At 41.1% G+C, this 128804-nt stretch overlaps 2 protein-coding genes across 5 annotated transcripts; one reads left to right on the top strand and one right to left on the bottom strand.

Annotated features, from left to right (window-relative positions):
- The first annotated feature begins 36944 nt into the window (after positions 1-36944).
- On the top strand, positions 36945-92053 carry LOC131233419 (copper-transporting ATPase PAA1, chloroplastic). Of its 2 annotated transcripts, none has more exons than XR_009165243.1 (17): positions 36945-37549; positions 37683-37736; positions 45842-45995; positions 52501-52575; positions 52743-53020; positions 58403-58636; positions 59183-59281; positions 59478-59627; positions 72607-72753; positions 83541-83591; positions 83711-83883; positions 84242-84374; positions 85230-85327; positions 85869-86106; positions 89144-89347; positions 90465-90577; positions 91327-91477. XR_009165243.1 is itself a non-coding variant. In XM_058230122.1 (17 exons), the coding sequence occupies exons 1-17, from the start codon at positions 37109-37111 to the stop codon at positions 91588-91590; spliced, it is 2874 nt and encodes a 957-aa protein (XP_058086105.1). In that variant the 5' UTR covers positions 36948-37108; the 3' UTR covers positions 91591-92053. The 2 variants fall into 2 exon arrangements, 1 of the variants encoding a protein (XP_058086105.1); XM_058230122.1 differs by having other exon boundaries at positions 36948-37549; positions 90497-90577; positions 91327-92053.
- Positions 92054-93515: 1462 nt separating this feature from the next.
- Positions 93516-112465, bottom strand: LOC131233401 (potassium transporter 7). 3 transcript variants are annotated; one of them, XM_058230104.1, is made up of 11 exons: positions 112326-112465; positions 111628-111890; positions 110117-110345; positions 109188-109436; positions 108997-109047; positions 103201-103461; positions 99626-99678; positions 99287-99401; positions 98417-98671; positions 95606-96128; positions 93516-94584 (listed from the first exon to the last, which is right to left on the bottom strand). In XM_058230104.1, exons 2-11 carry the CDS (start codon positions 111862-111864, stop codon positions 94044-94046), a joined length of 2514 nt encoding a protein of 837 aa, XP_058086087.1. In that variant the 5' UTR covers positions 111865-111890; positions 112326-112465; the 3' UTR covers positions 93516-94043. The 3 variants fall into 3 exon arrangements, with proteins under 3 accessions (XP_058086087.1, XP_058086078.1, XP_058086095.1); XM_058230095.1 differs by having other exon boundaries at positions 111628-112437; XM_058230112.1 differs by having other exon boundaries at positions 98516-98671; positions 111628-112432.
- Between the last annotated feature and the right edge of the window lie 16339 nt (positions 112466-128804).

Genomic DNA, 128804 nt, shown 5'->3' with positions numbered 1-128804 from the left:
TGCTTTATATCCACGCCGTCCATCCATTTTGTGAGGTAAAAACGAACCGGATACAAAGCTCAAGTGGACCCCACGGCATGGCACCCAACGTTCAAACCTTCCGAAGGCCCACCGTGATGTTTATTCACCATGTAACTTATTCACAAGGTCACATAAAATTGGATGAATGGGAAATCCGAATCTATCAATTTGATCTAAATTAAAATCCCATGGCCTTAGAGAAATTTTAACGGTGGGGATTTCATCTATGTTTCTTATGGTGTGGTCCACTTGCTCTGGAGGTGCTTTACTTTTTAGCTCATGCTCTAAGATGAGCTAACAGAACAGATGGATACCAATAACGGTCATGGTCCCAAATTTATACCTTAAATCTACACTGTCCATCTCTTTTCAGATACCATTCATGGTCCGGAAAATGAAGCCGATCCACATCAATGGCGGACTATGACACAAGAAAAGGATACAGTGGTTATGGACCACTAGTAAAAACTTCTCGTGGCTTCTGGAAAACGATACAGTGGTTATGGACCACTAATAAAAACTTCTCGTGGCTTCTAGAAGTGTTGGTTCCAGCGGATATTTATATGGTCCTTTCACCTGGGCCTTTGTCACCTTATAACCGGTTGGATGGCAAATAAACAAAAAAAATTTTAATGGTGGGTAGTCAATTACCACTGGTTCATGTGGTGTGATCCATGTAAGATTTGGATTTGTTTTGTTTTTGGGAACATGTTCTGAAATAATTGATCAAAATGGATGGATGGTGGGATGTGAGGAATATGCATCAATTCCGGCTCCTAAGTGTGGAATCCACTCACCCGGGTTGATCTACCAAAGCAGCACACGTAGGCACAGATGGAAGACCGGAGTATGCTGTCACGTCTCTCATCCGATGTTCTTTATGGGTTTTGCCGATACCCGGTCACTGAAAGTTCTGTATATTTCGGACAAGTACTTATTCTCATCGGCCAAACCAAGTTCTTACAGGCAAAAGCTACGTGGTCCACCGTTATTAAAGTTGATGGCTTGCGATAGAAAGCTTGGAGAAACTACTGTGATATTTATGAGAAATTCACTGATCCATCCATTTTTCTAAATCATGTCAAGACATGGCCCACAAATGAGGCTGTTTCCAAACTCAAGTCCGCCGCACAACAAACGGTGAGGATTGATTGTCCACAGTTGAAATGACGGTGAGGCCATAAAATTTCTGAATCAGACTGATTTATCACTATTATAATTATTCATCCTAGTGCAAATGGCCTTGGGAAGGGTATGGATGGCATATAAACATCACGGTGGAACCCAACCAGATTTTACTGATAGTCATTTTCCTACTTACTTTTTCTGATTGTGCACCCATTTGAGTTTCATATGTGCCTATTTTTTTGCCATGTCCTAATATAATCGGGCAAAATAGCTAGATAGAATTGATTTCTCACAGACATCATAGTGGGCCCATCTAGCTTCCCATCACCGGAAGCTCCTGCTAAAGTCTTTTGTAGGCAATATACTTCGACCTCAGCAATTCGCTCAATTAGCATATGTGAGGCAGTGTTGGTTGAATAGATGAATCTCATCTATTGATTGATTGGCTAAAGCATCACTTTATCTCTATGCTAAGGATCAACGGTAGTAATAGTTTTAATCGGAATCAATTGGTTATGGCACACCCACAAAGTACCACACATACATCACGTGGCTGAAAATCACACTAACATTGGAAGTGGCGTGCTCGCAAAGCAACACCACGTGGGCAAAAATCACACCAACATTGTAAGTGGCACGCCTGGTGAAGCTTATGTGCAATTGTTAATTAAATATTATGATAATATGAGTAAATGATGTAATTGAGTTAGTTGAAATACTTAAAAAACGGGATCTTAATCAGTGCGAAGCATTCCCAATGCAGGCCAAACCAGATATCCCAATTCCTCGACTTTTGGTCATCCGAAGTAGGGTCATTATCCCAAAACAATTCCTTGTATGGCAATGGAGTTTTGGGTGGCATTAATGTTAGTTTATGAGAACTAACGGAACAAGGAAGAGTACAAGCTGAACACTCTAAGGCTCAAACGGAAGCCATAAACAGGCTTGTGGCACTCTATAATAACAAAATACTTGATTACCGTCCTTATAATAATATCGAAACACCTCAAATTGACAATGCTCCCCCAGAACAACCGATCATTCCTCCACAAAATATTTGGCTAGAACCAATTCCGTTGGGCCGAAACATGCTACCTCAGATAAGCATCAAGAGAAAGGGACTAAACGACCGCCTCGATGTCTAGAATGAAAATGAAATAAACCACGGTATGCCTGTTGCAGGGTAGTTTATGCCGAACAATAAGGCACTTGGGGACAGGTTCTAGTAATGCAACCTACCCAAGGCTTGCAATTGCCTCAGATGGTTAACCCTGGACTGCTCAAGTAGACTAAGATGAGTTAATTAATAATCTGATAAATGAAGTAACCGACCAACGTCATGGTCATCGCACGAGTCATCCTATTTATCAGATGGCATACCCCTGACTAGGTTGACCAGCTTGCCAAAGAGCCGAGAGGCACTGCAATTCCAAGATCTCGTAATTTTATATAGATACAGTCCAATCCACAGTGGAACACATTGGGCGGTTCACGGTGCAATGCACTGAATTTTTTATCAACGAATGTGTAATTGAAATGGTTGTCAAATTCATTGCTGACACACATCCACGTGCTATATTTACCTACCAACGAATTCAATTCAAACTTAGCAGGATGTGGAATATTAAATGTTTCATGCTCAAATCTTCCGAAATGAACCCGAATTTTCTTTGGTCGACTAACCATGCCTCAGGAAATTTCCTAGTGAATCGGTGGATAGATATATAACTAGATTCAAAAAAGGAAAAAAATAAATGCCGAGTGTTCCTACCAAGGGCTCAATTTGCTAAATTAGCTATGGAAGGTCTTAATGTTAAACTTCGGGGAAAAAATGATGGAATGGACTTTAAAGATTTGATTGATTTATCAGATAGAGTGACAAGATATAAATGGATTCTTCACGAGGAAAACCAACGAAAAAACTCATTAATATGGACTAACAGTTGAGATTCTAATTATGAGCTAGCATCGGTCGAAATAAACTTCAATAAACCATTCATTTATACAACCTTGTATAAGGCTAATGATGAATCTCTTTCGAAGGGATCTACTACTATCAAATGAATGTTTGAACATGACGAGTGATTTTCTTTCAATAATATGAAGTCTGATGAGATTTTCAACCTCCTATTGGCTACCAAATTTATCAAACTTGTGCAGAAACATAAGATTTGGCGCGCAAAGGAATTAAAGAAGATGGAATAGCATAGACCTCGAGCTCATTCAACTAGAAATTGCATTGCTTCCAAGAACATGATCCAATACAATATTGATTATGGAATGCTCAAATTCCTAAAGAAAAAGAACCCATTCCCCCAATAATGGGAATCAACGTTGTCTCTAATAACTTGAGAAACATAAACACACAGAGGAAGAAAGTGGACCTCATATCAGCAATGGAACGACACGGCCATCAACCGAGTCATATGGATGAAAATTCAAGATTTGAAAGGAACACTAGTGGGTGATGAAATTCTGGCAATAAGTCGGCAATCGACGAAAGCCAATTATGTGAGTGATGCCATGAAGACATTGAACGGAAACATTCGACAAAGGTATATTATGCACTGAAGAAATAAGTAAATGTACACAGTGATGATACTGCTCAAAAATAACAAGCCAGATATTCGAAAAGACACCAACTGACCTTGTGACAAATGATTTTTTTATAAAAAAAAATTACGATATAAAACAACCAATGATGGTCAAGCCTATCAAGACCACAACTAACTGATGGGTTCAGGATGTTCATCCAAAGTTTTTGTAGGTATTACAGGAAATAACAAAGGCTGGCTAGGAGAGTTGTCTAATTACAATATCAAACGCATAATAAACCTACAAGAACAACAACTCATGACCAACGAGCTCATGGTCAAAATCATACTTGGGTGATTAATTTTAAGAAAAAGAGCCGAAATAAATGCCCCACCCGAAGGTACACAAGCCGACCAAGATGAGTCAGCATTGAAGGGCAAGATTAAGAAATATAGCATCCTTGAGGAGACTTTGAGCTACTCAGATTCTCTGCAAGGTGGTTTGTTAATTAAGGAGATGTTAGCAAATGTTATTTTTTTAAATGACGTTGATTTCAGCAGGCAACATATCTAAAAAAATGTTGGAAACCCTAAAGCACAAGGTACGCCGATCATCACATTCAGAACATTGCCGCTGATACAAGTAAATCGTAACATGGTACTCACCATTCTTTTAAATTTCTTTGTTAAATTAGATCAGTCGAGTGACATCGAAGGTGATGTCAAAAAAGCAAGAGCAACCATAGTTACGAAAGAGACCACCACTCAGAATCGTGAAAGTTGTAAGTCTATTAACTCAATCACCGTTGAAATAGGTGTTCATTCTAAAAAGGTAACATTCCATCAACCTTCTCAGTTGATGTCATGACATCTTAAGCCGGTATTCATATTGACACAAATGAATGGATGTCCCATCCCTCGCATTATGATGGACAATGGAGCAACGGTTAACATCTTGTTGAGGAATATGTTGAGAAATTTGGGAAAAGCTAATTAAAATCCAATTACCACGGAAATAATGGTTATTGATTTCACAAGTGGCATAAACAAATGATGCATAGGAAATTTTGTTGATCCGGTTAACGGCATTTTTCAAAGTGCCTTCCTCAAGTTATAACGCTCTCCCCAGGCAAGATTGAATTCATGTAAATTATTACATTCCATCATCCCTATATCAAATTTTTTATATCCCTGTGTGATATAAATAAGAATTTGAATAGGCCTAAAAAATAAGAATTTGAATAGGCCTGGCCGAGACAGTACAAAATCCAAGCTGAGAACTACCCCAGGCCATCCCATTAACAGCCCTACCAGCAAGGTGCGGCCTAGCTGTAAAATCCATCTTGATGTCTATTTTGTATAAAGTGCGATCTGGATGTAGCATCCATCTTTATGTCTATTTTGTATATCCACGCTGTATGCCCATTTTTTCAGCTCATTTTAAGGCATTAGCAAAAAAATGAAGCATATACAAAACTCAAGTGGACCACACCACATGAAAAGTGGTGATTGGTGGTTTAAAACTTATTTCCTGCAAATTTGTTTTGGCTGAGGTTGGTACTTGTGCATTCCCTTCATTCAAGTCTGTGTTGTATTAAATTTTTAATAGTAGGCAATCAATCCCACTGTCTATGATTTGGTGCACATAAGATCTGGATATGCTTCATTTTTCTCATGCCCTAATATAAGCTGACAAAATGGACATACGGTGTGGATATACATGATACGATTCGGAATCCTCTACTTGCTACAAATGGGAAGTTCTTATTTTCCTGCTTCCCGATTGACGCTGGATAAATGCAGCGTGTGATGATGTGGCCTAACAAGACTCCAACAGACAGAAATTTTCCATCCGTGGCAAGCAAGGGATATGGATTCACATAATATATATACATCAAGGCGGGCCCTATGGTTCGGGCTGCACCATGTTGGGTAAGGCCTAATCCACATGACTGGTGCACCGACCTCGTATTTGTCCGTTCTAAATGTTGTGTTCTATTCATGCCATTTTCTTCTTCTTTCTTATTATTTATTTATTTATTTTGTCTCTCATTTTGAGGCATTAGCTAAAAAATGAGGTAGATGTGAAGCCATATGATTGAACCCCACCATTAAAAACTTCCCGGGACCATAGGGTGTGTTTGGGCAGTGGGATTAGGTAGGATGGGATTCATCTGGTCGTGTGCCAATTCCACTCCATGTTTGGGAATAATGGAAAAGCTTGGATTTAGATAAGATGGAATTGCATTGGCACTGTGCCAATTTCACTCAATGTTAGCAAGTTGTGTAGGTCACGCCATGATGTGTGGGCTATATCCGCACCGTCCACTCACTTTTTGAGATTATTTTAGAGCATGGGCTAAAAAATCAAGTAAATCTAAAGCTCAAGTGGACCCCACCATAGAAAGCAACGGGGATTGAATAATTACCATTGAAAACTTCTTTGGGGCCACATAAGTTTTGGATCTACCTCATTTTTAGGACCATGTCATAAAATGAGGTTACAAAACAAATGAACGGTTTAGATATAACACATGTATGTTATTGTCAATAATTTCAAATGATGGTCGGTATATCCATTCAATGTACCGCCATATTACTAACAGAGCATGGCATTAACTTGGCAAAAGGGGACAATCCCTACCATGGGTAATAATTGTGTTTTTTAATCCCACCCCACCCAATCCCTTCTAATCCCACCCCCCAAACATGCCCTAAAAGTATTTAATCAAATTGATGTTTGTGTTTTCCTTTTACTTGTGTCTTTGTGATCTAACTAACAAGTTGGACATAGTTTTCTTTTATGCGGTGGGGTCTACCTGAGATCTACTTATCTTTTTTGACTTCATGCCTTGAAATGAGTTAGAAAATTGGGTGGATGACATGGATAAAACATAATTACGATGGGGCTCACACCACTCACCAGTGTCAATACCTTGGATACTAGAGGGGTCACTAACCAATCCTAGCTCCTTTGTGTGGCCCCACCTTCAACAATCAGATCAACATTTATGATCTTAACTTAATATTTCCGCTACCTCATAGTATTGGGTTTACGAGTACTCTCATGATTTTCCCGGGCTGGAAAACTACCAGTTCATTTAAACCCCACGCGGCAAGGTTTGAATGGCGCGAATTGAGTGACTAACTACCTTCAAACATGCTTTTGCAGTTTTTCTACCTACATGCCATGCCGTCCATGGCACAATCAAATCCTACTGTACTCCCGTGACAAAAATTGAAGACTTTTAATTCGGTACACGTGCCAAGATACAACACGTGTGAGAGATCTGAACCAATCGTTATGCAGGTTCTATAAATCAGGCCAATCCAATCATCCGACGGACAGGCTGGTGCGAGAAAAATACACGGTAAGGAAGAAAATTGTCTTTGATCTAAACTCCACCGTATATGACCGGCCCACCTCATGAGTGGACCAGCCTGGATTTTGTGACCCGGAATTTTCACAAAAATCTCCACCGTATATGACCGGCCAGCGACCAAATACCAAATCTGATCGTGCAATTTTAGGCATTTGGTCCATCCAACTGCTGTCCACCAGATCAACGGTCTTGATCCGCGTACATATTTGCCACGTGTACCTGGGTTACCACCACAATAATTACACCCGAGACCCGACTGAAGGAGATGATAAGGTCGAGCCGGAATAAGGCAGTGCCATGTGTCTTCAGTACACGTGCCAGTGTAACTCGTCAATTGGAACCGTCTATTTAGTGGGACCTGTCTTCAACAGCCCATGTTTCAGAAGGACTTATCCGGCAATTCCAGCGAGCATTTTTCTTCATTTATTAGGTACGTGAACTAGATGGACGGTCACAAATAGACATGTTACCCTGCCAGGTGTGCAGAGAAGAGATGGCTCTACCAAACTCCAATCCTACCCGTTCCACCGTATCATTTCTCCCCCCAAATGGGATCCGAACCGTTAGATTGAAGGACGTCCAAAAGACAGCCGTCAAGTGAAAATCAGTCAACGGTCCAGATTAACGGACATCCATTAAGCAGAGATCAGGATCAAACGGTGCCGGTTGGCTGGATTAGGCCCGTACTGCAAATAGTTTGCAGTACAGCTGTTGGGGACAAAACATACAAGTCCGCAGACTCGGACTAAATGCCTCGGGCCACCAAAGGATGTGTCAAATCCGAGGAGTTATTCGCGAGACCGAGGCAAAGGTTGAGTCGGCCCCGCCGGGTCGTCAGGGTCGTCGTGTCTCGGGCATGCTTCGGGCGGACCTCTTTATCGGATCGACCGTCACAAGATGAAGCCGCATTCCGGATGTCTTGGGATAAGATTCCCGATCCCGAAGCTCACGGGATCGGATGAAGGCATGAGACGGGCACGATCCTGTTTCCGTGATCCCAGGAGAAGATTCCGTGATCCCAGGAGAAGATCTCGCGCACAATACCAGGAAGAGAATCCTCGTACGATTAAATGCCCCAGCAGCTATAAAAGAAGGGGGGCCCTCACCTTGAGAGGTACGAAAACAAATTCCTCCAAAAGACTTTTCAATACTTTAAGACCCCGAGTCCAGGCCTGACTTTGGCATCGGAGGGTCCCCTGCGCTAGCCAGGGTCTCCTTTGTCCTTTTTCTGTGCAGGCATACAAGGGTCCAGGAGGACGAACCAGATAATTGCATCAACAGTTTGGCGCCGTCTGTGGGAACGTGCAAAAAGCCATCCCGTACCTCTATATTGAGTCCAATGGTGATGACTAGAAGGACGGTCCCAGAAGAAGATTTGAATGAGAACGCGATTACAGGGCCACCCGGTCCAATCGCCGTTCCCTCAGCCCAGAACGCACCTAACAACCGCCGACGAGGGGCGACCGGCAATCAGCGGGGTCGCGACGATGGGCGGTTGGACAAGGAGGTTCAAGAAATCCGTTCCGATATGAATACGATGAAGCAGATGCTGGAACGAATGTATCAGCAGCAAATGCAGCCACTCCCGCATCCTCGAGGGGAGACAGCGCACGTACCGACTGCGGCGGTTGATCCTCAACCTTCCGCGCCGCAGTCTTTCCGGCCGAGCCAACCCCAAGGCGGGTCAGAACCATCTCCAGCGCATTCAGCCAACGCCTCCCTCCCCCCGACTGATCTTCGACACGAAATAGAACGAAGAAGGCGCAATCGCCCTTCCATGGAAGGCACGGCAGAGAAGAACCTTGGAAAGCCGACATTCAAAATTTCAAAAAGGAAGTACGGGAAGAGATGGCAAAAGAGATGGCGAACATAAAGCACGGGCGGAATGTATATTCAACCGGGTCCGACAAAGGCGTCCCCTTTGTGGACTCGGTAATGAAAGCCCGATTGCCCGAGAGGTCGATTCCCTCAAATCACTCCTTTCACCGGCAAGACCGACCCGACCGAGCATATTGAGTGCTTGAACCTATATGGAACTCCATGATGCCTCGGATGCGAATGTGTCGGGCCTTTTCTCTTACATTGACGGATGTAGCGACTGTGGTTCAAACAGCTGAAGCCAAAATCCATCAGTTCATTCGTTGAGCTAAGCAACGCCTTCCTCACCAACTTCATCGGCGGAAAGAAAAAATTAAAGCCCCCTGCACATCAATAACCTAGTTCAGAAGCAGGGAGAGCTATTGAAAGATTACATCAAGCGTTTTAATTTCGAATCCCTTCAAGTTCGGAAACATTCGGAAGAAACGGCCCTCAATGCACTCATGCAAGGAGTTAGGGATAAGCCATTCCTGGCATCTCTAGACAAAACTCCGCCCGATACTCTGGCAGAATTTATGGCACGGTCCGATAAATATGCCAACGCTGAGGAAGCGCGAATCCTGCGTGAAACCAAAACCTCGGCCAAAGAGTCGGCCAGAAAAGAAGCCGACTCGGCCGGGGGAAGGAAACGCAAAGAGGATCAAGCACGTGACGAGCGAAGGTCAGGAAAACGGCCGGATCGAAAATTTTCCACATATACTCCCCTGAATAAGACTCGGGAAGAGGTACTGATGGAAATAAAAAACGAAGGCTTTGTCAGCTGGCCCAGTAAGCTCAGGAGTAATCCTAATCGGCGGGATAAGGATAAGTACTGTCATTATCATCGCGATCACGGGCATAACACAAGTGATTGCCGTCACTTAAAAGAAGAGATCGAAAGACTCATAAAAGACGGCCGACTCAGAGAACATATGGTCAAAGCTGGGGCATCTGAGGCGCGCCCGACCGAGAGTCAGCCTATGGAAGAAATCCGGACGATTATCGGCGGTCCACAATGTGGGGGCGACTCAAACAACGCGCGAAGGAATCACGCACGAAAACTTAGTCAGCCTCAGTCCGAGCTCATGATTATAGATCGGCCATCAAAGGAGAAGAAAAGAGAAAGATATTGCATCTCGTTCACAGAAGAAGATGCCCGAGGCATCTATCACCCCCACGATGACGCATTGATTGTCACCCTGACTATCGCTAACCGAAAGGTGTTTCGTATACTAGTCGATACGGGGTCATCTGCAGACGTGTTATTTACCCAGGCGTCGACAAAATGGGGATCGAGCGATCCACACCGCGCCTGATTCGGACCCGTTGATCGGTTTTTCCGGAGGTACTGCCTGAAGGAACTGTCTCATTACCACTCACTGCTGGCAATGCTCCACATCAGACGACGATGATGATTGACTTCCTGGTCGTCGATCAACCCTCGGTATACAATGCGATACTCGGCCGACCTTCATTGAGTCTCCTCCAGGCAGTGGTATCCACATACCATCTTACAATGAAATTCCCGACCGAGTCAGGAGTCGGAATTGTTAAGGGAGACCAACAAGACGCAAGGCGATGTTACATGATAGCTGTAAAAGGAGCCGCCGATAAGATTCCGACCAACATATTAACAATCGAATCGTTGGACCCTCGGGGCGAGAATTATGAACGAGGACAGCCGGTCGAAGATCTTGTCTCAATCGCCTTAGTCGAAACAGATGGATCCAAGACAGTGCGAATTGGCTCATCTCTGCAGTCCCCTTTGAGAGAAAAGCTGATCGCCTTGCTCCGAGAGTACGCCGACGTATTCGCTTGGAATCATGAAGATATGCAAGGGATCGACCCCTCCGTGGTGACTCACCGGCTTAACGTCGATCCGTCATATCGACCGATCCGACAGAAGCGGCGCGCTTGGCCTCGAACGATACGCCATCATCGAGAAAGAAGTCAACAAACTACTACAAAGGCTAATTTCATAGAAGAAATACACTATCCGAGTGGGTCGCGAATGTCGTGCTTGTGAAGAAGTCCAACGGAAAGTGCAAGTCTGTATTGATTATACCGACTTGAATAAAGCCCGCCCCAAAGATAGTTTCGAGGATAGACCGGCTAGTAGATAGTCAGGACATGAGCTCCTTAGCTTCATGGATGCTTATTCGGGATATAATCAAATTGTAATGCATCAAACAGATAAATCAAAAACTACCTTTGTCACCGACAAAGGCCTTTATTGTTACCGAGTGATGCCATTTGGTCTGAAGAATGCCGGTGCAACTTATCAAAGGTTAGTTAACAAAATTTTTGCTCGACTTATAGGCCGAACCATGGAGGTATACATCGACGACATGCTTGTCAAGAGCATACACGCGGCGGATCATGTGAATGATTTGGAAGAAATGTTTCTAATCCTACGGAAGTTCCGGATGAAGCTGAATCCAAGTAAATGTGCTTTTGGAGTAGGCTCCGGAAAATTCCTCGGTTTCTTAGTCAGTCAGCGAGGAATAGAGGCAAACCCTGAGAAGATAAAGGCTCTGATTGATATGGAATCCCCCAAAACCATTAAGGACGTCCAAAGATTGACCGGACGAGTCGCAGCACTTAATCGATTCCTGTCCAGAGCTACGGATAAATGTCTCCCTTTCTTCAATCAATTGAAAGGGAGACAAGCGATGGGTTGGACGGAAGAGTGTGAAGCAGCATTCCAGCAATTAAAATCATATCTCGGTTCTGCACCTCTCTTATCAAAACCCGAACCAGGGGAGTCGTTGCTCCTCTACCTAGCCGTGTCCGAGGCAGCTGTTAGCTCGGCTTTGATACGAGAATCTGAAGGAAAGCAACTGCCGGTTTACTATGTCAGCAAAGCATTACTGCCGGCAGAAACAAGATACCCAAGCTTGGAGAAAGTTGCCTTGGCTTTAATAACTTCATCTCGGCGGCTTAGGCCGTATTTCCATGCCCACACCATCATTGTAATGACCGACCTTCCGCTCCGCCAGGTACTGCAAAAACCAGAAGCTTCCGGCCGACTCACCAAATGGGCTATCGAGCTGAGTGAGTTTGATATTCAATACCGACCAAAGGCAGCAATCAAAGGGCAAGCCGTAGCTGATTTTATCGCCGAAGGAACACCTTCAACCGAACTCTCAGTGAACGATACGCCGAAGGTCGATGCAGTGCCCGCCTCGACCGCTTTCCCTTGCCCTATTCCATGGAATCTGTATGTCGACGGTTCTTCCAACTCGAAGGCCAGTGGGGCTGGGGTAGTGCTGGAGACCCCCGATCACACCTATATACAGTATGCCTTACGACTTGGATTTCAAGCGTCGAACAATACGGCGGAATATGAAGCGTTGCTACTCGGCCTCCGACTCGCCGCTAGCATGGAGGTCACGCACCTAAGCGTTTTCAGCGACTCTCAGTTGGTTGTTAACCAAGTTACCGGTGTATACCAGACACGGAAAGACCGGCTAAGGGCTTACATGGAGAAAGCGAAAGAACTTATCAATGGATTTCTATCGTGTAACTCGGATACCTCGTACGGAAAACAGCAAAGCCGATTTGCTAGCAAAGCTCGCCTCGGCCGAAGAAGACGATATACCCAGGTCCGTCCCCGTCGAATACGTCGATAAACCAAGTGTAGACGAGCCAATTAGCGAGGCCGTCAATACAATCGACTCGGAACCATCCTGGATTGATCCAATCCGCCAATTCCTCGACGAAGGAAAGTTGCCAAGATCGCACCGAGGCCCGACGAATTAGGATCCGAGCTTCCCGTTACACCATACTCAACGGGACCCTTTATAAGAAAGGATACTACGCCCCGTTGCTGCGGTGCCTCAAACCCAGCGAGGCAAACTATGTGTTACGGGAAATTCATGAAGGAATCTGCGGAAACCACTCTGGAGGGCGATCCCTCGCCTACAAGGTCTTACGACAGGGATACTACTGGCCCACTATCCAACACGACGCTCGTGAGCTCGTTCAAAAATGCGACAGATGCCAACGGTTTGCGGCAATTCCGAGGCAAGCACCCGAGGCACTGACGCCGATGACTGGTCCCTGGCCTTTCGCACAATGGGGCATCGACCTCATAGGACCGCTCCCTATGGGAAAAGGGCAGACCAAGTTTGCTGTTGTGGTAGCAGTGGACTATTTTACGAAGTGGGCCGAGGCGGAACCATTAGCCAAATAACCGAGCATAAGATCACCGAGTTTGTATGGAAAAACATTATCTGCCGATTCGGAGTACCGCGCAGCTTACAGAAAATGGAAGGCAATTTGATAATAGGAGCTTTCGTGAGATGTGCAAGAACCTCGGACAGGAACATTTATTCATCACCGCATCACCCTCAAACCAACGGACAAGTCGAGGCCGTTAACAAGATTATCAAGCAACATCTTCGGACCAAGCTTGGCCGGGCCAAAGGAGCATGGGCCGAAGAGCTCCCGAAAATTCTTTGGGCTTACCGAACTACAACCCGAACGGCCACAGGAGAAACCCCGTTTTCACTCGCTTACGGCTCGGAAGCAGTCACTCCCGTCGAAATCGGATTACCTTTGGCTCGAATCACCTTATTCAATGCAGAAGAGAATGAAGAACTCCTTGCACTCGGACTCGACCTTCTGGACGAACAAAGGGAAAGGGCGAGGCTGCGCACGGAGGCTCGACAACGACAAGTGACTCGGTTCTACAATACCCGAGTTAAGATTAGAAGATTCCGAAGGGGAGATATGGTTCTTCGGAAAGTGTTTTCCAACACTAAGGAGTTTGGGTCGGGTACACTGGGACCCAATTGGGAAGGACCCTATATCGTCTCGGGCACCATTAGACCAGGAACATATCGGCTAGAAGACCTAAACGGACAGTCATTGCCTCATCCATGGAACGCTGAACACCTCAAGGTCTACTATCCTTAGCTTACTATTTGATGTTTAAAGACATGCTTTTTCATTCGTCCGAATACGTGTAAGTACAAAAGCAACCGAATACATCGGAGCAAAAAAAATATTTACACATAAAAAAAAAAAAAAAAAACCAAAGTCTTCATGCGTCGGCCCCGTCCCCGGCAGTTGTGTCTTCAGCGGCGGCGTCCGGATTCTCGGATTCTGAGGCTGCCCCGCCTTCGATTTCTGAAAGGTCAAGGTCAGGAAAAGACTTCTTTATATCCTTGACGCATTCCAGATATCCGCTCTGGAACAGGCGATCCCTCTCGTCCTCAAACTCGGCCGACTCAAGGAATGCTTGGACGGCTTGGTCCCTAGCCGTCTCGGCCTCCCGAGTCTTCTCCTCGGCCTGTTGAATGCGCTCCGCCGCCTCAAGCTTAGCCCGAGCTAAGTCATCCGCGCACGAAGCATGGATTGCCAGAACTCGTTGATTCTCCTCTTCGGCTTTGGAGAGTCGAACCAGTGCCTGAGCGACCTCTGCCTTCGCTTCGTCCAGGGCCCTTCTGGAAGAAGCCGCCTCTGCCCTCGCGTCTTCGGCAGCTTTCCGAGCAAGAGACGCCTCGCCTGTCAGGACGCCGACCCGGATCTCAGCCAGAAGAGCCTGGACAGATGAGTTGAGGATAGCTCCTTGCGGGCCTTGATTAAGCAAGGAGCGAGTTCAAAAAGCATCCGGGCAGCGCGGTCTGCGACGACGGGGCGTTGTAGAGTTTCACAAACTCTCTTTCACACCCATGGGCCAGGGCCCAAGGAACCATCCCCGACACCACTTGCTGTAGGATTGACGGCCCCTCCTGGTTCGTCTCTTCCCCTCGGGAGGACGCAGTCCTCGTCTCTTCCTCCCCCCTTGAGGTCGCGGCCCCGGTCTCTTCTTCCCGACTCGGCACCGTCGTCTCAACGCGTGCCGAGTCAGGTGCCGCCTGAGGATCCGAAGCAGCAATCGCCGTCTCTTCCGCCCTTTCGTCCGGGTCGGGAATCACGACGACCGGAGGGGCAGAAGAGCTCGCTGGCTCTTTCTCCTTCCGCGGAACCCTTTGCTTCTTCGGTGGCCGAGGCTCTGAAAGAAGAACTGACCGTGGAGGAGCCTTCAACTTCGTGACTGGTCTAAGGGCAGGACGAGCTCCAGTCATCTCCGGTTCGGGGACAATCCTTAGGTTGGGGCGAGCTTCGGGCAGATCTGCAAAAACAAAAAAAAGGAGGGGGAGAGCAAGGCGAAGTAAGTCGGCGGAAATTTGAAAAATTCAGAAGATTCGTTCTTAATTACCTGTAACTTCCGAGTCCAGACCTGCAAGGTGAAGGCGCTCCGGCTGAAGAAGCACCTTCCAAGACCTGTCCCTCGGATCCAACGACTTCAACTCTTTGATCCGAGCCGAGGCAGTGCTGCCGAGCTTCGGCGTCGACTTTATAGGCTAGTCGACAAAAAAAAAAAAAGAAAAAAAAAAAAAAAGATGGCGAGGGAGAGAAGACCCAAGTCACCTGCTCTCTGAAATGTCCGAGGGACACGAGCCTCGCAAGACCCGGACTCGTCCGTCTCCCATCGACCACATGCCCAGAACCAACGCTCTTTCCAATGTTTGTTGGAAGTGGGAGGGTCGGTTATCAGGGAACCGCCTCCGCCTCGCCAAGCAGCAAAGACGTAGAAGCCAGGGTAGTTCGGATTTACCCGCACTTGGTACAGGTGGAGAAACTCGTCGACTGTGAGCGGTGGCTGTTCCATCTCAGCCCACAACACCGCACATCCGAGTAAGTTCCTCCACCCATTCGGGACTATCTGCCCCGGGGCAATCTGTATGCGAGATAAAACTCCCCTGACGATGGTCTGAAGGGGCAGACGCAAGCCGCACTGCATCGATACTTGGTAAATTGCGACTGCCCCAGCAGGAGGGTGATCTGGCAGGTCATTCGGGCGAGGAAGATACGTGATGACCGACTCGGGGATATGATACCCGACTCGAATTCTGTCCAAGTCCGCCTCAGTCAAGACTGAAGGAACCGGACCGCTTAAATCTTCCCCCGATTCTTCCCTCAGACTCGGCCTGCGCCGATTCATCAGCAGGAACTGGGTCCGGGGTTCCTCCGGCGATTAAAATTTCATCTTCTTCCTCTTCACCTTCCTCCATGTCCCTTGGTAGGTTGGGCCTCCCCGGGCGGGTTAATAAGGATGACCCGCCACGGGAAGGAACGACGGAAGCCGGGCGCTCCGCCTGATCGTCGGTGACTCTCTCAGGCATACAAGCAGCGTTGGCATCCCCTGCTATCGCCGTTAGTAAAGAGGCGATTCCGCAACGTTCCAAAAACGTTGCGCTTCGCCTTCGTCTCCGGAAACTCCCACCTGGGGGCTTTGAGAACTCCTATCCGCCATTATTATTATGTAATAAAGAGGAAGGAGAAACTCACCGGAGAGAAAGGAACAGTGGCGGAAAGAAGTGCCGACGATAAAGAGAGAAGAAAGGAAGGAGATGAAAGGCTACGCAAATCCCAGAGAAAACGCAGAGCGAAAATGGCAAGAGCAGTAAAAGTTCGAAGTGCGGGACCCCTGACGTTTTATAAGGTCGCCCTACGGCGGAGACATTAATGGGGAAATGATTCGACGCCTGCATCGATTCCCCCACTCGACACGTGGAGCACGCCGACTAGCAACAATAATAGCTTTACTACGTGTCCAATCCTCATTGGCGGGACCTGCGATTTGATAGCTGACGGCGCATACGATGTCAGAAGCTGAACCGTCCCCATCAAAGGTCTCAATGAATGCGCTTAACGACTACTTCTCGTCTCGGACTAAGTTATGAACCGACTCAGCACTCGCTACTCCTCAGTGTCATATGAAAACACTCGGAGTAAGGGGGCTTACTGTTGGGGACAAAACATACAAGTCCGCAGACTCGGACTAAATGCCTCGGGCCACCAAAGGATGTGTCAAATCCGAGGAGTTATTCGCTAGACCGAGGCAAAGGTTGAGTCGGCCTCGACGGGTCGGCAGGGTCAGTGTCTCGTGCATGCTTCGGGCGGACCTCTTTATCGGATCGACCGTCACAAGATGAAGCCGCACTCCGGATGTCTTGGGATAAGATTCCCGATCCCGAAGCTCACGGGATCGGATGAAGGCATGAGACGGGCACGATCCTGTTTCCGTGATCCCAGGAGAAGATTCCGTGATCCCATGAGAAGATCTCGCGCACAATACCAGGAAGAGAATCCTCGTACGATTAAATGCCCCAGCAGCATAAAAGAAGGGGGGGCCCTCACCTTGAGAGGTACGAAAACAAATTCCTCCTAAAGACTTTTCAATACTTGAAGCGCGCGAGTCCTGGCGTGACTTTGGCATCGTAGGGTCCCCTGCGCTAGCCAGGGTCTCCTGTGCCGGTTGGCTGGATTAGGCCCGTACTGCAAATAGTTTGCAGTACAGCCATCACCGAAAGTACACGACATTGAAAAAACGCACGATTCTCGTGCATTATCGCATTATCGCCATTGCTGGAGAAAAAGCTTTAATACTCTCCCAGAGTGTGATGGCTGATACGCAGGAACTTTCAGAGTAAATAAAAACTGCACATTTGGAGTACAGGAAATTTCAAATTAAACTGTCCAATTTATAGTTCCCGATTTAGATGTATCATGACCCAAAAATTAAGATTTCTTGATCGTCTGACTCTTAGATAAGCGGAAAATCATTGGACGGTTAAAAATAAAAAATATCCAGTATCCCACGAATCAGAGGTCAGAATTGTCTGATCAATCTGATTTTGAGATATTGACTCAGAGACGGTGAATTCTATAGTTTAATCGGCTTAATCTGAGTAATTCATGCCACATGTGCAGTTTCTGAGCGCTTGTGTCTCAAGAATCGTGCTTAGACCGAGTATCAAATGAATCCATCCCTTGGTGAGGAATGTCCACATCCATCTCAATCGACGAGGAGGATACCGTCCATTGACAGCATACAGACAACATGTCGAGCCTGTATAAAACATCCAAACCGCTGAAAAGACTGCCCCACCTATAAGATTATAAGATTCAAAAATCATGCTGATCAACTAATATGGTGTGCCACGCGAGTACATTGATTGAATTATTGTCCATACATATTATCCACGGACCACCCTTTGTTTTCTACGGAAGCGGATTGCCTGTGAAACCGGGCAAAGAGATATTCCTGTGCCCGGGCCATGTGGGTCGACAGAGATGTCCGTGACAGATCCACTCCCTCTATCTGTTTTGCAAGACCACGAGAGTATAAGAATCTAAAAATCAGGCAAATCTAAAACTAATGCGAGCCATACCAAAGGAAACAGTGAGGATTGAATGCCGTGAGGCGACAGAAGTCTTGTATCAGGGATTCAGGATGATATGTGTGCCTATAGTTTTTCTAAGTGGTAATAACTGTAAGATGGGCTTGGATGGCATGTAAACATCATGGTCAGCTCTGGAAAGGTTTCAACGGTGGACGTTTCCGTTCATAATGTTTCGTTTGGTGTGGGCTACCTCAGTTTTGGATCTGTCTGATTTTTAGAATCTTGTATTATCGTGGTCTTTCAAAACAGATGGACGGACGTGGATTTATCATGGAATCTGGGGGGCCCACACAGCACCGGCCACAGGAATATCTCTGTGCCCGGGGTCACAGGCATTCCGCTTCCGTTTTCCACGGCAATTTCCGCACCCGCACTCAAGGTGGGGCCCACTTTTCAGCGCTATGATCGTATGGCTGAATGGACGGTGGCGTTGTGGTCCATTGTAAGGAAAGGGTACTCTGGGAAGGAACGAGATTCCAAACATATGGGGCCCACGGCTCAGTCATCCAACCAACACTGGTAGGCCCCACTGGATGTAGCGATGCAGCCCAGATCTACCGGATTGGAAGATTCTAAACATCGTGCGTGTATACTGAGAAAATAATCACCGCCGTTGATGGATCGGGCAGTGCTGAGGCTAGGAAATTCGACAGCCTAAATAAACCGTCCTGAATCTCTGCACTCAGTTGAGTCCCACTTGATGAGTGGCTCAGACTCATACACCTGCCAAAATTTCACGTGCCATAAATTGCCGATTCAATCTCCCATCCGTTGAATCTTCAGCATATCTACAAACGAGGGGTTGAAATGGGTTGGTCGGGCCCAACCCAAATACTAAGGGGTAATCCGGCCGTCAGTTTCAAACCTGAATCAGAACAACATCATCAAAGGGGCTGTTCTCGATCTGGGTTGGGCTCGAATACAAAATTTCGGCCACGACCCATCTGTTAATTGAGAATCAAGTCCATACCCATACCTGAACCACAGCCTGCAGGCCCAGGCATTACTTGATCAAGCTAAGGCCCGAAATTAAAGGAAACGGATTGGTTACTCTCCCTGCCCAGTGGTCAATCTGTGGGACATAACATGATGTATGTGTGTCATCCATGCCGTCCATCCAATTTTTCAGATAATTTTATGCAGACAACCCAAAACTGAGATAGAAAAAAATCTCAAATGGGCCACACAGTGTTGCTTAAACTCTCACCATTAAAAACTTCTTAGGGCTACTAAAGTTTTGGATCAAGCTGATATTTGTTTTTTTACCTTCATCCAGGTCTTTATGATCTAATCTACAGGTTGGATCTCAAATAAACATTACAGTGGGCCCTAGGAGGTTTTTTAATGGTAGATATTAAATCATTACTGTTTTCCCATGATGTGGTCTACTTGATATTTCGATCTGCCTCATTTATGTGATAAACAATTAAAACTATGCGTTAAAATGGATGGACAGTGTGGATAAAACAAATAGATCATGTTAGGGCCCACAGAGCACCGACCACTAGCCAAACGAAATCGGCTTGCGTACTGAGTTACTCAGTACGGTTTTATCGTACTGAGTAAACTCGGTTGAGCCTACCATGAATGTGTGTGGGTTATCCAGGCCATTCATCCGTTTTTCCAGCTCATTTTAGTGGTTGAGCCGAAAATTAAAGAATGCCCAAAGCTTAATTGTGCCACACTACAGGAGGAAACAGTGGGAATAATGACTTCCACCGTTGAAACCTTAGAAGGGCCCACAGTGATGCTTATTTGTCAACCTGTTCATAAGATCACACAGACATGGATGAAGGGAAAACACAAATAACAGATTGATCCAAAACTTCCGTGGCCCCAAAGAAATTTTTGGAGGTAAAATTTCAATTCACACGGTTCCCGTGGTGACCCCCATTTGAGATTTGGATATACTTCGGTTTTGGGCTAGAGCACTCAAATTATCTCTTAAAATGGATGGACAGAGTGGATAACATATGTAAATCATGGTAGACTCCAGGAGTTTACTCAGTACGCAATCCGCGTCCTAGCCAAACGGCTTCCCAAGTCAGATGTTACATGCTAGCCCTTTAATACCCCTATTGGCCACATCACAAAGTGCTGCAAAGGTCACAGGTACAATGCCAAGGGAATGATCACATGCCTTTCAGGCTATTCGGAGCCCATCATCTGAACGGTCCATTAGATCTGCAACCCATGTTAGATCTACAAAGAAAAGTCCAGCCTGACATGGAACTCAGTTGAGCCACACCAAAGGGAATGATAGGGACACTGGAGAAGAGGATGCACACCATAGAAATTTCCATATGGAATGTGGGGTCCACCGTGTCCCTTGTACGTCATCCAACCCATTCATCAGGTGCTATCCACCCGGAGTAAGGGGCCCACAGTAACTCAAGCCATCCAAGAACTTGAGTGAGACACAACGTGTGAATATATGAGTTTTAGTGTGATTGCACATTGGTACCTGTGGTGTGTCCCACCTGAGTTTTGGATCTGGATGATTTTTTAGATGTACGATGGACATGATGAGGCACACAAGATCACATCATAGGTGGACCCTACACAGATCTAATGTAATGTCTCACAACATGCCATTATTCCCCAAAATGCCAATGATAAAACTTTCCATGAGGGACGCGGACTTGATTAGATTTTAAATAAGTCAATATGGTAGATATTTCTGAAACAAATTTCAAACATGCTTTATTAAGACAGTCTTACACAGTCACGCGTGACGTAATTAAATCTCGCTCTAGGTCCATTGAATCCGTGCATGAAATCTGGATAAAAAGATTTGTGATGAAGATTAAGATAACTTTAGAAAGTTGTTCGATTGATAGCATGAGCCCATCCAAATGAGATTGCCTATAAAGTAACTAAATAGGTTATTATCCCATGTTGGGCCCACCATGAATATATATGGTTTATCCATGCCGTCCAACCGTTTTTACTGTTCGTTTTAAAGGTTTAACTCAAAATTGAATCATATCTAAAAATCAAGTGGACCACACTAATAATTTTCTTATTGAAACCTTCCTAGAGCCCAAAGTTAAGTTTATTTGTCATCCAATCTATTCTATTCATAAGATCACACAGAAATGGAATCATAAGATCACACAGAAATGGAAGAAGGGTAATCACAAATATCAGCTTTATCCAAAACTCTAGGAAATTTTCAATGATATATGTTCAATTGATACTGTTTCTTGTGGTCCGGTCCACTTAGCTTTAGATATGCTTTATTTTTTAGCTCAAGCCCTAAATTATCTGATAAAATAAATGTACCGTCCTAAATTATCTGATAAAATAAATGTACCGTCTGGATAAAATATATAAGTCACGTTGGCCCCACACAGTTTACTCACAGAATTAGTCAGAAGCAAATAATGAATCTGGCTCAATCAAATTCCACCACGTCAGATAAGTTCGGTGCTTGGTCGGCATTTGGATGCATTGTAGTCACGTCCAAAGGTTAACATTTATTTGTCAAAAGGCTCCTTTTATTTTTTCCACATCCAACCGTCCATTGTCGCGTAAGCGTAACTTCCGAAGACTTCGGGGCTCTTGATTTTTTTTGCTCAAAGTCTACAGTCTTGACGCACGTTTGAATATTGATCCCCTTGGGCCGCGGGAACGAGGAAGAACCATATCCCATGCAGACACGTATCGGAAGCAGGGGATTCGCAGCGTCCCCATCAGCCTTCAAGCTTGGCACCGACTGCCACGTGTGTTTGACATTTGAGCAATGCATGGAGGGAAGCGGATTTCGTGGGAAAGCCTTCACATTAAGTTGGGCCTAGAAACCCAAGTGGGCCCACCTGGATGTTTATGAAAAGTATACTCCTAGTTCATCTGTTTTGCTAGCTCATTTAAGCATACGGTACTAAAATGAGCTTTATCTTATAATGAGGTGGGCCACATGAGAAGCAAAACTGAGAAAAGAAATACCTACAGTTGATACTTTCTATGCTTTACCTTGAATTTTTATATGACATCCCAACGGTTTATAAGGTCATCCCCACTAGCATTGATTGAAAACACAAAAACTGTAGCCTACACAGAACTTCTATGGCTATATAAATGTTTCGAGGGTGGTTGTTCGTTCCCAACTATTTCCTTTTGCATGGCCACTTGAGTCTAGGATGCAGCTCATTTTTATCTCTCGTTCTAAAATGAGTTTGCAAAATAGATGGATTTCACACAAACAGTAGAACTTTCCGAAGAGGGTGTCATGAATGGAGATGACTATGTTAGGTGAGACCTGGGCATCGGCTTAGTTGGTGTGGCCCTGAAATGGGCCACCTTAACGTGTGTGCAGTATATATCCACTCCATCCATCAGCCAGCTCATTAAGTTAGGATACGACAAATTTCAAGTAGACCACACCATAGGAATTTAATACCCACCATTAAAAGCTTCTTTGGGCCATAATAGTTTTAAGTTGATATTTGTATTTTCTCTTCATCACGTGTGACCTTATCGGCAAGTAGGATGGTAAATAAACATTACAGCACACCTTACGAAGCTTTCAGTGATTAGTGATCAATGACCATTATTTCCTTTGGCGTGGTCCACTTAAGATTTATATCTACCTTGGTTTTCGGACTATCCCCTAAAACGAGTAAGAAAAAAACTAATGGATGTGAATATACAACACATACATTCAAGAGGGAATCAGGGCCTCGCCCACTAGGCTGCCCTATCATGAAGATGCCCTGGCTGGAAACCGTATTGCGTGGTGTCGCACACACTGTATTGTTTGTTGTTGGAAAAGTTCGTGGGACTCACCATGATACATGTTGTGTATTCACGTTGTTTATTCATTTTGCGAGCTCATTTTAAGGCATAAGCCTAAAAAATTGTCTTAGATCCAAACCTAAAAGGACCACATGGACGTTAACAGCAGTGATTAAAACCAAATCATTAAAATATTTTTAAAACCCATTCTAATATTTATTTTCCATTCAACGTGTTAATTAGGTCACACAGACATACCAAAGAAGAGATAACATGTATATCATTTTGGTATTAAAAAAAAAAAGCTTTTCCATTCCTCAAGAAATGATGAGCATTTAGTCACCACTATTTCCTATAGTGGGGTCCACGTGGATTCTCATCTACGTCGTTTTCGTGTTAATGCCCTAAAATGAGAAATTTTTTTGCTAATGCTCTAAAATGAGATAAATATATGGATGAACGGATCGAATAAAACAGATACATCATGGTATGGCCCAAGAAGCTTTTCTAGTATCGGCGTGGATACTTTGTGCCAGACAACGCAATCATAATTGCCTTGGTAGGTTATCAGATGGGCCACAGCCATGGGTTAGGGGAGATCATCAGTTGCCTCTTAATTTAGATGATAGGTGGATATGCCTGATTTTGACCACATATGCCCCTCTTAGCCGGTCCAATCTTTTTGCAATAGGATATCCCATTCTCGTGACATGTGGGAGGAGCAATGAGTAGGCCAGAGAAGTGGATTGGCTGGTGCACCACATACCATGGCATGAGAAGGCTATCCCGTCAGCTTGAGCCCCCAAACCTAGGAGTGATTGAAAGGAGATCAAAGTTACATGGGCCCGATGTATTTATTATATACACACCATTCATCCATTTGGCTAGATCATTTTATAGTATAAGCACAAAAAATGAGTCATATCTAGAGCTCAAGTGGATCACACCGCAAATAGAAGTAGGACAATAATTCACATCGTTAAAACATTCATAGGGCCCATCATAATTTTTATTTTCCATCAAATATGTTCATAAAGTCACACAAACTTGGATGAGTGAAAGGGACCAAATATCATATTGTTGTTGGTGGTTTTGTTTTCGGTTGTATGTGTTCATGCGTGCCATAATTGAAATTACAGCTCAATTCAAACCCAACAAATATGACCCCAAGTGCTAGGATAGGCCCATTTAGCCACTCACTCAATTTTTTAATAGGATAAGGCGTTATTAAGATGGTAAGGTTTATCTTTTGATAATGCGTTACACATTTGACTTCCATATTAAATGACTTTTCAATAAAATGAGAAAAGGATTCTTATAGCCAATCGCGAAGAACAACTACAAAATGCCTTTTTGAATGAAGAACTGAATCAAACATATAGGTATAAATTTAAATTATTGCACTATGAAATGTAAATAACAGGCTAAAAGTAAAAAATCATACTAAGAAATGTAATTTGTATGACATGAGTAAAGTATTATACTATAGAATGTAATTTGATTGGTAATTGAAAAATATTGTTTGGTAATTTAATTAAGTTAGTGCGAGATGAAATCTTTCCCTTGCATTTCTTTTTTATTTATAGCTTTATTATGACTATCTAAATTTTTTCACGTTTTTGATAGTTTCCAAAACTGTTCATCGCTACCTAGCATCCTCTATTTCTTCTTCTGCCATCTCTCCTATAATTGTGCATTGATGATTGCTCTTTCAGTCACTTATGCATTAATGTGGCACTGTTTGATACACAAACATTATAGTTGTTATTTGTTAAAAAATCCTTTTAAATCTCCTAATACACTATACGGATTTATAAATATCACACATGATACGCTCTTATTAGATCTTATAAAGAATGGTGATAATGGAAATGAACATATACCAAACTTATGTGACCACCGGAAGGTTTCGTTGGTAGATGCTTTGTTCATCACTCATCCTCTGTTTCTTCTTCTGCCATCTCTCCTATAATTGTGCATTAATGATTGCTCTTTCATCGGTTGCTGACATATTAACGTGGTATTGTTTGATACACAAATATTAGCATTAATGATTGCTCTTTCATCGGTTGCTGACATATTAACGTGGTATTGTTTGATACACAAATATTATAATTGTTATTTGTTAAAAAATCTTTTTAAATCTCTAAATATACTATGCAGATTTATAAGTATTACACATAATATGCTCTTATTAGCTCTTATAAAGAACGGTGATAATGGAAATGAACGTATACAAAAGTTATGTGACCACGAGATGGTTCCGCTGGTAGATGCTTTGTTGAATCCCCCGCTGCCTTTTGCAATGTCATACACAGAACTTGATAGATGAGTGCTACAGTAGCTAATCCGCTGCCGTGGACAGGCAGGTTTACTAGCCCAGTGGGACGCACTAGATATAGGTGTTGGTACATGGGTGTCTCCATATTGACAAATCTCAGATTCTCCCACAGTGTTACTGCAGAATTTTTATAACAACAATATCATATTATTTTTAAAATATCAGCAATTTATAATTTCTCATTAGATTTTCCTAAGGTATTATTGGGAAAATATGGTTAAACATAAAATAATTATTATAAACCATTGAATGAACTTATATTTAAAAAATATATTCATAACAATCCCGTAAAGTTTCTGCTATTTCTCAGATCAAAATCGCAACAATATCATGATAAAAAGTTGATGATTTAAAATCTAGCAATATTTCTCAAATCGCCCAGTAACACCGTTTGGTGTATTTAAGGCCATTTAAAAAAAAAAAAAAAGAAGATGAAAATGTCTGCTATATCTGTCACATTGGGTGCGAGTATACACACGGCACATGTATAAGATAATCTAAACCATACATTCTCTAAGACTATCCGCCGATTGATGGCCCACAAAAATTTTGTGACCATACCGTCTTAATCATCTTATAAATGAGAATTTTCTCAGTTAATAGCCACATTAGCGTTCATCTGTTTGCCACCAAGCAAAGCGCTAGAACTGTCTGGACCGATGCGGATTGCGTACTTGACTCGCTACTGGACTGTTTTCTGTGGGCCTATAATGATATATTTGTTTAATCCACGCCGTCCATCCATTTTGGATCATTATTTTTGGGGACTATCCCAAAACGGAGGTATATCCAGATCTCAGGTGGACCACCGCTAGAGGAAAACAGCGGTAATTGAACACTCACCATTGAAAAATTTCTGCGGCCCACTCCAACATGTTGATTAGGTTACAAATACCTTGATGAAGGGAAAACACAAATAAAAGCTTAATCCAAAACTTCTGTGGCGCCTAGAAGTTTTTAATGGTGGATGTTCAATCACCGCTGTCTCTTGTAGTGTGGTCCACCCGAGATTTTGATCAACCTCGTTTTTGGATTCATTCCCTAAAATGATCTTGAAAAATGGATGGACGGTGTGGATAAAACACAAATCATGATGGTCTCCACAAAGCACCGTCCAGTAGCTATCCGCACACCGCGTCTTGTCTATACACAATGGTTTCAGACCATCGTCCGATCACCATTTGAGAACGAGATGGACCGTTCGATCCTGATTATTCCAGCTGTTCAAAATTACATCGAAGCACGCAAAATGCCATGCTTTGCGGAGGCAAGGAATCTCTTCTCGTAAACCAATCCTTCACGTTTATCTTGTGTACCAACGCCCTACTCGGGACCTGGTTGCGTTATTAATGCTAATAGTAATAGGTAGCACGTGGTTTATATTCTGAGGAGATACTTTTTGATACTCTGATCGGGTGTGATGGATGATACGCAAGTACCGAGATTTTGTAAAAGTTTAATAGTAGTAATTCTAATTGCATTGGTTGAATTACTGTTCTAAACTTGGATGTATCACAAACGATTGGTTATGTTTATTTGATATGATAATTTCGGAGCTATGGACATCTATGGGAATGTTAAACTGAAAATAAAAAAATAAATTCCAACGGTCCTATTTCTGCAAACAAATGTCTACCAATCAATGGATACAATTGTTCAACCAATATGAACATGGATCGTCACTTTACTTGAAGTGGGTTCCACCTTTTAAACGGTTTTAATTTGAGTTAGTGTATTTTATGCGGACAATTTATGAGTGGCTGTCGTATCAAGCGTCATGCGCTGGCAGAGCATCAATTAAGCTGGAAGCGGATTAGGTGAGACCCGGGGTTCACTCGAGACAGTGCGGCCCTTACCGAGGGGCCCACCTTAGTATGTATTCTGCATCTACACCGTCCATCCGTTTTTTCAGATCATTTTAGGTCATTATGAAAAAAATGAAAAGGATCCAATTATCATGTGGATCTACCATACAAAACAGCGGTGATGACCATGAATGAGACAGAAGTTTTGAATCAAGTTGATATTTGTTTTTTCATTTCATTCAGGCTTATGTGGATGGAAAATAAACACTAGGGAAACATTAAAGTACACCCTAAGAAGTTTTTAATGGTAGAGGCTTCAATTACCACTGTTTCCTATGGTATGGTCCACCTGATAATTGGTTCTGCTTCATTTTTTGGATAATGCCCTAAAAATGATATAAAAAAACGGGTGGATGGCATGGATACAGGATACATACATCAAGGTGGATCCCACAGTAAGGGCCGCACCGTCATGGATGAGCCCGAGGTCTCAGCTAATCCGCTCCGGTTCTAAGCAGGGCCGTGAATGGGCTAGTCTAAGGTAGGGTTTGGCCCAAATTTTGAAATGTTTGGGCCGGGCCTGACGGTGCTGTTCAGAAGTTGGGTTTTGTCTGGCCTGAGTCCAGCCGATTGACAGCCCTATTTATAAAGAAAGGACTGTTTAGGAAAAGGTTTGTTCCAAACACTCATCTGATGCACGGCTCAGATTTAAAGACAATCCTCCGTGATAGTTTATAATTCATGCATGATTTCATGAAAATACGTCGTATCTGCGTGCTAGTGGAAGTGACGAGCATGTAATGAATTGAGCAAAAAAAATATTATTTCTTGAGATTTGGTGGAGTTTACCATTTTTAGCATTAATTTAAAGAAAGATTGCAATATGACTGCCAAAGTAGTCACTTTTAGTTATTTAGGAAAATGGGATTGGACTTTGTAAGTCCCACCATGATGTATGTGTTTTATCTACGCCATCCATTCAATTGGCTTGATAATTTTAAGTTATGCCCCAAAATGAGGTAGATCCAAAGATCCAGTGGACCATACCATAGGAATAACATTTGAATGATTACTGTTCAATTGAAATATGATCTATGTAAGCTTTGAAGTTGTCTCATTTTTTTGTCCATTCCCTAAAATGATCCTTGCTAATGAATAAATGGCATGAACATAACACATTTATCACGGTGGGCCCACAAAAATTTGAGTTTTGGCTTCCAAAAAGGTGTTATATGAGGAGAGGCAACTCCTCACTTTTCAAATGCATGTGCTAATTACAATTCTCCACGTTTATTGCTGATTTAAGAGATTTTAAATGAAAATGCTTGTAACAACATCCAATCAAACCGGGCCAATCTTTGCTTTTTCACTAAATACAATGTTTTTTTCTTTTAAGTCATGTCACGATTCCTATAGGCACCTTGAACTTGTGGATACGGCTAATTGCATCGGCATAAGAGGAACGTGGGATTGAGGTTTGCTAAAATCAGTGTGAGAAATTCTGCCGATATTTACCAATCTCATGATTATATATCGTGAAAAGTACTCTAGATGACATTTTCAAAATCTCAATAGATATTAAAATATCAAGATGAACTCGTAATATTAATTCCAAAAGTTTGTATAAAGCTCAAGTAATTTGTTATAAATATAAATATAAATACACACACACATTAAATTTATTAATTAATTTTAAAATATTTTTTTTTTCAGTGTAATTTTCTTAATAATATTAATTTCTCAAGAAAACCGTCAAAAAATTGCTTAGAGCAAGATCTGTCACTGTGGCTAGAACATAACCCAATGTATTGCAATAAGGGCCTGTTTGGGAGCGTGGATTTGGAACCCCCTGGATTCGCAACCCCCTGGATTGGAAACCCCCTGGATTGGCAATCCTCTCGGTGTGTTTGGTACCCTTGAGTGTGAATCAACTTTAATTCAAAAATACCTATACATGGTATATTCACGGGGGTTTGAATTTAATTACTAAATCAACTTTAATATCCCCAATTAGTGAGATATATAGTTTTTGACACTATGGTTGTGATAAGCCCGCTAAAATATATGTTTTGCCTAAAAGTGATGAAATGTCAAGTCTCAGATGGACCGCAAGCACAAGATCATGTCTGAGTGACTAACCAACGATTTTTAATCGTTGATTGATATGGACAATGTTTGTACCGTGCTGGACAATATTTGGACGGTACTGATCTACATGAACAATGTTTGGACGGTGCTGATCATCGTTAGTAGGCCATGTGCCCAGTAGAATGATAGTGCACAGTGGCATATATTTATACCTGCAACTATTCAAATGATTTTAGTTGTAATCCAAGCTCTCACCTTGGATTACAAACCCCCCTCAAAGAGGGGATTGGGAACTCCCTGGATTGGCAATCCCCAGTTGCTTTATGTTCCCAAGCAACCATGGGGATTTGAAACCCCCTCTAATCCTCTCCAATCCCCTCCAATCCAAGGTGCCAAACGACTCATAAGGTACGTCACGATTTTAGTAGCCGCTCTGAGTTTTTTTCATTTTCATTTTTTCAATGACCAGACCATCTATTTGTTTGTGAAACCTTGGATGGGGATTGTTCAAAAATAATAATCTCCCATTGAGTATTTCAATCACTTGATCATACAAAGGTCACCATCACCCTCCGTATTCAAAGCAAAAGAGAAATGGACGGTTAGAAAGATGAAAATGAACGGTCTAGCTTTAACATGCATATATACCTCTCACCTACCTGATGAATAGATAACTTGATTTTTAGTATATTACTCGGGAAACGAGACTTCTGTCTGATGGGCATTAGAATGCGAAGTTCCCATGCGATGCACGTGTGCATTATTAAGTGAGCAACTGAAGGTCAAGTATACCTAGGGAGCTCCTGAAATTGTAGTCCTCCTCAAGACTCCGTGGGCTACTGTGGTTGGTGTGGTTTTACTCATGAGAAATTGACTACTGTAGACGCCACCTTTTACCCGGAAACTTTTCAAAGTTCTCCTAAACTTTACTTTCCCAAAGTAAGCTACTCTGTACGGACACACTATTTTGCGGACAATAAACATTTCCATTGAAGGTGGCAAAATACCTATGGCTACGATTATAATCCGTAGCTATAGGTTTTACATGCAAGGGTGCTATTCCCCACAAATGGCGTGTCCACACAGAATGGCTTACTTTAAAAAAGAAAAGCTTAGGAGCTCTTTGAAAAGACACTGGGTAAAAGGTGCGTCTACAGTGGTCAATTTCTCTTTGCTTATAGAAATGGGATGGTTTGGATTGACAAACATGGTTAATGGCTAGACTGCTACACTAGCCATGCAACGGAGGCCTGGTCGAGTAATGTTTAGGCTCAAATAAGGCAGGTCCAATCATCACAGGCCACCATTGCAGGTTAAATGCAGACCATTATTAGATTTTTTGCTGCCCATTTTCTTAAAGTGCTCCTTAATGGGAGAAAATGCAAAACTTGACCCGAGTTGATGGTCCAAGTAATGCATTAAACCAACACTTTAAGGTATGGCACATGCAATGCATATGAAGAGAGCAACAAAAAATGAAGAGAAGTTGAATGTGTATTTTTATGGGAATAAATGCATGTGAAAGAAATGAAACGTAAGTAAATGTACATGTAAATAAAATCGTCATTGAAGTAAATTGGGGTGAAGTAAATTGTAGGTGTAAACAAATGTGCCATTATGCAAATATTTGCCACAGGTGTCGTGCTAAGGGGTCGTTTGGCACTTGGATTGGAGGGGATTGGAGAGGATTAGAGGGGGTTTCAAATCCTCATGCTTGTTTGGCAGCATAAAGCAACTGAGGATTGCCAATCCAGGGGGTTTCCAATCCCCTCTTTGAGGGGGTTTGTAATCCAGGGTGAGAGCTTGGATTACACCTAAAATCATTTGAATAGTTGCAGGTATAAATATACGTCACTGTACACTATCATTCTATTGGGCACATGGCCCACTAACGATGATCAGCACCGTCCGAACATTGTTCATGTAGATCAGCACCATCCAAATATTGTCCAGCACCGTCCAAACATTGTCCATAACAATCAACGATTAAAAATCGTTGGTTAGTCACTCAGACATAATCTTGTGCTTGCGGTCCATCTGAGACTTGGAATTTCATCACTTTTCGGCAAAACATATATTTTTGCGGGCTTATCACAACCATAGTGTCAAAAATTATATATCTCACTAATTGGGGATATTAAAGTTGATCTAGTAATTAAATTCAAACCCCCGTGAATATACCATGTATAAGTATTTTTGAATTAAAGTTGATTCACATTCAAGGGTACCAAACACACCCAGAGGATTGCCAATCCAGGGGGTTTCCAATCCTGGGGGTTGCGAATCCAGGGGGTTCCAAATCCACACTCCCAAACAGGCCCTATACTTTGAAATAATTCAATAATTGACTACATCACTAAAATCAGATGGGCTCACCTTATTTATTGAGCTGACTGCTTTTTGGATCTCTATCCAACTGTGGCCTTTAAAAACAGATGGACGGAGTGGATCTATAAAATACATCTCTGTTGGCCCCACACACCCTCTGTCACAGAAATATCTCCATTGCCGGTCACATGCAATTCGCTTTCCACTGGTGGTTCTACCGGTGTCCTTTAAAAAGAAAGGCAGTGAATGCGGAAGCTTCTGGACCTAATTTCTCGCTGACAGAGGCTCGTACGACAAAAGGCTAATGCTCATCCACTGCATCAAATTGCACCAACTCTATCACAAGATGAGCCCACAAATCAGAAAGCTACAAAATTCAAATGGGCCACAATATAGGATGAGTGACTATGAGAACAGCCATTTAAACTTCCGGGGGCCCACTGTGGGCGTATGGCTCATCCAACCCGTAAATAAGATGAGCCCCACCACAATGAAGGCAAAAACCAAATATCAACCGGATCTGAAACCTTCGTGGCCCCAAGAAGGTTTCAATTGTGGGAGGTTACCATACCTACCGTTTTCACTAGTGTGGAGTTTTTAATGTAACTAACATGATCTCGAACCGCTGATGAACGGAGTGGATGTCATTATTGTGGGCCCAGATATTTATTTTTCTACGGGCTCCATACAACATGGATGGTTCGTAATTCGTGCCGTAGCCCGTCCTGCAAATCGGATTGCGTGCTGAGTTACTCAGTACGCTTGTATCGTACTTAGTAAACTCTATTCAGCCTACTGTGAAGGTATGTGGTTTATCTACGCTGTCCATCTGTTTTTCCAGATGAGTTTAGGTGTTGAAACTAAAAATGAAATATATAAAAATCCTTAGTAGACCACACCACAGGAAATAGTGGAAATAATGATTTATACCGTTGAAACCTTTCTAAGGGCCTACAGTGTTGTTTATTTGTTATCAAATATCTTCATAAGATCACAAAGGCATGGATTAAGGAAAAAAACAAACATCAGTTAGATCTAAAACTTCTGTAACCCTTGGGAAATTTTCAACGGTCAAAAATAAATTCCCACTGATTCCTGTGGTGTGGTCCAATTTAGATTATATATTCTTTATTTTTGGTGTTAAGACATAAAATTATCTAATAATATGGATAAGAGGAGTGGATAAATTACATAAATTACAGTGGATCCCACGGAGGTTACTCATTACGCTGAGTAAGTGCGCAATTCGCTTCCGCCTGTCGTGTGGTTTCACATTTTAGTCGTTTGGGGTAGGTGGGCGGCGTGATAAATGTACATTAATGGAATCACGGGAAAAGGCGCGCTTTTCCAGAGGCTAGGTCGGATACATTCCGATGCATCGCAGTACCACAAATCGGGATTTCAGCTGTTGAATTTTGGTCATTTTTTAAGGATCCAAACCGTAAATACGACGAGTCTCACCTTATACTGTGAAATTCAGAAAATAGGAGCTCTTAATTAGATTATTTCAACCCCTCGACTCTTTTTCTTTGAATATGAACGGTTACCACTATCATTGTGAAATTGAAGTGTTGAAATATTAAAATGTTTTTGGTAATCCTCTTTATAATAGTAGGGAAATCAAATAAACGGTTTGGATCATTGAGAGGAATTCAAATCCAACAGGTAAGAGCACGACGTGTCTTATTTCAATACGTTGGAATGTATTGGAAGAAACTGTTTTTTATTCAATTTGCAACGTGCATGCTTTTCACATTTTCTAAGCGGTGGTAACGCGCTCTCGCGGGGTCGGCATGCCTATTTGCTAATCTAGACCGTTCAAACTGTGGGACCCAATGTGGATGGATTATGGAACAGAAATTTAAGAAGATTGTAAGATCTCAAAATTCTAATTCTCCATCTGATGAATTTAGAGCACTGACGTTATATTTTGACCATCGACTTTATGATCACCAATTCGAGGGCTAGAATTGTTCGGTTAGTGCAAGATCCTTCATCCAAGATAATTCACATGATTTAGACGGTCTAGGACGGTCCTCGTGTATTCCACTCGTACGGTGATTGAGCTGCCACGAATTTCTCCATTTACTCCATAGGTCACGATTTACTTACACCCACTAGATGCTAGAAAGAGGAGTTCAGGTCCGAATCCTACTCTCCCCACAACTACAAGTGTGGGAAGTGACCACAAGATCCGAGCCGTTCATCCAGTGGGACCCACTTTTGATGTGCCATTTCCTTGAATATCAAGCTCATCTGCTCACTCCGAGTACTGCACATAAATGCTGACCATTGGTCACGTTTTTAATCATTCACTTTTATACATGCGCGGCCCACCTGATGGTGGGAAGCACATGATCATTTTGCCACCGAACGTACGAACTGGGTGGGTGGAATTTTCATGAGATCCAGCCCGTTCATCAGGTACGTGGCCTCTTATACATCATGTAAGCCAGAAATCATGACGACCAAAGCTCAGGTCAGGTATGCCACTCCGGCTGCATTTTGAAGGTGGTGTTGACAGCCGCTTCATTTATAGCACTCGCACCTCGCTCAGAAAAAAAAAATTGTTACATTTGGGGTCCACCATGATATACATGTCTTATCCACGCCGTTCATCCCTTAGGCCAGATCATTTTAAGGCATGAGCCGTAAAATAGGTACATCTAAAGTGAAACACACCATAGGAAACAACAGGAAACTACCATTGAATGCTCTTTAGAGCATGTTTGGGCAGTGGGATGGGATTCATCTCGCCAATTCCACCCCATGTTTGGGAAGAATGGAAAAGCTTGGAATTAGATTATCTAATGTTAGCAAGTTGTGTAGGTACTATCATGATGTGTTGATTATATCCACACTGTCCACTCATTTTTTGAGATTATCTTAGAGCATGGGCCAAAAAATCAAGTAAATCTAAAGCTCAAGTGGACAACACCATAGAAAGTAATAGGGATTGAATACTTACCATTGAAAACTTCTTTGAGGCCACATAAGTTTTGGATCTATGTCATTTTTAGGCCCATGCCATAAATTAAAGTTACAAAACAAATGAATGGTTTAGATATAAAATATGTGTTATTCTCAATAATTTTAAATGATAGTGGGTATATCCATTCAATGTACCATGGTATTATCAACAAAGCATGACATTAATCCTGCCCCATACCTTTCAAGAGTTAATGTCATTACAATTAATTAATTTTTTGTAAAGGTGTGCCCACTCATTTGTATTTGCCTCATTTTTAAACACATACCTTAAAATGTGCGGTCTAAAAAGCTGAATGGTGTGGACAAGCAACATAGAGAATGATGGGGCTCACAAATTTAAATTGGTAAGCATGATTTTTGTTAACCCATTTTCGATATGTAATCCATAGCAGATTTTATATAGGTTAAGTCAGTCATTATTACTTTTCTACACCTACTTACTAGAAAAATTAAAAATCAAACAGCTCTTAAATTTCATGTAAGTTACCTTATGAGGATGGGAGCATTTCCCAAAAATCGCCTTATTCTAAAACTCAGGTGGGCCAGTACACGTGAAATAAGAGGTTTTAGGTATAATCACTATAGGGTGGACCACCTAGACTATTCAATCCACCTGACTTTTGGGAAAAGGGGAAACGGTGGTTGTTGCGCCTGATGGACGGAGTAGATTTCATGCACGTGAAATCATTCACCTTGCATAGGTTTTCAAGCTACCGTAACATGCAATACGAGACCCATGAGGTTTGCACGAATACATCCGGAGGCACTGCAATAAGATACATTCGGACTCTACATGTTGTATTTGGATTTTTTTAAAAATCATCCAAGCCGTTTATTTGATTAGGCTGTCCTTGGATGAGGGATTACCAGAATCACTCTCTGATTAATAACTTCAAACCACTGATTTTATGGAGGATATTTTTGCCGTTCATGTTCAGAGCGAAAGAGGCAAATGATAAAAAAAGGTTGAAATAATACAAGGGAGAGATGTATCTGATGAATCTCCACCGTACAGAACGAGACTCGTCATATAAACGGTTGGACTACTGGAAGATGACCCCGATTGAAACAGCGACGTCTCGATGTATCGTATTGCAATACGTACGATGTATTGGAGCAAACTTATTAATGAGGAACTGACCAGTCCTCGGGCGGCGAGACCCGCAAAAAAAGAAACTGACCAGGGCTCGGGTAGCACCCCCCATGGGAAGAACCTGTCCACGATACCTTTGTTATGCAGCGGGTGAGAGGCCCAAGCTCGGTGGGGGCCTACATTGTCCAGTCTATAGAATCCACTCCGTCCATCTAATCATGTCCTCAACTCCACACTAGATCAGACACTGAGGTCGGTCAAACCACGTAGAGCAGTGGGGATGGAATGCCAACCATATGTTTGTGCGTGGGCCCACATGATCACTAACCTATTTATGACCCATATGAGTTTGATGAACGATTTCATGTTTTAGCCCATTTGAAATCTTCTTCTAATTATTATGTAGCTCTCTTTAATGCCCTTCGGGGAAAAAAAAAAGAAGAAAAAAGGTTATCAGCTCATGGAACGAGTGTATACGTGTGTATATGTATATAGGAAAAGGTACTATGCGCTCGAGTCTGTCCGATGAGGTCAAGCTGTGTGGCCCCACTGTGATACGTTTCGAACATCTACCCCATCAGTCAGATGCACCATTCCATCGTGGGCCTAGGTCTCAAAAATCAAGTCAATCCATGACTTTTGTGGGCCACACCACATACAGAAATAGAGATATCCCATAATTTAAAGGGGACCCATCAAATACACAGTGTTGATGGTCGACACACATCACCGTGGGGCCCATACAACCGGGAGCTTATCGTGAGGTCGAGTGCATAGTACCTTTTCCCTATATATATATATATATATACGGTCGGCCCCTGGAGCTGGGGTATCTTGGGCCTTGTATGGTGGCTGATTGTTATATAAACAATAGGGATAACGGCACTGCCGTGCACGTGGTGTCCTGAGAAATTGACACGTCCATCAATTTCGACAGCTCTTGTAATGGCATGGAGATAAAAAGGAAACTGATTGGCTACTCCCCTGCAACTAGCCTGTGTCGGTGGGGCCCACATGAACATCCCATGAGACCAGATGAGAAGTGGATCACACCAATGAAATATTGGGGATTCAACGCCCACCATTGAAACCATTAGGGGCCATAAGTTTTTTATCAGGCTAAAATTACCTTTTCAGTTCATACCATAACCGTATGAACGGTTAGGATGACACATGAACATCATGATGGTTGGCTTAGGAGGGTTCCTTTGGCAGGCGTTTTCACCTTTGTTGATCCTGCATTGTGGTCCACCTGAGTTTTAGATGTAACCTCAGTTTTGGGCTCCTATCCTATCGTAAGCTTGCAATACTGATGGACGGAGGGGATTACTCACGGACACCGCGGTAGACCTCACTTAGCTTCCACCCCCGTGGCAACAAAAGACGCCTCGCCCCGACGTTGAAGCGGCATTTTCGTTATGCTCACCTACCAACCCTTTTATCTCCTGCTTCGATCCTTAAAAGAAGGGAATAAAGGGCAGCTTAAAATTCACAGGCGTAGAAAAATCACACACGCATAAACAAGAGAGAGTGAGGGAGAGCTGAAAGCTCAAAACTTCTCTAATGGAGTCTGCAGCTCTGTCAAGCCCTCTCTTCACCATTTCCAAAACTCTAAACCGATCTCCAAATATTCTCCATCGAAATCTCTCCAAAACCCCTCTCTCTCAGACCCTCCGCTCCCGAATCTCTTCTCCAAACCCTAGAATCCGATGTATCTCCCATGGTGGCTTCCAAAAATCCAAGGAATGGCTCTCAATCTCTTTCGCTGGATTCTTACTCCAAAACTTGCCGCCGGAGCCGCCGATCTCTCGCCGGTTAGCGTGCATTTCGAGCTCCGCTAGAGCGTTTAGCTCTGGCGGAGGTGGAGATGGGATCGGCGGTGGGAATGGAGGTGGTTCCGGTGGCGGCGGATCGAATGGTGGAGAAGCAGAGGCGAAAACTCTTGTGGTAGAGTCTGATGACGTCTCTGCTTTGTCTCCTGACGTAATAATCCTGGACGTCACTGTAAGAGAAATCGTCCTTTTGGTTTTCATTTCATAGAGAATTATTTTCTTCTTAGTATTAGTATTGTTGCTGCTGCTGCTGCTGCTGCTGCTGCTGCTGTTGTTAGTTTTTTTTATTTGATTATTTCGAGCAGGGAATGACTTGTGGAGGATGTGCAGCCAGTGTGAAGCGCATACTCGAAAGTCTAGTAATTTCTTTCCTTCCTCTTAAAAAATAATTAATGTGTACTTTTGTAATTTTGATGAATTCTTCCCAGTTTTGCACCAACTTGCAAGTTTATTATTATTATTATAAATTTTTGGTTAAATGGTTAGGTGACATTGAATCTAATTATAAGCCTGTGAGAATTTTCATCCTACATGTTCGCATGTCAGAGCATTGACGAGAAGAGTTTCTCTTTTTCTAAATTCTTTGCATGCCATTTGCATTTTCATGGATCATGATGCAAACTTCATGTGTTGTGGTTTTTTTTTTTTTTTTTCTAAACCATCTATTTACTCATAATGTGGTTTGAGGGGCAATGGTTCAGGTGCCAATCATCACCATGCATGTATGGACTCTTTCACCTTTAGAAGAAAAGCCCCTTTCTCCTTAAAAAACAAACCTTTATCTAATAGGTTTCATGAAGCTGCCTTTGCTTCAATCTCGTTTCAAAAAGGTTTCCCTGATTAGTTAGGTTCCTATTTATTCACCCTGCACAGTTTCAATAAGTCTGCAGTTGTTGTCCCATTTTAATTGGTGAGGGTTGTTGGCTCTCGGTTTACTTTGGTCATGTGTGATGTGTGCGTGCATGCCGGAACCGATTGCATGGCTCGATTCAAACTGAACAACTTGACCCTAAGTGCCAAAATATGCAGATATGTCGAGTGCGACCGTATATGACCGAGAGCTAAGAAGATCGGTCACCTATTCAGCCACTTGTAAGATTGATATAAGATAATCAGGTGATTATCAGAGGGTGGGGTTCTTTCTCTAAAGATGGGTTGCACCTTGCCTTTTGTATGAAAGGACTTTTGTATACAAAAACAATCAGACAAAAAGGAAAATACTTACAGTCGATCACATGGAGCAACTGTAAGGCGACTTTCTGAAAGAAGAACCGAGTATATTGAAAACGGGAATAACCCATCATATAAGCATAGACTTGGATTATAACTACCGATTATAGCTAAAGATTACAACTAAGAATTACTGCTATTGGATTATCACTACTCTTAGGATAGAGCTAAGCTATTGATTATGATAAGGAAAGATAATTTGACTGGTTTGATTGGATTGGTGTTAGACGACTTGGTTTGTTGGATTCTTTGCTATTTATAGATCTCTCTTGCGGCTATCTTTCAAACGTTTCTTTCTACGTTTGGCGGTTATGGCAGTTGATTTGTCGCCACATTGGTCTTCCAGATCCTTCATTCTCTTCTTGACATGTGTCCTTCTAACTGTTCTTTTCGCTCGACCACGTTCTGCCTCTGGGCTTCTCGACCGTGCCCCATCATTATATGACATGTATCATCTTGATCAACGCTAGTTGTAATTCTGTGAAAAGCGCTCCAAGTATTCTCGAATATCTTTTGCATGCTACATCTTTCTTGTGCTATGACACATGTCCTTTCCTAATTGACTATTCCAGGAATGGTCAGAAATAGGGTACAACAAGGGTTATTCAATTTGGGATGCACATTGGAGCAATAACTCCCTGTCAAAGGCCTTTTCTTTGCATGGGTTCATAGTCTATTAGGAAATAGCTGTGGTTTTGCATGTCCAGATGTAATTTATGTGATACGAGCACCAAATGTGGATCGTTGTGGGGAGAGATCCTTTTTGTAATGGGTGTGATGATTTGTCGTCAATTGTCATCTATCCCTTTCATCTTTTGTTGCTCTTTTTGCTTCTTCTTCTGAATAGATCGAATCATCCTTTATTTTCCTTTGGTAGTGTTTGGGCCACTATCTCTCAAAGGAGACTTGATCCTGGGCTATGCCTTAGGAGAGTTGGTACAATACCAATTCAGATACTGAGCTTGGTGTAAACTTAGATAATCTTTCAGAAAAAAATGTGGGGTGTAGCCTGTTGTGTAGAGTTGATTGTGACTTTGACCTTGGTTGTCGAAGTATGAATTAGTTTATAGGGTGTTCATTGATTGGATATCTACTGCATCCATGCCATTTGAACATGTGATCAAGGCCCATACATGGATGATTGTATTCATTTAAGGTTTAAGGTTAGGAGTGCAAATAGGTCAGTTTGAAGGGGGGCATGCACTTGACCATTGAAGAATCATGTATGAAATTTGGACTCCAGACCAAACCCATTAAAATTCAGGCCGAGTCCATGTCGGGCCCAAGTAAAAAATAGATGACCCATTCATTTTACGGGTTGGGTTTGGGTACAGGAGAACCGGACCAATATATCACGTGGGTTCAGTTTGGGTATAGAAATTACAATTGGGCTCTAATGCAAATCATGTTCCAAACCATCCAATTAATGGTGGCTATCAATTTTGATAGTAAAGAATAAAATGGCCAGCAATCCAAATTCAATGAGTATCAATTTCGATGGTAAAGAATAAAATGGCCAACAATCTAAATCCAATGAATATAATCAAATGGTTGGGATAGTCTAGTTAGTTTTATTTTTGGTATATTCTCCATTGACATCGGGCTGAGGATTTGTAACAATCCAAAATTTCACAAGTAGTGGATTGGTAACCAATCACGTTTTAGAAGAAGGTGGAGAACCATTAATGTAGTCTAGCTTAAAAGAATAAAAACCCACAAAATTAACTGTTTCTTGGGTTTGGGTTTAATTCAGGTGTTGTACCCTATTTCTGACCGTTCTTGGAAAATCTAATTGGAAAGGATACATGTTATAACAAGGGAAAGATATAGCATGCTAAAGATCTTCAAGGATGCTTAGAGTACTTTTTATGGAATCATAACTGATAAGATGACAAGACATGGATCAGTTGAAAGGTATTCAAAAGCAAACCAAGTGGTTGAGATGCATCCAGGAGGTGCAGCCGAGAGGGCAACTAAAACAAAACCTTGGCCGACAAAGTGAATTAAGTGGCCGATAGGCATACGGAGGTGGAAAGAGTGGGTGATGGGCGTTTAGAAGCAGACCGAGTGGCTGAGAGGTGTTCAAAAGCAGACCGAACGATCAATGGAAGCTAGGAAATGGAATGCCGTTGAGAAGCTTGGTTGAGTGGTCAAACGGAAAGAGATGCGGCCGATGTGTGGACGATGATCGATTAGCGACCAAAAGCAGAGCTTGGTCGAGAGAAGAGGAGCATTCATGAAGAAGAAACATAACAAAAAGAATGATTTAGAGAGAGGCTTTTCGATTACTGTAAGCGTTACAGTAATGGAAGAACAAGCTGCAACATAATTCTATAAATAGCAGAAGAATCTAACAGAAACAACCCCAACAAACAACCAAAAAACCCAATCCAACACAACAATCAATCAAACCAAATCTATTAATTTCCTTCATCTCAGCTTATCATAGTAGTAGTGATAATCCAGTAGTGGTAATTCTTAGCTCTAATCTTTAGTTGTAATCCAAGTCTATGCTCATAAGTTGGATTTGATCTTTATCCAATATCAAGCGGTTCTTTCAAGAGATGCATTCTTGCAGTTGCTCCTAGTGACCGATTGTGAGTTTTTCCTTTTGTTTGATTGTACTGGTATTCTGAAAGTCCTTTCTTGTGGAAGGCATAAAGTAACCCATCTTCGGAGGAAGAACCCCACCCTCCGATTATCACCCGATCGTTGTAAACTTCTGCAAGTGGCTGAGTAAGTGACCAATCTTCTTAGAATCTGGTCATATACGTTCATATTGGACGTATCTGCTTATTTTGGCGCTTGGGGTCAAAGTTGATCGGTTTGGATTGAGCTGCTGTATCGATTCTGGCACGCTCGCATAATTAAAAACAAACCGAGCAGCCAACACTAGGTCAAGTCTATTTTAGTATGACCCAAGTCAGGCCTAATTAAAAATTGGATCCAGGGTGAGTTGATTTTGAGAGGACCTATAGTCGACTTGTTTAGTAATTCAGGTCGAACTATTGGACCTAGACCCGCTCCATGGTTTTAAATTTTGGACCCAAGCCGACTAATTTTTTGCTTGGGTCAACTAGGTCAATCTACACCCATTGTTCAGGCTGGAAATTAGGCATTGATAAGATTGAAATTTGGACTATTCACTTTTCCACATTGAGGATCTAGACCACATTAGTGGTCCAGATTGACTCCATCAACCACCTAGATTAGATCAAGGGTTCGATGAAAAAGTTGGACCAAAACCACAATCGAATGGCCCATCAAATGTACCAATTGACCTTTTGGGTCCACAGGGTGAAATGATGTCTTTGAAATGATTATACATACAAATTGATGGATACATAGAGTTGTACTATTATTGAGATTTCTCCTCTTTAGTTCCTTCTTAGTTGTTATTTTTAGTTTGAGAACAATTTAGGCAAGTTAACAGTGTGGGTCAATAGGGTCCTTCGCCTTGGTTTAATTATGAATATTGATTGAATGAAAGTTACGTTTTTTAGCTTCCCACAAGTGGATTGAAAGTGGAATATGGGAAAATTACATCAAATCAAAATGTTCAGAAATGACATTATGTCAAATGTGTTATCATGATTGCCTTCTTTGCACAAAGACAAATGAAAGCTTGCCAGAGATTTGGATTCTCAACCATAGATGAGAAGAGAACATCATATACACTATGGGAACTTTACATCCAATGGACTAGGATGGGAGAAAATTCTCAATGGTTGAGAGAGAGAGAGAGAGAGAGAGAGAGAGAGCCAAGCCCTAACACCTATATTTATAAGCCTCCTCGAGAATCCCAACTAGAGAACAACTCTTGCTTCTCATGTTTCCATGATAATGAGGTGTACCAAGTTATCATGCTTTCTCTTGAATTAAAAAAAAATCCAATGTACACCCTGCAATCTGATCGGTCTAGTGTGAGAACTTCGAGACTATGATCTTGGGATTACATAGTACCAAATCCATAAGTGGACGATCACGGCTCATCCCAATTTCCAACCGCTTGTCTTAGGTGGTTATTTTGATCACACTTGATCACGTATGCTTGATTCCATTTGTGCACACCCCATTGCCTATGCTCTGATCATGATATACGCTTATTTACTTTTGAGGTCAAGTTGATTTTACTTTTGTAAATTTGATTGATCAAAGCTCGTTGAATATCTTTAATTTATAATGTGGAAATAAGTTTTAAAAAACCATTCACCTCAAAATTTGATGGTCCATTCAATCGGGTGTCTTAGATAAGTCTTTTGCATACCATTATCACCATATGATCATTTACTATCTTCCTTTAACCCATTTTCGTGACTTGATCTTGATTTGACTGCTTTCTTAGTATGCTTCTATCCCAGTTGAATCCATACACCTGACCTCAATGCACACCAAAGTAGTGTTACATCCGAAATTGCACGAGGCGGTGGTCCACGAGCTATGCGCGGAAGCTTGACGGAGCTATGGATTGAAGGCTATGTCCCGAGGGGGGGGGGGGGGGGGGGGTGATTATGACCAAATAAAATTTATGCATTTTAAATACACAATTGCTTACTTAAACTAATATGCAATTAAACTAAGGCATTGTAACTAGTGGGTCTAATCACATGGACTATAAATGATATGTTAATGAAGCAACTAGTCTATATATGATAATTTACATGTGTGTGTGGGATATGCTACTTATTAACTCATAGAATTCATCTAATCATACATGCATATAATTAAACATTTAATCACATAAGCATAATTAAACAAGTGCTTAAAAACAATCTTATATGCAAGCATGTATAGTTGTTCGATTTCCCTACTCCACTCTCGGTGGATGCACTTAACCTATGAGTGTACCGGATTTCACCATCGAAGGTTTTAAATCAGGTTTACCTTTAACCTTTATAATCCTACACAAGGACTGGCTCCCTCGGAGACTTGCGTAGTTTTCTATAGGCTCGCCATGAACCTCGGTCCTAGTCCAAGGACCTATGTTTACTCTCGTCGGAGACTCCCTTAAAGACCAACACGCACACACCCGTGTTTGGTGGTCTACACAAGGACTTTGATTTAGGTCCTACACAAGAGCCTAATCGAGTTTGACAATTTAAACTCTATACTCGATCTCACACAATGAATGAGTGTACATGGACTCTTACAAATGATAACTTACTTGTCGGATTAAGCCTTTTTTGTAGCACCTTCTCTGGTTATTTGATTGATGCTCTCCCGTGCTTCAATTAACTTCCCCTGCTCCCTCGATCATGATGCCGATGCGTCGCCAACTCCAAGATAAAAAACCTTGCGTGCACTGTTCCATTGAGGTCACCAAGGTGATGAGAGTTTGGGTAGAATCTCCTACAACTAATGGAAAGTTAAACTCTTAGGGGATTCACCTTGATGGACACTCTAGAAGTTGATAGACACTATGATTTGCCAATAGAATCGATGTCCAAACTCTAGAAGGGCTTGAGATCATGATTTTCTTGTAGATGAGCTTGTAATGCCCATTAGAGTGAAGAATCACTAAGAAGAGGGCATGAATCTTATTGAGATAGAGCCTATGAGGTTTGGTAGAGCGTATGATGCACTAGGGTCTCTAAAATGCCAAAATCTATCAGTTGGCCAAAGATCAGAATGTAATATTTATAACAAAAAGGCTCCAACGGATCTCTAACAACTAGTCTTCGGTTGGACCGAAAACAGGGTCGGTCTGATCGAAACTAGTGGGGCAAGGTTAGTTCGACTGAAATTGGCAGGGCAAGGTTGGTTCAACCGAAACTATCAGGACACGGTCATTTATGAAAACTGTAGGTTCGATCTCAAGTTGGATCGAAGTTGTCTTCGGTGTGACAGAAGCCAGCCGAAGGATTCTTCGTCTAGAGCCGAATTACACGAATCTCAGGGCTTTGCTGCTGTCTTGTTTTGAGCACTTTCGGTGGGACCGAAGGGGGGTTTGGTGGGACTAAAGGTAGCTTGAAATTCCTCTAAAGCCTAGCTAAACATGTTCAAATGAATTCCTAAGGCTTTGGATGATCAAACAAGGTTTTCCTGTTAGGAATGTATCATCTAGAGGTATGTTGTTTTGGACCTAAATGAGTCTAAGATTAGGATACACCAAGGCACCTCATGTTTACCTTTTTCTTCACTCCTTGATGCTCATGTCCTCTTGTGTCTTCAGTCTTCAGCTTCCAAGGGCTCAGACCGACTCCCTGACACGTGGACTCACATGTTTGACAAACAAGGTGCACAAATAAGTGCACTAGCAACACCATGATGTAGGCCCATGGCCCACATTAGCCCTTGTCCTACTTGCCCACTATAGAGCCCCATAATGACGCATGCCCACCTGCTGTTGGGCTCAACATGTGCTGATTTTTGGACTATTTATTTATAGATTTGGCGGCCTAAATCAAGTATTGCAATTTACTATCTTTGGGAGATACTGGGGTTGATTTAAAGATGCAATTTAAGATATGGGGTTGATTTAGAGATGTGATTAGGATTAATTTCTATGTTTGCTTTTAATATTATTACGCTTTTAGCATCTTAGGTAGATTAGATTGGTTTGAAGTAAATTATGATTGATTTGAAATCAATCTTTTAGTTGGGGAGCATTTTCATTAAATATTCATTTAGGGTCTATAAAAGGAGAGGTGGTGGAGTTAGTCATTCCAAATTTTCTAAGTGTGAGTTTTCTTAAAGTTTTGTTAGAGAAAAATGTTGATGTCAATAAACTTCTCTTCCTCTTTGCTCCATTGCTTTTGTGGTGTATTTTTTAATTCTATTGTATTCTATTTATTTGTTTTTTGATGATTTGGGTATCGAGTTCTCATTGACTTGATAACAAGGTTGCACCACGTTATCACTAACTTGCCGTGTAGTATAGAGTAATAGGGACATTGGAGTCACCTACGGGACCAAGAAACTCATTATGTCTACTATGTATTACATATATTCTGTTTTGTTTGCCTGTTCTATAAACATGTTAATGGATTGCTTCATTTTATTATTAGTGTGTGGATGTGAGATCCAAGTTCTATACTGCCCCACCCTATGTGCTAAGCTGATAACTTTGGAGTATTTGAATTTTAATGACAACGAGGTTCTGATGCACTTAGGAGGGCTATTTACTCATTATTTTGTTTTTTACTTCGTGCATATTAATGATTAAACTTATGTTGGTTTGGCTGGACTATTTATCCATTGTACAACACAAATGTTGAGATCTACTTATGAACAGCCTCAAGTATCCTCTGCTAGTGTCAACCTTGCGACGGAGACAGCAGTTGTATGGGCCATACCGGAAGTCAAGGCCACACAGAACTGGCAACAGCAGTTGGGGGAGAAACTTGCAAAGCACTTGACAAGTTGTGGATTTAAGTCCAACCTTCGAGGTAAGCATTTGCCAAATTTTTCTATTTGGTTTTGATATCTTGTTTGTGGCCTAGTAAAAAGTGTAGACTGTTTATTCCAATTGTTGATGCCTGCAACATGCAATTCTTATCTTCTGCCTTAGGGTGGAAGAAATACCACTGATTGTGTCCAGAGAGTATGCGACCCATCTTATTTTGAGTGCATCTAAAGTTGGTTCTGTTTGGTTATGTAAGAGTTCATCGAGCCAACATTGCAAAAACCAGGAAATGGACTTGTTCAAGAAATACAAATAACATTATTTAAAAAAAAACAAGTCACACGCCCCACGCTATTTCTTTAAACAGAACAATCAATGACCTCATCATTCTATTATCCAAAGGATGCATATTTGTAAGATAGGAACACCTCCAATTCCTGAGAGGTCTGTGTATATTCTAAATTGGTGTGAGGAAGGAACCATCATCAAGAGAAAATGTGACAGTTTAGATCCAAATGAATGAAACATGTGATTGAACTGTTTCATTAAAGATTTCACACACCATTTCACAAATCACCCTCGTGGAAGTGAATTAACCTGAAGATATAGCAAACAAATGGGGTTTCATAGTTCAAGGATTGGATGTCCTAAGGTGATATGATCAGGCATATTAACTGTAAAAAGCAAGTTTGTTGTCCAGAGTGAAAAGTTTTGTAATGTGAAGGGGCCTGACTACTGATGTAAAGAACTTACTTTGGTGGAAGAAAAACCCTATATATTTGATATGCCAATCCAGATATAATATACTTGATTTGTGGGCACGTGGAGCTAGGATGCTGGGTTTTGAGTTCTCAGGTAATGGAAGAAGGTACTCTTGAAAATAGCATGCAGAAAATTTCTCGGTTAGCATTATCATCAGAAACTATGTTCATAGTATGTGTGTTCTTTAGGAAGTTGGCATTTTATATGATTTTCTTGTGAGAGTGCCAATAGTAAATGGAGTAAATATGACAAACTGGAAAGGGTATCAAGAAATTTCGAATTCCTGATTGAAGCTAATTTGACGGGTGATGTGGTAGGGGGTGTTGGTGCTTGACTTAGTAAGTTCACTTTCTTTGGTCTAGCCATTTTAAGGGGAGATGCTCGCCCCCATTCATTTTTTAAACTGTGTCAATATGATCAACTATCTTTCCCATGTCTTTCTAATTGGGTTGGAGAAAACACAAGTACTTCAACATCTTTCCCCTGCAAGAAACCAAGGATGACAATATTGTCATCAATCTGTGTCATAGTTCTAATACTCAGTGACACAAGTAGGAACTCAGCAATTCAACTTGACTCGGTGAGATTTTGAGCCAAGTCCCTCTGAAATTCGAGCATGACTCGATCAGGCATTGACCAGAGTCAGACTCATTGAGTCAGCTTGGCAACTCGGTCAAATTGACCCTACTTACTAAGACTTAAACTTGCTCACTTGCCCAGTCAGATTGAAAGAGTCAAATGCTACTGCTGGAATTCAAACTGGCAACCTTTTCATGTGCGGCAGAGGCGGGTTACCACCATACCAAGAACTACGGATCTACCTACTTTGGCTATTTTATGTATTTTCCTTTTATATATATATTTTCAATACTAAATACTATTAATTTAATTATTAAACTATTGAGTCGAGTCAAGTAAAGACCCAGTTGAGTCTTTGAGTCAACCCTGCCTGGCTGGACATCTAGTCAAGTTTTCAGGTTTTCGGACCATGATCTGGATGGATCAATCTGCTTTGTTGATCTTTTGCCATCTGATTAAACTGTAATTTAAATTTAGATTTAAAATATGAAAATTTATAATATAACTTATTCAGTAGTGGGAATATAATATAGTACTAATCTTCAAAACAAAAAAGTACTATGCAAGCAATATTTATGAATAATTAACAGCTTATTGACAAATGCTATTTAATCAAAGTACTATATATTAAGTAATATTTATGACATCGTACTTTGACCAGCTATATTTATGATATAATTCTTTGACTTGACAACAATATCTAGGAATAATAGTATCATATGCTTGGTAGTGGGATGAAAGCATTAATACTGGTGTCGTACGAAGTACTAACAGCATTAATACTTTAGGAATGTGGTGCTATATCAGCAATATTTATGATGCAGTACTTTCACTCAACGGAAATGCATAGGAATAACAAGATTATATGCTTCGTAGTGGTGTGAAAGCTGGTTTGAGTGTGGGCAGAGGGTGGAGTGTAGGTAGCTGGTTGTTGAAAAATTTCCAAGCAATCTTGAAAAGCCAAGCCCCAAGTAGCTGGGAGAACATGATAATGAACTGTATTGCATATGCTTTGTACTTGAGTGACCTTAGTGATCTATTATTCATACCCCAACGTAGATTGTCATGCAGGACCATACAAGCAATCAGCATGGTCCACAGAGTAGGCCCCACAGCCACAACTGCCTGGCCAAGATTATTGTCTGACTGTACTCTGGAACCTAGGTATCTAATCTATGAGCCATCCAATAGTCCAATTGTCCCATGAGGCCAACAGAATCAATCAGATAGCCTTAAAACCCTCACTGGTTGGACCATGGGTGTACAAATTCCCAACTGGATACTTTTTTAATTATCTTTCGTATAACCCACCAGATCTTTTGAAGGTTTAATGCAAACAATTCAACATGCATATGCAATATGGTTTGTGTACAAAGAGTTGGACTTTCTTTAGTTTCCTTAATTATTATTTTTTATTGCAAGATTGAGGTATTTTTTGGGAGCCTCATTTGTAAGGGTCGTCACACTTTTAGCCATGTCTTCTTTGCTTTATTTATTTTTAAAGCTGGTTTTGTATGGACTTACGTAAAACCATATATGTGTGGAATATTGTGGTTATGAGACTTTTTTTCTGAATGATTTTTTCCCTTTATTTCCTGCTGTGGGATTCAAGACCTAGGAGTGCAATTTCTCTAGGACCTGTTGGTGCAGCTTCTTAGGGACTTCTGTGGAGCGGTTCCACATATTTATCCTTATTTACTATTTCTTCTTTCCTAGCTGATTATTTCATTGATTGGAGGCAAATTAGAGTATCTTGATTATTTCATTGATTGGAGGCAAATTAGAGTATCTTGAGATGGAAAATCTTTATGCTTCTAATTTGGTTTCGTCTTTAGTGCTACATCATATTGCACGGCAGGGAAAGTAACATACCGTGTATCGCAGCGACCTACACTCTTAGTGACCCTATTATGGAGATACACAAGGAGTGGTAAATAGGACGTGTATTAGTCAATTGTGGGAAGATTGTGTTGGTTGCATGTTTGGATTGCTGCTAGCCTCAGGGGATCCCAACAATCAGTAAGATCTTCTGTAAGGGTTGGTGTTGTCGCTTCTAGTTATTGTGTATTGGAGGTAGGGGAGCTTTTTGAAGGTGGAAGAGGTATTGGGCTTAAAGGGATTTCTGAGTGTTTGAAGGGATAAAGAAAAAGATCCTTTGTTTGGAGTATTTGGGCTTGTATCAGGTCCTTAATTCATTATCTAAGGAGGGCTCTCTGTCAACGTTCATCATGCCACAAAGTTTGCATGCATAACTGGTAACATTATTTGGTGCGACATGTACTAATTTGGAATTCAGGCAAATGGAAACACAATGTCCAATCCACGCTGACTGCATGTATGGAACACCATGTCTTTATTAGTCATGCATTCAAGTGTTGGGTGTCAAATGTTGTGGTGTTGTTATGTGATCTCTCTTCAAGGTCCAGTGAGAGGTAAAAGAGGGTGGTGGACTGGTGCTTGATGAGGTCCATCTTGACGAAGGTGTTCATTGAGGCTCCATTGTGGCGAGTCTTGGTGAGGCTGAGTGGTTTGCATGTCATTAAACTATCACCTTAGCCCTGTTGGGATGACTTCCACCCAAGTTCAACTCGACAAGGACTGGAGAGAGTATTGGAAATGTATCTGGCAGAGTTTCCTCAAACTCTGAAATGCTAGGAGGACCTGGGACAATAAATCTGACTAAGTGAGATTAATGCAAGGGGATTCAATTGTCAAACCATCTTATGAATAAGCTGTGGGCTAGAAGTAAGGACTAAAAATGTTGTGGCATTTTTCTGGCCTTTTACTTCGGATTATGCATGGAGAAACGTTTCAAGGTCTACTTGCAAGTGAACATTAATTTGATTTCCTTTAATGACTTCTGGAGACAACTCATGTACTTTCTCGTACAGTTATGCCGAATCTTTTTATTGAAAATTTGGGGAAAATTCAATACATGCGTGGTTTGCTCATTCTTGTCATCACTATGCTGGCAGATGATCGTGTTTGGAAGGGCTAGACCATAGTGTGATTTTGCTCATTTTAAGAGTGTATTAGCAACAGATCCATCCTTAGTATATGTGGCATAAATGGACCTTCTGAACTGTGGGCCCCATTGTGAATGGAGCACAACAAAAATCAACATTGATTGATAGGGCAATCTTCATACAATTTGCTTGTGAATTCGGAACATTGACAATTTCTTTCTAACTGTCCCTTCGATGCCCATGTTGCAGCCAGCGAGATAATCTGATCAGTATGGATTCTGGTGTATGCCATATCCAAGATGGGGTCTATGATTTTGATGGTCGATCGATCACTGATCTAAATGTTTGCTGTGTTTGCTATAGATGTGTTGCTGACTCTTCCTTTCACATGGGAAAGCCATATCATAGTCTACCTTCCCTTGGAATGACTATGGGTTGTATTTTCTTGCATAACAAAAGTCTTTCTTTTAAGGTTCGCTTCTTGTTCAGACTAGACTTCTGTTTTGTGGCAATGGGTTTGTAAAGCCCAAAGGATCAACTACAGAGATGCATAACTGTGTTTTCTATATGAAGAAGCAAAAATTTTAGTTCATTGGAGCAATATCTGTAGGGTCCCAGTCTTACCATCTTTTTGACCTAGAAAGGATTTGTGACACTAAGAATTTATATGCACCTTGATCAAGTGGAGGATTGACTGCCTTAAAATATCAAAACAGATGAGTGCACTTTGAGGTTTTTCTATGATTCATGTGAAGCTTGGTGGGTAATTGGCAGGTGGAGGGAACAATATTGAAGAGGACATTCATAAGGATGCACAGGGTGTTCCATAACAAGCATCTCAACTTCAAAAAAGAATTATTGGTATGTATCGTGTTGGGTTTTACCTTTTTGTGGAGCTCACTTAAGATTAATAACTTCTTGATCTTGTTCCCCCTCTTCCAATGTAAAACATAAGTTTTGAAACTGGAATCTAATAAATTGAATTCTCCCTCCATAGGTTGTTCTCGGCAGCTGCAGTGGGTGGATTTGGACAAAGACATTTGCGTTATATTGGGGATGGTTCTGTTTGGATAACTGCTCTTATAAGATCTCAAGGCAGTTACGCTTTGTATTGATGTCATTGTTTACACTGGGAACTTCCATAATTCAAAAGGGTGAAATGTATCAGATTTGATATCATATGCCTTGGACCCAATGGCTTTTTGCCGATCAGATTGTTCTGGAATGCTGTTGATTTTTCTTTTTTTTTTGCTCTTTTTTATTTCTTTCCTTTTTGACAGTTTTTGGAGGGAGAGTCATTAGGTCTGCCCTTTTCAGTTCTGTTCTCTTCAGCATATGGCAGATCTACCAACACATTGTACTGGGCCTACTGGCACTTAATTATATATTTAGGAAATTGAGGGAACTTTTAAAGTAAGCTTCATCTGTAGCATAGTTAATGTTTAGTTGTCATTACATTTATGGCAAACTCAGGAGTTGTCGTTCCTGCATGCATACAAGGTTTCATACTTCAAGGTGCCATTTTGTATTCTTTAATTCAGTTCTAAACCATATCATGTGTCCATCTTACTTCTACATTCTCTCTTGTTTTATTTTCTTTAATCATTATTTTCATAGCCTTGTACCAGCTATTTTTATTCTCTTTCATTTATTTAATAAATGCAGGGTCCTTTCTTACTGGTTCTTGGTTAGGTTTCCCAGTACATAGATACGTAAATTGAGAAAAGCTACAACTAATCATATAATGGGATCAATCAAGCTGGTTGTCAGCTCTTCAGTGATTACTCCCGCAAATCCTAGAAAGAAGATTCTTAGTCTAAACTTTCTAATCTATGATGTACCTCATTATTACTAATTTATAAAGAAGGGATTATCTATAAAAAAGATATCCTCCTTGATCTTCCTCTATTAAATCATGCATGTAGCAAAACTTAGTTAATGAGAGTAATCTGGAGTATGTTGCCATCATGAGAGCTTATGCATACACAACATATGCAGGATTTTTTGAAGCTTAGTTTTTAATATATTTGGAGACATTAGGTATGATGTCATATTGTCATTAACTATTTGTCTTTTATAGTGGTAATGCTATATATATATATATATATATATATATATATATATATATATATATATATATATATATATATCTAGTAGAGAACCACTGCTTCATGACACATAAATTTTTGCTGAAAATTAGATTGGCAGCATCTATAAGTCTTTGTGGTTGGATTCTTGCAGATTCTGGAGAACAGAACTTGTTCAGGGTTTTTGAAAAGAAGATGGATGAAAAGCTTACTCGGTTGAAAGAAAGTGGTATGGCCTTTTGGTGTCTTATATAGGCTATAAACAAAATCAATTAATGCACCTGGAATCTTATATGCTCTCCTTGTTTTCCATGGGGTTTCTGAATTTTTTCATAGGAAAGATGCTCTGTTAATGCAGTGTTTGGGTTCTTAGACTAACTAGGTAAAATGTAACAGGTCGGGAGCTTGCCGTCTCCTGGGCATTGTGTGCTGTATGCCTTGTTGGGCATGCCTCTCATTTCTTCGGAGCTAGTGGGTCATGGATTCATGCATTTCATTCCACAACATTTCATCTGTCACTGTCTCTATTTACGTTGCTTGGTCCTGGTCGCCGACTAATTGTTGACGGACTGAAAAGCCTTTTGAGGGGTGCTCCAAACATGAACACTTTAGTTGGTCTTGGAGCTTTATCATCTTTTGCAGTCAGTTCCGTTGCCACCATAATACCAAAACTGGTATTTATCCTTCCTCTGGAGAGAGTTGTTCATTTATTTGATTCTATGGCTGCAATTGGGATCCCGGAATGTTTATGATATGCAGATCAATCTTGATCTTCTGGAGTCCTTGTGGTGCTTAAGAATGATGATGCTTAATATATCACATTATCTGTAGTTTGAACATGAAAGTTGTCTCCTTCATTCTTCCTATATGAATGTTGCTATATTTGATGGATTTACATGAATGTTTCTTATCAAGCAGGGATTTTTACCGCTAAATTCCTTAGGAATTCTGATTTTAACAAAAAAATGGCTGAACTTTTTAAGGGCTTGTTTGATTTACTGTAATTCATGTGAATTGGGGGTAAAAAAAATGTAATTATAGTTTTTCACAAGTGTTTGGAAGGGAGGTGGAATTCCACCTTAAAATAAGGTGAAATTCAAATTCGAAAGGCGTGTTTCGAAGCCAAAACTCCGTGGCCCCACCATGATGTATGTGTTACATCAATGCCGTCCATTTATTTTTTCAGATCATTTTAGGGCATGAGTGAGGCAGATCCAAAACTCAAGTGGGCCACACCACAAAGAGCAGTGGGGATTGAACAATAACCGATCAAAACTTGTTGGGAGCTATAGAAGTTTTGGATCAAGTTGATATTTGTGTTTTCCCTTCATCCATGTTTGTGTGACCTTATGAACAGGTTGGATCTCAAGTAAACATTATGGTGGGCCCTGCATAGGCTTTAATGGTGGGTGTCATTATTCCCACTGTTTCTTATGGTGTGGTCCACCTGAGTATTGGATCCGCCTCAATTTTGGGCTCATGCCCGAAAATGATTTGGCAAAATGAATGGATGGCATGGATAAAACACATACATCATGGTGGGGCCCACAGAGTTTTGCCACCTATTATCTTAGGGTGGGCCCTACGTAGGTTTCAGTGGTGGGCGTCATGATTCCCATTGTTTCTTATGGTTTGGTCCACTTGAGTTTTGGATCTGCCTCATTTTGGGCTCATGACCTAAAATGATATGGCAAAATGAATGGACAGCGTGGATAAAACACATACATCATGGTGGGGCCCACAGAGTTTTGCCACCTATTATCTTAGGGCCTTGTTTTTCGATTCAGTACCTATAAAAAATGTCAACATTTTACATCCGATTTTACCAAGTGATAAATGCTAAATTCGATGTAAATACAACAGATCGAAAAAGCCCTAAGAGTACTTGAACATTCTTTTGGGGGTTGAAATGACAAACCATCTACCTTTTTTCCCTAAAAGGTAGAGTTGAGCATTATGGGGCCCACAAAGTGTGTATGACATCCAAACCTTGCGGCAGGTGCAACCCACCATTATGATTAGGCGAATGAAAAATAGGCCGATCCTATCATTAGGTGCCAGACCATAAAAAACAATGTGCACCTCCCAAAAACCTCCAAAATTATGTGTGGCCCACCCAATGGTTGGATCCTCTTGTGTTTTGATTCCTATGCTCATCATGATCAGTGCAACTGTTGGATGGGTTGTATGTCATACACCACATAGGCCCCACAATGATCTACTCCATTTTCTGGAAAAAAAGTAGACATGGACAAATCCAGTCATTTTATCCTCGGAAAAGCATGTTTTGCTACATTTAAGAAGTCAAGGTATTGTTTGGTTCAATCTGAAAATTTGAAGAATTTTATGGTATGTAAATGACTTGGGAGAAACAGTGCCATAAGCAAGCATATTTTGTTTGAGAAAAATATTGGGTTCTTGATATGATTACCTTGCTCCTCGAAACATTGCCATTGGTTATGGGATTTGGCTATTGACATTGTCTTGTGCCCTTAACAATTCTATGTTCTTTAACTTGCCATGCAGCATGGCCACGATGCTTATGTTATCATCCAGAAATTATATTTTAGGTGTAAATTGCGGATTGGGTTTGTCTAGTTCAATTTGAGCGCAATAGTTGTCTGGCATTTGTCCAAAGTAGCGGTTAGAGTGGAGGCCGGTGGATGATGGGCAAGGTTTTCAATATCGCTATCAGCTAGTTTGCTAGCTGATATGATATGGGGCCGTATCCATTGAATTTTCTTCTCTTTGGCTGAAAAGAATCCAGAAAAATGCTGGAAAATTTAAAAAAAATTGAATACCCCAGAATTTATTTATTTATTTATTTTTTTGGGATGTATTCAAAATTGTAACGGGCCATTCTTTGGTAAGAACAATATCTACTAGGTAGCTTATTTAAAATCAAGTATTGAGTAGCTGACCGACTCTTTAACGTATGAAATTCACAATATTATGAGTCGTGTTCGAAGCATCGGTATCGCTACAAGTTTCGCTGGCCAGGGATATGGAAATAATATCGATATTGTCGATAATATCGCTGATAACCGAAAATGCGGGGAAACATGGGGAAAATGGTGGAATTTTCAGCGAAACTTCAGGAGATGTTAAAATGTACATATATTTGCATATTTAGAAATTTTAAAAAAAATTGCAAAAAGAATGCATATATAACAAGTTTCCATTTAATGGGGCCTTAAAAGCATGTGCTATTGTAAGGAATTAGTCTAACCATCCCATCCGGCCTATTTAACCATCCAACCTTCCATCCAAACATCTATCGACATTGCACAAGGTGTTCCGTATCCGTTACGATACGCCCGTAAAGGCCGATACGTATAGGTAATGGCCATGCGATACGGGGGTGAAAAGGGGCAGTTAGTTTTTTGAGACCGTATCAACCGTTATGGTGGCCGTAAAGGCCGTTACAGGGCATAACGATCACTTTTTTTTTTTTTTTTTTCTTTTTCCCTAGTTAAATTCATTTTTCTCTTCTTTTTCACTTCTCTCATTTCAAAAACTCTCCTATATCATTTTACAATAGATTTCGACCACTCTTACTATAGCTTTTAAGATTAAAACTGCGGATTGAAGTGATTTGAGCGAATAGAATCTCCGATGGCCTATTTTTCAAAAAATTGAAAAAGCAGTATTTATGCATTTTTTTGATTTCTAGTTCTAATGCTTAATTGTGATGTGTAAACATTAGAAACATAATCATATTAAACAATTCTCTAGACAGCCCGATACAACACTGTCACCAAAGAGTGGACCGTTACACTATCATAAACATGTTCAAAATAAAAAATGAATACATATTTGAAATATTTACATTATTCTTGATTTTTTAGATATTTTTTCAGAAATTTTCAGGCAAAAGAAAATTTTCAACCATTATGGGGGTCGTAACGGTCGTTACGCCCTCGTATCGGTAATGGTGGTGACCATTATGGCTACCGTTACCGATACGAAATCCCTTGATATTGCAAAATATCAACAACACATGATATTTCACTAAGAAATCATCAACAATTGGATAGGAAATGAAAAATTGTGGTCTCAATATCGCACATGTCACGATATCGATAATATCGAGATATTATCAATATTATCAATGACAAATTGAACGCTACATACAACCATGTGCCCGTGAAAAAAAATTGAAATATATATTTTTTTTCTAATAAAGAAAAATTTGATGATATCAATACATTGGCGATATTATCAAAATATCGTCGATACACTCATGATACAAGTATTGCTTAGAATTTACATAGTTGAAAATATTGGTGATACATTGGCAATATTGATGCATTGGCAATACAAGCAACACCTAGAATTTACATAATTAAAAATATTGGCGATTAGCGATATTAATACGTTGACGATACTTAGCGATAGATTGCTAATACCTGAAATTTCTGATACTACCAGTGTTATCAGTATCGCTACTAGTGTTATTGGTATCGCTGAGTTGGAGATAAAGATAATATCGGAGATAATTTGAACACTTATGACAATGTAATATTGTATCATACTATGTCTAAAGATATGCTTGACTACTCTAAAATTTATCATACCACATTTGGTTGGGCCAGTCCAACCATCTCACATAACAATGCACTCTTTAGCTTACCATATCACTCCCAATGTCACCACATACCGCTTGACATCATTATATTATTCCTCTAGACCTTTGTTTAGTTCTCTCTAATCTCATTAACTGTGGGTACATGAACCCTTGGGCTTGCCTCTGTCACTGCAAATATGAATACCTGCCAATAGGGAGACTTAGCAACCTTTGGAGCGATGTTGCTATGTACGAATAGCTTAGCTATTGCCCTGCCAACCTCATACATCACCCCTTTCTCATAATCTATTTCAATCTTGTTTACCTTTTGAATTCCTTCCAAATTGAAGGAGATCGCCTAAAGGTCTCCCTGGCTCCACCTCATCAGGTTAAGAGTATCCTCTTCAACCAATTTTTATCACTTCTATGACGAATCGACCTCCAGGCTCCACCTCTAGCTGGTGTTGTTGGAGCAGCTGAAGGCAGCTGTTGCGTGCTATAAGGCACGCCATAGACCATCCAATGTGCCAATCCCACAATCTTGCTCCCACTGCCCCATACATCATTAACTGACCCTGCTCTTCCAAACATTAGCTGTCATTCTTCGTTGTCATGAGTTGTTGTTTATAGGCTCTCTCTCCTCTCTATAGTCACCTCCTTTTGAGAATCTTCACCTGACTCTACATTATCACCCATATCAGCCCCAAGTGCCTGTTCTCGAGCTGCATTGAGAGCATCCTACTTCTGCTTCTCTCCTGTTACTCTTTCCTTTATCTTCTAGATGTTTCTCATCATCTCCTCTATCACTCTTGAGATAGTTGGACGCCTTGTGATTTGCTTGTGTTGTTTTAGGCGGGTTATACCCCCATATACAACTCTATGACAGTAATTGCAGTCAATTTGATGCCTACTCCCAGCCACTCTACAACCACAATCCATCTAATACCTCAATCCCTGCCATTTTCTTGCCACTGGGTATTGGCAAGTGGCAACTACCGACTGTCACCCCAAGACTCTCAACACCTCTAACTCTTTAAACATGTCAAAATATGAAAGTACAAAGTCATAACAATGTTTCTCCTAAAGAAATTTACAAAAAGAAGAAGAAGAAGAAGAAGATAAGAAAAGAAAAGAAAAGAAAAAAGATGAATAGTGCTGACCTTTATGACCCTAACTTACAACTCCAATGACGCTCAATTTCGGCCAGGCATGCCACACTCTGAAACCACTGCTTAAAACCATGTTTCTGTCTAATTCTGGTTCACTTTCTCCTACAGGATTGTTCAATGCTAGTAGAACTGATATTCCTAATAGTAATGGGGGTTTTAGCTAGCATGCTTTAAGAATATCTTTCTTATTCTTGACTAGTGTGCAATCCTTTATCTGTAAGATACTGAGCTACTCCCTTTCAATGGAACTTCATAGGCATGTTAATCATATGATGCATTCCTGTTATGGTCATTCTAAAATGGATTTGTTGCTCTTGCAGGGCTGGAAGGCATTCTTTGAGGAACCAATAATGTTAATAGCATTTGTCTTGTTGGGAAGGAATCTTGAACAGAGAGCAAAACTGAAAGCTACTAGTGATATGACAGGACTTATGGGTATTCTTCCAACAAAAGCTCGTCTTATGATTGACAAAAATGCAGAAGAGATGCCCGTGATTGTTGAAGTTCCATGTAACAGCCTCTCTATTGGAGATTATATTGTTGTGCTACCAGGAGTGAGTAAAATTTTCCCTTCATGTGTTTGGGTCTTGAAAAGGGCAAGGGGAAGGCCCAAAAGGACATGGTAGGAGGTAATAAGAAAGAGTCACCTATGGTCTAACTGAAGTTATGACCCTTGATAGAGTGGAATGGCGTAAAAGGATTCATTTAGCCAACCCCAATTAGCTGGGATGAGGCTATGATGATGATGATGATGATGATGATATGTTTGGGTCTTGACCTCTATTTTTCTTCTTCCAACAAGGGAAATTGTGATACTGGAATCTTTCCAAATAACTAAAAATCCTGATACTAGAACCGTGCCATCTCTCTCCTGACACTCTTTTGGTTTTAGCATTGGACTTGGGACTTCTGTTATCCTGTTCATCTATAGCGAGGGGTCTTCTCCATTATCAAATGTTGCTTTCCAAGAAACTATCCAGTACCCTCAACTGCACTTTTTGTTCAGGGATTTTATGGCTTAGTATTGCTGCTGATGTCTGTACTTTGATTGTAGGTTTTGTTTTCTGGGTACTTAATACATTTATTCTTTCACTGTTTAGGACCGTGTTCCAGCGGATGGAGTTGTCAGAGCTGGTAGAAGCACTGTCGATGAATCAAGTTTCACTGGGGAACCTCTGCCTGTAACCAAACTAGCTGGGGTATACCTCCTCTGTCAACTATGAATCTTGCACTTTTTGCTTCATTAGCAAACTCATCCACTTGCAATGTTTTGAAGTTTGATTTCTTCATGGTATATACTAAGTGACTGCATTTTCACCTAGATTTTGTTGTCCTCTTTTGGTTATTTGTTCGCCACCTGTTATCAATCTAATGTAGCATTTACCCTTGGCCCAGTCTGATGTGACAGCTGGAAGCATAAACTTAAATGGAAAACTGACTGTTGAAGTAAGAAGACCAGGTGGTGAGACTATGATGGGTGACATTATTCGTTTAGTTGAAGAAGCACAGAGTAGGGAAGCTCCTGTACAACGTTTGGCTGACAAGGTCATTGCTCCTTTTGACTTCCATTTGAAAAAAAACATTGATTGGTATTTTTGTCCTGGTGCTGTATGGAAGGTTATGAGTTGTTTTTTTTTCCATTAAATTTCTGGAATTCCAATTAATGGTGTCTACTTCTAAGATGCATGCTTTATCTGTTTGGCTTACATGGAATTGATATGTATATTGCTGCAAATCTTTCCATCCTAATATACATTTTGTATATGGGCAATGATACAGGGAGATGCAAATTGTCTGTTTCGTGTTCCCAGCATGAATGATTCATGGACCAGAAATGAACACCAATCAGACATTCCTAACCATCTATTCGGCTTTTCTGTGAATTTGCCCTTTTCTTTACCATCTGTTTGCATGCTATGGATCATATGGTTAGCATCATCTTACGAGTATTGAGTATGGTTCAGTGGATCCTCAAAATCCAAATTCTTAGGATATGGGACAACAATAATGGGTCGCCATTCACAAGTATAATCATGTTAAAACACTTCACTAAAAATATCAAATTTGCTGTACAATTGGCACACTTCACTAAAGATTCTAAGTTTCTAACTAACAATTCTGAAGTTGCAATTCTCTATAGATATGGATTTCAAGTCCTGGCAAAGGGGTTCCCTTATCCTTACCCTTGTCCGGGAATCTGAGCATCAGTCACCGACTCGCCGGTACTCTAGTTTTTGGATCTTGAGAGGTCTAGGTTTCATAGTAGACACACATGCAGTCACTACAGCGCACATGTGCGTGTGTGTGGGACACCCTTTGTGAATGGGTGACCGGATACAAGGACCATAGTCCTTCCCTCGGGAAGGAAAAGACAATAGTTTGGAGAATGGCCCGCCTGGCCGTTTGGTGGGCTATATGGGAAGAAAGAAATGGGAGGTGTTTCAAGGATATTTCTAACACGCCAGAATCTGTCCGGTGTAGAGTTCTTCATTATTTAGCTTAGTGGGCCTCTATTTGTGTTAACTTAGATGGTTGTAATTTTCTTTCTTTAGGAGAGTGATTGTCCCGCTACCTCAGCGGTCTGTCCTCCTCCCTTCTGTTTGTTGTTTTGTTGCTTTCCTTTTTTCCTCTTTATATAAAATCAGTTATCTTTCAAAAAAAAAAATACAAGGACCATAGTGAGAATACAGTCATATTTGAAGAGTCTTGTTTACAGGCAATTTATCAAAAGCATTGTGATTCCCATCTACTCGATCGAAAGGTAGAGAGAATTTGCAGAAGACAATCCCAGCATTACTGGGCCAATGGCAATACCTTTCCAACAAACCAAATTCCATCCTGTTCTGATCCTGAGCAAGAGGATATGATTAGAAATCTAAAAACTGTCTCTTTATCTGCTTACTTTCTACAATCATAACTTCTGAGAAATTTTTCATTTAGTTTCTGTAGAGCAATATGATTGGGTGAGACTAGAGAGCACCATCAACTTTTAGAATGTTGAGAAATACCTTTCAGACATGAAAAGAATTAACTTACTTCTAATATCTGGCATTGGTTGATGACATCATGCTTGAGTAAGAAAATCAGGACTCGCTGGTATATGCGTTGCGTTTTGCACAACTTATCTCATGATCCACAAAGAACTTGCCTGTAAAACCACCACTATTAGGATCTTCAGAGGCCAGCTTCCTAACAAAAATATGCTCAATCTGACCCCTGCACCTGGTATAGCCTTAGATCATGCAGTAGTCTCTTGGGAGTTGGGATAACGAATATTTTGCATTCAAGACCCTGAAGCCTTCCACTGAAAGGATATTTATACAAGTTTGTCCTAATTACCTAATTACAAAGCCAAAACCTATCTTTTTAGGTTTTTGATAATTTCGATCCACAATCTCATGACTTTGACTCAATTGACCTTGTTTAACCTCGTTTGGCTTTCAGGAAATTGACTCAGTTGTCCTCTCTAGATACCTACGGGCCAAGCAAGTAGTAGGTCTCAACCCAGCTGAAAACCAGATGGGGCAGGCTACCTGACCCATTTCCTCACCTAGACCTATCACCAGAACAGAATGATAGTGCACATGGACAGGAGATCTCCATCAAACACTTAACATTGAATCAAATCAGACTGTTGAAATAGATTACTCACAATAGATTTGGATAAAAAGGTAATTCAACATTTCTCTAATATGTTCAATGACACTGCTATCAAAGATGATGTTTGGAATAAAAATATCAATCAATGCAAGATTGTCACTAGCGAACAAATATCACGTACCTTAGGCTTGGGTGCTTCATTCAAAGTAGAGAGGGGTTTTGATATGGGCATCTTGGAATAGAGAGAGCAATGCACTCCAAAATGGACACCCTAAATGAACCATCTGATTTGCCTTTGACAGTCATGTAAATATCAGATTCATGAGCAGTGTTTGTTCTTTCAACAAATCTGATAGTATGGACGAGATCAGTTCAGATTGACATACCAGATCAGATGGGTGAGATCGTCCACAACAGACAGATGGTTATTTGGAGAAGATCTGTGGAAACAATTGCAAATATCTGTTGTGGAATAATGGGTCCTCTATAGCAGGTAATGGACAGTAGTTGCAGATCTGGGCTGGGTATTAGAAGAGGTTTAAAGATGAGTGATCGTAGCTGCTTGAAAATGAATAAGATTTGGTCCGCTTTGGAGGCAGGAAAGATCTGATTATCCACCAGAAATTGCAGATCTGAAGGCTGGAGATGGTGAGTTGCAGGCATGTAGATCTAATGTCCTTACCGACACATGGTGATGAAGATGATGATTGACTGGTGCTGTTGTTTCGCTGACCGATCGGAGAAGATGATAGTCCAAAGTGTGGTAGGTATTGGGTTCAGCGGCAGCGGCTGTTATTCGGTTGGAGGTGTTTTGGGGTCTCTGTTCAGCAGATCCATCGTAGGGAACAACAGGGACAATGCTTGAGCTTCGTGTAGATGCCCAGGAGACTGAATGCCAGGTGAATGGGTGCAGATTTGATGCCGGAAAAACTGCTGAGGTTGCTGGAGAAGGGAAGGCGACAATGGTGGACCCATTGATAATCACGTTGAATGGCATTGGGTTACAATTGTTGGTCTGGGGTTGCAAAAGATGGTCAGGCAGTGTCAAGGATGGTTTCAAACATTGGATAGGGTTGGCACTGGTGGTGATGTGTCTGGGGCTATGAAATTGGAGCTCTTGGTGTAACTGGTTTGGAAACAGTCATTGGAGGTGATGGTGTTTGGTGGTTGGTTCTGAGGTTGACAGAGGGTTGCTGTAGAGGATCTGTAAACAGATCTAACTAGAATTGGTGATTGCAGGTATATTGTTGTCATCAGAGTGGAAGATGGTGCGGATACAGATCCGGTTAACGGATGGGTTTGGAACTTGGAACTGTCGTGAGGACGGCGATCAGATTACCATTGTGCAATCATCAGTGGCCACTGAGACTGAGGATGGCTGATCTGCTGGCTCTGTTGCCAAGTCAATTAGAGGAATAAATTGTGGAAGCATTGGATCTATTCAATTGAGAAGGGTCGAATTATATACAAGTATTGAACCTGTCTTTAGAGCTAAGTGTATCTTAAGTCTTCTTTTTTTTTTAAAAAAAAAAAAAAAATTTAATTTAATTTTAAAGTAACGGAATTTCATTAAAGAAGAACAAAGAGCTAACAAAGCGGGTCTGCTGAGATAGCAGAGCCGAGAGACTACAAACCTAAAAACAGAAGATTATACTCTTTAAGACCCATTACATACACTACCTATTCATACATCAGAGATTTTGCAAAAGAACCGACTGCCTAAACTAAACTGTGGACATCATTGAAACATCGATCATTTCTTTCCTTCCAAAAGGCCCACCAAATGGCAAGAAGAGCCATCCTCAAGATACGGGTTTTTATCTTGCCCAACTTGAAGCCATGCCAATACGCTAAGGGCGTGTTTGTATTCACGTTTGGGAGCGGATAGTATCGTATTAATAGCGTTGATGGGACATGTCCTTTGTTTGGTTACGAACGGCCGGGAGACGCATTTCACGCCCGCGAATACGCCCGAGAACCACTTTTCGTAATCGATTGGATTGTATCTGCTGACGGCTATTCAAAGTCCGGTCCCATCGCGGCGCTGTATTGTATTGAAGAGGGAAAGAAGTCGAAATTTCACCATTTCAAAGTGTTCGTTGGGAGAACGGGCGATGTTATACTCCTTCATCTCCGTAGATCATTTCGGTGACCCTGCATGTCGGAGTTGAACTCAGATTATTCCCTCTCTATATGACAGACTTCATCTTACAGCGTGTACAGTAGCTTGCTGCCACCTTCCTCTTTCAAAACCGGGTGTCCGTGCTTCTCAGTCCAACTTCGCAGTGCACTTGGTTCAGGTATGATCCTCCCTCCTCTGGAAATCGGGCATGGATTCTCTTAAGAGCTTTACTGTGATCGGATTCTACCTCTATACGGTCAGGTGTATACACCATGATCGTATACACCCTATTTCCCATCTCTATGCGTATACGGACGATGGTGGGGCAATCTTCTCCTGACTAATCGAAAATGGGTTTTGATAAAAGATTCAGTTGCATACTGGAAGTCTAGAAAGGATGGGTGCATGACACCCATCTGTTTGCCGAATGCCATATAAAGGTGGTGTCTCTACCAAGGAATCGTTCTATCAGGTGGATATGCCCTGTATTACAGAAAACCCTTCTCTGAGATTTGAAAATCAATCCTTAACGACATTTCTTCTCTTCGGACCTTTCGTTCTTTGGGAGTACACATTATCTCATAACGAACCAGGTGGTTATTGAGGTGCTATTCTTGATCAACAAATTTGCTCCGTTGTTCTGAAATATCTGATTGACGAACCCGGTGGTTATTGAGGTGTTTTTCTGTTTCATTCTGGAAACAACAAGTAGAAATTTTGTTCTGTTCACATAAAGCAACTGAATGCATGAACAAGTGCTTTCTCTGTTACATTTATTGCTCCTTACATTTGCTACTTCTGCTGTCGTACAGGTTTGATGTATCAATCTTGGTTACATCTTCTGTTTCTGATGTTTCAGGGGTAATAAAACATTCATCTATAAAATGTTTTCTGAATAACATATTGACTAACCAGCTGTTTAATTATGTACTCTGTTTACATACTGTACATAGTCAACATTTGCACTATTTGACGTGTATCGTGTGATAGATTATAAGGACGCTGCGGCGTTATTTATGACATCCATACCATTTAAAAGGTGGATCTAAGTGGGGACACTGGTAGAACGGTCATCATTCATGTACCAGATTGTGCTGGACCGTACGGATTAATATCAACAACAAGACTGGGCCCTGTTTGGGATAGAATGTCTGAGCATGTACTCAAACGCTTCGTAGTACACGGACTACCAATATCTATATGTATAGTGTGTGGCCCTTATACGACCGTTTCCAAACATTGATCTGACATGAAATTGTATACACGCTAGAATAATACGCCCTATCCAAACATTGGTTAGTGTATCGTTTCAGGTGGACGTATTCTGAATATCGCCCAATGTATACGTGAATAGTACCGGAATACAATACAATACAACCAAAACGTGAATCCAAACACGCCCTAACATAGAAGGAGCAGAGTTAGGAATACAGCCACTGACATTGAACCGGGTGAAGAAATCCCTCCAGATTTGGGAAATGAAAGGGCAGAGAACCAGAAGATGGTCCACAAATTCCTCGTTCCTCATACAGCAAAGACAAATGTTCACCAATTGCATTCCTCTCTTCCTCAAATTATCAACTGTTAAGATTCGATTTTTAGCTGCCAGCTAAGCGAAGCAGATATATTTGGGGGGAGCAGAATATTTCCAAACAAATGGGGAGACCTGAGCTGTCGGGGAAGGGGCGGGAGCAAGAAAGGAGTACAGGGATCTAACCGAGAATAATCCAGATTTGTCCTTTTTCCAAAAGATACAATCTATAGCAGACGGATCCGGGATCGCCTTAGACAAACATTCCATCAGCTCCACATATTCGTTTATCTCCCATTCATGTAAATTTCTGACGCAAGGGATATCCCACACCACTCCATGGGTCTTCCCAAAACCTAATTGCGTCACTAATCCCCAGGCTGAAACCAATATTATCTGTCACCGATTTTTTTGAGCGAAGAATACCTCTCTAGGCGTAAGAAGCTCTATAAGATGTGGCATCCTTGGTCCACCATCCACCCAGAGACACGCCATATTTACCCTTGACGATCATATTCCATAGAGCATTCGCTTCCAAACCTAACCTCCAAGTCCATTTACCCAATAGAGCAATGTTCATTATCCTGAGATTTTTGATATTCGCACCCCCGTCCCGAAAATGTTTCCACACTTCTTGCCAGTTCAAAAGGTGGATCTTCTGCTGGTTCTCTTTGCCACACCAAAGGAAATTTCTTCTAAGGTTGTCGATCCTATCCAGGACTGAGGAGGGGCATCTGAAAAGCGTCATGAAGTATATTGGGAGGTTGGAAAGAGCAGCTTTTATGAGAGGTAGCCTACCTCCCATAGTTAGGTATCAACATTTCCATCTGGCGAGAGACTTTTGGAATCTTTCCACGACCTTGTCCCACATAAATATCGGAGGGGGCCCTATAGCGAGAGGAAGACCGACAAACGTGGTGGGGAAAGAAGCGGTCGAGCAACCCAAAGAATCAACAAACGTTGAGAGCTCTTGATCCCAGGTATTGATGCCGAATACCTTTGATTTGGTCATATTTATTTTCAGACCTGAGACTGCCTCAAAACAGCTCAAGGTAGTTTGAAGATATTCAGTAGCCTCAGGTTCTGCTTCTACCATGATGAGTGTATCATCGGCGAATTGGATAATAGAGATGGGATCTTCCACACCAGGCATCAAGATTCCTTTAAAAAGACCAGCGCGCTGCCCGTTTAGGATCATCTGCGATAAAGCTTCGCCCACCATAAGGAACAGAAGAGGGGACAGGGGGTCTCCTTGACTCAAACCTCTTGAACCGGGAAAGAAGCCTTTTGGAACGCCATTTAATAAGACCGAGAAGTGAGTCGGGCCCACACAGGATCTAATCCAGCCTCTCCATTTAACCCCGAAACCTCTACGGACCAGTAGATAATGAAGGAATTCCCAGTCTATGTGGTCATAAGCCTTCTCAACGTCCAGTTTGCAAAAGATATATTTCCCTCCAGATCTGTGGCATGAATGGAGACATTCATTCACTATCAGAGCACCATCAATAATCTGTCTCCCCTTTATAAAGGCGTTTTGATTTTTGGATATCAGCTTCCCCATAATTGTGGCCAACCTCACTAATAGAATTTTAGCCAAAATTTTATAAGGGCCTCCAATTAGGTTGATTGGCCTAAATTCCGCAAAAGTGGAAGCGCCCGGCATTTTAGGAATGAGAGTGATGAAGTAGTAAGACCTTTCGACAGCTTTCCCCTAACATGGAACTCGTGAAGGAAATTCATGCTGTCTGGACGGATGCTTTCCCAAAAGACTTGAAAGAAGATGATTAGATAACCATCAGGACCAGGAGATTTATCTCCCCCTAACGCAGATAACGCGGCTTTAGCCTCTTCTTTAGAAAAGGGGCCCTCCAATAGGTCCGCCTCCGCCCTTTCTAGAGCAAAGAAAGCAATACGATCGAGGTGAGGCCTCACCCAGCACTTCGAAGAGAGAGTAGATTTGAAGTGGTTTATCGCACATGCAACAATCACATCTTTATCATCAAGCTGATTCCCATCGACCGTGATGCTTTTAATGGCCTTAGCACGAGCACGCATATTAGCTAGATTGTGAAAATACTTTGTGTTTTTGTCTCCCTCGGATATCCATTTCGCCCTAGATTTCAACTTCCAAGAAATTTCATCTTCCATAGCTCTTGTCGATATAGCTTGAATAATCTGAATACGCCTGGTCAGAACATCTAACGAAAGAGCTTGATCTACGGGTCTGGCATCAATCTGTTGGAGTTCTGTAAGGAGGGCTTTAGACTCATTCTTCCTCTTACGAAGCTTCTCTTCCTTCCAGACTTTGATCTTTTCCTTTAGAAATCTGAGTTTACATAGCAGCTTGTGGCCCACAAAACCTTCTACTGAAACGAGGTCCACCATTCCACAATTTGTTGATGGAATCCGTCGATATTGAGCCAAGCAGAGTCGAATTAAAAAGGTTTAGGGCCCCAATTTTCTTCATCCGTGGATAGCATAATCGGACAATGGTCAGATGTCGTTCTGGGCAGGGCCAGTTGGCTCGAAGAGGGGAACTCTTCCAGCCAGTCCGTAGAGAGGAGAAACCTATCCAGCCGAGACTGAATGGGAGACCTTCGACCATTAGACCAGGTGAATCTTGCTCCAGATAGCGGTAAATCGACCAGTTCAAGATGCTGAATCCAGTTGGAGAAGGCGTCCATAGCAGGGCTGACTCTCCTTTGACGGGAATGTTCCTCTGCGAATCGAATGATGTTGAAGTCCCCCACAAAACAGCATGGACCTGGAAAGGATTGCCTATAAACAATCAGTTTGTCCCAAAAGGACGATCTGAGGGAATCATCGTTAGGCCCATAAACAGCTACCATCATACAAATAAAATTTGATAACTTATCTTGAAGAGTAATAGACACCTATCCAGCCGAGACTGAATTCCATTTGGATGATTTCCAAGCTATAAGAATACCACCCGAAGAGCCGATAGCGTCCAGAGATATTTTCTGAGTGTCGTTAGCCCTCCAAATCGAAGCCAGAAGTTTGTCTGAGAAATGGGGAACTTTAGTCTCCTGAAGGCATACAATGTCCAGGTTTTTCCTCCTGATTGCCTCCTTGATCAAGCTCCTTTTTTGTTTAGAGCCGATCCCCCTGACATTCCAAGAGAAAATATTCATTGGGGAACCGAACTGCCCCGACATCCCTTTCGGCCTTGTCTTGCAGTAGGCGGAGAAGCTATGTCTGGCGTTGCTCGGAGATTATTCAGCTCTCTGTTGCTGGAAGATCGCGTCACTTGTCTGGGGGGTATTCTGGGGGGATGGAGGGGCCTTCCCCTATTTTCAATAAATTGAAAGAGGCCCATATAATCTTCAGTCCTGTTACCAAATGATAAGCCTAGAGCACATCCGACATGGCCAACCGCATCTCTGATCCACTTCTTGTTTTGGATCTCATCGAAGATTTCCTCTCTGCTTTTTTCTTCTGTATTTATCATTTTGTTGTCAGGCTGCTGGTGGAGGACGAGCGTCGAGTTGTCTTCCTGTTGCTTATGGGGAGAATCGGCGCGCATCGGCTCTGCTACTATGACTTTACTGGATATGTTTTCCTGGAATAAAGTAATGGGACCCAAATCCGACCAATCCTTGACCTGGGATGCAGAGTTAACTAGAGAGGAAGGAGTGGAGAGGAAACTCTATCGGTCGAGTGGAGATAGACCTGGGATTTGATAATGAGTGGAAGCGGGTCTCGGGTATCGGGTCGGGGTCGATAAGGGTATGGGGTTAGGATTTAAGGGCATGGATTGGACAATGTTAAATGAGCCCCGTTTTACAGGAGACAGTTGGATTCGGGTCCCAAACGGACCTGCCTCTATGGACCCGATATCGATGAGGGACGTCAAAGTCAGGGATGGCGGTTGGTCATCCACGTGGATGGCTCTGGTAGAATCTTGAAGATGATTCATTGACACGTGGCGGGATCCTATTGTTGAAGGACCAACTTCATCACTACTCCTCGGGAAAGTAGCGCCTGATTACGTGTCTGCTCGAAGGCTTCTAGAAGAGGCGAATGGCTCTTTATTAGAGAACCAGACTCGGGAGCGGCGCCTTGTGTCTTGAAATCCGAAGCCGTCGAAGACTTCTCGTAGACGCGATCATTGACATCTGATGGACAGTGCACTGGACCGTCTGATATTTTGCCACCTGTAGGCTGAGGGCGGCGATGGCAGTTCCTCTGAACAATGGCAGTAGAGAGCGTACCTGACTGCTCTGCTAGTACTCTGGAGGAAAATGGAGCGCGTAATCCATCTTCCTCCATGATTTCCTAGAAATGCCTTGAGGCCTGACCTGCCATCTCCCTAGATCTCCAAACATCTCCCCATCTCGGCTGAACTATGTCAGGAGATTCTCTCTGGACTGGGAGCAAAATGATCTGATCATAAATCTTAACACGAATATGGGAAGGGAAGGGAATACCTTTCTTCCTTCTGACTTTGGCTCTGATAACTCCGAGCTCCGCTCCCAGTTGAGTTTTAGGATCCATTTCTAAAAGAAACCCCATGCGAGATGCTGCTGATATGAGAAATTCGTCGTACCAGCACTCCATAGGGATTTCCCATATGAGGATCCAAATATTTTCTTGCCAAAAATAGAAAATTCCTCCCATGGGACAATCTTGGCTATCGGCCCTGAAGCATGCAACGCCATGGTTAACATCTCAGGGTTAAGTCCAGGGCACACCCTTACCAGCAGCGTATTGAAACCCAAAGGCTTGATATCAGAATTTCCGTATTGGAAGCCAATACAATCTTTAATCCATTCTCTGACTGCCACAATGGTGGCTCCCTCCTTAGTAAAGATGACAACAGATTTAGCTAGTTCCGCTCTGTTTTTTTTTTTTTTTTTTCGAATTTTGCTTGATCCACAGAAATGGGAAATTCCGACATATCCTCCTTATCTATCTAAGGCGATGGACTGCGCGGATCCTTGGCTTCATCTTCTGAGGGAGTATTTGGGGGGGGGGGGGGGGGGGCAATGGAATAGGGTGACTGATGCCCTGAAGGAGGTCGTTCCTGAATGATTGTTCCTCCGAAGGGATAGGATGAGTCCTGGCTTGGGATTGACGGGGCTCCCGGGATTAGGGGACTTGAAGAGGGGGTTTGAGAGGATTGGAGGTTTGCTTTAGAGAGGAAGCTCTGGGGAACAAGGATTCAGGGCCGAACCTAGCCCTTTGCACCAGAATCTTCTTGCCATCAAAGCTTAACCCGTGAGTCATGCTAACTACTCTTGCCAACTCTGCTTTGCTACTCGTACGCACCAGAGCGAAATCCCGATATGCACCGATTGATTTATCTCTCGGCATCATGACCTCCATCATTGCTCCCGCCCATCCAAAAATCTTCTCCAGGTTGATAGGAAACCATCCATGGGGATATCCTTTAACAAATAACGTAGGATAGGAGGCGTATTTCCTACGACCATTATCCACAAATGATCTATGATGTCTTCTAGGCTGAACCTGGTGCCATTCTCCCCCTTCTGCATCCCTCACAGAGTCGTCTGTTTCAGCTATTGTACTCTTACCCTTTACCCTATCTTCAGACTGCTCCTTCGTTGACATTGATGGAGGGTAGGTTGTGACATCAGGTGTTTCGTCCTCTCCTCATCGCCTTTCTTTTTTGTCTGGAACGACTCGTCAGTGTCAGCATCGTTGGAGTAGTCGGAGTCGTCGACAGAGTAGTCAGAGCGAAACCCCGATATGCACCGGTCAATTTTTTCAGTTTTTGAACCCTTCTCCAACAAAACCAACTTATACTTCCACTTGTCTTCGCCTCTACAATAGGAAGTTTCTATGGATTTTTTTTTTTCTTCTAGATTTGTCACCATCTCACCTATGACCTTAGTTGCACAAAGTGTGATGTGAAGCAGCAATCTGGTAACAAATTCAGATGAGGAAGCAGGGAAACATGAGTTTCAAAATGTTAGCACGTATAAATAGCTAGGAAACAAGAGTGGGAGTAAGAGTCTAATGCGCAATTCGAAGCAGGAGTTGGAGTGCAAGTCCAAATATATATATAAAATAAAAAATATATAAAGGCAGAAAGAAAAACACAAAGGGAGAGCTGAACTGCTGAGATAGCCACTCAGCTACTCCCCTAAAAAAAGAAGATTACAACCCTTTAGCTTATCAACAGCAAAAGCCCACTCAACTATAAAGTGAATCACCCTATTGACAGTAGCCTCTAACGACTTCAACATGTCATTAGAACACCTCTTATTTCTTTCTTCCTACACAGCCCACCATATGGCCAAGAGAGACATTCTCCAGAGTTTTGTCCTATGCTTTCCACACCTTATACCATGCCATGCCTGCTGCAAACCTCAAATAGAATTTGGAAAGGTCCATTGGATCTTGAAGCATAACAGAATTTCAGTCCATATCCGATAAGTGAATGCACAGTGGATAAAGAGATGGTCCACTATTTCTTCATTTGCCATGCAACATAGGCAAATATTAGTGATGCAACTGTCAGAACCTTTTTCTTACAAACCAACCAACCAAAAGTAGCTATCTTTGGGGGAACTTGATATTTCCGAATATGATACAACGATACCTCTTCGATAGATGGAGAATTCTTTGCAATATGACTACAGAGGGATTTTACTGAGAATATTCCTGATTTGTCGAACTGCCAAACTAATCTATCTTCCGAAAGCTGATCCGGCTTGCTGTTATGAATACGATTAAGAAGCAATAGATATTTGTCGATCTCTCCGTCATGAAGGTGTCTTCTACATACTGGATTCCATACCACTACTCCAATAACCGCGTAGCAAGCGTCCACTGTGACGGACTGATTCTGGGCCAAACGGAAAATATGCGGGAAAGCATCACGAAAAGCTTCCTCGCCCTCCCAAATGTCTTCCCAAAAATGAGTGTGTTCGCCATTGCCAATTGCGATTCCCGTACCTTTAACAGATAATCATGAATCTACCTAAGTTTGTAATTTTGTATGCACAGCTGTACCCTGTACGAATATGTATCTTTTATTCCCTAACAGTTTCCTAACTATTGGATGAGTGCCATAGGGCACAATAAACATCATTGGTTGTAAAATGGCCATGAGCCCAAAGTGTTGTATCCTAACTTTGGAGTGAAATGTTACTTCCCCAGTATCCTTTTCATGTCTCTTGTATCTTCGAAGTAAATCTGTTTTCACTAGTATTTTTCTAACCTTAATACTTTCTCTTCATGCATTGACTATTCATCCTATGAAATTGTTTTTCTAACACCAGGTTGCTGGGCACTTTACGTATGGAGTCATGGCACTCTCTGCAGTTACTTTTTTGTTTTGGAGTGCTTTTGGTTCGAAACTTCTACCAGCTGCCTTTCAACAAGGAAGCACAATTTCCTTAGCGCTGCAGCTGTCCTGCAGTGTTCTGGTACGATGCTTACAGCCTATTTGCTAACTTTATGCCTGTAGAGAATTTTCAAGCAATACTGTCCCTATCTTGCTAAACCTTTCCATTTAGAACCTGCATATAGCATTTTGTCATTTAGCTTTCAATGTCACCCTTTTTTTTTTGCAGAAATATCTGCACCAGGGGCCATATGACACCAGGGAATGCCTAGTATTCCCATTGGTGTTCTCCTGACAGCCTCATTTAATGCAGTTTCTCCAAACACACGTGGCATTGTTGCAGTATTTGATGGGAAGCCTCCACCCCAATTGCTTCTACTAATTTTTCACTGTTCTAGATTTCCTTCCTAATTCCAGCACTGATCAGGGTGTCCCAAAACGGTTACGTAACGGCCGATACGTAACGGTAACGGTGGTACCCGTTACGCGATACGGGGCCGTATCGGCCGAGTCCCTTTTTTGTACACGTAACGGCCGTTACAATACCGTTACGGGCGTAACGGCCGTTACTGACCCGTAACAGCTGTTACGGGCCTTGGAAAAAAAAAAAAATAATAAATAAATAACGCTTACCTTTTTCCTTTCTTTTCCTCTTCTTCTTCTCTCTCTTCTTCTTCTTCTTCTTCTTCCTCTTCTCGGCCTGCTGCGGCTGCGGCCCTGTTGCGACTGCGGCTACGGCTACGGCCTCCTCCTCCTCCTCCTCCTCCTCCTTCTCTCTCTCTCTCTCCCTCTCTCTCTCTTTCTGTTCTTTCCCTCTTTCCCTCTTTTTTCTTTTCGGTTTCCCTCTCTCCTTTTTTTTTTTTTTTTTTTGGGTAGGCGTAAGCTGCGGTAGTACGTGTCACGCTGAGACGAGCGCTGACACTCCTTGAGCTCCGAGTTGTACGAACGGTTCAAAGGAGATCAAAGTTTTATAGGCTTCACGGTGATGTATTTATTATATCCACACCGTTCATCTATTTTTAAATATTATTTTAGAGCATTACCTTAAAAATGAATCGTATCCAAAGATCGTCTGGACCACACCAAAAATAGCAGCGGAGATGATGATTTTCACCGTTAAACAATTCGTAGGCCCACCGTAACATTTATTTTCCATCCAATCTGTTCATAAGGTCAAAAAGACCTGAATGAAGAGGAAAAACAAATTTCATATTGATCTAAAAGTTATGTGATCCCAAAAAAGTTTTCAATGGTAGACGTTCAATCCCCCACTGCTTTTTGCAGTGTGGTCCACTTGATAATTAGGTCTATATTATTTTTCGTGTCAAGCCTTAAGACGATCTCGTCAAATGAATGGACGGTTTAGATATAACACATTCATCATGCGTGGGGCCCAAAAAACTTTGACATGTGTGCTACACTTCACAATCCGAGTCCCGCCTAATTTGGGGCCTTAAAAAATTGTACCAAAGACATATTAACTTAAAATTTACCAATTAAATTATAAACTGCAATTGCTAACTCATAATGCCAAAATCAAATTATTTGAATAGTTTTAATTGTTATTTGGTGTACTCTTATTTTTTAAAATAGGGCCTTTTGATTTTTTTCATGATTCACTATCCAATAAATGTCCACTAATACATAAGTGGGATAATGACAATAAATTGCATGAATTTGAGGCTAATTTGGGGCATAGATTGGTCCTCCAAGTCAGCCCGAAATTGGCAACGCCATCTACCTGAATTTAATTTCATTTTTTTAAAGAACTACTGGGAGAAAGATATTAAATTGTTAAGTATATAAATTAGATATTTAGAAAATTAAATATATACATTTTGTAGTCAAATTCAGGTTACCTAGTTCAAAAATTAATCAGACAGTCCGATACAGCTTCTCACCAAAGAGTGGACCGTTACACCACCATAAACATGTTCCAATTTATAAATGAATGCATATTTGGAATGCTTAGAATATTCCGGATTTAATACATATTTTTTTATATTTTTTTGACAAAAAAAATTTTTACGCCGTTACGCCCCCGTATCGCCGTTACGACCCCGTATCCGTATCGGTTTTGGAGGTCACCGTTACGCCAACCGATACCGATACAGGACACCTTGGCACTGACCAATCACGGTTATCATTCCTTTTCTCCAACAATATTCGTTTGAAAGTGTGCTTGCTAATCGAGAACAGATAGAGGGGTTTCAAGTTGATCACTTTGATTTGGAAGGAGAAAATGGTCACAAAGTGAATGCAACAGTCAACTGGATTTTGGAAGTTAAAATTTGATAATAATTTCATCTAACATCCATGCCTATTTAGAATAACATTGCTCTTAGCGAATAATAATGGTGAGATTAAATTAGCTATTGACATATTTTTTTAATAATGAGACGAGGGATAGGGTGAACAAAAAGCTAGAACTACAGAGGGATGCTTCAGAATTTTTAAGTTTTAAAAATTAGTCAGATTAAAACAGTATATAGAATGCACCTTTAGCAGTAGAAGTGGAAACGGGGAATTAATTAAGATTGCTGACAAGAATTACCCTAAAATGACCATATTTGATGTTTTGGGTCAATAATTCATGAGAGTTGAAAGATTAAGAAGGATTTTACGTGTAGAATTCTATCTGGGTAAAAGAAACGTGATGATGTACCTTTAGAGTTTTATGTGATTGCCACATAACAGTTATTCCAAAGGGGAAATTTCATAAGATAGCTATAAAACCAGTCATGCTTTATGGGACAATGTTGGGTAGTTAAAGAACAACATGTTCATAGTGATAGTTCTTGTTCTTGGCAATTTCTCAGTGAGGAAATTTCTCGGGAGATTTTCAAATTTGGAGGTTTTCCTTGGGATATTATTGGGAAAATTTTACCAAAAATAGAAACATTTGGAATGGTGGACTGTGTGGAAGATGAAATAACTTTGGAGAAGGAAGACAATGACGGAGAGCGGGAAACAATCTCATGGAAAGGGAAAGGTAGAATAAGAAATAAGAAACAAGTTCTTGTGGCGTACCCGACATTGTTTGTCGAAGGGTTCCCGTAATCATGGAAACCAGTTAATTTCGAAAGGATATTCTCAGCTGTAGGGGTAGTAATGGAGGTTGTGCTACCATGCCGAAGGAACTCCAACAAGAGCCGAGGTTTCACCTTCGTCTGAATGAGTTCGGAAAGGGAACTTGCAAAAGCAATTCTTGAATTTAACGGTGAGAGTTTTGGGGGAAACAAACTGAGAGTACAGAAGGCGAGATATAGTTCAGAGAGGTTTAACAAAACAGAGGGTGGAAGGAAAAAACAGGTTTTGGGAATTTCGAATGGAAAAAAAAAGAAGAGGAAACGCTAAGGGAGAATGTATCGAGCAGTTTGGGAGAATGTATCGAGCAGTTTGGATTCTCCCAAGATAGATAAGAGTACAAAATCAGGAAGATCCTATAAAGAAGTGGTGTTGAATATATCTACTGAAAGTACTGAATCACATGAAGAGAACATAGAAAATAGGTTGGTTTGGAATGTTCAAACAGAGGATGGACCGGAAATGAGAATCCAGGAGAAAGTTTTGAATGAATTGAAGTAATCCTTCAAGATCTGCTTGGTTGCAATACTTATTCCAGGAGCTAGAGCTACAGATCTACTACAGTGGCTTCTCTACATCTGTGAAGGAATCGAGGAAGACGATGTATGTATTAAACTACTCCGAGAAGACACGATGCTGATTTCTTTAGGAAGTGAAGATCACGAAGAAACGTTTCTTGTTGCATGTAAGTTGAAATCAGGTGAGTTAGTCACAGGAATTTACAGATGGTAGAATGGTGGATCTTAGGCTGGGAGGAACACCTGTACCAAATCTGGTACATTCCCCTAGAATTCTGGATAGGCGAGATCATCAAAGAGATCGGAGCGTGTATCGGGTCAGTGGTGGATATTGATAGCCTCACAGATAATAGCAAGGAGCTGAGATTTGCTCGAATTAGAATTAGAAAGAAAAAACTGTCACTATTTCTGAGTTCGATAAGACTGAAGGTCAGCCCAACAAAGCTTAGGGTTGCGTTGCCACAGGAGCGTAGTGAATTGCAAAAAGACTCCTGAGAAGAAGGTTTCAATACTCTCATGGAGGATGTCAAAAAGAATGCGAATGCAAGACCTTCGTTTCCAAACTCCAGCGGACTACGGTACTATGATGACAAGAGGGGTAATGATCCCATTTGCTGGAATACTATGGGGTCTGGAGAATCATCTGCGTGCAGACGCGTGGCAAGATCGACAGAAATATTCAAATGCATGGGCGTGTCATTGATGAAGGGGGACAATAAGTTGTTCCTCTGTCTAATGGGGAGATGACATGTGGAATCACGTTAGGAGCTATTAATACCTTGCCAATTTTTTCAAATGAGACGACTTTACAACTAAAGGGCACGTGCGAGGTAGCAGAAACATGTGACTGAATTCGACAGCATGCCGCACAAGTGGGAGAACTAATAAACCAAGCCACATGTGTTGATTTCTCACGCCTTGATACTGTAATTATTCCTACCAGCCTCGTTTCACTGAGAGATGCTCCAAACCCACCTTTCCTCCCCTTTTCGACAAAACAAAGGAGCCACATTTGTCAACGACTTCAGCCAGAAAGTGTGACTTTGCTAGAATTACCAATTAGGAGTCTCTAAGACTTGCGCCATCAAGGTTAATTCTCTATTTGGAGTGGAAGACGGTGTGATAATTTGTGTGAAGAACTGCTCGGCTCATACCTCGCATGGCTCGCCTCTTTCATTTGAAACCCAATTCTGGCCGGAAACTTCACAGAGAGATTCGCCAAGGTATGAAGAGCTTGGGGTGTCCACTGGGCAGTTGGTTATATGCACCAACAAAAGCGATTTCCTACAAGAAAGAAGTCCTTATGATTAAGAAGAGGATCAATGTCAGCCTAATCAAGGAGATCTTGGATTTGACGATTTTGTGAGTCCAGCGGCATTTACCCCCTTACCAATCAAACAACGATAAGAAAACAGGGAGGTGATAGATGCAAGATCATTTCAGGTTAGACCAATCGAGGTAGTGGTAAGGCAGATGCGGGTCGGTAGAATTACTATGGCCCAAGGTATGAAGAGGATTAAGTTGGTTATGATGGAAGTGACACGTTTGGTGGGAGTGTCTTTTGGGGATAGACCGGAGGATTACGTATCCTACTTCGAATGGGTAGAAGAAAGGGGAAAACCGCTCATTCCAAAACAGGTCCAAAAGAGCGACAAACATATTTTGTGCAGGGCAGACAATGACGAAATAGTGGATGGTGCTTTATTTGCTTCAGCAGATGGGAGTCAGGAGGGGCCAATCATCGGTAAATGAAGATTATGATTTGGAATGTTCGGGGGCTTGGGTGTGCGCAAAAAAGAGGGCAGTTGAAAGACATGTGCAAAAGGTACAAAATTCAGTTGGTAGCGTTGCACGAAACAAAGTGGCTAGAAACTAACCAAATAATGATAAGTTCAGTTTGGTGGGATAAGGAAAGTCAATGGATAGTGATGGATGCAGTGGGAACGACAGGGGATATTCTTTTTATTTGAAATTTGGCGATTTGGAGCAAAGAAGATATTTGGATAGGTAAATACATGGTATCGGTGATGCTAAAGAAAAAGGAGTCTGGCTTCAAATTGTGTTTTTCTTTGGTGTATGGGCCATGTAAAGCGAAGCATCGCAACGATTTGTGGGCATAGTTGGATTCTTGTCATAATAGGTGGGACTTGCCTTGGTGTTTGGGAGGTGACTTTAATGTAATTAGGGAGATTCACGAAAAAGTCAAATGGGTGTCGGATCTTTAAAAGCATGAAATTTTTTTCCAATTGGATTTTCAAAAGTGAGATGATGGACCTTTCATTAAGAGGTGCTAAGCTCACATGGTTGAATGGTTAGGCGTCTCTGATTTTGAGTAGGTTCGACAGGTTCCTTATATCCTCAGAATGGGCAGAGAAATATCTACTTATCAATCAAAAGGGTCTTCCTATACCTTTTTTGGATCACTGCCCAGTTCTTCTAGAAATGGATGAGGAGGATTGGGGGCGACGGCGTTTCTGATTTGAGCTAGCATGGTTAGAAATTGAAGGTTTTGGGTTAAAGACTGTGGAATGGTAGTCATCTTTTTTAGCAGTAAGGGGTGCCAGTGTTTCTCTTTTCCAAAAATTAAAGTGGTTAAAACAGAATATGGGAATAGAAAAAAGAGGTTCTATATAATCGGGAGGGGGAAAAGGACGAAATGCTTCTTTAGATTCAATGGATAGATTCCAAAGAAGAGGAAGAGGAACTATTGGAGGAGAAGGCATGGAGGGAAGTGTACAGAGCTAAATACAATGCTAGGTTGAGGGAGGAGGAGATCAAATGGCAACAAAGGTCCAGGGTGATATGATTGAAAGCAGGGGATAAGAATACCTAGTTTTTTCATGCCACGGCTAGTGTCCGAGCGTTAGTAAATAAGATATCTTCCTTAGTGGCGAAGGGTCAAAGGATTGGGGGGAAAGAAAAAATTTGCGATTCCATAGACTAGTTCTATAAAGGCCTATTGTCTAATGATAGGAGAATGAGGTCCGCACTTGATAATTTGCATTTTGATGCAATTTCGACGGAAGAGGCGAATGTGCTAGAACTTCCGTTTTCAGAAGATGAGATCAAGCAAGTAGTGGCAGAGTTGGGTAGTGATAAGGCTCCTGGGCCAAGTGGTTTTCCGATAGCATTTTTTCAGAAATTCTGGGAGTGTGTGAAGGGTAATGTGATGGGCTTTATGCAAGAATTTTACGAGAAAGGCTTAATCGCAAAACAACTAGGGGCCACTTTTATATGGTTTGTAAGCTTGCTGTGGAAAAAGCTTACGATCGTGTGGACTGGGCATTTCTAGATTATATGTTTGGCAGATTAGGGTGTGGTCCAAAATGGTGATTTTGGAATCAGATGTGTGTCAACTTGGCTAAAATTTCCATTTTTGTGGATGGTTCGCCGAAAGGTTTTTTTTGCTGCTTCTCATGGGCCGCATCAAGATAATCCTTGTTCCCCGTTCCAGTTTATCACAGTTATGGAGGCCTTTAGTAGAATGATCGACAGAGGGGTTTAGGTGGGATCGGAGTTTTTTTTTTTGGTGGAAAATCTTTGCTCAATAATAGTTAGTTTCGATGTGGTTTCTGGTTTGAAAGTTAATATTTCCAAGAGCGAGATTTTAGGGGTTGGCATTTTAAGAGAAAAGGTAGGCTTTTGAGGAAGTTTTTTTGGTGCAGGGAAGCTTCTTTTCCAACAACGTACTTGGGCCTACCGTTATGTGTAGGACCGATGAAGCATATGTGGGACAGGGTGATTGAGAGATGTGAAAGAAAGATTTTATGGGTGGGAGGTACTTATCTATGGGTGGGAGGATGGTAATGATTAAATCATTTATGTCGAATCTTCCAGTATATTTTATGTCTTTTTTCAAATGCCCAAAATCTATTTTGAATGCATTGGAGAGACAAAGAAGGGATTTTTTATGGGAAGGGTCGAGGGAGAAACATAAGTTTCATGTAATGAAGTGGGATGAAGTCTGTAATTCAACGGTTCAAGTAGGTGCATGGATCTTGAAGTTAGAAGAGATGAATTTAGCTCTTTTTGGGAAATGGGTATGGAGGTTCAGGGTGGAGAGAAAGGCCAAATGGAGGGAGGTAATGGCGAAAAAATACTGGGTAGAGGAAGGTGCGTGGTGGACAAGGGATTTATCCTTGTATCAATGTTCTTACCTGTGGAAGTCAGTAACATCCCTAAAAGAGCGTGTGTGGGAGAGAATAGGCTTTCATTTGGGGAATGGGAATAGAATTAGATTTTGGGATAATAGGTGGGTGGGAGATGTGAGGCTGGGTGAGAGGTTCTCATCTTTAGCTAGGGTAGCAAGGGTAGAAGGGGAGGTGGTGAGTAATTGTTTTTCAATAAGAGAGGAGGAGGTTAGATGGAGCCCTATTTTTAGGAGGAATCTTTCGGATAGGGAGTTTGAAGAGATAGTTCTTTTGTTTGAAAGGTTATCAAATATTTCCCTACTTCTATCATAAGTGGATTCCTTGAGATGGTGTAAGTTGAAGACATGTTCTTTCTCAATGAGATCCTTCTATCGATTCTTATGCTCGGGTGAGGATCATTCTGATATTACAACAATGGCATCCCTTTGGCATTACGGTGCTCCTATGAAGGTGGTGGCTTTTGGTTTGCTACTAGATAGAAGGATGCAGAATCTGCTAATCATCTATTCATCCATTGTGTGTTTGCCAGGGGGGTTTGGTATCTTCTTTTATAATTTTTCGGGGTTCTTTGGGTGTTCCCGAAGACAATTGACGAGTTTCTCATAGCTTGGCATGGAGGGGGGATAGGGAAAGAAGGGAAAAGGCAATGGCGTTTAAGTTTATTAGCGACTTTATGGACTTTATGGTTGGAAAGGAACCAACGCTGCTTCAACAACAAAATTTGTGGGTTGGTGCAAGTTTTCAATAGGGTAATTTTTAATATCAAGGATTGGGTGGAAGTTTAGATTTTTAAATATTCTCTTCCTTTCCATTAGGGGAGTTTTGTTGGGTTGGTTTTTTTTTTTTTTTTTGGGTTGTATAACTGTCTCCTTTGGCTTCGGCTTCTTTAATATATTATCATCATTCATAAAAAAGAAAAAAAAAGAAGAAAAAAATTTACTTTAATTAATAAATACATTTAAAATTTAAAAAGGTGTATTTATATAACAAATTCCTTGGAATTTTTACTAGTGTCCCGTTGATATCGCGATATTATTGCGTGAAAAATGCGATATTTTTCAAAGATGCAGAGTTGGTTGATCATTTGTTCATCCGTTACCCATTCGCTAGAGATGTCTGGTCTAGTATTTTGGTCCCTTTTAATGTCTCGTAGGTGATGCCTAGCTTTATCAAGGCTTTATTCCGTTAACGGCATGCTTTTGGAGTTGGGAAAAAGGATAGGTCTACATGGAGCAAGGTATTCTGTAATGGTAATGGTGGCCATAACGACCATCATCGTTACCTTTACGATACGGGTCTTAACAGCTATTACAGCTCTCGTAATGGCCGTTATGGTCTCTCTTTTTTTTATTAAAAGAAAAAAACCCAAGAAACTTGTATCTACTCCGTAACAGACCATTACAGGTTTGTTATGGCCTTTACATGGGGTGTAACGTGCCATTAATGGCGGTTATAGATCATTTTTTGCATAATGGCTACTACGACCATTATGACCCCGTAACGTGTAACGGTTGCCACCATTACCTTTACATAACGGCCTTTACAGCCCCATAACGGCCTTTATGACACACCATGACGTGGAGGATCACTTATCTAGCCGTTCTTTGGACTCTTTGGGGTGAGAGGAATAAATAGAAGTGGGTCTCTGTTACGGGCTATTAGTTGGGCTAAATTGTGTTCCAAGGAATGGGTCCTTTGAGTAGCAAATTTTTATTTTTTTTTATTTTTCTGGTTTTGTTTTATTTTGTTCTTGCCGGCCTCTTGGCTTGTAATAAATTCGATTCTCTTTCAAAAAAAAATCCAATATTTTAAAATATGCAGAGATGTTGAAAATCTCACAATAATATTGTTTAGTGTATTTTTGCGATGTCATTGTGATATTTTCAAACTCTCAGCGATATTTGTCGCACTGCATAGGATGAGCATAAGCTGAAATGAGGATGTTGAGATGGATGAGTGGCAAGATGAGGAAGTATAGAAATAGAAATGAATGCATTTGACGAAGCTTAGGAGTAGCACCAATAGTAATAAGATGATGGGAAGTAGGCAGATAATTTGGCCATGTGCAATGGAGACCAAGAGCTCTGCCGGGGGGGGTGGGTTTGGTTCAAATTGAGTCTCTAGAGGGGCAAGGGAAAGGCCCAAAAAGACATGGAAGGAGGTAGTAAGAAAAGACTTCATGACCAATGTTTTAACTGAGGATGTGGTCCTTGATAGAGTGGAATGGCGGAACATGATTTGTGTAGCTGACCCGAAGGCTTAAATGATGAATTGATGATGACAATATGATTAAATTGGCTTCACCTGGTCTCATATATTTAAAGGAGTCAAATGAGGAAGAAGCATGTATGTATCCAAAAGGATTAACGGTTTTTTTTTTTTTTTTCCTAAGTATGTATGAAAGTCGTCCTTCGTTCCTTATTAGTTTCTAGCTTATTTTTCTACCATGGATCCGCTTTCATGTTTTGTCATACATTACTATCCTGTTCCAGACTCCATTATGCTTAAGTATTTAATGAGCATAGACACAGGTGACACCATTTGATGATCAAGCTTTCCAGATAAGAATGGGAGTGCATGAGAAATATTTCTTGTTACGTCTGGAATATCCTTTTGGAATGAGCATGAGTGTGTATTTGTGGTGCCAAATTATTAAGTGGTCCTCATTTTTCTCCTAGCTGATGGTTTCTGTCCAAGGTAATATGTAACGGTATTGGCTATATGACTCAGGGCATATTGACTGATACGGCCCCAGAATGAACTTTTGTGTGTGGGGGGTGGATCCTCAAACAGGCCTAGATGTAGTTTAAAGTTAGTTTCTAAGCTTCTTTCATGGTTGAAATGAAGAAGTAAAAAAACAAGAGATAAATTGAAAATAAAAATTTTCAAAATGGATCCTTTATGGCTGTATCGGCCCCATAATGGTGCTGATATGGGGTGTATCGTTCATGATGGGCTGGTTCACTCCATATCATGTAATTGGGGTGACTGTTTCCTTTATGTATCGGCTGTCAATATGTAACCATTTTTTTAAATACCATGTGTATTAGGCATGATTATGAATCTTTCTTTCCTGATACAATTGATTGCTCATATGATTTAACCCAACTCAGGTTGTTGCTTGTCCATGTGCACTTGGCTTGGCTACACCTACTGCTGTTTTGGTAAGATTTTTGGAAACAAAAACTTAGTTTATCATGAACAACGTCAATCTTCCTCCTTTCATATTGTGATCCATTTGATTTCAAGTTTCTTTTGATCTATTTTGCCTTTTTTTTTTCAGGTTGGGACCTCGTTAGGGGCAACGAGAGGACTGCTTTTACGTGGTGGGGATATCTTAGAGAAGTTTGCTTCAGCTGACACAATTGTGTTTGATAAAACAGGGACTTTGACAATAGGAAAACCTGTGGTGACGAAAGTAGTAACTTTTGGATGTGAAGAAGACCAGAATTTGAGGTTGAGTAGAGATAGTAATATCCAATGCTTCTGATGTAATTCTGGAGCTATAAATCCCCGCTTCTTGCATATCTTGCACCAAATGAGGATAACTCTGATTATTTCTAGATGGAATCCACGGTTTTCCTTGCAATACCCAAAAACATCAAGTAAAGGAAAAGCCATTATTTTCCTGTGGATTCCTTGTGTGCGAACAGACCATTAATTTGACTCCGTTTCAGTAAATTGTTGATGTTACAAGCATTGCAGTCACAAGCTTAATCATATGTAAAATGTTTTTTTTAATCATTGTTTCATTGTCTTCACTTAGAAATTGGCTGCAAGAACTTATTGACAATGAACTGCATCTTTTGTATAGACAAAATTCAAACTATAAGTGGTCAGAAGTTGAGGTTCTGAGATTAGCTGCTGGAGTTGAGTCAAATACAATTCATCCAGTCGGAAAAGCTATTGTGGAAGCTGCTCGAGCTGCTGGTTGCCAGAATGCAAAGGTAAATTTGCCAACTTTAGCTTGATGCTGCTCATGTCTCACATTTGATTAATTTATTATAATGGGGCAGCAGGTAACCCATCTGATCAATGTTAAGACTCGTGCCATCCATCCTCTGCCAGTCAGTTCTATATTGTGGTCAAGGACAGCTTGATAGAAAGACGCAAGCAAGTGAAAGATCTGTAATTAGGAAGTGCTTTTGAAAACAATTGTTTCACATATTCTAATATTTTCTTGTCAACAAGTATCTTCTGTGTTGCGTGGGTATGCGAGTTGATCTGTTGGGAGTATGATATTAGTAAAAAGAAAATAATGTACTTGACAATGACAAAAAGGTTTTTAGCGCTGGTATAAAAATTCTACTTCGGAGAGGCACAGTTCCAGGTTTTTTACTTTTTGTGCAAGACGATGCTATTTTTTCGCACTTGTTTTTTTAAATTTTTTACGCACACACCCTCACACCCACGCACACCAGAGGACGATGCTATTATCTTTAAGTTGGTACCAAAATCAAATCAAGTTAACAGTAATAGATCATACAACTTTGTTGATTTCATCTTAGCCACAGGTGAAATGTCTCTTTCTAGTTAATCGCTTCTTTTTATTCGAATCCTCTAGTCTTCAGCTAGCCTCATACTTTCCCATAGTTTATGTTAATTGTCTCTTTCAGCTTAATACAATCTATGTGCCCACAGTAATACAACTTCGCATGTATTATGTATGATTTGCGTCTATACACATGTTTGCAGTGTTTCTTCAAGTCCCGGGTTACAAGTATTTGCCTGCTTCCTTTTCTGAGTTCATAGCTTTAGGTATGAATATTGATTTGGATGGACCTGAGAATTCATTATCACAGGCAACAGATGGAACATTCTGGGAGGAACCTGGGTCTGGTGCAATGGCAATGGTTGATCAGAAGGTGGTCTCTGTTGGGAGTTTAGGTTGGCTTCAAAGGTATTTTGGTAACTGCTAATGCTAAGATGCATGGATAGCTTTTCCAGAACATCACATGAGATTCTGCTCTGCCTGCAGAATTAAGAGCTTATTAATGTCAAATCTGGGTGATGGTGTTAGAACTATTTACCCTGGCCTCCTTAGACATGCATTTCTGAAAATCATCATTAGAATGCCAGGGTCTAGGACTTTTGGGGATCCACAGCCATCTTTACACTAATTGCCAATTCATCAAATGGAGATTTACATTTAAATATTCCAGTTGGGTTTTTCAGACACAAGAACTCTTCAGGACCATATGATTTTGAAGTAATCAATTTTGGAAAAAGTCAGAAACATTGCAATTTTGAAAGGTGAACCAAAAGATCAAACAGAAAATATTCAAATAAAAGACACATCATTTAAGCACAACTTGTTATGCAGTCAAACCATGAATATCATAGTATGGTTATGGGTTTGCAACCTTCCTACTTTCTTTTTTGTTCTTTCTTTCCTTTTTCTTTTTTGTTGAGAAGTTGTTTTTTCTTTTCTTTTTTTGCAGGCATGGAGTTAATGAGAATCCCCTTTTAGATGTGGAGTTTAGAAATCACTCTGTTGTCTACGTAGGAGTAGACGGTGTTCTAAAAGGTCTTATCTATTTTGAGGACAAGATCAGAGAAGATGCTAGCTATGTGGTTCAATCCCTATCTAAACAAGGAATTGACACATACATGCTGTCTGGAGATAAGAAGCATACCGCTGAATATGTGGCATCTGTGATTGGTATTCCAAAAGAAAAGGTCAGAATGCTGCAGCCATCGATTTTAACTGAGCCTGGTTCCACTGTTTCTCATTTAAACTGTTTTTGCCAAGTTGCTCTTCGTTGAAGTAGAAATTCTGGAATTTCGCTAACCACAATATGTGCAGTTTTCCCCAAGCTTGTATGTACTTGATGCATATTCTGTTTCACAAAATGGAACAGACTTCTGAATTTTCAGCTCAAATGGCTGTGTTTGCTTGATTATATCAAATTATGCCATTGATCATCTTTGAAACAATTTTACTGTCAGTTGATTTTATTGAGTTAATGTCTTCTCTCTTCTTTGGTGCTCTGTTTTTTCCTTTTCTTTTTTTTCTTTTTCCCATGAGATGACATATCTTTTTCCAAATGAAAGGAAAACTGATTACATAGGCAAGGAGGCTCGAAAAGGAGTGACTATCACCTCACTCCATTGGCAGGATTTGAAACAACTTATGAATGAATGACTGCACAAATCTCCATCAGATAATCACACTGGATGGGAGTGGTTTGTCATCTATTTGATAGTTGAACATTGATGTCTAGCTTTGTTGTTGTGGATGAGTATGCCTAGACCTTGTCACCTTTCTTCATCATGTTTGAGGTGAATGTTATGCTCACATCATATTTTAAATCTTTGTTTAACCTGTAATCTGATCTACCCGGTCTTCCCTTTATGCTTGGATAGTCAGTCAGTTATTGTTGCTATTGAGCACACTGAACTACAGTCCACTCATTGGATCATTTTCTGCATCAAAACCACTATGGACATGGCCCCTATTTGTTCTGTGCATCTCCCATGAATCTTATCACATGGTATTGTTCTGGTTCTCCTAGTAGTTGTCAACCCATCACGGGCTAATACAGTTTTTGTTGGTGCTTATGATCATCTGGAAGACGAAGAATGGTACATCGTGCCAGTAAGATTCCACTAGCACTACCCTTCTGTTGGATCTTCGCGTATGAACCATTCTGCATCCAGCTTTATAAAGATAATTGTCCTATATGGCCTGCTTCCAGTCATGCTTTCATGAACTCAACAAGGATCTGTTTAGAACATCAGCCAAAATGTGAGTGAACCTGTTCATCTACCAGATCAAATAAGAATGTGACAATAGCTGGTCAGAACCTTCTCAAAGAATAACAAATTGGGGTGAATCCTGCAGATGGGAGTGATGACTGATGAGCATTATGCACCATCCACTTCATGCAGTCAACAGCTCTGTCTGCAATATGCTCCCCAACCAGGCTTCGTTCCACGTCATTCTTATTCTGGGGTACATGCAATAAGGCCCAAAACAACTTCAGGGACTGCTGATGTTTTAATTGGAGCTAGATAATGTATAGTAATGCCAAATCTTAACAGTTAGTGAGAAGAATGACGGATGAACCGTAGAGACATGATGGATAGATCTTGGTTATGATGTTACATGCAGAATTAGAGTAGAGTGGAAGAACACAAGCAGAAACATACAAATAAGTTCTACCATTGATAACGTAAGCAATGTATGATCTTTTCAATAGCAAAACTATTAGAGAAATTCTTGGGGGTCCAAATTCTATATCCTTAACTTGAAAAGATTACTCAAGACAAGGTCCTGTATTTACTATTGAGAGGGAGGGAGGGAGGGAGGGAGGGAGCACAAGCCAACTTCCGTGTTCATGGGTCGTGATGGCATCTCTGATCTCTGTATTTGTTTATAATATATGCTCTAAGCATGAGCTGAAAATGGAACAATGTAGAAATTATATTAGTAATTTTGTTTTAATAGCATAATTGAAAATAAAAATGACCAAGAGAATCAAATCTAGAATATTATGTTTTCAAAACCTGGGAAGGGCAACCACGTGCAATTTTGGGTGGAAATTTGGTGCAGCGAAAGGCTGCTAATCCAGGCGCATGCTGGATTGTCTAGGGAAGTGGAGGACAAAGAATGAGTACTATGAAGTCACAGGAAGATTTGTACCTTGGAGCCTACTTTTCAGAAGGGATTTCAGGGATGATGAGATAGAGGAGTTTACTAGTTATTGGTGACGTTGATCTATGTGACTTTGAATCTGGGGCCAGCTGACAAAAGATTGAATCACGAGGCTTCAGGATTCTTCTTGGTCAAAAACTTCTATAATGCCCTTTGGCAAGCTTTGGGCACTATAGATATTCTGGTGCCAATGGCCAACCTTTGATCATTTTTGGGCCCGGCTGGGGATAGCATTTGTCTGGTTTGTGGGTAAAGATAAAATGTTAATTTAAAATCGTCTTAGGTGGAGAATGATTTTAAGAAATATATGCTTTTTATGCTTAAAGTCTGAATAAATGGTGGATCGTCTTTCCATCCGCCTAGGCTTCTTTTTCTGGTAATGAATGAAGCGGAAAATCTTATGGAGCTGTGCTTGTTGGCTGGATTGTGGGCCATCTGGAAAGAATGTAGTAAAGAGCTTTCAATAATAAATTTGATACCACTGGAAAATGATCCTCTGGGCCAAAAGGATTGTCGCCTTTGGCATTGTCTACACAGGCTTTTTACAGGGTGTAAAAAGGAGGAAATAGAGGGATTTTGGCAGTCCAAATATTTGATTGTTTGCGCCGAGTGATCCTCATCATTCTTTGCTCCTTCCATTTTTTTTCTTTAAATCTTTCTTTAGCCTTTTGTCTTTAAATAATTAATCGTTAGCTTAAGGATTGGGATTAATAATCGTTAGCTTTTTGGCCTTGATAATCAGTAGCTTTTTGTCCAAACATTCAGAGATCTCCATCATCCCCTTAATCACACCTGCGCTATAGTCTCCTTATTGCTCAAGGATTGGGATTATTGACCATAAGGCTGGTCTATTGTATTTTTAGTTTTTTCCCTTTTGTGCTCCTGTTTTCTGTTTTTCTGGCTTCTTGCCTCTTAATAAAATTTCATCCTTCAAAAAAAAAAAAAACACTATAGTATGGCATCCTCCTAGTTGAGATTTTATATTCTTCTGTTGATCTGATTATCTGATACATTGATATCTTTGGTGTTAAATGAGAATGAATATTGTCTTGATTGTAGGTGCTTTCTGGAGTTAAGCCAGATGAGAAGAAGAAATTTGTTTCTGAACTTCAGAAAGATAAAAAAGTTGTAGCCATGGTTGGCGATGGAATTAACGATGCTGCTGCATTGGCTTCATCAGACATTGGAATTGCCATGGGGGAGGGTGTTGGTGCAGCCAGTGAGGTATCCTCCATTGTGCTTATGGGCAACAGACTCTCACAGGTATTGAAAAGGATTATCATTTACAACTTCAATGGTTTTTCCTTGTAAGGTGTTCTTGTCATGGTTTGAAGTCTTGCCTGAGTCTAATAAGACTCGTCCAAGTTGACTCAAGACTGTTTAGCACTTGCATTCTTAAGGGCTTGTTCAGTAGATGCCTAAAAACGAGTTCATTTTACAGTTCATCATAATTACGTTTTAGGCATCATGATGTTCGTTATCAAGATTATTTTTAATCTTACCAAAAAGAAATATGACCTCTAATACATAATCATGATTAACTGAAATGTGATAAACTCGTTTTTAGGTGTCTACCAAACAATCCCTAAGTCGTGAAAACTGCAGTAGTGTGAAACCAAACCATCTTAATTTACAAAGGAAGCAAGATTCAACCACGAAGTCAAGATTCAAATATTAAAAGCCATAAAGTTTCATTCAAACTAGAGGTGATTGTGAGTTGTGGCTGAAGAAGCTCTTGGTTACATCCGTTGATTTCAAATATTCATACAGACATCAAATTCATGCATATACGGATTTTTAAGAGCTAATAAACATTTGATGTTACGAAAAGTAACTATGGAGCAAAAGAAAACCATAATAGCACAATGCATTCTCAATCTCCAGTGGTGCACACACATTTGATTAAGGACATCCCTTGTAGTGTTGATTTTTGTCCCACAGAGGGCTTGACAAATTAGAGACCTTGAGAAGCGCTCAGTGGTCAGTTATTTACTCCGATGTTTACCACTCAGACACTTTTGGGGTGCATAGGTGCAAGTGCGTGGTTAAATTACCTAGATGGGATACAAATGCAAAACCTCTAGGTATCAACACAGTGAGTCAGCATTCTTTAAAATTCCTTTCAAATATTTTAAGCAAAAACTCAAGCATTCAATCTTAATTCAATCAAGTACTTGACAGCATCTTGATTTAACTTGGACTGGATCCTCATAGAGTCGGAGAGTTTTTGAAGTCTTTGAAACTTGATATAAACACATGCGTAGGCAGGAAGATCTTCACGTCTTTCATTTCTTCTTCTTTTTATTATAATATATTTATTTATTTGTTGTTGATCTCTGTCTTGGTTGCTTTAAATGTGGGACTTTATATTATATACAAGGGAACACTGAGGCCTGGATTTTCTGCATGCAGTTGCTTGATGCCTTGGAACTTAGCAAGTTGACAATGAAGACTGTCAAGCAAAATCTTTGGTGGGCATTTGCATATAATATAGTGAGTTCTTCTGTGGTGATTATGCTTGCTTTAATTTTCACTCCATTAGATTTTAATTTATTTAATATGGTGCAAATGAACCCATCCACCAAAATTGGAAGGATTTAACAAATCCCCATATGGTTATTGAAGGAGTTGTGTAAGATCTTGCAATTGACTTGTTGATGATGCCGATAAAACATATGATAAAAACTCAGTAGATCTCCCTCTACCTCTTCCTGATATGACCATCCGATGCATACAAGGATGGCCCCATCTTTGCCTTTCTCATTCATGCTCATTCATACTCCAGAGGAACTACAGACCTTTTGGCTTGGGGACACATGGTGTCCTCAAGCCCCAAGTCCGAACAAAGTGGCAAATGGTTTGTTGATCCAGACCATTGATCTGACAGGCCCACATGTATGGACCGTGCTCAACAGGTCTCTTGTAATGGATGTTATAGCTATATAATGTTGGACCCTTTTCCATCGATGGTGATCATTGCGTATTTCTTTAACCATCTATTTGCATGGAAGGGTTAAAGATTGTTCCCTCAGGACATCTTTGGGGTATGGCCAATCCATGACTGAGCCAAAAGCATAAAAGCATGCCACAAGGAAGGCTTCAGAAACAATAGAGACTGACAAATCGTTTTTTAGTGGGCATCGTTTTTCCTCATTGGCACCTTTGAAATTTCGTTCATTGGCACTTTCAATTAGCCTTTTTTATGTTTTTCAAAACTGCCTTCTATGATGATTGCTTTTCAGGTTGGGATCCCAATTGCTGCAGGACTGTTGCTCCCAGTGACTGGGACTATGCTGACTCCATCTATTGCCGGGGCCCTCATGGGTTTGAGTTCAGTGGGTGTGATGACGAATTCACTGCTTCTGAGGCTCAGGTTCGCCTCAAAACAGAAACTTAATGGGAATTTCTCACAGGATACCAACACCAGCTCCAATCCCGATTTGCCCATGGACAAGAATAGCAAATGGGAAACGAAACCTTACCCTGCTAAATGGAGAAATGCCTGATTGGCAGCGCCATAGATCTAACTTACTACATCCTTCTAAAGTAGTAAAAACCACCATTCAATAGTTAAAGCAGATACCCCATCTGATAGTAATGGGTTGGGTTGAAGGTTGACGGAGAACGTCACATCAAAGATTGCAGTCTGCTGGTGGAATGATGATACAGTCAAATGTGCGTTTAATTAAACTAACAGAGGAAGCCAGCAATGAAGTAAAACATTTTCATGTAAACTCATTATTTTGTCAAAAATAAATTGTGTTAAAAACAGCTAAAAAGTATCATGTTCTGAAGAGCTGAGCCTTGTCTCTTTTCTCAGATAAATTTTCCTTCTAAAGGGTGGCTTTCAGAGTAACTTGTACGGATGTTTGTATATGCAGGTTATGAATTTTGAAAGTTGAACAACATCTCCCTCAGACTGTGTCTTCATTTATCTGAGAAGCATAACCAGGAACACCTTTTCCTTTACACCCACCCTGTGTGATGCTTTGTTACTTACGCACGATATCTCTTTATTCAAAAGGAAACATGAGAGGGAGAGAGAGAGAGAGAGAGAGAGATCCTTGTTCGTTTCATTTTTACTTCCCAAATGGATGTAAAAATGGCTTTTTATAAGCGGAGGATACTCAGGCAGGGCATGACACTTGGTACGCAGGCACTCAGAAATTATACGCATGGCATGCATCAGCCCAAAATCAAACTGTCCAAATTGTGGAAGCCACTGTCGCCAAGTATCATTCCCAAAATCAGATTCATTGACACTTTCTTGCTGAAATAGGACAAGAATACCTATTCATTTTTTTACCCTCCAATACATGTACGCAAATCTGATAGTCGGATAATCAAATAAGCCTAATCTTTGGTTCGTGATACATCTAATCTGGGAACCATGATTTGGACAGTTTAACCTAACTTGTGTATCTAATGAAATTTCTGCATGTCATCCATTACACTGCTTGAGAGTCGGAAGTTTCTCTTCTTTTTTAAGTGGAATTTCAACTTGAACTAACGCAACTAGAATTAATTCTCAAGAAACCAAGTTATAAAAAGAGAAATCCCACTTAAAAAGGAAAATCTTTGATGCTCTAGCGAGTGTGGTGGATGAGAATTGTTTCCTAAGCATGCTTATATGAATAGTGAAAAACATTTACCTACGATGCTTTCAATGGTGAGCGTTGAATCGTCACTGTTTTCTATGGAGTTATAACCTAACATAATATGGTAAGACGGATGGATGGAGTCATTGTGGTGGGCCTGCAACGCTGCAGGTGGAGTTACAGCAAGGGCTTCTCCAGAGATGAGATTTGCCAAGGCCCTTGTGAGTGTGCAATACAAATCGTGACCACACGTGCATTATACCAGCCAATGGATGGATTTGATCTCAGATCTACTTGCCGTGTGGTGTACAGCTCTATACCTATATGCAATTAATAAACCGTCCAATGAGATATGTAAAAATTATGAGTGATTTTCACAAATTTGTAGAAGCAGAAACCATTTGTAGGAATCAGGAGGCTAGGCACTGCAAATATATATATATATATATATATATATATATGCAAATTCTATGTTTCTAAAATTGATTAGGTGGCTAACCAAAAATACTAGTCTAAAAATGTAATTTTAGAATTAAAATCACAGGGTAAAAAAAGCACATTTTTAGCAAAGACAAACACACCCCAAGCAAACTTCTTAACTATTCTGACGAAGTGTTTTTTTTTTTTTTTCACACACCACCACACACTCACGCTGTAGTGGGATTTGACCAATATGGGTACTCGAACCCTCAACCAGGTGTTGAAACTCCTGAGAGTCTACCACTGGAGTAAGAGCAAGGACCCAATTATTCTGATGAAGTTGATGTCCAGGATCTCAGGATCTGTTGCTTAGGTGTGGCCCAATCAGCAAATGGCCTGTACCCTTCTCCACAAGCACCAAAACTGCACTCTACATTCCTGATCTGAATTTTCACAGCACAAATGTCACGGATAAACCTGATCTAACAACAGGCTATCTTTTTACCTGTCACATACAGTAAGGTCTCAATCTGCATTACGAAAATGAAAAAACATCCATCCATTCACTTTGCATATCCGTCATGTAATTACAACCATCTCTTTCGTATATCTTCCTAAAGCCAGTAGGAAAAACAATCCATGAACATGGATAACAACGGCCAAAAGCTACACCAGAAATCATGGGAGTTTCATGGCAGGCATGCAAAGGCCCTCACCAGTAAGCAAATCAAAGGACATGGGCCAGCCCCTATCTACTCATTTATAAAGCATCTTCAGTTCTTGCCAGCCCCTCAAAATTGACTAATAAAACCCCACATGATCCCACCGCTTTGGGAAGCAAACTGTGGTCCAACGCCTTCCGAACCAAGCCAGTGAATTTAAATGCCATGAGAGAGAAAAATGGAAAAACAACTGCCTTCTTTCGGCTGGAAATGCAGGCCTCAGACCATGTAAGTCATGCCCACCTGCATCAAATTCGTGTGTGGCACACTCAAAGTCGCTATACCTCTTCGGCAGTTCTTTCTCAAAAATGCATAGAAGTAATTTATCACGAGTTTCTTGATAAACCATGAGTCCTTCCTCGCCCGGATATCTCCATGCCCGAGAAGGTATACCACCCCTGACTCTTTGGCCTTGTGTAGGAAGGAGAGCTCCCTCTCCAGGCTCTGCTGTGCTTCCGACATCCCTGGATCGGCTGGGGGAAGAGTGGGCCCCACCTCGCCAGAGGTGCTTGCTTCCATAATCGTTTTGCCGGTGGTTCTGAAATTGGACAAGAGTGGCACCCCAAGTGAATAGAAACTCCCATTGGGAGCTACTAGAATTCTCGAACCCACCTCGTTTTCAGACTCAGTTTCACCATCGTCATCGTCACTCTCCAGGGACCGTTCCTGGGCTTCCCGGCGGATGAATTTCTCGAGGCTCTCAATCAGCAGCTGCTCAAATGTCTGGTGGTTTTCCTTGCGCACGTCCTTGTAGCCATACCTGTTGAGGTGATAGAATTTCCATTATCAAGACTGATGTTAGAGTGCATGCTAATCCAGTGTGGTCGTAGAAGAATTCTAAAACTACAACTGCTGCTATCTTCCCTTCCAAAAGAAAAATGATTTAAAATATGGGCTAATAATTATTTGGGAATTAAAGGCATATTAATTGCTTTGGAATCGTAGCCATTATCATCAGCAGCATCATTTTTTTTCCAGGAATAGTGATGGATGATTTATGTAAATGCTCATATTAGTGGATCATGCAGATCAGTCCATGCATATAAACACTGCGAAATACAAAATCAAGATTGAAGAGATGAATTGCAGCAGCACACATGCCAACCTGGCACACTGGTGTGAGATATAGGCCATATGACGAGTGGGTCATTAACATGAACATGTTTTCCAAGAAGCTAGTCTGGTCCAATTAGAGGGTGTGCCACATGTACATTCAGTGCATCTGGTTGAAATTTTCTTTCTAACCATCCACTTTCTGCATACAAGTGTGGCCAACAGATTTATGAACCTGGGTATGTTCACCATTGACTCCTAAATTTCTGGCCCAGGTCTCACGTGCTTGCATTACTTGCATGTGTGTGGCAGTTTGCAGAATTCTTCATGAGCATTTGAATCAAAGGGATGAATGACAACCTTGACGCTTTAAAGATTAGTGAAGGACAATGCCTCTGCATTTCTCGAAACATAATCTACCGGGGATGCTTCATAGACTACTTCATTATCGAATTGAAACTACAGATTTAAGAAAAATCTTTTTGCATTGAGCACAATAAAGTTTGGTTTACAAAGCAAATCATCATATGATTTTGAATGTTTCAGCATTCTTGTTTTTGAACCATTCGTGCACTGATAATGAATGAATGACTTGAAGCAAAACTAGTCAATGGTCCATATTCAACTGAAAGACTCACGGACTAAGATCTCTGACTGACACACACACACAAAGCAATGCTGATTGCCTTTGTACCCATATTACAATCTCCAGAGTTCAAGGGTCGTACCTGGCAATGCAGCGAAAGATGTGGTAGTTTTTTGGGCAGACCCGCCGAAAGAGAAACCTTTCATTCTGAGGCACTACAGGAACCGGCACATACTTTATGCAAACAAATATGATCATAGAGTGGATGGCCGGAAGGGTCGTCAGGAAATGGCCAAATATTGCCGGAATACCTTTCACCAGCTCATTATACACTAAGCCAATGCCAGGAGCTCTGATAGTCCCGAGGTTGCAGCCCAATTCCAGCAGCAGATCCATTGACAGCTTCTGCTTGACTTCAGTTTCGTATTTGAGCTTGCTCCCGTAATTCCAGATGTACATTATCATAAAAACTATGGCTGCAAATACCAATATGATCCAGCTTCCGTCTCCCACACTCCATAATACTGAAGAAAAGAAAACCAATTCCATCCCCAAGAAGAAAACGAGGAAACTGAGGACAACAATGATATTTATCTGCCATATAAGAAGCATGACAATGGTTACTAGAATCGTCGTTGCCATCATCACTCCGAGCTCAGCAATGCCTGTGGAACGGATTCGAGATCAGTAAAGAGAAAGAACAAAAGGGAACTAAGCACATAGAGAAAGTTACAAACTGAACTGGTTTGTAGAAAGAAAAGAAAACCTCAGCGAAGCCAAGTTGAAAATATTGTCTGAGAGCGAGTTAACTATTTTTTATTTTTTTTTGAAAGATAACGATTTATATTAAAAGGAGAAAAGGATACAAAAGTAGCAGTGAGAGACTGCTGAGAAAGCAGAAACACCTACACTCCAAGGAGAAAAAAATCAAAATCCTTAAAAGCATCTACTTGAGTGGCCCATTCAACTAACAAACATTTAGCTTTGGAGGCCACCACATTAGCGGTATCGGACATATTCCTAAAACATCTTCCATTTCTTTCTTCCCAAACAGACCACCAAATAGCAAGAATTGCCATCCTCCAAAGCATAGTCTCTTTCTTTCCTATTCTGATACCATGCCAGGCTTTTAGGAGCAGATCCAGCGAACCCGGAAGACACCAGCTGATTCTAAATCGCACAAGAAAATCTGCCCAAATATAAGCTATTAAAGGGCAATGAATGAGGAGATGATCGACCGATTCTTCTTCCCCCATGCAGCATAGGCAAATATTTGTTAAGACCATACCCCTTCTTCTCAAGTTATCAATCGTCAGGATTTTTCTTTTCCCAACCAGCCAGCCAAAGCCCAGATTCTTCGGAGGGGCCGAGTAGTACCAGACATGGTGCGACGTGTGATGGGCTGGAGAACTGTGGTTGTAGAGAAGCAGCTTGTATAGCGATTTAACAGTAAACAGAAGGGATTTTCTCCAAATGATCCTGTTGGCCTTTGATTGATTAGGACTAGATTCATAAATGCAGCCAAGCAGATTTGCGTAATCCTCAATCTCCCCGTCTTCGAGATTCCTTCTACATTGTGGGTTCCACTCCGTCTTACCCTCCCTAGTCGAGTAGCAGTCAGCAACACAGATATCTTGGTTTGGAGCCAGCCGGAACATATTTGGGAATCTTTCTTTAAGAGTAAACTCTCCCATCCACTTATCTTTCCAGAAGCGAATTCTATCTCCCTTGCCTAGCTCAAAACTAATCTCTTTGATAGTCTGTTTTTTTCAGTTGGAGAATACCTTTCCAAAGAGCAGAGGCCCTATATAAAGATGAGTCTTTTGTCCACCAGTCCCCCACTGAGCTGCCATACTTATTCTTGATTATCTTATTCCAAAGACTTTCACTTTCCGTCCCCAATCTCCTAGTCCATTTGCCAAGAAGAGCTTGATTCATCATCTTTAAGTCTTTAATGCCCGCTTCGCCTTCTTTAAAATGTGAGTTAACTATTCATGCCAAAGACGGAACTTCTCTGTTCGGAACTTAGTTTGTAGATGTGAGGCTAATGGTTGGTCCTTCCAAGCCATCGATCTGACACTCCCCATCATGGTGGACCATTACCAGAATATCCTCTCAATTTGTCAACAATAGCCTTCCCGTTGTTGGCATGCAAATGCACGGTTAAAAAGTAATCCACAAACAAACCACATTCGGTAGAGGAAAGACAAAAGATTTGATGACTAGGATCCTCCAATTTGGAAGATTTTAGGGAATGGTCCATCCATGTTGAGGGCCGTCAGATCGATGGCTTGGATAGACCATTCATGGGGCCCACATCTAGCAACTAACTTCCACACAGGGAAGTTCCTTGTTCAGAATAAATAGGAAAGTTGGCCTCATATAGTCAACTGTCATCATTTCAACAGCATGACCAACTTGCCTATGCCGCTACTTCACCACATCAGCTGGATTGCAGAACTAGAGAGTATATGCTTAGATCTGCAACAAAAGTAGGGCTGTGAATGGCTGTCCCAAAGACCTGTCAGACAGGCCTGGGCTGGATGTCAGGCCTGTCCTTTTCTGTTGAGGCCTGTTGGGCTTTCCCAGGCCAACCCCTGACATTCTAACTATAAGATCCAAACCCAAGACAGGGAGGATTTACCATGTTCAGGTATGGATATTTGAACTTTGGAATGGAAGATCTTATAACATTGTCAAAAAAGCAATGAATTTTAGTAGTCTTGTTTATCCCAAGAGAGATGGAATTTGCAGTTTTTCCATGCCTATACAAATATAAAGATTCACACTGCAGTCCTATGTATCAGCCCATCAATATTTTTTAAGTAACAAGTTTGATTTTCAAGTATGAGTAAAAGAAACGACCATGTATAATGCATCTGCAAAAATAAAAATAAAAAATCAAACAGAATAAAGATGAAGATTTGCGGTGATGGTAATTTTATTGCGTTACCGTATGCATTCCCCAGCTCGTTTATGCTCACGAAGGAGGTGACAAAAACCAGACAGAAAACCAGCAGAAACCAATTCACCACAGGAATGTAAATCTGACCAATGAATTTCCGAGACGTGTGAATGATTTTAAGGCGAGGGAAACACCCAAGAGCTGTGGATTGTTTTATGCATGAGAATGTCGCTGTTGTCATCGCACGACTGGCGATCAATGCTGCAACATTGGCTATGAGGAGTACAGGCCAGAAAGCTCCATCTGAAGACAACAGTGATACATCGTAAGTTTTTGTTTTCTTACTGGTGGTTGTGTTAGTTGTGTGTGTTGCACACAGATATGGGGTGTAAGACAGTAACTTCGAGAAGCCCAATTAACCAATACACCCATACAATTATGTTAAAATATTAAAATATATATTAGAATAGAATATTGTTAATTACCTATGATATGAAAAAAAAAAAAAAAAAAAAGGTCTCATAAACAAAGCTCAGCCAGGGACAATTTTGGCCATGCAATTAGTTTTTACCTTCTCACTGAAACTTTGGGTTTTAAAAGGACATGGAAATGGATTTCGAGCACAGCTCCCTCCCTCCCTCCCTCTGTGTGTGTGTGTGCAAGAAGCCTGCATCCTTTGACCTCCATCTCCCCCTTTCTCTCTCCAAACGCGTTCGTCATATGCCATACCTATGATTAAATAATGATCCTAGAAGCTAACACTATAGGAGCCTCGTCCAGAGGTGCCTTACTTTTTTCATTAACGTGTAAGATCCTAAAAGCTTAGTGTCTTGACTCATTGGTACGTGACATAACAGTACTATCTGTGTAAGAATTTAGATCATTCATGCAGACAAACAAAACACAAATTGAGCTTACTTGGAACGGAAGAAAAGAAAACATCCTCAGACATTGTTAGATTGTCCATTAGGAATGCAGCTTGGCCGATGTATCCCAACAGAAGGCAAGGCAGAACCAGAAACACAAAGGTAAGCTGCAAAAATATGTAGCCCGTAGCAATCAGAACAAAGATTGATGAGAACCAAACAAGTCTTGAACTAATCAGAAGAACAAAGATAATTTCAGAGGAAACAGAAGAAGCCCATAAAATCCAGCATTGCTGTAATATATTTATTTATCAAAACATTAACTAATTGTACCCTAAAGAAAATATGTGAAAATTATGCATTTATGTAACATATCTCATGCTTCTTTTACCTGCACCGATCTCACTGAGAAGTAGCAAAGGTCTGCAAACATCGCCTCGGAACCTGAAATGAGATCAGCCGATTATAATCCTAGATAATGGGAAAATGTTAAATAAATTCTTCCAATGCACCGAAATGGGTAGAACCCTACCCTATGATTTTTATTTATTATTTTTATTATTTTTTGAGCAACTGAGAGTTCATTAAGAAAAAAGGAACCACAAAGTGGGAAACAAAGCAACCTTTCAAAGAGAAAAAAAAAAAAGCAGTATACAAAGCAGCCATGAACAAAAACAGCCGGACAAAAAGAAAAACATGAACCCAGGCCACTAGCTTAAAACATTCAATTTAGCCATGGGCCGCAAGAGAGCATTACCCAGTAGCACTACACCAAGCATCGTTTGGCCTTCCTAAAAACTCCAGAGAAGGAATGGCCCGTTCAAGGATAAAGCCCTTGATTTTATTGGAAAGAGCAGCTCTGGAATTTTATTTTATTTTATTTTGAGAGATAACCGATTGCTTTATTTAAGAAACAGAGAAAACAGCAAGGAGGGATACAACCCGCTGAGATAGCGGGATGATTACCCTCCAATACAGAACATATTACAACCCTTTAAGTTCACAGAATTAGAGGCCCACTCTACTATATACTGCTGAACTCTTTGGACCAAGGATTCCACTGAATTGGATTCATCATTAAAACACCTCCCATTCCTTACTTCCCATACTGACCACCAAACAGCCAGGAGGGCCATTCTCCAAACTGTATTTTATTTTATTTTTTGCTTGCCTAGAGTAGTCCCGTGCCAGGCTTTGAGCAACCGACCCGTCGAATCAGGGAAGGACCAAGGAATATCAAATAATTTTAAAATTGCCGTCCAAACCTGGTCAATGAAAGGACAGTGTATAAACAGGTTAATGAAAGGAAATATCAATATCTTTAAATAACGGATTGTCCCTTTCTTTCCAAACCTCGCAACAGACTGCATACAGTACCAACTTCGGATAGAGCCCTTGATTTTATTGGCCAGAGCAGCTCTGGAAATAAGGATATCTTTAAATATCGGATTGTTCCTTTCTTTCCAAATCTCCCAACAGACTGCATACAGCACCAACTTCGGATAGAGCCCTCGATTTTATCAGCTAGAGCACTCTGTAAATATGGATATCTTTAAATATCGGATTGCTCCTTTCTTTCCAAACCTCCCAACAAACTACATACAGCACCAACTTCCACAACTGCTTCCTCTTCCCATTGTTAGGGGCGTTTTTGCAGCTAATAAACTCCTCCTCAATGGATATACCTCTCAACCATACTACTATGAACTCCGAGAGTAAAGAATTCCAGACCTCAGATGCAACTGCACAATGAAGGAGCAGGTGAGCAACATTCTCCTCTGATTCCTTGCACATAATGCATCTGTTTGGGATAGCCATACCCCAGTGCTTCAGCTTGTCCACTGTCAAGATTTTTTGACAAATCGCCAACCACGCGAAGGCTGAAACTCTTGGGGGTGCGGGGACTCTTCACAAAAGCTTAGCAAACTGCATAGAGGAGACCAAGGATGCATGGTGGGAAAAGGATTTCAGAGAATTTTACAGATTTCTCCCATAACCAGATCCTTTCATCGGCTTTCAAGGGAGATAAGAGGACGCCCTGTAACACCAAGAGGAGGGACTGCAACTCTAGGATTTCCTTCTTTTTTCCTTCTTAGCATTATGTTCCATGAATTCTATCACCTCTAATGTCTGCACAATCCTTCACCCTATATCCTATGATGTTAAGGCAGAAACTGCCCCAAATTTTGGATATGGTAGATGAAAACCTCTTTAACATCCAATGTCAAAAGTCACAAAGGTGGTGGCTTTCGCCTGGCTAGTTGGTAGGAGCGCATCCTCACCATTGATAACCTGCAAAAGAGAGGTATGATCCTTCTGAACATCTGTCTCTTATGCAAGCGAGAGTCAGAAACAATCGAACACATTGATCCTTCTCGGCGGTCATATGGGCCGGTATTTTCTCGCTCGCAAAGGTCTCCTGGGTGATGCTGCCCTCGATTGGAGGTTTCCTTTTCACTTGGCATGTGGAGCAAGGACGAAAGCTGGGTAGGAAGCACTGAAGACCTATCATTTGGACCGAGAGGAACAACCGATGCTTCCGCAGCAGGAGTATAGTCTAGGGTGGTTTTTTGGGTCTTCCGGCCATGGGGCTGGTGTTGTTGTATTTCTACTTTTTTTCAGTTTTTAGTTTGCCAGTTTTCAGGTTGTGTAGTTTCCCTCTTTTATTTTTTGTTGTCTTTCTCTTTTCTTGTTTCCATCTTTTTCAGCTTTGTGCCCAATAAATTTCACCTTTCAAACAAAAACCAAAAAAAAAACAAAAACAAAAAAAAAAAAATCCAATACTGTAGGTCAAGCACTAGCCATTACAAGTTGATCTTCTTTTTTTTCTGATTGGTATATTGCAGTTTCTTCAAAGATAAAAACAACATGAGGCCTATGAAAAATAGCAGCAACATTCAATTTACCCCAAACATACGAAAGCTTTACCAAGTTATTTTCCAAATAAACACTATTTTGCTTCTTGAATACAAATACTTAAAGCCTAAGGGTTTATCTGGCTCCTTGGAATCCAACCCCTAGGAAATGGATTCCATCAAAGAAGCTGAATTTGTGTTTGGGTCCTGGGAATTATGGGAAATGAATTTTCCTTTTCTTCTCTTTTTACTTTTTCTTTTTTCTTTTCTTTTCTTTTCTTTTTTGAAAGGCAGGGAAATGAATTCTCAATTCCTAAAATTTGCCATTCTTATGATTCCCATCTTTAAGATGGGTTTCAAAATTTTCAGAAATGAATTCCCATCCAATAATCATATGTTTCTGAAAATGATAACAGATTCCTATAAACTCTTTCCCAGTATCCAAACACACAAACTGGAGTCCTGATTATAGCTTTCCTAGTACCCAAACACCATATACAAAATCTCTTTCACTGGGAATCTGTTTCTTGGAAACTAATTCATGACTCCTTTAAGATTCAAGGGAGCCAAACAGCCCCTTAAGGTCATATATATATATATATATATATATATATATATATATATATATATATATATATATATATATGAGAAAGTAGCAAAAACTCTTGATCCTAAAAGACGGAAGAAAGGTCATATACAATCGAGGGAGTATTTTTGCAGTTTGCGAAAGAAAAACGTATATAAAAAACACAAGTTCCCATGGGAACACATGGCAAGCATGTAACTGATCCAGAGCACTTGGCTGGCAAGCCCCACTGTGAACGGACCACCCAAAAATCAGGCCAATCATATGATCCTAATCATTCAATCAGAGCACGGCCCATGAGCAGGCGATGGTATTTATTTTCCTTATATCAAAATATTAGGGCCCACCGGCCAAGCAGTCCAAATCTTCACACTGAAACACATTCCATGGGAATTGGTGCATGATCAGTAGCATGCATCTAGAATTCCAATTTTTGTAGTCACTTAAGACTTGATTAAAAGGTGCAAGAAAGTAGTTATGCAAACTCCCCAAAATAGAGAATGTGCAGAGTCAATATATGGCTACCTGTTGCACAAAGAAGACAACCCCCAAGAGACAGCCATGCCTGTGTTGAATTCCTCTTGAAAAAATAATAGATGTGTACAGGATTAAATGCCTTCAACACACTTGAGTCACATTTTATGAGGTTGTAGATCCCAATGCCCCCAAGGCAACAAAACCATACGAATAAAGCAGGGCCAACTGCCAGCCCAACTTTGCTTGTTCCAAACCTCTGTACACTGAACAAAATTACAAGAACCGCAACCGAAATCATCACCACTTTATCTGCAGAATTTGAAGGAGAATACATGATCAATACAGCTTCCTTGTAGTCGAGCATGATACTGTAATTAACAAGAAAATGTAAAGATGTGAAACAACCCAAGCTTAGTAAACATGCATTGAACCTGATTCAAATGGAGGCATACAAAGGGGGGAAAAGACCACACCTTTTCTGAAAATATAACTAAAGTATTGAGATATTTATCCAAACACTCATGATATAAGATTTCATAGATATTGACATGGTTTATTAATTGTCTCCCTTCCATAGTTCTGTATTACTTGTATTACCTGGTTTCTCTATACAACGGAGCTTATTCAAGTCCAAATCTAACCCTCCCAAGTCCACGTCTTAGACTACATATTGAAATACAATTCACTTCCAATTTACCTTTTTTTTTGTAAAGATGCTTCCAATTTACTAGTGCCTTGACCTGTTCACGTGGTGACCCAATTTTGTCTTCACGTGCCCATTTTTTTGGGGTCTGTTTGGCTTTAGTTAAATCATAGATGCTAATCAAACAATCTTCATCGCTAAACGGATGTTACGAAACTTCTTTTTTTTCTTTTTCTTTTTTGGGAGAGGTAAAAGGATGTTACAGCACTGATATAGAATCATAAAGAAATCAGAAATCCTAAAGATATATTCCGTTCAAGGAGATGCCCATGATTGGATTCATCATCATCATCTTAAGCCTTGTCCCAACTAATTGGGGTCAGCAACACGAATCCCATTCCACCATTCCACACCATCAAGGAAAGTATCCTCGGTAAAACCATAGGTCTCCATACATGTCCTTTTGGCTCTTCTCCTTCCCCTTTTTAGAGCCTTCAACTTTGAACCAACTCCTAACTGATGCAGTTCTTGGTCTCCATTGCACATGGCCAAACTATTTAAATCTACCTTCCCTCATCTAATCAATAATCATGTATTGATGCTACTACTATGTTCCCTCAAACGTATTCATTTCTAATTGTATCTTGCCACTCATCCATCTCAACATCTTGATTTCAGCTATGCTCATCCTATGAACATGTTGTGTTCCTGACCTCCCAACATTCTGTCCCATAAAGCATGGCTGGACATCTAGCTATCCTATAAAATTACCCCTTCAATTTGATTGGTATGTGGCGAGCACAGAAAACTCTAAAGGCACATCTTCACTTCACACCCAATTCTAATTCTATGAGATCCCTCTCCATCTCTCTACTCTCATGAATTTTCGACCCAAGCTATCGAAAAATGGTCATTTTGGCGTACGTCTTGGTCTACAATCTTAACTAATTCATACTTTCCACTCCTATTGTTACTAAAATTGCATTCCCTACACTCTTTTTCAATCCAACTAATTTTTAGATCTTCTACATTCTAAAGCTGCTTCCATAGTTCTAGCTATGCATTCACCGCCTTCCTCGTCTCGTCAATCAACACAATGTCATTTGAAAACAACAAACACTATGGACCTCTTCTTGTAAATGCCTTGTTAGCTTCTTCTTCTTCTTCTTCTTCTTTTTCTTTTGAAAGATAACAAGCTTCATTAAAAAGGCGATGAGCAAGTGCCAAAGACTACAAAAACAAAGAAAGAAACAAGCAAAAAGACAAAGGGAAAACAACTTGGAGGAGAGATTACAACTACCCCATCCAACCCTTGCTCACCGCCCACTCAACAATAGAGAGCCACACATTGGTAACGACCCACTCCACCCCCTTACATTATGAAAATATCTATCATTCCGCTTGCGCCAAATTGACCACATGCCAACGAGAAGATTGAGCCTCCACACAGCTTGAGACTTTTTACAAAGAGCAACACCATTCCAAGCCATTAGGAGGTCTTCCACGCCGAAAGGCATGGTCCAAACTGGATGAAACTTATTGAGAATAGAGGTCCATATGAAGCTGGCAAAGGGGCAATGAATGAAAAGGTGGTTCACCGTCTTGGCATCAGCTTTGCACATAGGACGCATGTTGGGGATAACCATGGAATGCTTTTGTAGGTTATCGATAATCAATACTCTCTTTCTTCCAACAAGCCAACCAAAAGCCCACATGTGAGTCGTGGCCCCACTAATGAGAAGCGAATAGTAGAAGGATCTAACCAAGAAACTACCTGACTTATCTTTGCTCCAAACGGCGATATCGTTCTCGTCTACTGAAGGAGTGGACAAATGCAAGAAATCCAACAAGGCAGAGTACCCATCAATCTCGTCCTCACAAGGGTATGACAACAAGGAGGGTTCCAAACAACCAAACTACCACTAAAATCATAGCATCTATTTACCATGAGTATGCGATCCAGAGCAAGGCTAGCAATAGATGGCCTGGTGATGTGAAGAGGCAAATCACCCCTCCACACATCTTCCTAAAACTGAATCCTCTGTCCATTCCCCAAAGAGAGGGTGAGACATTTCTTTATTTTAGCGTCCAAGCTAGAGATGCCTTTCCAAACTGCCGACACTCTATAGTTAGAAGATTCCCTTGTTCATCACCCCCCATATTTGCTTTGAATAACTTGTCTCCAAAGAGCGTTCCTTTCCTCCCCGAACTGCCACCACCACTTGCCCAAGAGGGCTTGATTCATCAGGTCCATGCTACGGAATGTTGGCTCCACCTTCATGAAAGGTTTACACACCTTGCACCAATGAATGAAATGAAATTTTTTCTTCTCCACCGAGTCACCCCATAGGAAGTCATGCTTAAGCTTCTCAAGGTGACCAATAACTGCTTTCGGACATCTAAAAAGCGACATGAAGTAGACAACCTCCTTGATGAGGGTGATACATCCACCAAGAGACATGCAACGGCCCTTCCAACCAACCAATTTCCTCTCAAATATTTCCACCATTGTCCCCTAGGTGCTTTGTTGGCTTTCCAATGCAAAGATGGAGCCCCAAATAGGAAGAGGGGAAAGAATTTGCCTTGCACCCAAAGAGGCCAGCCAAGCGACTAAGCTCGGCATTCTCCAAGTGCACGCCAAGCATCTCATGCTTGGTCAAGTTAGCCCTTTTCCATGACACTGCCTTGAAACACCTTATAACCAAGCTAAGTTGACGATCTTGTCCTCTTACGCTTCGCAAAACAACAATGTATCATCCGCAAATTGGATGTGGGATATCAGAGGTGCTGAATTGCTCACCCTAAAGTAATACAGGATCGATGTATGAAACTAAATAATGAATGGAGACCAATCAGCAAATTAATTTAAATAATTAAAAATCAAAAGCATACTAAATACCATCTCACATTCCATGATTCTAAGAAGAAGTTATAAAAAGTTCAAACCTAAATTAACAAGCATACATCCGACAAGACATTAAATACATGAAACTAGGATCTAATTGATGCAGACACATCCAAATAGCATAGGGATTATCCTAACTTAAAAGGGAAAATCTAAAACTACCTATGACTATTTAGATTTGGGTGTGGGTAAGGCTAGGGTTTAGGGAAATTGGGGAAAACTTGAAATTAGGGTTTAATTGGGTACAGGGATTAGTTATTTAGGTTTTAATCAGAGGGGAATTAGAGTTTTGGATGGTTGGTGCCTAGGGATTTGAGATGAATGAGGGGAATTTGGGAATTTGGGTTTGGAAAAATTGTTGAAATTGGGGATTTTTGGAATCGGGTATTAGGCTTTGAGTTTGGAAGGGGGAATGGAAAGGGTTTTTATGGGAAAAGAGAAGGAAACAAAAGAGATGAAGGGGGACCGTGTGGCCAGCCCTATGGGCTCACATGTGTGGCCGTACAGTCGCACGTGTGGGTTCGGTAGGGTAGGGTTTTGGGTCCCAAGGTTGGGTTTGATGTGGGAACGATTAAGGAGAGGGATTGGAAGGGTTTGGAAGGGGTTATGAAGAATTTGGATGGGAGAAATCAAAAGTTATGACAAATACCTTGTAAAGAAGGAACTCAAAACGGATAGATGAGAACGTCGTGCTCACGTTGATGGAAGATCGGCCTCGCACCAATCACTCTTCTAAATCACATGGAAGGCTTCTTCACATCTCATGAAGATTAGAGAAAAGAAAGAGAATTTTCTTCTTCTTTTTAATGAGCAAAAACACCTAAGAGGTCATAACTAGGGAGGCTATGTGATATGTGATTAGAAGGAAAGGGGTCCTAAAAATATCTATTAGCATCAATGGGACACATATGAGGGTGTTCTCACAAGAGTGAGAAGGGCTTATGGTGAGACAAGTGTGTTCTTGGGCCTCCCATCAGGGGTATGCATTAAGCCCTTAACTTTTTACCGTTGTTATAAAGGAATTAATTGCCAATATCTACAATAAGGACATGTGGGGTTGGTGGATGAGCCTAGAGGGGGGGTTAAGGCAGAATTGAAGGTTTGGAGGAAGGCTTTAGAATCTACAAGCTAAAAAATTAGTAGAATCAAGATAGAGTATCCAGTATGCAACTTTAGTAGGATTAATAGATGAGAAACTTAAACCTTCAAAAAAAAAAAAGAAGATGTGAGACTTAAGTGAAAGAAATGATAGCTAGGGGATTCCTCACAATGATCACCTTTGCTATCTGCACTCTAGTGATCACATAATAAGACTTGCTGAATGATGTAGTAATGCAATCTCTAGATTGTTGTGTGAGCACTGCATGCCAATGAAACTTAAAGGAAATTTAAAGAGACAGCTATATACCGATTACGCCATACTAAGTAAAGAATTGGGTAATTAAGAAGGCGACATGAACGAACATTGCAGAGATGAGAATGTTAAGATGGATTTGTGGAAGCCTAGGAAGGACAGAATTAAGAAGGAATTATACGAAGCAACCTTGTAATTGGAGATAAAATGACTAAGAGCTGGTTGAGATGGTTCAGCCATGTGCTAAGAAAACTGAAGACAGCCCAATTGAATAGGGTTGAAGGACCCTATATAACTTGGACGAGGCTATGATGACGAATAATAAATGTGTTACTTATCAAAAGATAATACTATATGTAGGAACAACTCATATGTAAAGACGTTGAAGGCATGCAATGGCCGAACATTCATTGACTAGTTTATTTTAATAAATCTTTGTGATTATCATAGCAATCACTAACTATTGCTTTTGAAGTCTCATCATCATATCAGCCTTATACCAACTAATTGGGGGTTGACTCCATGGATCCTTTTCTGCCATTCCACTCTATCAAGGGCCATAACTTTAGTTAGACCATAGGTCATCAAGTCTTTCCTTACTACCTCCAGCCACATCTTTTCGGGCCTTCCGCTTGCCATTTTAAAGCATTGAACTTGCACCAACTCACTTCTAACTAGCGCAGTTCTTGGTCTACATTGCACATTACCAAACCATCTAAGTCTACTTTCCCTCATCTTATTACACATTAGTGCTACTCCTACGTTCCATCAAATGATATTGCTTCTAAAGTCTAAATTGCAAATTATCGAGTTATAACTGCATGATAATTTTAATGCCTTTTGAAGTCTCTTTCATATGGTTATCCATGATAAACACGGAAACAAATAAAGAACAAGAATACTTCTTGAGCCATAGACATAATCAATAGACTATAGGATTACCTTGCTCAAATCCTGATATTCCAACTTTTAGACCACTCACAGCCGACATAACTGCAATTTGAAGGGGGGGAAATGAACAAGGGAATAAATAAATAAAACATAACTGGATCTTAGATAGAAGAAGAAGGCCTTTTATATGCAAGAAGAATGGTCTACATGATAACATTCTTCCCAGGAAAACAATACATAACCTGACATTGCAGGAGTAACAACCCCATCTGCTATCACCATGGAAGTACCGGCAAGCACTAACACGAGCAGAAGCTTTTTCAGTCCCAGTGAATTCTCAAGACGCTCCTTAACTTTTAGTGACCTCTCAAGCTCAGGCGACGGCACCTTGAGCCTGAAACTCGATATACGAGCATCAGATGGCAATTGGTTTGGGAGAAGACTGACCTTCGCATTCCTGCAAATCAACGAGTATAAAGCAAATGTGCCCCCTGTTATGACACAGAAAACATGCCCTCATGAGAAGACAGATAAGGCTGCACTTGGACACTTGATCTGATTCAACAACAATAATCTGATACGCTAGAGAGTAAATAACAGATGTGGGGCTAGCGCCAGTGTGACAAATATCGCCAAGATTCTGAACAAAAAACACGAAAAATACACTAAATAATGTTATCGGCTTATCGCTGCATTTTCAAAATCTCGGCAGATTCTAAAATATCGCATTTTTTATCATAATATTAACACAATATTGACTCGAAATAGTAAAAATAAATAAAGAATGTGTTATATAAACACACATTTTTAATTTACATTTATTTAATAATTTAAAATATATTTTCTTTCAGCAAGATTTTCTTGATAATATCCCCAAAAAAACTCGAAATTTGAAAATCTCCCTAGAAATTTCCAGGAAAAAAATTCCATCAACGAGATTTCTCGCTATGGCTAGTGCCACTCAAACTGCAATTACTGTTCATTTCAAATCCACTTAAAATGCCTGGAACTGCAATCAATGGTTCGACCATGGTTGTGAATCGGTACCACTCTCACTTTGGTCATTTCCTCTGTAACAAAACAAATGTTTCTGTTTACTTAAGCACCTAACAGAACCCAGATCATGAGAATCGAGAGAAAAAAAAGGATTGGTTAATGACCTGTACCGTACCTTCACCATCATCATTTGCCCAAAGAACAACAAGGACATATTTCACCAGCGGTATTAGAATCAGGGTATACAGAATCAGTGAGAGCGCTCCAAGAACATCTTCCTTCCCGCGGATAGGACATTTGTTAAACATCACACCAAACGTATACAAAGGACTCGTCCCGACATCACCAAAGACAACTCCAAGTGTCTGAAAAGCTAGCACAATTTTCCTTCCCACGGTAAAGTCCTGCAATTAAATTTAAACAATTCAGACAGCAATTCCATAGTCGTTCAGGTCTCAGGTGAGCGCAATCAGCCAGTTCTTAACCGAAGTTTCACACTTTATGGAACAACTGTTTCCATTGACTCAAAAGGAAAGGGTCGAGATATCAGCTTGAATCAAGAACAAAGATAGATTGATTTCATGCAAGATCTAATGGTTTAAACAAATATGGAGCCCAGTACTATTACAAGGAAGAATAGTTTCAGTACAAAAGCTTCATGACAATCTAACTACAAGGGGAATAACGCCATATTCAGACAACATTTCATAATTCAGACCTAGTAAAAATGGTCCATATGCTGTGAAAAAGTGAAAGCTCTCTCTATCTATGAAATGTGATCGGGTGTGGGATACTAAGCATTGAGAGCATTGTTCATCGAGCAAATGAGGATTGTATGTAAGATGGCTGAAATTGTACATCACATTGCACAAGCCTATGTTACCAGACACTTTGATATAAAGGATCTGATCCATGATAGAGTTGAATTGCAGAACAGGAATCATGTAGCTGACCCCAATTAGTTTGGATAGTGCTTAGATGATGATGACCCATCTCAAAGCCTTCAATTTTAAGTGTAAATGCCAAACCCACTCTATGCCTGGGTAATGTGAACATGAGATGCCATGTTGGGGTAGCTGGCAAGAGCAGCAGCTATGGTCAGGCACCAAGAGACAGCTCTTATGCAACTTCCAAGTTAAGGTGGCAATGCCTTTAGCAAGCAACATGAGTTCTTCACCAGATGTACTTATAACAGTTGTGCAACTCATTAAGGTGATGCCAATGCTATCGAATCTCCGCATGAAGATTGGCTGTTGACTAATATTAAATCAGTCTTGATAGTGCCCAGGCATCTAACAAGTAACTATAAAATTAAATAATAATAAACTACGAAAGATAGGAAAAATGAACTAACATTATTTTGAATGTTGACAATACTGCCGGATCCAACAAATAGAGCAAAATAAATGCAACTTGTGAAGTAAAATCTTACCTTGAATAGCGTTAAAATTCGAATATGTTTCAATAACAGAAAGTAGTGACAAGGATGGAATAAAGTTCCAATGCAATTAGCAGATCAAAAGGACTTACATATCCATTAATTCAATTCCTCTGATTGGATCTCCCCAATCGGAAACAGATGTGAATTGAAATCTACAATCTAGAGTCATATCATAGAAAACTGGAACAGCTTCAGGATCCAACCAAAAGTTGAAAAGTAAATGATAGACACAAATTTCCACTTACATCATAGTCATGCCTTTGAACACTGGGAACCTCAAGTGCCTCGACATCGAAGGAATCAATCCGCGGGCCAGTCCTGATCAACCGCTGCTCAGCGTTTTCATCTTCTTCAGAATCGAAACCCATCCGAGAAGGCAAATCTTCTTCCGAGTCGTCTTCGTCTTGAAAAACCCATCTCGATTCCAACGAATCCATCGTCACCAATCCGCCATTCTCCCTCTCCGCGCCTTCCTCCGCCATTAATCCAGTGTAAAATGAGGAACTCCCTTAAAACGGAAAATCTCAAAGCATCAAAGGCAAAGACAGAAACCGAAATACCGCATCGAGAAACGCCAATTTACCGATAATCCAAGTCAAGAATACATCAGATGAATTGAGAAGTGGAAGAAAAATCGAAATCCAAGAAAACCAACTTCCCAAAACATCGAAAGTAGGAGATGGAAGGAAAATCAAAATCCCAGTAAACCAAGAACAGGAAAAGTATGGAAACCCCACATCACGAAAACATCAAAGTAGATGAGAAACGGAGTAAAACCCTGAATCCAACAGCAGGAAATGAAATCTGAAAAAAAGAAAAAAAAGAAAAAAAAAAAAGGGACCAAAGAGGAGAGTTCTTGGAATCCAAATACAACGGATCTTGTCTGAAATTCAGCTGAAAGAAGAGAATATTAAAAAACGAAAACGAAGTAAGAAATCAAGACCAGAGGCGCTCTGTTCAGGGCGTTTTATCCATGGAAATTCCGGTTGTCTTCCCGGTTTTTTCTGCAGTTCGTTGTATAGGAAAAAGAAAAAACCGGTTCCAGGTTGTGTTCGAAGGCACCCAAACTAGAGCCGGTAAAAGCTCTAACATGCGCTGGGTGAGTAATGCGCACCCCTTTTAGAAGCGCGGCGAGTGCCCGACGGCTTGAGCGTCAAAATCAAGCCTATTTCACGGGGCGCGAATTGGGTACTGCCCCCACCCACCGGAACCTAGCTAGGAACGGACGGTCCTGTCAGGGGATCTTCGGGCCCACAGTGATGTATATATTTTATCCACTCCGTTCATAAATTTTTAAATGATAATATTTCTAAACATCAAAAAATAGAAATATTGAGGCTTAAAATGGACCACACCACAGGCAGAAGTAGGGATTTAAAGCTTACCGTTGAAAACTTCTTGGGGGTACGTAATGTTTGGATCAAGCTGATTTTATTTTATTTTCCTTTCGTGCAGGTCTACATGACCTTATCAACAGGTTGGATGGCAAATAAATGTTAAGGTGCGCATAGAAAGTTTTCAACGGTAGGAATTCAATCCCCACTGCTTCCTGTAGTGTGGTCCACTTAAGAATTCAATCTGACTCCTTTCTGGTATCATAATATAAAATGATATTTTAAAATGGATGGACTGCATAGATCAAACATATCCGTCATGGTGGACCCCACAAATCCCCTGACAGAGATGCCCCTCAGGGTAGGAAATCCAACAGATTAAAATGGTAAGGCCTACGTGAGTTTTGGATGTATTACTACCCTATCATAGTCTCTCGAAACAGATGGACGGAGTGGATTTGTCACTTACATTTCTATGGGCCCCACGTAGCGCCGCGCACAGGAGTATCTTTGTGCCTGGGTCACAGGCAATCCGCTTCCGTTCTTGGCGGTTACCCAGGTAGCAGTTTAGTGGGTGTTACTGTTACTGTGTAGGGCCCACTTTGATGAATTTGTTTCATATCAATGCTTCCCATCCGTTTTTTTAGCTTATTTAAGGACATCGTCCCAAAACCTAATCACATTAAAGTATCTGGTGGACCACACCAATGGGAAAAGTGGTGAATGACCATTAAAAACTTTTTATAGGATACAAACGTCTTGGATGAAGATAATCTTTGTATTTTCCCTTCATCGAGTTCAATTTGACCTTATCAACGGGTTAGATGGAAAATCAACATTCAGGATATTCCTGAAGTGGGCGTTGGGAATTTTTTAAAGGTGATTATTCAAACTATTGCTTTTTCTTCTGGAGTGGTCCATCTGAGATTTGTATATGTGTAATGTTTGGAATCATACACTAAAATGAGTTGCAAAAACGGATGAACAGAGTGGATATAAAACATATCATTAAGGTGGGCCCTACGTTAAGGGTAACACGCACAAAGCTATTACTCGGGCAACAGCTAATCTATGCGCCGTCCGAATGGGGCAGTACCGGACGGGGAATGGCTACTCCCCTGCCGCCAGCCCGGTGGCTGTGGTCGGTGCTCTGTGGGCCCACCATGATGTATATGTTTCATCCATTCCGTTCATCCATTTCTAAAGATCAATTTAGGGCTTGATTCCAAAAATGAGATGGATATAAATCTCAGGTGGACCACACCACAGGAGAACAATAGTGATTTGATATCCTCCTAAGGCCCACTGTACTGTTTATTTGACATCCAATCTCTTAATTAGGTCATACAGACCCAGATGAAAGGAAAAAACAAATATCAGCTTAGTCCAAAACTTTTACAAAAGATTTTTAATGGCTGACGCTCATTTAACATTGTTTCTTTCTATAATGAGGTGAACTTGAAATTAGGATATAACTTATTTTTGGTCTCATACTATAAAATTATCTGAAAAATATAGATGGACAGTATGAATGAAATACATACACCATAGTGAGGCCTACATACCTCTGAACACCAGCCATTGGCTGGTGGGGGAAGTAGCCAATCCGTTCCCCAATTGGTACTAGCACAAACAGTTTGGCTACTCTCCCGCCACTAGCCTGGTCAGTGCTCTGTTGGCCCCACTATGATATATGTATTTCGTCCATGCCGTTTATTTATTTTTCAAGATCATTTCATGGCATGAGACCAAAAATGAGATATATTCCAATCTCAAGTGGATCACATTACAGGAAACAGTGTTGAATGAGCGTCGACCAATAAAAGCCTTTTTGGGGGTCATAAAAGTTTTGGATCATGCTTATTTTTGTTTTTTTCCTTATTCTGAGACTTTATGACCTAATCAACATGTTGGATGTCAAATAAACAGTACGTTAGGCCTTAGGAGTATATTAATAGTGGATATCCAATTACTATTGTTTTCCAGCAGTGTGGTCAGTTTATATCCCTTTAAATTTTGGGATAAAGCCCTAAAATGATTTGTAAAAAATGGATAAATGGTTTGGATGAAACACATACATCACTATAGGGCCACATAGCACAGACCACCAGCCACGTCGCTGGTGGCACGGGGAGTAGCCAATCCGTTTCCTTTTCACGGGGGTGATGGATTACTATCATCCTCCACCCGATGGATATTCACAAGATCCTACGGTTTTCATTTTTTTTGCCAAGTGGGATCCTTGTATCAGTGATCTAGACCGTTGGTATGTTGTATCCCACGGTAGATGGGCCATGCGCTCAAAATCTCCATTGATACAAGATTTTTTGTATTTCAATTTGTGGCATTTAAACAGATGGTTAAGAAGAGAAACACTGCGTAAGTGTGCATCCTTCTTGACGAAAGGCTAGAAAATATAGGTAACGCAAACTATAGGCCTATAATGGAATTCACCTGGAAAAAAATCAGGCCGTTCTGATCATCGACTGAGCCATCCCGTTGAATCAATGGACGATCGATGGTCTGACTCAACACTCGTGTGTAGTCTATCTAATAAACGGATGAGCCTGACTTTTGTCTATTTTCATGGTACGGATGTCCTATGTTATATGGAAAAATGCCTTTCGTGACAAGTTGGCATACGGACACAAAATCCATACGCTCCAAGTGACAAGGCATCCCATGAAAAGCTCATGGCTAAATTTTAACCTAATCCAAAACTTTATCCAGCCATAGAAAAGGGTTGAGGAAAATCAAGGGAGGATAATATTTCTTTTTTAATGGCCCAAGGATTTTGGATCAGTCTAAAATATGGCCAAAAAGTTTCACGTAGTTATACATCACGTTCGGATTTCTTACCATGACATGTGTTTAAAGGCGTGCCCGTTCTCACCTAAGAAGGTGCGAACGTGAGCAATCTTTCACGTGGTCAGCTCATAGTTGTGAGTAGGGTTGTACAGGAACCAAGTTAGCTCGATTTGAAAAAGCTCCATTCAACTAGGTTTGAAACTGAGCTGAGGCCGAATTGGCTGAGTTTTTTATCCCGAAAAAATTTCGAACTAAGTTTAACCTAACCTGAGCTTAACGCAACATAAATCGAACCACAACTCAAACAAACTCGGATCAAACCAATTTGGTGGCCCACTTTGATATTAATGTTGCTCACCAAGTGTTTGGCAAAACAACACAATGAAGCATCGGCTGATGACAAGATAAATATGTATATGAAATAAATAATTTAAAAAAACAAAAAAATTTCGATGTTGCCTATCAAGTGTTAGATGAAATAGTTGTCCAATCGTTGCTTGGATGTAAAATGGTGAGAATTTGAAGATACAATTTATGTGTATGTGAAAATGTTGCATGGGCTCGAATTAGTTAGAGTTGCGGAGCTGAGCTGGCCAATCAGGCATAAGGACCAAGCCCGGCCGAGTTCGAGTTGGGGCAAACTAACGGCCGAGCCAATTCGACTGTCTACGCCTCTAACCATGAGAGCTTTGATAAGAAGCCACACGCGTGTACAAAGCATACCATACCCACTCCACCTTATATGACATATTGTCTCGTGGGTACCACATCTAAGTCATCCATCCGGTAGTTCGGACCATACCAAAAACAAATCTGGTCCATTCAGTAATTAGGCCACGATAGAAATGGGCAGACGGTTTAGAAACCCTCGGCCAATTTTTCTAGTTTCATAATATGTGGCCCACATTACTCGTGGAAGGACCTGATCTTGACCCAGGCATATAGACAGTGATCTCCGTTCTATGGACGGATTGGATCAAGTATCATTATACCATGCTGGCACATGTGTGTCGTCTGTATGAGCTGCCAACTTTCAAATATATTTGGAATGGAAAGTAGTGTTATTTGGCTTCCAATCAAATTCTGCCATGCTGACTCACCAAGGATGCTCATGGTGGCGGGGATACGACCTAATCCAGATAAGCCTGACGAGTACCTACTCACCTAACAATTTTCAAACATTTATCGTCATGTCTGACGCCTGCGCTTGACTCAATTGAATCCCACCGCTTGAATGATTGGTGGTGGGCCATCATGCAATATTAGCTGAGGATGCTGATTGTGTGGTGATCCTATCATCACCAGCATGTTGGTGACTCAACGTAGTAAGGTTGAATTGGGCTATATGAACTTGGTTAGAATTGGCCTCTTCAAAATATGTTTGAAAGTTGTTTGGACTAGTTCAATTTTAAGACATATGGGTCAATCAAATTGTAATATCAATGCAGTAACAGGACATGGTGAACTGATAAGTGTAGAGTCAATTCACAATAATATAAATAAATAAATAAATTTAAAAAAGAAGACGTAGATTAAAATGGATCCTAGTCATTCATCCATCTAGAAGGTCCTCTCATCGGGTTGACCATGACTACTCTCTTAGAGCCTGTTTGGCCAGGCAAATCCTATGGGATTAGGAGGGATGGGATGGATGTTAAGGTAATGGTGGTGGTGTTAATGGATTGGTTTAAGATCCAAGAGATTGCTATATCTCAGGACAAGTTTACTAGGTCTGTTTGGCATGCCCAACATATCCCGGGATTTTACTTTCCAATTCGTCCATCCAAGAGATGGGATCAATTTTAAGGTAATGATGGTGATGTCAGTGGATTGTTTTAAGATCCATGGGATTGCTTATATCCTAGGACAAGTTCACCGGGTCTATTTGGCTCGTCATGCATATCTCGGGATGTCGCGATCCCATCCCTCCTAATACTGTGGGATCGGTCCAGCCAACCAGGCCTTTAGGGCAAATCTCATGGGATTAAGAGGGATGGGATGGATTTTAAGGTAATGATGGTGGTGTCAATGGATTGGTTTAAGATCCATGGGATTGCTATATCATAGGACAAGTTCATTGGGTCTGTTTGGCATGCTCGGCATATCCTGGGATTTTACCTTCCAATCCGTCCGACCAAGGGTTGGGATCAATTTTAAGGTAATGATGGTGATGCCAGTGGATTGTTTTAAGATCCATGGGATTGCTTATATCCCGGGACAGGTTCATCGGGTCTGTTTGGCTCATCATGCATATCCCGAGATATCGGGATCCCATCCCTCCTAATACCGTGGGATCGGTCCGGCCAAACAGGCCGTTAGAATGCAAATAAAAATGAACCATCATTTCATATGCAACTACAAAATGGAGAAGAATTAGATGGCTAGGATTATTTCAATGAAGGACACCTTTGGTCCATCTTCTATCCACTGTGGGTCCTACCAGATGAACAGTCTGGATCATTGTAGAACCCCTCTTCGGTTAGTATTCATGAATATTGGATTAGCGTTTTCCCTAAGGGCCCGTTTGGGCGGGTGGATTGGGAGGGATTGAATGGTATTAGGGTGGATGGCATGGATTTCTAAGTAATGATGATGTTGTCAGTGGATTGTCTAGAGATCCATGGGATTGCAGTATCCCTGGATTGCTAAATCCAATCTGTTTGGCGCGCCCGGCCAATCTTGGGATTAAACCTTCTCATCCCTTCCAATCCCTCAAACCAAACACGTCCCTGGGAAATTTGAAAGGATTAGGTTGAATTGGATGGGATTTAAAGGTAATGATGGTGTTGTCAGTGGATTGTCTTAAGATCCATGGGATTGGGATCGGATCACTGACTCTGTTTGGCACGCCAAGCCAATCCCAGGATTTGACTTTCAATCCCTTCCAATACCATCCAAGCCCTTCCAATCCGACCGGCCAAACGGGCCCTAAATGGAATGCCTATCCAAAATTCGAGATTTGCACATGATTGCCTAATAAAGGCGGACCAAATCCTATCTCGTCCGAAAATCAAAGATCCATGTTGCGCATTGAGTAAGTGCAAGTGGGCCCCACATTCTCGTCTCCCCAATGAGTGGCATCAGTGGCCTAATTGACCGACCACGGATTGCAAAATTCCTTCTCCTCGATAAGACAATCATGTCCATCTATTTGTACTTCCCAAATCAAATGGTTGGGATCTTCTAACTTAGGCAATTGGGGATTCCCAAATCCACGGTCGAACCATTAGCTCATTTGTTTGGATTACCTGACCATTGGTCTCACCTGCACGAGCTTGTGGGGATGGGGTCAAGCTCATTTCTCAGTCAGGTTAGGCTTGTACCATGTATAGTAGCTTGGCCAAGCTCGTTCGTTTTTTTGAAGGATATTTTATATTATACACAATAAGCAGAAATCCTCATTTACTCGTTTTCGCATTATTTTGGCTTGTCACGAGCCTATGTTGAACGGTGCTGATAGGACTTGGACATGGGTTGCTTAGGAGTATTTGCTGGCTTACATTCAAAGTGATTTTGCTTTTTAACCAGCTTCCCATTGCAGCATGAATCCAACAATGAGATCTGGGACTGTTAACAGGCCAGGCTAACCCTTGGACTTTTGTGCTGGGCTTGGGTTGGATTATCAGGCTTGGGCTTAAAATTCAAGCCTGTTTTTCAATTGGGTCAGGTTCGGACGGTGTACACTACCCCGTCAGCCCAGCTCAAATCTAGTTCAGTCAGGCCCATTAGGATTTGCAAAGTGCAAAAGGTAATTTTGTAATGTATAGAATATAAAAATCCTCATTTACTCTTTCACTCCGCTCATATTTATTTTGTAGCCTGTAATCCACCTAACAATGACTTGGGCTCGATCTCTGGCCAGGCTCGAACTGGATTATTTTGTCTTGTCACGGCTCAAGCTAGGATTTGGACAGTTTGGACGGTGTATCCCACCTGTAGAGACAATCCTAGCCTTTAAGCACCATTTTCACGGCTTCTACACTGCTGGGAAAGCAAGCATTGTATGTAAAAGTTTCCATACAACACTTTACGTGAACATTTCTCTTCCCTAATTTTCAGCATCACATGTTGGGTAAAGCGGTTGATCTTTTGAGTAGGGTTGTCAATGGGCCAGAATCGGGCCTGAAAAATTAAAATTATGAAAAATCTGGCCCGATAGCCCGGCCCAAAACAGTTCAAGATCTGAGCTGAGACCTAACCGGCCATTGACAGCCCTGCTACTTTGAGGGGTTGCCCGGGGCTTTGCTTTTCTAAGAATGACACTGACTTGTGAGGATCTCGTATCAATCCCATCCTCAGTCATGGACGCACTTGGATGAGGAGGGAGCACGTTAAAAACGCTGCGGTGGTGGTCCTTACACCATGAATGGATCTCCTGCTTACACGTGGCACGAGAACAATGGTTGTTTAGAGAAAAAAGTCAAGGTGGGCCATAATCCAATAATTAAGCACTCCCGTTGAACGCAAGACTAATGGAAATCCACATCCGAGGAATACATATGGCTTTTAATGTTAAATCATATGAATATTTACAAAATAGTACCTCATTTCCTCCGGTTAAATTTACTTTTAACTTCCGTTATAATTCTTACTAAAATGACAAAAATGCCCACCATAGTATCTCCGCCCAAACCATCCTCAGCTAGGAACGGACAAGGGCTCTGAGAGTCCACCATGATGTATGAGTTTTATCCACACTACCCATCTATTTTGTCATGTCATTTTAGGGTAGTCCGAAGTTAAAGCAGATGCGAAGTTGGACCACACCATAAGAAGCAGCAGTGGCAATAATGACGCCCACCATTGAAACCTTCTTACGGCCCACCGTGATGGTTAAATGCCATCCAACATAATCATAAGGTCACATAGACCTGGATGAGGGAAAACACAAATATCAGCTTAATCCAAAACATCTGTGCCACCTAAATAGTTTTCAATGATAGGTTTTTAATCCCTACTGTGTAGCCCACTCGAGCCTTGAAACTGGGCTTGTACCCTAAAATGATATGGAAAAATGGATGGACGGTGTGTGGCCATTCAAAGGCCTTGTGCGTTCCTTGCTAAGGATGATCAAATAATGCCCAATCCACGTGAGGTAGCTACTAGTCAGAGGAAATCATCATTAATGAGTGTAATTATAAAATAATTCTATGAAAAAATAGTCTTTCTCTCATGCAGATTGCATTGGGATGCAGGTGAGCCGACGTTGAGCCCACCATGATGCATGTGTTTTATCCACTTTCCATAAGGGTAGGATCCTAAAACTGAGGCAGATCCAAATCACAAGCGAACCCATGGGAAACAATGGTGACTGCATCAAACACTTTGTAAGCAACATCAAAATCAAGAAAAAATGGGATTTGTTTGATGAAACATACCTTCCTTGCCACCAGCCGACACTTCGTTGAGTCATTTCATCAAACACTTGGTGAGCAACATCAGGGAATATCCATTGCTTTGTTTTCTGTTTTGCATTTACTTCAATTACACATTCATTTTTGGAATTCTTCTTTGAAACATCGAGAATACACATTCTTCTTCCTTTTTGTTCTTTTATTATACTACCTAATCGAGTCGATCTAAGTCGAGCCGGTTCGAGCTACATCGAACCGAGTCGAGTCAAGTCAGCCACTTGAACTCATTTTGAGCTCTAAAACCACTTGACTCGGATCGAACTTAGCTTCGAATCGAGCCGATTCGAGCTTTTCAAGCCGAGTTGAGCGAGTTGACCGAGCTAGCTCGGTTCGTGTACACCCTTAATCGAAGTAATTATTGTTAACGAGTGTAATTATTAAAAATTCTATGAAAAAATTATAGCCTTTCTCGCATGCAGATTGCATTAGGATGAAGGTGAGCCCACGAGCCCACCATGATGCATATGTTTTTTCCACGTCATCCATCCATTTTCTAGATTATTTTAAGCCATGAGCTTAAAACTGAGGCAGATCCAAATCACAAGCGAACCCATGGGAAACAATGGTGACTGAACGCTCACCAATAAAAACTTCCTAAGACCCTATCATGCTTATTTTTCATAGTAAAATAAACTTGGATGAAGGGAAATCACAGGTACAATTTCATCCAAAGCTTTTGTGGGGTGGCAAATCCTCTTTGTTGGGTCCAGCCCTACTGTATCCTAGCCGGAGTTTTAAGCCTCTTGTCTGGGTCAGGGTTGAATTTCATGCCTTGAGTGATAGACAAATAAGGCCTGATAGAGGGCTACAGTGGATTGGCACCCGACCTAGATTGAATCCGATCATCCAGCAGCCAGCCCCAACTCTCTCTCTCATGAGTCATTGCAATGTGTGGTTCAGGGAAGTTCCTAGTGCAATTTGAAGCTTGGTCTAGAGATTTGATGTGAAGCGGGAATCTCTATCCGATATGATTGTTGTCGGGATTCCGTGAAGCCGAACTACGTGCTTTAGGTAGATTTTCGCAAGCTCGTTCATCACAGTGGTGATTCGTAAAAGGAGGTGACAACGATCTAGTAAAAAGGGTCATCAACAAGTCGCTAAGTTGAGCTATCATAGCATAGGGCTTGGAGACGTGACGAGGAGTTACTCTGATGCAAAGACGAGTCCCCCGAGCTGAGCTGTCTGAGGACAGAGCTCGGCGGAAGAGGACTCGTCTCATTAAGAATGTCTACAACATAACAATGGACTCATGAGGAAAGGAGCTCCAACCATGCATGAGGGAAAGAGCTTGACTCCCGAGCTCCCTAAAACCCTGAGTTAACTAAGCCAACCACCGTCAGAGGCGGTATGAGTAACCCGGAGGGGATTACGCCTCAGACTTGGAAAAGGAGGACCCGACCTCATCTTGCCCGAAGATTATGCCGACAAAGGCAAGCTGAGCGGCATCTTCGAAGGCAATTTTCTTATCATAACATGGACTCTCCAGTGTATCCTATTAAGGCACGGCAATTTTAAAACCGCCCGAGAACTCTATATATACGACTACCTTAACTAATGAGAGGTAAGATCAAACCTTAGCCTTCACCTTTAATCAGAATCTACTAGCCTAACTTAGGCATAGAAGAGTCTACATTCAGCCACCAGACCCCTATTGTCCATATCTCCATTGTCTACTACAGTCCATCGGAGGCGCATACTGCGTTGATCGTATCTGTTAACCAAAATCCGGCAACAATATTGTTGATTAAAAAAATTGGTGAATGTTTTACGTTTGACAACCAAACAAATGAGTGGTCACAGTTGTTGGATTCATGGGCATTTCCACTATGGGGGCATTGGCAGCGGTTGGTTGCTAGGTCCATATTTTAAATTCAAACCTTAGGAAAGGGGAGTGGAATAGGTGGTAGCTTGATTGTGCGGCCTACCTTGATGTATGTATTCAACATCCATATCAGATAATTTCAGAGCTTAAGCCCAAAAACATGGCATATCCATCCATATCTCATATAGGCCACACCACAGGAAATAGTGGCGTATGAACGCGCACCATTATTCACGACATTCATTTATGTCATATACATTTTTAAGACGAGACCATAAGCTAGGCAAATTCAAAACTCAAGTGAGCCATAAAAGAAGATTAATCAGAGGGAATTGGAATTTGATCTTTGAAACATCCATAGGCAGTGAAGCTTTGGGTTAAAATGATCTTTATGTCCTCCCTTCAATTGAATAAGCAAATGAATGAGATGGATTGAGGAAATTTATTAAACATAGGCTTTTTCATCATTTCATCTTACAAGGCAGACAAGATTGCCTACCAAAGCCTTTTTAGGAACTTCTTGTGATGGGAAGGTAGGTGGGACTCACTATGATGTTTTTGAGAAATTTATCTTGTTTATTCATTTTTCCATAACATGTTATGACGTGAGCTCAAAAATAAAGGACATTAAAAGGTCAGTGAGCCAATAACGAGAAACAGTGAGGATTGAACATCCACCACTAAAATGTTTTGGATTTGACAAATATTTTTGTGTTTTCAATTCATCCTAGGTATGGATGAACCTACGAATGATATATAAATATCATGGCGGACCTTGGCAAGGTTTCAAGGGTAAGCATTTCCATACTCACTTTTTCTTGCTGATCCACTTGAGTTTCAGATCTACCTTATTTAATAGACCCATGTCTTAACATGATATGACAAAACATATCAACAAGATGAACTTTCCACAAAAATCATGGTGGCCCCACCTAGCTTCCCAAAAGGCTTTTGCGGGTAATCCGCGTCCCTACATGGCACTAGATGCACATGCGGTTTTTTTTTTTTTCCCTTACTGGCATAGGGCCCAAGCTGGAATGGGACTTGGATTCCATGGTGACCTCTCGTGTTGAGCTTAACAGATCGCGGGTCGTCGGAATTCGACCGAGATGGCCGTGGAAGCCTAGGGAACGGTACGATCTAAGATGCGGGCCTTACACCAAAGCTCAAGTGGACCGTACCATAGGATCAAACGAATATAATGACACCATTGTTGAAATTTTTTAAGGCCCACAACGATATTTATTTGTCATCCAACCATCATGAAAGTCACATAAACTTGGATAAAGGGAAAACACAAATATCAGTTATATCCAAAACTTTTGTGGCCCATAAGAAGTTTCAACGGTGCATATTCAATCACCATTATTTCTTATGGTGTGGTCCACCTAAGATTTTGGATCTACCTCATTTTTGGGCCTGTGCCCTAAATTGAGCCGGCAAAGTGGATAGGCAACATGGATAAAAACACACGTCATGGTGGGGATTATAGAGATTTTCAAGTACAACTCTTGGCATTGTAGGGGTCACTGTTGAATCCGAGTCCATTGGAATGAGCAAAGTTATCATTTCATGCCGTGGATTTACTTTTTTTGAGGGTGTACCTTGCTAGTGTTAATGATGTATCATTTTTGGGAGCTTGTAAATTGAGGTAAATGAGAAATGAAATTGGAGGTAAATGAACTGAGAATAAATAACTTATTCAATTGTATATGAACGGGGGTAAATGAAATTCATTTTAAATTCAAATATCTTATTTCGATGGGAGTATATGGGAATAATTGAAATGCATTTGAAAATTTCAATATATTCACAAATCACAATAACATATATAATATCCCAAATCAACATTAACATTAAAACTAGTGTACATAGGATCCTTACTCTTACTCTGGTGGTAGACTTTTAGGTACATACGAATGGACCGCATGATAAAACACATGCATTAATGCGGTACACGTAGTGGACTTTGAAATCTACCAAAAATCCTACACTAAATTTAAGACTGAATGATATGCTATTGGATCAACCCAAACATTCCTATTGTTTTGAATCGCACAATAAAATTTGGAAGGCGTGCTTTTTTTATTGAGTTTGTTTTTACATTAACCATTGTAGAGGATTCCACGCCTCTTGAGATGAGAGAGAGCCAACCGTGTTTCTTACAGTAAACACGTCAGTGCATCAAAAACTATGCCAAGTACATGTACTTTTATGTAATCTTTTAGATGTAATTGTAATTCTTAAATAGTTTTCCAAACCAAAATTCGATTTCAAGATTGTTAGGATATGGAGTTTGAAAAACTATTTAAATAAAATAAATTTAAATTGAGAAAAAGAGAAAACTTATCGATTTATAGAAGTCAATGCGTGACGAGTCACTCGGCTTGAAATCGAATTTGCTCCCCTTGGACAGCGTCCCAAGTGCAATAGGTTTCCAGAGCAATCGACCTCCAGGATACAACGACTATGACCCGGTCCCAGCGGTGCACTCACTGTACACGGGCTCGAACCACTTGTAGTCTTAACCCGAACTAGAAAATACTTAAACAAAATTTTTAAAGAGAAAACCAATTTTCTAATCCATTTCAAAACTTAAAATCAAAAGTCTATTTATAGACTTTGTGAAAACACCCTTAAGGGTGTAAAGACACCCTTTCACAAAGGGTTGTGACTATTGGGTTTAAACCCAAGTGGTGCGACCCTTAGGCTTAAAAGGACACAACTTTTCAAAACAAAATATGAAAGGATGCAACCTTTCAGACTTAAGTGAAAAGACACATCCATAGGGCACCTATGGCCACAGCCATAGCCCGTCCCAATGGATATTTTGAAACACCAAATCCTCTTTGTTGGGTCCAGCCCTACTGTATCCTAGCCGGAGTTTTAAGCCTCTTGTCTGGGTCAGGGTTGAATTTCATGCCTTGAGTGATAGACAAATAAGGCCTGATAGAGGGCTACAGTGGATTGGCACCCGACCTAGATTGAATCCGATCATCCAGCAGCCAGCCCCAACTCTCTCTCTCATGAGTCATTGCAATACATAGATCAATCCAAGCCCTCCCAAACATGGGACACCATTGTAGTTGTTTGTCAATCTTTGTCGTTCAACTAGTGGCCATTGACGTGATTATTGTGGGGGAAAATTGAACTGGTTCCTCACATGGGAAAATATGACGGTCCAACTACAAGTGATGTGCTTCCGAAATGAGTTAGACCTCAAGCTGAGGTGACAACGATCTAGTAAAAAGGGTCATCAACAAGTCGCTAAGTTGAGCTATCATAGCATAGGGCTTGGAGACATGACGAGGAGTTACTCTGATGCAAAGACGAGTCCCCCGAGCTGAGCTGTCTGAGGACAGAGCTCAGCGGGAGAGGACTCGCCTCACCAAAAATGCCTACAACACAGATAATGGACTCACAAGGAAATGAGCTCAAGCCACCCATGAGGGAAGGAGCTCGGCCCCCAAGCTCCCTAGCATCCCGAGCTGATCAAGTCAACCACCGCCAATGGCGGTCCAAGTAACCCGGAGGGGATTACGCCCCAGACCTGGAAGAGGACCCGACTTGATCTCAGCCGAAGATTACACTGACAGCGGGGTACTCAACGGCATCTTCAAAGGCAGTTTTCCATCAGAACAGGGACTCTCCCGCGTATCCCATTAATGCACGACCTTTTCAGAATTGTTGGAGAACTCTATATATACGACTACCCTAAATGATGAGAAGTAAGATCAAAACTTGAGCCTTCCCCTTTAATAAAAAACTACTAGCCTAACTTAGGCTCCATTTGATTTTTTGGTTCAACTGTAATTACCATGTAAATGGGTAATAATTATTTACCTAGGTAATTACCACATCTTTTACTGTGACAACTTACTTTTTTAACACTTAATTCGAAAAATTTACAAAATCAATGTGGGGCCATCGTGATGTATGTGACATCCACATCGCTCATTTGTTATGCCAACTGAATTTAGAGCATGAGCAAAAAAATGAGGCAGATCCAAAGCTCAAGTGGACCACACCACAGGAAACAACGAGAATTGAACGCCTACCATTAAAAACTTCTTAAAAGCCCTTTAAAGTTTAGAATCAAGCTGATATTTGTGCTTTCCCCTTATCCATGTTCAACATGCCACACACGTGCAAAGGTAAAATCTTCTACATCCATCGCAACTCCACCTTTTGAAGTACTCCTGATTAACTTGTACATGTTACCGAGTCGTTGCGCTTTCATGATTACCCGTGCCCCTTAGATACCTTAAGAGCACCATCAATACCTGTGAACTTGCAGCCTGTTGCCTCAAGTACACCAAAAGAAATCAGATTCTTCTTCAAATTAGGAACGTGCTTGACATCAGTCAAGGTACACTCCACCCTATCAACCATCTTGATGCGCACCGAACCAATAGCCATAACATTACAGGCAAAGCCATTGCCCATAAACACCTGTCCAACATCGCACTTCCTGTGACTGGTGAACCAACTTTGATGAGGATTCATGTGAAAAGATGCCCCTATGTCTAGCATTTACTCATCACTACGATCATCGTATAGCTGTCTTATCGTAAACACAGACAAAACATCACCATCACATCCACTCGATCCATATGATGTAGCATTATTGGTCTCCCTGTACGAAGCCTCAAAATATTCTCTCTTAGATTTAAGATTTGTACAATTCTTTTTCACATGTCCTTCCATCCCACAATTTCACCACTTTACCTTTTCTTTGCCCTTGCCATTGAATTTGGATCTAGAGCCTAAAGAACATGTACATTGTTTAGAATTCCTACCTCTTGTAAGTAGTGCCTCAGAAGATATCACCATGTCGACGTTAAGCTTTCTTATAGCCTTCCCTTGAAGGGCTGAGATAACGGTGTCAAGACTCAGAGTTTTATTCATGGTGCACATTGTATCCTTGAATGACTTATAAGACACCGAAAGAAAATTCAGTAATATACATGCTTGTTCTTCATCTTTCATCACTTCCTCCATATCCAGCAATTTGCAAACCAATTTATTAAAGTTGCTGATGTGAGCCTCCAGATCTTCACCATCTGCCATCTTGAAGTTATATCACTGCCGCTTCAAGTGTAGACGATTTTCAGATAATTTTTTCACATAGACATCTTCTAACTTTGCCCATAACTTAGCCGCAGTTTTTTTCCCCATGACGTTGTAGAGAACTTTATCCGTGAGACATAAACGGATCGATGATAAGGCCTTCTTATCAAGAGTATTCCATTCATCATTAGTCATAATAGACTTTCGCTCCTCAAGAGCACCATTTTCGTCTTTCTTGATTAAGGAACCGATCATCTTGATCTTCGATAACTCAAAATTATTTTTCCCTAAGTACTTGTCAATATCATACCTAGTGCTTACCATTATTACTAATCCCTCAGATTCAGATCTGTGGCCCAATAATTGCTCTGATACCACTTGTAGGGGATTTGTGCTGCGGAATTACACATATCTAGATCTAGGATAGCAGTCCAATGACACCAACCAATCACAAGAGAACATAAAGATTTAATACAGAAAATCATTTCGAAAAAAATCATAGTACAAAGCGACATAATTCCACTGTGAAAATATAAATTATAAAGAGAAAGGACTTACCCGATTCGAACAACCTCGAATCATACCCTTACTATACCATTTAGAAACTTTAAAACCTTTTTAGGAACCCTTGAAAAACTTTTAAAAAGCTTTAGAATTACTTAGAAAAGCCCTAGGGATCCCTATTTATAGTTTAGGAAACAACCTTTACATACTTTATAAAAAACTGACTTGAATTTATGCAGTTCGCACAAAATCCACGTAGTATCTGCATAACCCTCGACTGGTCGAGCGGCCCGGATCTCCAAAAAACATAACACGCTGGACGTCAAGTCGAGCAACGCGATGATTTACAAGATTTAAGGTATCTTTTACAACATGTTCACTATTAAATTGTTAAGAGCAAGGCTTGTTGCTGTATTTGGGAAGCAGATTGCATCTTACAAGGCAGACAAGATTGCCTACCAAAGCCTTTT

Source organism: Magnolia sinica, chromosome 2, assembly GCF_029962835.1.
Source record: "Magnolia sinica isolate HGM2019 chromosome 2, MsV1, whole genome shotgun sequence".
Classification (NCBI taxonomy): Eukaryota; Viridiplantae; Streptophyta; class Magnoliopsida; order Magnoliales; family Magnoliaceae; genus Magnolia; species Magnolia sinica.
The sequence above is the reverse complement of the archived record's forward strand: the minus strand, read 5'-3'. Positions and strand labels throughout refer to the sequence as shown.

Coding starts and splice junctions, on each gene's coding strand:
- LOC131233419 (XM_058230122.1), top strand. CDS start 37,109: ATGGAGTCTGCAGCTCTGTCAAGCCCTCTCTTCACCATTTCCAAAACT. Junction 37,550..37,682: donor TAATAATCCTGGACGTCACT/GTAAGAGAAATC, acceptor TATTTCGAGCAG/GGAATGACTTGTGGAGGATG. Junction 45,996..52,500: donor ATTTAAGTCCAACCTTCGAG/GTAAGCATTTGC, acceptor GGATTCTTGCAG/ATTCTGGAGAACAGAACTTG.
- LOC131233401 (XM_058230104.1), bottom strand. CDS start 111,864: ATGGCGGAGGAAGGCGCGGAGAGGGAGAATGGCGGATTGGTGACGATG. Junction 99,679..103,200: donor TTGTCTTCTTTGTGCAACAG/GTAGCCATATAT, acceptor ATCTCATTTCAG/GTTCCGAGGCGATGTTTGCA. Junction 96,129..98,416: donor CGAGCTGGGGAATGCATACG/GTAACGCAATAA, acceptor TCCGTTCCACAG/GCATTGCTGAGCTCGGAGTG.